Source organism: Mobula birostris, chromosome 26 (genome assembly GCF_030028105.1).
Source record: "Mobula birostris isolate sMobBir1 chromosome 26, sMobBir1.hap1, whole genome shotgun sequence".
Lineage (NCBI taxonomy): Eukaryota > Metazoa > Chordata > Chondrichthyes > Myliobatiformes > Myliobatidae > Mobula > Mobula birostris.
Window position 1 is genome coordinate 33,120,797 of NC_092395.1, and position 133,917 is coordinate 33,254,713.

Consider the following 133,917-nt stretch of genomic DNA (forward strand, 5'->3'; position numbering starts at 1 on the left):
GGTGAGGGTGGGGGTGGGGGTGGGGGTGGGGGAGGGTTAAGGGGTTGGGGTGTAAAATCGCAGGGATCGGACGTAGAAGAGAAACTGGACTCAGGAGGCAACAATGGAAGTTGAGCTGCTGGGCGATTTATGCACGAACGGTGTTTCCCTCTCATGTCGGGGACCCCGAGGGTAGGAGAAGCTTCAGTCTCCGTCCCTTCCTTTCTCGATCCCCCCCTCCCCTGTCTTATTCCTCTTCCCCCACCCCCGCGTTGCTCAGCAAAGCACAGCCAGCGCACTCCTCTGGGTGCGGGTTTGCTCGGGAATCAATGCAGCACGACATCAAACCGCCTTAACCCAAGCCTACCGCCGCAGAATGGCAGCCTTCCCAATGGCTGTATCGCGTGCGGACTCCCCCCCCCCCGCCCCTTAATCCCACCCACCCGCAGCCCTGGCTTCTCATTCCCCAGCTCTCCAGTATCAGATACACTCCCTCTCATCCCTCGCCCAGCTTCTCCCAATTCTCAATTCCGAATCTCAATGCCTTCTCCATTTTTTTTTCAATTTTATCAACTTAGTTAATCTTTTAAACACTTTTTTTTGTATCGCTTTCCCCCTGTGTGTTACTGTCTTTCCCTTCGTCTGTCTTCCCCTCTCTCCCTCTGCCCCCCCCCCATTCATTCCTCGTCCTCCAAAACCATCAGTGACCGCATAACTTTAAAGCTCGCTCGCTCGCTCGTAGCAGGTTTGAAGCCCGGACTCAACCCCCACTGATCAGCCAATGACAATCTCAAGCCGCAGCAATGGTCTGGGTGTGAGCCGGAGCTTGCCCACTCCGTCCGGATCCCCCTCACCCCCTGGCCCGAGGTCTGGACATGGAGACCAGGGACAGACTGTGGCCTCTGCTCGGGGTCCTGCATGCCTTCCTGAGCCTCTGTCACCCTCACCCTGAACCCTGCCACATCCTCAGCCGGATCGGACACACGGTGCGCCTGGGAACCGTCCTGCCCACTCCGCGGAAAGCCGAGCTTCAACGGGCGCTGGTCGAAGCCACGGACTCGGCGCTCAGGGAGAACCTTTTGCCCTATAACCTGAGCCTGGAGATGATCCACAGCCAGACGTGGCAGCCCGATCCCCAGTCACTCCTGCAATCCGTCTGCCAGTCGGTGGTAGTCCGGGGAGTCGCGGCTGTACTGGCGTTCCCACAGTCCACGGAACAACTTACTCAGATGGATTTCTTATCTTCTTTCCTGGACATCCCGTTCATTAGTATAATGGAGCAAGGAGAAGCGCTAAGGACCGGGGTAAGTGGCGAGAAGTTGCCCAACTTCACGCGCACGCTTTGCTTCCTAATCGACCGGGTAGAAATATCGAAGTTATAATGTGTTAAAAGTGCAAGATCCAGTTGAGGTTACAGAGCAGGGTGGGGAGCAAACAGGTTTCGATAGCTTCGATGAAGCTTTTCGCGTTGAGTCTGTAGCAGTTTTGTGCAAAAACATCGCGCGTCGCACTCCTCCATCGCCCGGGAAATTATGACATTTCACGCAGCTTCCTTTTGAAACACTTTTGTTCAGTCCGCTCACCATCCCATGTACTCGCTGTGCACAAACGTTTTCTTTAGTGTGAAAGTATGTTAGAGGATAATAAATCGGGTGGTCTGCCCTGGACATCGAGATCTGTTGCACTCCCGAGGCTCGCTGAGTTTAATTCAGACCTTTCCAGAAGACATCGTCTCATTTCGGTTTGCAAATAGAATTACATGTTATTAACTTTGGGTAATTATATCTTAATCGACGAGTGATTTAAACGTGAGAGCCCGATTCCACCTACACGTTTACTGTAAATCAGTTCGTGGTCGGGTTAGACTGGAACCTACTACATGCGTAGGTGCGGGGTGTGGCGAGCGAAAAGCACGCATTAGTTTTAAGTAAATGAAACAGTTTCATATTGGCTGGTATAATAGATGGTTTCGCTGATACATTTTAAGCAAGTAGTGGATTTAAGGTAACACAGTGCTTGTTAAAATGAAAACTGCGTTTGTTGATCCGTTTACCTGAGCATTGGAGATGTAATTGAATTTTTGAAATTGAATTTCCTTACCTTTAAAATGACTTACTCCATCGCTTAACCAATGTTCCAGTAATTTTATTGGTAACTAAAGTAATCCGACAAGGCTCTTCATAAGGCTACGAGAGGCAAGGGGATTTATATATGGAGATATGTTCACAATTTTGGTTTGGATTTCCGATGCTCCGTAATTGATAGAAAGAAAATTAGATTGATGTCCCCAGCAAAGGTTATTGCGGTATATCACTTTTAACCCGATGGGGAGAAAGAGAGAGAAGGGAGGAGGATGTCAATCTCATGTGGCTACTTTGCGATCCAAGCCAAAAGCCCCCTTTGTTATTGGCAGTAGAGGAATGTTCACAGAGATTTAACACTCCGTATGTTACTGTTGCATCACATAACTTTTGACTTAATTTTTTTAGTATACAGCATCTCCCTTCGACAGAATCAGTGGGCAATTGTACAGCCCAACGTGTATTGTATCGGGAAAGCGTTGAATTTATTGATTTATTTATTGTAAGAGTTTGATTTCAGACAAGGTGACGGTAGCCACCAGATTTGCTGTCACTGTTCATTCCTTGGTCTTGAGTATTATGCTGCAAAAATTGATTGCGTGGGCTTCACGTATGAACCAACTAACTCCCTAGACTGGAATAATAGTGGTGGGGATTAGGCCGATCGTCTGCAAAAGATGGAGCCTATACAACATGGCATCTCTGGATATTTGAAGCCCCAGTCACTGCCACTGAGTGGAGGTTCAAACACCAATCTAGCAGAACATTCCCTAGAGCAGGGGTTCCCAACCTCGGGTCCATGGCATAAAAAAAGTTGGAAAACCCTGCCCTAGAGCCACTTCCCCACCCAGAAGGCACAGGACATGAACGCTATTTAACACATTTGCTGGGATGGCTACACTTAAAGACAGCTGGACATGAGCGCCATCGGAAATGACTCAGGTCCTGAAAGTAAAATTTTAGAAACTAGATCCCAAAGGTACTTAGCTAGGGGATAAAAAATAAATTTGTTCTCAAGTTCCTCTGCTCCTTTCCCTGAGTGTCAGTAGCCTTTTTGACTAGGGACATCACAGATAACCCTTATTTTTAATTTCCAAAAAAGCTCATTTCCCAGAAGGAGTCCTCACCTTAATTGTGGGAATCCCAATGTTTTTTACACCTCCTGCCCATCTCCAGCACAGTGAAATTTGGTTAACAGCTTTGAATCCATGAATGGATAACTTTTCATTCTAGCATCAATAAATATCACTAGAGTGAGCTTTGATGAACCAAGTAGTAATCATGCTAATTGGTACCACATGGAATTAACTAGATTTCTTTTAGGCAATAAAATATTGCAGCAGTAACACAGTACAGTGTGAGTGATAACTGACTGTGTGTTTAGTTTAGATATTTTATACTTCAGTATTTCACATGCTAATTATTAAAATGCCCTTTGGCTAGGATTCTGGTGCAGTCCTGGGGAAATGCCAGACAGTGTCATCATTGCAGTTGTGTAAAATGGAGCAGAACTATAACTCACACTGCAATCACTCCATGTGCTGGTCAAGTCTATTTGGTTTTATTTCTGTACTGCTCCATTCAGACGCAATGTGACTTAATAAACCATCCCATGATCATGGGCAATGGCCATCAGCTAATACCTTCTCATCAGGGCTCTGACAATGCATGCATTCAAAACTATCATTTATTTTCATACGTGGATTTGATCTAGCAGTGTTCCTGGTTTCTGGGGTGATCCTAGTGGACTGGAAAACCATAAGTGACCCATTACTATTTAAGAAAGGAGCGAGACAGAAAACATTGTTTGGACATCAAGGCTAACTCCTGTCACTGACAAAATGCAGCAATTCATTTTAAAATAATAGCAGGGCATTCAGAAAATAACAAGACTGTCATGCATAGTCAACATAGAATTATCAAAGGGAAATCATGAGTACCTGGATAATGCTATTTCATCTATTTATAGTGATCTTGATCCAGCTCTTACACATAACACTTCTAGTGGGAAACATTTAGTAGCAATGAATAAGATTTGAGAGCACTGAAGGCAATTGTAATCTTTTCACTACTATCCTAGCTGGGAATAGAAGATGGCATGAATAAACCTGCTCACTGTGGTCCTGATTGATTCTGTGTAATACTGATTAAAACTGGCTCTGAACATTTCTGTGAAGCTTTCAATGGCTTTGTGGCAAAGATTGAAATCACCTTAAAAGAGTGTCCATGCCTGATCAAATGATCATCAATTCTAGTTTCTGTATGCTCAGCAAAATTTGAGATTTTATTAGATTCTCATTTATTATGTCGCCCCTTATAAAGATTGTTAACTGTGGCTAACAGCGGCCAGCTGTTGTATATTGACCTGTGTAAACATTCACTTTGGCAGGCTCTTTGCCACTGCAAACCAGCTGGTAAATGATCAATTTCAGTTCCATCTACAGATGCTGGGATCTAGATAAAAATATATCACCTGCTGTCTGACTCACTAATTTCTCCCAACAGCTTGTGCTAAATTTCAGATTAAGTCTGTATTGGGTTTAGTTTATCAGATGTGGTGCTGGTGCACTGTCAGAAAAAAAAACAGGAAGTAGTAGTTTGGCCAGGATTCCCAATCCCATTTACTATCTAGTAGTTCCTACTGGAAATGAGAGCCAGTATAATTGGTTGAGAGTAGGGAGAGTATTCAGGATACGTCTTACACAGTAAACGGTAGGGCACTGAGGAGTGTGGTAGAGCAAGGGGATTTGGGAATACAGGTCCATAAAGTAGTGTCACGGGTAGATAGGGTCATAGAGAAAGCTTCTGGCACATTGGCCTTTATAAATCAAAGTACTGAATACAGAAGATAGGATGTTATGTTGAAGTTGTATAAGACATTGGTGAGGCCTATTTGAGTATTGTGAGCGGTTTTGGTCACCTACCTACAGGAAAGATGCAAATAAGGTTGAAAGAGTACAGAGAAAATTTACAAGGATGTTGCTGGGTCTGGATGACCCAAGTTACAAGGAAGGATTGAATAGGTAAGGACTTTATTCCTTAGAACATAGAAGATTGAGAGGAGATTTAACAGAGGTATACAAAATTATGAAGGGTATGGATAGGGTAAATGCAATCAGGTTTTTTTCCACTGAGGGACTGCAATTGGAGGTCATGGGTTAAAGGTGAAAGGTGAAGATTTTAAGGGGAACAGGAGGGGAAACTTCTTCACTCAGAGCTGTGAGAGTGGAACGAGCTGCCAGCACGTGGTGCGTGCAAGTTCAATTTCAATGTTTAAGAGAAGTTTGGATAGGTATGTAGATGGTAGGCTATGGTCCCAGTGCAGGTGGATGGGAGTAGGTAGTTTAAATAGTTTGACACAGACTAGATGGGCTGAAGGCCTGTTTCTGTGCTGTACTTTTCCGTGACTCTAAGATTAAACAGATGTGAGACCCATCATACTCTTTAAAATTGAAACTGATGAATGGCTAACAAATCTTTTCTAAGTGATTGTGAAATTGTAACGATGGTGTCAAAAGCCTTATTATTAATGCTGAGAGAAGAGCCTCAGATGGGAAATCAGATTTACTCAAATGCCATGCTGATAAAGTCAAAGGATTACAACCGATCCAGAATAGGCCAATTGACTCAACCAGTCCATGCCAATTTTATGTTCCTGTTGAGGCACCTCCCAAATTTCCTTATCTCCATCTAACCATATGATCCTCTATTCTTTTTTGCTTCATTTTTTGTCCAGTGCTCTCTTGTGTATAAGTACTACTTGCTTCAACCACCTTGTGTCCAAATTTAAATCTTTCTTTGGTGAAAGCATTACTTTTTGTGTGTATATGACTTGACGGGGTTGTGGTAAATGAATAAAAGAGCCTCGAAGTACAACACAGCAATCACTAAAGCTGTTCATTCATGTTTTCATTGGATTTTCTATCCAAATGTCAAATTGCTTGACAGGCTAATTGGGACATTCCTCAAAGCAAGGCTACATCTGTGAAGGAGGTACAAGCGTTTGGGGATGGGCTGGGGGAAGGATTATGCCGTGAAGAGGGAAGGAAAGGATATCATGATCTGAAAGGGAGATATGAAGCACTGGAGTTAGCAAGATTGTGGCGTGTGAATCTGATTATGACAGTGTTATGTATGCTGAGGGATGTCATTTAATTTCTTGAGTCTGGCCAAGTTTTCCATTCTGGGAGCAGAGTTGTAAATTTTAATGCCTAGTGGATCATCTGCCTCTGAATCAGAATCGGACTTAGATGATGTAAAATTTCTTGTTTTGTTGTTGCAGTATAGTGCAAAGATATAAAAATTACTTTAAATCACGACATAAATATTGCAAAAGAAAAATGAATAACAATATAGTGTTCATGGGTTCATCGACAATCCGGAAATCTGATTGCGGAAGGAAAGAAGCTGTTTGCAAATCACTGAGTAGGTCTTCAGGCTCCTGTACCATCTCCCTTGAGGTTAGTAATGAGAAAGGTCACGCCCAAGGTGGTGAAGGTCCATAGTGCTGGATGCCACCTTCTTGAGGCATTGCCTCCTGAAGATATTCTCGATGGTGGAGAGGGTTGTGCCCGTGATGGAGCTGACTGGATCTACAACCTCTGCAAAGTTTTGTGATGCACCTTACTAGGCTGCGATGCAACCATTGAGAATGCCCTCCATCATACATCTTCAGAAATTTGCAAGGGTCTTTGGGAATATAGCAAATCTCTTTAAACTCCTAACACAGTAGAGCTGCTAGCATGCCTTATTCATAATTGCATCAATGTAGGGTCCAAGATAGATACTCTGAGAAGTTAGTGCTCAGGAACTTGAAGCAGCTCACCCTTTCTATCACTAAATGAGGACTGCTGTGTGCTCTCCCAACTTCCCCTCCCCGAAGTCCACACTTAGTACTTTGGCCTTGCTGACACTGAGAGCTCCAGTTGGAACTCCCCCCAGCTTTACTTACCAAAAGCTACGTCTGACCCACTTTTCCCTTCTCCCTGGTACTCAGCTGGTGTTTCCTGAAGTGTATCTGTTCATTGCTGGAAGTGGCTGAAATTAATTCCACATTGAGACCGTTCTCCAGGGACAGAAGTTAATTTTATTGAAGGCTCAGACAAAGCTGAAATATAATAAAGCCACTAAGAAATGTAAGTGCTCAATGCCCTAAAGAGATTTTCCTCAATAACACGCTCTCCAGAGCAGGCTGATCAGAATCAGAATCAGAACGAGATTTAATATCACCAACATATGTCATGAAATTTGTTAACTTTGCGGCATCAGTATAATGAAATACATAAAATAAATAAGGAACTAGTGCTTTCCCGATGTTACTGCTGAATAAGCTCTTCTCAGGCTTCCAGCCAGGTGCAGGTATCAATTTTAACTGAAGTTTCAATAACAAACTCTGCCAGGGATGATGCTAGGACACGTCTATCCGGCAGTACTTATGCTCCTGCCATCCGTCCCTCCTGATTGGTTAGTGCTCATCCAATCAAGTTTCCATTGTCCCACTTTGTTTACAATCAAATTCCAGTGCTTCCTTAGAGCGAGACCTTCGTCTTTGTTAAAACTCTTTTCTTCTAGTTTTATTTCAATGGCTTCCTTCACTGGGTGGTTCCAAAAGCCATTGGCATGGCACAATAGTTTTGTAGATCAATCTCATGGCCATTGTGAATGCGGTGTTCTGCTACTGCTGATTACCGCTGAAGACAAAAGTCTTGCTCTCAGTAGGAACTAGAATTTGATTATAAACAAGGTGGGACAGTAGAAACCTGAGTGGATGAGAGCAACCAATCAGGAAAGACGGACAATGGGAGTATAAATACCACCAGACAAGACACGCTCTGGCATCATCCCTGATGAAGATGATGGAGTTTGTCTTCAAAACGTTGGTTAAAATTGATACTTGTACCCGACTGGAAGCCAAGAAGTGTTTATTCATGATAATTTTTTTAATGAATTACAGTAAATGTATATATATTAAAATAAGTAGTACAGAAACAGAAGTAAAAAAAAAGTAGTGTGGTAGTGTTCATGGGTTCAATGTCCATTTTGAAATTGGATGGCAGATTGCCTGCACCCCTGTTCTTTTTTTTAAAAAAGAGATGAAACCTACTCTTGCCTGGTGTTTCTCATGATGTTAGATGTTCCAAAGCTCCTTATAGCAAGTGAAGTATTTTTGAAGGGTAGAAGGTTTTGGCACAGAAAGATGCATAAATACTAAAGCAAATATCCGTTCGAACATTAGAGCTAATTTTGTTTTATATTAGCCCTATGCAATTTAAATGAGTTTCAAATCAAATAAAATTAAATATTAAATTGACATTAGTTCACTTTGCCTGATAGTCTACTCTTTCTTTAAAAGTTTCTTCCATCTTGTATAGATAACCTAAGTTTATTTTTAAAGAATATTTTTAAGATTTTAAACATCATCTGTCTTCCTCCTCTCTGAAGATTGGCACATCTTAAGAATGCCATTGTTAAATGGAAGTTACTCTTGATTATTGTGTTTGCTGAATGTATGACTTCAAATCAGGCTGGGATTCATGCAATGCCCTTTATGGTTCAACTGCGGCACACATGAAGAATGGTTATTTGCATCAGCTGCCAGAAGGAGGCTGAGTACGAGGGAGAATAAGTCATCTGGAGAAGAGGGAGACATATTATGGTAACAAATCTGATCAATTAAAGTATATAAAATCAACTTTCATTATACATTTAAAAATATTGCAGTCTTGGAGAGGACTGTGTTTATCTGATGATGTCACATCTGAGGGAATTTATGTCCTTGTCACCAGCCTCTGACTATCAGACCAGATGTTGTATTTGTTAGAATTCTGTAGTACTGACTGGTTGAACTAAATGCAAAAGGAAATAATCCAAAATCCAAGCAATGTTTAAAGTATATTTTCTTCCATCCTTTCCCCACATGGTCTTTCTAATTCAGAGACTATAATTGCCCAACTAAGATCGATACAGACATCATAATGCGTGTGGTTGGACGGAAGGTTTATTCCCATCCATCACTTTCTGTATGTAATAAAAGAAATTAAGTGTCATGGATGTTGCTTTTGAGTTAGACGACTGGTTTATGTGATATTAGGAGAAAGAGAATTTATGTCTTTGGTCGAGACTAGTTTCCTACATGTTTCTGCCGCAGGATTTCATTGTTAGATTGTATGTACAAAATAAGTTAAAGCATTTAATTTGACACTCAGTGTCCACCTGTACACCTGTTCATTAATACAAACATCTAATCAGCCAGTCGTGTGCTGGCAACTTAACGCATAAAAGCATGCAGGCCTGGCCAAGGGGTTCAGTTCAGTTCAAATATCAGAGTGGAGAAGAAACGTGATCTAAGTGACTTTGACCGCGGAATGGTTGCTGGTGCCAGGCGGGATGGTTAGAGCGTCTCAGAAACCGCTAATCCCCTGGGATTTTCATGCACAACAGACTCTAGAGCATTTAGAGCATGGTATGAAAAACAAAGACATCCAGGGGTTGGCAGCTCTGTGGGTGAAAATGCTTTGTTAATGAGAGAGGTCAGAGGAGAATGGCCAGACTGGTTCAAGCTGACGGGAAAGCGACAGTAACTCAAATAACCACGTGTTACAACAGTGGTGTGCAGAAGAGAACTTCTGGATGCACAATATGTTGAACCTTGAAGTGGATGAGCTACAGCATCAGAAGACCACGAACATACACTCAGTGGCCACTTTATTTGGTATAGGAGGCACATGATAAAGTGGCCATGGAGTGTATTTCCAGCTATCAGATTTTCTTTCCTTGAATGATCCCAATTTGTAATTACATTTAGATGCCTAAAAGTGTATAATTGAATGTTATTTTCCTTTAAGCTTTTATAGGCCAGTGTTACTTTTCAATTATAATTATTCCAATGGATGTGTTGTAGCTTAGTAAAGGCCGTGATTTTAGCTTTCTTGTCTATTAGGTGTGTGCTCCATGAGATTCTTTTCAAATCTTTTTATTATTATTATCCAAAATTTACAAGAGTACATCGAAGTAAACAACACTTACAATGTCTCAAGAAAAAAAACATTATTACAAAGATAGAAAAAATTTTTGGTGATGAAAAAAAGAAAAGAAATCCCCTACTAAGCAAGAAAAAGTGAGGGAAAAAACCCATTAGGTGTTCAATCCTGGAGCCATGTGTCATACAAAAGCTTCTAAAGATAAACATCAAACCACCAGCAGTGCTCCATAAGATTCTATCACCATGCCAAACTCCACAGAGCAAGCACAGATATTTGCATAAGATTGTAAGATCAGAAGATATAGGAGCAGGCTCTTCAAGTCTACTCTGTCATTTAATCAGGGCTGGTCTTTTTATTTTCAACCCCCTCCCTGTAACCCTTCACCCCTTTGCCAATCAAGAACCAGTCAGTCTCTGCCTCATATGCACCCAATGATATGATTCCACGGCTTCCTATAGAAATAAATTCCACAGATTCACTGCCTTCTGGCTGAAAAAAGTTCCTTCTCACCTCAGCTTTAAGAGTATGGTTGTTCATTCTGAGGCTGTGTCCTCGGATCATCGGCTCTGACACTGATGGAAGCATTCTCTCTGGATTCACTCTATTCAGGTCTTTCTGTATTGGGTAGGTTTCAATGAGATCCACCTTATCCTTCTGAATTCCATCACCTTCTCCTCAGATGTTAACCCTTTCATTCCAGTATCATTCCTGTGAACCTCCTCTGGACACTCTCCAGAGCCCAAACTTGCTCCCATTGTTTCAAGTATGATTTGATCAATGCCTTGTAAAGCCTTATCCTTTCTTTTATATTCTAATCCTCTCAAAATAAATGTTAACATTGCATTTACCTTCTTTACTACTGACTCTACCTGCAAACTAGCCTTAAGGAAATCTTTGCCCCTCCATTTCTGAATTAACTCCTCATTTGGAAAATCACCTAACCCCACACTTCCCTATGCTATATTCTATCTGCTCATTCTTTGCCTTCTTTCCCAGCCTGTCCATGTCCCTCTCCAAACTCCCTGGCTCCCTCCACAACACCTCTTCCCCTTGTCCTATCTTTGTATTGCCTGCAGACTTGGCCAGAATACCAACAGTTCCTTCATCCAGATCATTAATATATATAAAGTGAAAACCTGTGGTCCCAACACTAACCCTGCTGAACTCCACTAGGGAATTCCCATGGGGGGGGGGTGTGATTTGTTTTGTCACCGCCCCTCTCTGTCTTCTTCTAGTCAACCAGACTTCTATCCATGCTAGTACCTTGCCTCTAATATCATGGGCTCTGGGCTCTTGTCTTGTTTAGGAACCTCATGTGCAGCATATTCTCAAAGGCCTTTTGAGCTCTCTGATAATCCAAGCAAATAACATTTCATTGTCTGTCCTTCGTCTAATGCTGCTAGTTACTTCTTTAAAGAATTCTAACACATTTGTCAGGCAACATCTCCCTTTAATGAAACCATGCTGACATTATCCTATTTTATCACGTACTTCGAAGTACTTCAAAATTTCATCCGTAATAATGGGCTCTGAAACCTTACCAATCACTGAGTTCAGGTTAACTGGCCTAAAAATTTCCTGTCTTTTTCTCCTTTCCTTCATAAACAGGGGCCTCACTTCTGCAGTCTTCCAGTCTTCTGGGTCTCTTCTTGACTTCAGTGATTCTTGGAAGATTATGAAGGAGATTGATGCTTAACACAGCTCTTTTCCCATTAGATCAATTACTTTCATCTAAGATTTCTCAGGTCTGGGAACTATTCAGTGTGCAAAAGGGTAAATCTGGAGCTAAGCTATCTCACCACATTGACATTTCCAGTGCAGAGCAGTGCCAAGAATGTCCATACTGGAGTAGCTAGCAGCCGACCTACAAATTAATGCATTAATCAAACAATCTGATTTATTTATTGAACCAAATTGGCTGGTGGGAATCCAAAATGATTTTGTACATAGTGACCTTGGCTAGTTTAGATATTGGATAGCTGAGTCTGACACATAGGATGACTAGGTTCAGATTTCCATTGTTAAACCTTCTTTGCTTGAAGCCATCTCAATGTAAGAGATAAAAAAGATAACGAACACCTCTACTATATTCTACTACTTTATTAGCTAATTATCTGGATTGAGGATGACTTACTTCCATTACAGGTTTTTGGTTTCTAAGGTAGTAAATGAGGCCAATGTGTGAACTGCAGACAGTTAAATACATGGGGCAGGAGTGTCTGACAGGATGGGCAGTTGGTAGTTTGTGAGGTGGCCTGCTTTTCCTAGCAATTTTGCATGCACCTGATGTATGGATTCAAAGTTCTCAGTCATTTCGAATGCTTCTTCTGCACCTAGAGCAATTGTAGTCATGCAAGTGCGTGAAGGTCAGCCTGTGAGAACAGCGGGAGAGTTTGAGAAGCAAGCAGGCTGAGAAAGGGAAGGTCATTTCTTCGGCAGTTTGAACAGGGCACGACTGCGCAAGCGTGTGAAGGTCGGCCTGTGAGAACAGCAGGAGAGTTTAAAAAGCCAGCAGATTAATGGAGCGGGCGACGGAGTAGTGGGAGACAGAGTAGGAAGGCTTTGGCTCAAGAGGCTGAGGACGAGCTTGCTCCCAGTGAGGTAAGGCCAGGTAAGCTCCTTTAATTAATCTAATTAACTTAGGAGTAGGTAATGGAGGCAGCAGTTAGGACAGTCGAGTGCTCCGTATGCAGTATGTGGGAAGTCAGGGGGAGCACAATTGTTCCTGATATATGAGAGGCAGGGTTTTAGGATTATATGGGAGGCAGGGTTTGAGGGTTGGCACAACATTGTGAGCTGAAGGACCTGTACTGTGCTGTACTATTCTATGTTCTATGTTCTAGTCTAGGGACTTCCAAGGCTGAATGGCAATATTACGTTTCTGCAAAAGTCTTTGTGTGAACCCCTGAGTCTTTTCCTCTGTATGCCTGCTAATCTCTTCCCATGGCAGGACTTTCTTCTTAGAGAGTTTGATATTGAGGATGAAAGTACACAGCCTGAGCAAAATAACTAACTGTGACTAGGGTCTCGTATTGGGAATGTTGGCCTATGACACTTATATTGTGTTGCTAATTTTTCCAGTGAATATGGAGTATCTTACAGAGACTGTGATGGTACCTTTCCAGTGCCTTGAAGTGACTGCTGCAAGTAGTGCAGGTCTCAGAAATATATGAGAGCAGGGGAAGTGGAGGGAGCATCTCTTCTGATCAGTACGCTATAAGCTTTGTGCTAAGTTTGAGGTCTCGTTCTTCAAATGGTCCTTTGCTCAAGGCACCAAAGATTGTACTGTTGCATTGAAACTGGTGATGAATTTCATTGTTGATGTCTCCCTGTGCCCTGAATAAACTCCTCACTCTTCAGGGTCTCACCATGATTTGTGGCAGTGTGATGCAGCAGGATCAAGTTAGTAGATGACTTTATCTTGTTGATGGCGTCTTGTGAATGAGTCAGTGATGAATTGGAGCTTTGCCGCTCAAAGCGTGAAACTACAAACATCGGCTGCTCATTGCAGCTTGGCAGCCAAGGCTCAATGAAGTTAGTTCTGGAGTATAGTTACAGTATAGTGTTCTCCATTACATCTGAAGATCAGTTCTAATATCATGACTGGTGTTTCTCCCAGCACTCTGCTTTTGGAGATATCACACAGTGAAGGTGGTGCCTACTGTGTCTGTAGATCAGGGGGTCCCAACCTTTTTTATGCCATGGACCAATACCATTAAGCAAAGAGTCTGTGGACCGCAGGTTAGGTACTCCTGCTCTAGACAGACACAATTCAGATCTTTAGCTACTGGGAGAAGATGGTTGAGGAGAACTCTGGTGTTGGTAGATCATAGAGAGTTACTTCTGGAGTTACCATAATATCTGGAGTAGGCATCTCTGAAGTTCTTCTATAAATCTTCCACTTCCTAGACGTGGAGAGTACGATTGTGGATTTGTGGCTGAAGCTCTTTGCCGTTAATTTTTACAATTTCAGGGGCAACACCATCCTTGTGTAACAACCATCTCGTTTTGTCAGAAAAATTGGCAACAGTCCTGGTGCATCTCCATACCAGCAATCAGAGCGAGGAGTCAATAAAACATCCAAGGACCTTTGGCTCATATGGGAGACTGAGGAAATGATACATAGGAGCTACAGGGAGTAGTCACCCCTAGGTTGGAGGAGGCAGGTAACTGGGCAACTGTCAGGAGATGAAAAGGAAATGGGCATGCAGTGCAGAAGACCTGAGTGGCAGTTCCCCTCAATAATATGTTTACCACTTTGGATATTTTGAGGGGGACAACCTACTGGGGGGGGGGGGGGGAGGGAGCTGTAGCAACTGGGTCTCTGGCACTGAGTCTGGTCCTGTGGCTCAGAAGGGAATGGAGATGAAGAGGACTGCAGTGGTGATAGGAGATTCCATAGTCAGAGGAATAGAGACTAGATCTGTGGGCATGACAGAGACACCTGGATAGTATGTTGCCTCCAAAGTGACAGGGTCAGGGATGTCTCAGATCGGGTCCATGGCATTCTAAAGAGGGAGGGTAAGCAGCTAGAAGCCTTCGTACATATTGGCACCAATGATATAGGTAGGAAAGGTGAGGAGGTCCTGAAGAGAAGATTTTATGGAGCTAGGTAGAAAGATGAAAAATAGGAACTCCAGGGTAGAAATCTCTGGTTTGTTGGCTGTGCTTTCTTGCAAGGGCAAGAGTAGGATGATTTGGCAACTGGTTCACATTAATGGACCATTGGAATCTCTTCTGGAGAAGGTATGACCTGTACAAAAAGGATGGGTTACACCTGAACCCGAGGGGAACCAAAATCCTTGCAAGCAGATTTGCAAGAGGTGTTCAAGAGGGTTTAAACTAATTTGACAGGGGGATAGGTTCCAGAGTGGTAGTGCTGAGGATGAGGTAGTGGTTTACAAACTGAGGCAGTGTGTAGTGAGACTGCTAACGAGGAAAGGCCGATGAATGGGCAAAATTGCAGTCAACAGGATGGGTTGCAATGTAAAATGTGGACAAAATCAAAAAGGGTGAACACGGGAGTGAAGGTGTTATATTTGAATGTGGGCAGTATATGGAAAAAGGTAAATGAACGTAGCACGATTACAGATTAGCTTGTATGACATTGCGAGCATCACTGAATCATGACTGAAAGAAGATTATAGCTGGAAGCTTAACGTCCAAGGATACACATTGTATTGGAAGGACTGGCAGGTAGGCGGAGGGGAAGGGATGGCTCCGTTGGTGAAACAATTAAATCCAGTCATTAGAAAGAGGTGACATAAGGTCAGAAGGCATAGAATCATTGTGCAAGAAACTGCAAGGGTAAAGAGACCCTGATGGGAGTTATATACAGACTTCCAAACAGTAGTAGTTGTGGTCTACAGATTACAATGGGAGATAGAAAATGCATGTCAAAAGGGCAATGATACGATAGTCATGGGGGATTTCAATATGCAGGTAGATTGGGAAAATCAGGTTGCTGCTGGATCCCAAGAGGGGGAAATTCTAGAATGCCTATGAGATGTCTTTTTAGGAAGCTCATGGTTGAGCCTACTAGGGGATCAGCTATTCTGGATTAGCTGTTGAGCAAGCAGAATTGATTAAAGAATCTTAAGGGAAGGGAGCCCTTAGGGTCTAGTGATCATAATATTATAGAATTCACCCTGCAATTTGAGAAGGAGAAGCTAAAGTCAGATGTATCAGTATCATAGTGGAGTAAAGGGAATTACAGAGGATTGAGAGAGGAGCTGTCTAAAATTGATTGGAAGGGAACACTGGCAGGAATAATGGCAGAACAGCAATGGCTGGAATTTCTGGGAGCAATTCAGAAGATGCAGGACCAGATGGGCTACAACCCAAGGTCCTGAAAGAGGTGGCTGCAGAGATTGTAGAGATTGATCTTTCAACAATCTGGCATTCTGGCATAGTTCTCGAGGAATGTAAATTTGCAAATGTCACTCCAAAAAGAGAGAGGGACAGAAGAAAGGAAACTATAGGCCAGGTAGTCTGGCCTCAGTCATTGCAAAGATGATGGAGTCGATTGTTATGGATGTGGTTTTGGGATAACTGGAGGCTCATGATAAAATAGGCCGTAGTCAGCATGGTTTCCTTAAGGGAAAATCTTGCCTGACAAATCTAAATTTATGTTATATGTCAATGATTTGGGTGATGGAATTGATAGCTTTGTGGTCATTTTTGTGGACAATAAGAAGGTAAGTGGAGGGGTAGGTAGTTTTGAGGGAGCACAGTGGCCACAGAAGGATTTAGGCAGATTAGGAGAATTGGCAAAGAAGTGGCAGGTGTTGGGAAGGGTGTGGTCATGCACTTTTGTAGAAGAAATAAAAGTGTCAACAACTTTCTCAATGGAGAAACAATTCAAAAGTCTGAGGTGCAAAGGGTCTTGGGAGTCCTTGTGCAGAATTCCTTAAAGACTAATTTGTAGGTTGAGTCGGTGGTGAGGAAGGCAAATGCAATGTTTGCATTCATTTCAAGAGGACTAGTATATAAAATCAAGGATGTAATGTTGAGGCTTTATAAAGTACTGGTGAGGCCTCATTTAGAGTTTTGGGCCCCTTATTGAAGAAAAGATGTGCTTACATTGGAGAAGGTTTAAAGAAGGTTCACGAAAATGATTCCAGGATTGAAAAGCTTATTGTATAAGGAGTGTTTGATGGCTCTGGGCCTCTAGTCACTGGATTTCAGAAGAATGAGGGGTGACTTCATAGAAACCTATCAAATGTTGAAAGGTCTCAACAGAGTGGATGTGGGGAGGATGTTTCCTCTGGTGGGCAAGTCTAAGCCCAGAGGACACAGCTTCAGAACAAGGGGAAGTCCATTTAGAATGGAGATGAGGAGGAATTTCTTTAGCCAGAGAGTGGTGAATCTGTGGGTTTTGTTACCAAAAGCAGCTATGGAGGCCAAGTCTTTGGGGATTTTTAAGGCAGAGGCAGGAGATTGGTGCTGAGAGGGACAGATACCAATGGATGTTAGACTGAAATCTGCCTAATCTGTGGCAACATCTTCATCAACCTCACTGCAAAACACTCGTGTCAATAGAAACACTGCCACAAGGAAGTCAATGTTGGAGTTATCACTGATCCCACCAAGGCAGCTATTCGCTGCCAATGCTTCACACACGATTTGTTAACCCCTAGCTTGCAGGAGGCATAAAGCAATTACAGTTACAGGCTGGAACTGCCGTAAGTCTACCACTATTGGGACCTGTGAAAAGACTCTGGTCCTTTCTACCAAGAACAGCCAACTAGGAGGTTGAAGACTAATTCATCACAAACAGAAGCTCCATCTTTCCCCATGGAAAAGAAAAGCCCACAGCAACCTGAAGGTAGAAATCCAACTGCAAATCTATGACCTAAAGAACATTTGGTGGATAGAGGGAACACAGAAGGTGTATAAATTACTGACAGATATGACATCTGCTGGTTCTTCAGCACAGTTAAAGCCATCTACATCACAAACACACAAGGGCCTACCTCAATGAATGCCATAAAGTAGATGAGTTAATCAGAGATTGAGATTTAACGAATGCCCACTGCAAGGTTTACTTCAGCGACCTCAACTACAAAAGACCTCTGTCCTTGATATGGACACCCTTGACTATCCCAAGGAGCCTGTCCAGGCCTGCTTTACAGACACTCTTAACTAACTGGATGCCAACAAGACCATATTCAATTATTCTGTTAAAGAATAAATTGTCAGAGTGTAGATAGTCCCAAGGGCAGTCTAATGAAGAAGATGATTAATTGTTGGTTATGTGGTGCAAAAGTATTAAGATGGATAGCAATAAGACTGAGACAGTATACAGCCAACAAAGGTAAATGTGTGGGTTTTAGAAGCATAACAAAATAAAGCAAGTCACTTTTCTGAATCGATTTACATATATGATATGGAGCTGTGGGATATTACATATAAACTTAAAAGGTTTTTGGAAAGCATTATATAATTGGATTTCAGAGAGATCTACTTAGTGAAAAGTAAATGTGTATGCATTTTTGGGCAGACTTGAAGGATCGACTAGATGATCTTTTGCATGTGGATTAGGTACTTAAACTGTAGGGTAGGTTGAAAATTGGTGATTTGAAAAGATTTACAAAAAACCCCCCACAGAAAATAGTCTATTTATCCAAAGTGTTTTAGGCTCTGTATTAGCTTCTTAACACCCATCTTCATCTGACAATAGCATCTCTTTCCACTCCTTCTCCCTCAGGATCCCAACTTTCCCAGAAATGAAACATAGAACATAAAGCAGTACAGTATAGCACAAGCCATTAGGCCTACAATGTTGTGCTGACCTTTTTACCTACTCCGGCATCAATGTAATGTTTCCCTCCTGCATGGCTCCCTATTTTTCTTTCATCCAGGTGCATATCTAAGAGACGCTTAAATGTCCCTAGTGTGTCTGCCTCCCCACCACCCCTGGTAGCACATTCCATGCATCCATCACTCTTTGTGAGATAAAACAAAACCACCTCTGCCATCTCCTATACTGTATTAAAAAAATGCCACGAGCCTCAACTATTGCACACAAGAAACAAATTATATTTTTTGTTGTTAGTCATAGAGAACCACAGCACAGAAGTAGGTCCTTTGGCCCATCTAATCCATTCTACCTAGTCCCATTGACCTGCTACAGGACCATAGCCCTCCATACCCTTCCCACCCATGTACTCACCTAAACTTTTCTTACCACTTTCGTTGGTAGCTTGTTCCACATCCCCCTGAGTGAAGAAGTTTCCCCTCATGTTCCCCTAAACAATTGACCTTTCCCCTAACCTATGACCTCTAGTTCTAATCTCACCCAACTTCAGTGGGAAAAAGCTGCTTGCATTACCCTATTTATATCCCTCATAATTTTGTATAGCTCTATCAAATCTGTTGTCATTCTCCTACGCTTCAGGAAATAAAGACCGAGGCTATTCAACCTTTTCCCTATAACTGTCACATTGGTGGGGGCATTGGGAGCAAGGGTGGTCCCAAATGCAAGACACATCTTGAAAGGTTAATTAAATTTAGGTTATTGTTTGAAACCAGGAGAGCAAGGCAGGAGTAGGAATAGCGGACTGAGGACTACGACTAGGCTGGGACCAAGGGTCTGGGCTAGGACTCGGAATCGGCTCCGAGAACTAGAGGAGACATGAAGAGGCTAGGTTATGGACTCCGAGCCCGAGACTGGGCAAGGACCCAGTACCTGGGTCTTGCTTTGGGCTCGACCCCAGAACCAAGCATGGACATGACATGGGCTAGGGAGAGGAGGAACATGGAAAACAGAGCCTCAGTCTCGAGAGAGCAGGTACACGGAACCATGGACACATACACAGAACACAGAGTCGGGACTCCTCCTTGGGTACAGGACGTAAGGCTGGGACACATACACAGAACACAGAGTCGGGACTCCTCCTTGGGTACAGGACATAGGGCCGGGGCTCATGACCCTCCACGGGGCAATGGCAAGACGGCCTGACTTACCCCACGGAGGCGAGGACAAGACAAGACAGAACATGACCCCCCACGGGGCAACGGCAAGACGGCCTGACCTACCCCACGGAGGCCAGGACAAGACACGACAAGACATGACCCCCCACGAGGCAACGGCAAGAGGGCCTGACTTACCCCCATGGAGGTGAGGCCAAGACAAGACAAGACATGATTCCCCTCGGGGCAACGGCAAGACGGCCAGACTTACCCCCACGGAGGCGAGGACCAGACAAGACAAGACATGACCCCCCGCGGAGGAACGGCAAGACAATCGACTTACCCCCCGGAGGCGAGGACAAGACAAGACAAGACCGACACGAATGAACACCAGACAGTACCCATCTAGCTCCGGCGATGGAACTAGACTGAAGTGCAGGTGGGGGCTGCAGATGAGGGCTAGAGGCGAGAGGGGCAGAGAAGGGATTCAGACAAGGGGGTAGGACAGGAATCACAGACCGCCAGGGCCAGGACTTGACTCGGAACTGGGAAGCTGCCAGGGTCAGGACTTGACTTGGTGCTTGAATGCTGCCAGGGCCAGGACTCGACTTGGTGCTTGAATGCCGCCAGGACCAGGACTTGACTTGGTGCTTGAATGCCGCCAGGGCCAGGACTTGACTTGGTACTTGAATGTCACCAGGGCCAGGACTTGACTTGAAGCCTCCAGGTAGTGGCGAGCTCTCGACTCGGCCCGGGAACAGTAGACAGCGGTTCTTGATTCCCTCTGGTGGGTTAACTGATGGACCCACCTAGGTGAGGAAACTTTGCAGGCTCGCTTTGGCGAAGTAACTGGACAGGGTTGCGCCGGTGAGGAAAGGCGAATTACCGGCACTCGCTTCGGGCAGAGACTAGGCTTGCTCCGCCCAGATGACATTGGCACACTGTACCTTGGTGACTTTGCAGGCGCTTCCGCACCAAACGGCTGAAAGCCGGAGACTATACACTACCGGTTTGGCCGAGTGTTAATTGGCTCTAATCACCAAAGTCAAGGGACATGGGAAAACAAGGAATCAACGGTCCGGATCGTAACAAAAACAAGCTAAATTTAAAGGAACCCCGATCCGGACCATGACAATAACTCAAGTCCTCAAGACTCGGCAGCATCCTTGTAAATTTTCTTTGTACTTTTTCAGTCTTATTGATATCAATCCCATAGGTAGTCATAGTCATAGTCATACTTTATTGATCCCGGGGGAAATTGGTTTTCATTACAGTTGCACCATAAATAATTAAATAGTAATATGTAAATTATGCCAGGAAATAAGTCCAGGACCAGCCTATTGGCTCAGGGTGTTTGACCCTCCAAGGGAGGAGTTGTAAAGTTAAATGGCCACAGGCAGGAATGACTTCCTATGACGCTCTGTGTTGCATCTCAGTGGAATGAGTCTCTGGCTGAATGTACTCCTGTGCCCACCCAGTACATTATGTAGTAGATGGGAGACATTGTCCAAGATGGCATGCAACTTGGACAGCATCCTCTTTTCAGACACCACCTTCAGAGAGTCCAGTTCCACCTCCACAACATCACTGGCCTTACAAATGAGTTTGTTGATTCTGTTGGTGTCTGCTACCCTCAGCTTGCTGCCCACAACGGCAAACATGATCGCTGTTTGATACATGATAGGTGACCAGAACTGCACTTAATAATCCAGATTAAGCCTCATCAACATCTTATTTAACTTCAACAGAACGTCTGAACTGCTGTACTCCATAGTTTGATTTATGAAGGCCAATGTGTTAAAGCTCTCTTTATAGCCCTATCTACCTGTGATGTCACCTTCAAGTAATTATGGATCTGTATTCTTAGATCCCTCTTTTCTACCAAACTCCTCAGTGCCCTACCATTCATTGTGCAAGTTCTAGCCTGGTTTGTCCTCCCAAAGTGCAACACCTCACACTTGAATGCATTAAATTCCACCTGCCATTTTTCAGCTCTATTTTCCAGCTGGTCCAGATCCCACTGCAATTGTTGATAGCCTTCCTCACTGTCCACTAAGCCCCCAAACCTGGTGTCGTCCACAAATTTGCTGATCCAGTTTACCACGTTAGCATCCAGATAATTTGATATACACATAGATGACAAGTTACAGAAGTTCTTTGAAGATGTCTTCTTGCAGTTATTGATTACTGTCAGAATTATGCTCCACTGGCAAAATCATTTTATCAATATTTATCCAACCAAAACATCTCACAACTTCAGAGATCTCCCTTATATCATCCTTCAACCAACTTACTCTTTTATGGATAAAAATCTTGTCTCACTGATCTAAATCATAGCTGGCTGTGGCAGAACTGACACTATTAAACTGCTCGTAGCCCTGAGTGTATGTGGTGGCTGGACCAAGTACTTACTAATATGGTTATTGATCATTTAAATTTCTGAGCCTTGAATATTAGAGTTAGTGAAACATATTCACTAAATTCCATTTTCTCTGTAATGATGTTTTCCTCATTTGTCTCAGGTTGTATATTTTTATTGTTTCTACAGTGTCCTTTTTGACCTTGTATTCTAATTCTGTTTGCTAATTTCAGAGTGCAACAGTGAATATTAAGTGTGAGGGCAGAGAATATGCACAAAGGTATTTAATGCCCATTCCTCTTCCTTCTTCAGCCCTGAGTTGCAGGTTTATCTTGGGGAAGGGAAGGATTTGGTCAAGCGTGATTTTCCGTCTTGTGAAATTCCTGCTTGCCAGCGCTGGCAAAGAGTAGGATAATGCTTGGCTGTGCTACTGTTTGGAGTCAAATAACCTGTCAGAGTCACAAGTGAGGAATGGGCATCTGGAAGGGGTACTGAAGCGAAGAACTGAAAGCTATATTCCAGCCAGCATCTGCGTCTTCAGAAGAGAGAAAAATCAAAAAAAGATAAGGAGGTGGAATTTATAGTGTTGCAAAAAGTAACTTTTTGTTTAATCTAAAGAGCATTCTGAATGTAACACACACAAAATGCTGGTGGAACACAGCAGGCCGGGCAGCATCTATAGGAAGATGTACAGTCAACGTTTCAGGCCAAGACCCTTCGTCAGGACTAGCTGAAAGAAGAGATAGTAAGAGATTTGAGAGGGGGAGGGGGTGATCCGAAATGATAGGAGAAGACGAGGGGGAGAGATGAAGCTAAGAGTTGATTGGCAAAAGGGATACAAGGCTGGAGAAGGGAGAGGATCATGGTACGGGAGGCCTAGGGAGAAAGAAGGGGAGGAGAGCACCAGAAGGATATGGAAAGAGGGCAAAGAGTTATTGTGAGAGGGACATTCTGAATGTAGTTTGCAATGTATTGTGTTTAATGAATATTATTGATTATAATCAATTTATATGCATTATTGCTGCAGTTAGTTTTAAAGTGGGATATTTCAAGTTAGCTTGGCTATAATGTCAAGAATGTGGTTCCTGTGGCCAGGTCAGATTCTGATAATAATGAATAGCCAAAACAAAGCTTGTCTTTATAATGATTGCTGTCAGAAAAAGTATAATTACCAATACACTCTGGAAGTGCATAATGATTACTAAGCAGCTAAATGTATCCCAGCCTTGGTCAAGAATTTAATTTCCTGAAGGAAAATATATTCTCTCCATACCTTCTTAGTTTTGAGTTAGCCCCCAAGAAAGTTCTTCCCTCCTTTCTAAATTGTGTGCATCACAGATTCTCTCAATATCAACTTTAACCTTGGACGTTATTTTCAAAGACTTTAATTGGAAAGCGTGTTGTGCATACTGAGGCACAGTAGAAATATCTGAAATACATGATTTACAGAAACCCATGGAAATTAGTTTCTGATTTTGTTTTGCAAATAGTTACTCTTGAGATCCACAGTAGCACAAATTACTTTATAACACCTCATTTGGTACAATTACTCCATCTGCTTCTTATTATTTATTTATGAGATGTGGGTGGTATGGTGAGACAAGTGCTTATTGGTCAAATCATTCGGTATTTTTGAGCAGTAGCACTTGCCTGAATTGGTCTTTGCAGTAAAAGTGCTCCCATAGTGCCCTAATGTACGGAGTTAGACCATAAGATCGTAAGACACAGGAGCAGAATTGGGCCATTTGGCCCATCAAGTTTGCTTCACCATTCCATCCTGGCTGATTATTTTATCTACGCAAACACGAGGAAATCTGCAGATGCTGGAAATTCAAGCAACACACATCAAAGTTGCTGGTGAATGCAGCAGGCCAGGCAGCATCTCTAGGAAGAGGTACAGTTGACGTTTCGGGCCGAGACCCTTCGTCAGGACTAACTGAAAGAAGAGCTAGTAAGAGATTTGAAAGTGGGAGGGGGAGGGGGAGATCCAAAATGATAGGAGAAGACAGGAGGGGGAGGGATGGAGCCAAGAGCTGGACAGGTGATTGGCAAAAGGGATATGAGAGGATCATGAGACAGGAGGCCTAGGGAGAAAGAAAAGGGGGAGGGGGGAAAAATCCAGAGGATGGACAAGGGGTATAGTGAGAGGGACAGAGGGAGAAAAAGGAAAGAGAGAAAAAGAATGTGTGTATATAAATAAATAACGGATAGGGTACGAGGGGGAGGTGGGGCATTAGCGGAAGTTTGAGAAGTCAATGTTCATGCCATCAGGTTGGAGGCTACCCAGACGGAATATAAGGTGTTGTTCCTCCAACCTGAGTGTGGCTTCATCTTTACAGTAGAGGAGGCCGTGGATAGACATATCAGAATGGGAATGGGATGTGGAATTAAAATGTGTGGCCACTGGGAGATCCTGCTTTCTCTGGTATTTGTTTAGAGACATAGCGTGGAACGAGCCTCACCAAACCACCTACTGAACACTAGCCTAATCTCAAGACACTTTACAAAGACCAATTAACCTACCAGTTGGGCTGTGGGAGGAAAATGGGGGCACCCAGAGGAAACAGCACGTGATTCATGAGGAGAACATGCAGACTCCTTACAGACCGCCTCAGCATTAAACTCCGAACTCCGGAATGCCACAAGCTGTAATACTTTATCCCTCTCAAATCCGTTCTCTTGGCTTCTCCTTGTAACCATAAAATAATCTGCAGATGCTGTTGTCAAAGGAACACTCACAATGCGCTGGAGGAACTCAGCAGGTCAGTCAGCATCGGTTGAAAAGATTAGTCGACGTTCCGGGCCAAAACCCTTCGTCAGGACTGAAGGAAGAACTTTGGGGAGGGTTTGAAGAATGCTGGTAGTTGGAAAAAAAACAGTAATTTGAAAGACAAAGGGGTGGGGGAGGGGAAGCAGGGAGGTGATTGGCAGGAGAACAATAGTAGAAGGAGGCGGAACTATGAGGGAGGTGATGTGAAATAGGGATAGAGGAAGGGAGGGGGAGGGAATTATCGGAAGTTGGAGAATTCTATGTTCATACCAAGGGGCTGGAGACTACCTAGACGGTATATGAGGTGTTGCTCCTCCCATCTGAGTTTAGCCTCATCATGGCAGTAGAGGAGGCCATGTATGGACATACCTGAATGGGAATGGGAAGCAGAGTTGAAGTGGGTGGCTACCGGGAGATCCTGTCTGTTGTGGCGGATGGAGTGGAGGTGCTCGACGAAGCGGTCCCCCAATCTGCATCGGGTTTCACTGATGTAGAGGAGGCCGCACCGGGAGCACCGGATGCAATAGATGACCCCAACAGATTCACAAGTGAAGTGTTGCCTCACCTGGAAGGACTGTTTGGGGCCCTGAATGGTGGCAAGAGAGGAGGTGTAGGGACAGGTGTAGCACTTACGCTTACAGGGATAAGTGCCGGGTGGGAGATCCGTGGGGAGGGACGTGTGGATAAGGGAGTCGCGGAGGGACCGATCCCTGCGGAAAGCGGAGAGGGGTGGAGAAGGAAAGATGTGCTTAGTGGTGGGGTCCTGTTGAAGGTGGCAGAAATTGCGGAGGATAATGTGCTGGATCCGGAGGCTGGTGGGGTGGTAGGTGAGGACAAGGGGAACTCTGGCCCTGTTGTGGTGGCGGGAAGATGGGGTGAGGGCCAAAGTGCGGGAAATGGAGAGATGCGGGTGAGGGCATCATTGATCACCGTAGAAGGGAAACCACGATCCTTAAAGAAAGAGGACATTTGAGATGTCTTGGAATGGAAAGTCTTATCCTGGGAACAGATGTGGCAGAGACGGAGGAACTGGGAATAGGGAATGGCATTCTTGCAAGTGGCAGGGTGGGAAGAGGTATAGTCAAGGTAGTTATAAGAGTCAGTGGGCTTGTAGAAGATGTCAGTGGAGTCTGTCTCCAGAGATGGAGACCGAGACATCAAGAAAGGGGAGAGAAGTGTCAGAGATAGACCAAGTGAATTTGAGGGCTAGGTGGAAGTTTGAAGTAAAGTCGATGAAATTGACAAGCTCAGCATGGGTGCAGGAAGCAGCACCAACGTAGTCATCAATGTATCGAAGGAGAAGTTGGGGAGCAGTACCAGAATAGGTTTGGAGCACAGACTGTTCCACATAACCAACGAAGAGGCAGGCATAGCTGGGTCCCATGCGAGTTCCCATAGCTACACCCTTAGTCTGAAGAAAGTGGGAAGAGCCAAAAGAGAAGTTATTAAGTGTGAGAACCAGTCCGCCAACCAGAGGAGGGTAGTGGTGGTGGGGAACTGGTCTCCAACTTCCGGTAATTCCCTCCCCCTCCCTTTCTCTATCCCTATTTCACATCACCTCCCTCATAGTTCCACCTCCTTCTATATATTGTTCTCCTGCCAATCACCTCCCTGCTTCCCCTCCCCCACCCCTTTGTCTTTCAAATTACTGTCTTTTTCAACTACCAGCATTCTTCAAACCCTCCCCAAAGTTCTTCCTTCAGTCCTGACGAAGGGTTTTGGCCCGAAACGTCGACTAATCTTTTCAACTGATGCTGACTGACCTGCTGAGTTCCTCCAGCGCATTGTGAGAGTTCTTCTGGTAACGTTTGATGCCCTTAAATCAGAACCTGTCAGCCTCCGCTTTAAATATACCTGATGATTTGACATCCACAGCCTTCTGTGGCAATGACTTCCACAGATTCACCGCCCTCTGGCGAAAGAGTTCCAGGATATTGATCCACTAGATGGTGGAGCAGTGTATGGGATGTAATTTTTTGGGAGGAAAAGGGTGTGGTAGTGTCCCCAAACACAACACCTGCTGCCTTTATCCTTCTGGATGTAAAGGTAAAATGTTTAAGAGATTCTCTAAATACATCTTGGCAAAATGTGGACTGGGGTTTGTAGGGAGAACATGTTGCACCCATGAAGGGTACAATTGTTTACTTTGGGTAAGGGGAAGCCAGCCTTTATTTAAATTTAAGAGTTACAGCACAGAGCAGGTTCTTCTGGGCCAATGGGTCATGTCACCCCAGCAGTCCACAGATTTAACTCTAGCCTAATCACAGGAAAATTTACAATGACCAATTAATCTAACCGGTATGCCTTTGGACCGTAGGAGGAAACCGGAGCATTCGGAGGAAACCCATGTGGTCACGGGAAGACCGTATAAATACTTACAGACAATGCAGGAATTGAACTCTGAAGTCTGATGCCCTGAGCTGTAATAGCATCTTCATCATCAGCAATTACTCATAGTCAAGTATAATTCTTCTCCTGGTGTTTGATCTGCTGTCTTGTGGGTCTTCAGATGACTGAAGAGGCCGATCCATGATCCACAAGTCCTATTGCAGTGTTGGCAGGAGTCGGTCATTGGGGTGGTGGTGGATGTAGCTGGTTGGGCCTTTCCCTGTCTTTCCTTATGTTGAAACCACTTAGTCTCAGCCGCACATTGGAGGTCCTCTCATAGACAGTCCTTCTCCAGTATTTCCTATCCTGTCCTAATTTCTCCCATCCATTCAGGTTGATGTAGCACTTCCTCAGGTGGGTCTTGATACAGTCCTTGAACCACTTTTCCTGCCTTCCAGGAGAGTACTTTGCATCCTTGAGTTAGCCGAACAGGAATTGTTTAGGGAGACGGGAGTCAGGCATTCGGGTAATGTGGCCGACCCATCTCAATTGGGGTTGAGTCACAACTGTAGCTATGGAGTTAATGTTAGCTTCCTCCAGGATGCTGGAGTTAGTACGCCTGTTCTTCCAGCTAACTTCCAGAATCTTTTGGAGGCATCTTTGATAGTAAGTTTTAGGGATCTTATATGCCTGCTGTATGTTGTCCATGACTCTGCTCCATATAGCAAGGAGGGGAAGACTATAGCTTTATAGACCAGAGGCTTATGGTTGATCTTGATATCCTGATCTTCAGAAACCCTTGTTCTCACCCTGGCAAAAGCTCCACTTGCACAGCCTGTTCTGTGATTTATTTCGAGGCCAGTGTTAGCTCTTGAAGAAAGAAAGCTGCCAAGATATGGGAAACGATGAGTGTTCTCCAGAGGGATATTGTCAACTTGGATGGTCGGAGGTTTAGCAGCTTGATCTGGAGCAGGTTGGTGCAGGACTTGGGTTTTCTTGATGTTTAGATCGAGTCCCAGGAGCTTGTATGCTCTGACAAAAACATCCATTATGCAGTGGAGATCCTCCTCAGAGTGAGCCGCAATGGCCTTGTTGTCTGCATATTGGAGCTTCATGATGGAAGTGGTTGACGCCTTGCTCTTTGCCTTGAACCTGTTAAGGTTAAACAGCACCCCCACCTGGCCTATAGAGAATCTGGACTCCTCACAGAGCTTGGTCTGTGAGGTGAAGAGTGGTTACAATGAAAAAGGCAAACAGAGTTGGGGCAATGATACACCCCAATTTGACCCCAGTTTCAACCTTAAAAGGTGCTGTTTCAGAGCTACTATTCCTAATGACTGTTGCATTTATGTCATTGTGTAAGAGCTGCAGGATCTTGAAGTACTTCTCCAGGCACCCGATTTTGGACAGTACTTGCCAAACTGCAGGACAATTTACAGAATCAAATGCTTTTGTAAAGTCTATGAAGGCCATATAATATGGGAGATTTTGTTCCCAGGCATTCTCCTGCAATTGACGTGCTGTAAAAATCATGTCAGATGTTCCTCTGGCTGGATGGAGGCCACACTGAGACTCAGGCAGGAGATCTGCCAGAGGTGAAAGTTGGTCACATAACATTCGGGTGAGTATCTTTCCTGTAGTAGAGAGGAGGGAGATGCCTCTATAATTTCCACAGTCAGGCTTATCACTCTTTCTGAAGAGTGTGACATTCAGGGCATCCCTGAGTTCAGCCAGAATCTTATCCTGGTCCCAGATCTTGACAAGCAGATCATGAATATGATTTAAAAGTTATGTGCCACCTTCCTTGAGGATTTCTGCTGGAATTCCATCAGGCCCAGTGGCCTTGTTGTTCCTTAATTTCTTGCAAGCCATCTGCACCTCTTTGATACTAGGAGATCTCCTTATGTCCTCCTTCATGGGTAATTGTGAGAGCTCCTGAGAGTACTCCTTACATAGAGAATTGATGGCATCATTGTCCTTTAGCAGCCTTTGACAAACTTTGGAGCAAAGCTTCATGCTAGCCACAATGTTATCATGCCGTCCCATGGGTGTTGTTGATTATTAGAGGCACACTCATCCATATTAATCCATCAGGCAAATGATGGGAAAGTTTTAAGGAATCAAGAACTGAGCCAATTACTGCAGAATACCCACTCTCCAACCTCTTCCTATGGACATACTGCTTACATGCAGGTCCAATGATATTTCCAGCTGCTGATGAGCCCTCTGATGTTAATGACATTGACATTCAACAATGATAGTGCCATCAAAAGTGAAGGATATGGTTTGACACTCTCATGTTGGAAATGGTCACCTCTGCTGTTTGTGGCAAAAATGTAACCTAAATTTATCCAGGAATCACAGCATGGGACACAGACCGTTTTGTTGTCTGAGGAGTTGCAATGAAACTGAACTCTGCAGTGATTAGAGATCATCCTCATTTCTGACCTTATTAAGATTGGACAATCAGTTTGAACCTCCATGGTCTGGTAGAGTTGGGCAGCACAGTAGTGTAGCGGTTACCATAATACTTTACAGTGCTAGTGACTATGGTTCAACTGCCATCGCTGAATGTAAGGAGTTTGCATGTTCTCTCCATGACTGTGTTGGTTTTCTCTGGGTGTCATCCCACGTTCCAGAAATGTACGGATTGGGGTTAGTAAAATGTGGCCATGCTACGTTGGTGCTCGCAGCTTGGTGATACTTGAGGGCTGCCCCCAGCGCATCCTCGGACTGTGTCGGTCATCGACACAAACGATGCATTTCACTTTTTGTTTTAGTGCATTGATGTACATGTGACAAATCAAGCTCACCTCACCCAGGACACTCTCCTGAGTAACTTTTGCAGCAATGCCTGGGCTAACATGAGTTTATATCTGTGTTTACAACAGGACTTGTGGTGTAAACATTCTTACATGCGAAAACACAGACACAGACAAGAGCCTGGAACATTGAATAGTAGGAAGGGAAGAAATGAAGGAGCAGGTTTTGCATCCCCAGTGCGAAGGTGGGAAGGTGCAATGGGAAGGAGAGCAAGAATTGGAAGTGGTAGAAATATAGACCAGGATATATCATAAAGAACTGTACACCTAAGATGCAGAACAGTCTGAGGAAGGCATGCTTAGTAGCAGCAGTACAGTAGAGGTGGTCGGGGTTATAAAGGAGTTAAATATACCCAGTGGCCACCTGTGCAGTGCACCTGCTTGTTAATGCAAATATCTAATCAGCTAATCTTATGGCAGCAACTCAATGTATAAGAGCATGCAGACATGGTCAAGAGGATCAAATATCAGAGTGGAGAAGAAACGTGATCTAAGTGACTTTGACATCGGAATGATAGTTGGTGCCAGACATTGTGGTTTGAGTACCTCAGAATGTGCTGATTTCCTACGATTTTCAAGCAGAACAGACTGTGGAATTTACAGAGAATGGTGTGAAAAGCAAAAAAAAAATCCAGTGAACAACAGTTCTGTGGGTGAAAATGCCTTGTTATCGAGAGAAGCCAGCAGAGAATGGCCAGAACGGTTCAAGCTGACAGGAAACCTACAACACCTAATAAGGTGGCCAATGAGTCTATGCAAGCTGATAGGTGATTAGACAGAGTCAGGTCATAGGATGTATAAGCATAGGAAGAGCCCTCCCCTCACAGTGGTACAGTTCAGAATACATGGTAACTTATGTTAACTGAAACAGACTAATGCAAATATCTCTGTGCATTTGTTAACCGAGGTCATGTCACAACTGTGGATTTGGCAGCGCAGTAGGTATGGCAATTGCGTTTGTGAATATGCACCTGTCAACTAATTATTATTTCATTGTGATAGTATTTAACTCCATTCTTTCCGTCGTAGCGTTTGTTGAGACTTGGACACAACAATGCATCACTGCCCGTTTGCATTCGGCCTTGCCTGAGAAATTGTTGAGTCAACTGACTCTGAAGACCAGCGGTATTTATTTTATCGTTAGTTGTTCTTTTCAGCCGCAGTGTAGGCTTCGTCTTCTTTTTGAGACTTTTAGTTAACAGCCCTGTTTGGCCTAATGTTTATTGTTTTCTTTTCCCTTTAACACTGTTCGCATTAAAGTCTGTGAAGTATTGACCTGCTTCAGTGTCTCTCACTCCGCACTTGGGCCATATCTGCATTGGGTGACAGGACAAGTATATTGATCTTTAGATTCAGTATTGTAGTTCAATCAACTGGATGAATAACTGTCTCGTTTGTGTTACCTGTTAGATATTTCCCTAAGCATTTATATGAATAGTTCAAACACTTACTTCAATGTGATATTCAAAAGGTTCAGATCATCTTCTTGTTTTGGATCAGCTCTTCAGACCTGTTACTAATGACTGCCTGCACTCTACCTCGACATATAACAATGGCCAGAACTCTCCAATTACAGGATTAAATTGAACTTTCACAGCATTGTCAAGATGCAGCTTCAGTTCTGCATCCCACAGAGTGAGATGTTTGAGTTGCGTTGGGCAATTGTTCCTCTTTCTTAATGTGAAATGAAGTTTTATTTGTTCTGATTTATACTTAACATCAGGTTTTTATTTTCGTTTATGTTTTAGGATCAGAGAAACTCAGTTATGAAGATCTATAAATTGCTGGAAAATAACAGTATGCATTTTCACATAGAAATAATATTTTTCTATTTCTATGTCTCCCTACATTGTACTTTCTCTGTCCGTATCCTTTTAGACTCTGACAGGTCACTTTCCATTAGAGAGCTTGAATAAATTACATTCTATCTTTTTACCTGTCATTAATGTAGACAATTGCTTTCAGATACTGTAGCAGACTTAAGATCTAATTCACTCACTCTAATCCACCCTCCTCCTCTGTTATAACACTGATTATTTCTTAATGCTTTAACCATGTCGATTAAGCAGGTGTACCATTTGCCTCAAATAGAAGCAGAAAATGGGGGACATACTCAACAGGACAGACAGGAAAGCATTAGCATTGTTTCTCTTTCCACAGATTCTGCCTGACTTACTGAGTGCTTCCAGCATTTCCTTTCAGATTTCCAGCACCTACAGTTCTATTTTGATTTTAACAACAGTTCCTTCATTGTTCCAGTACCCAGATGAGGAGCTCCCTCACAAACCTTGAGTCTCATTATTATGTTTGATAGGAAGAGACTTACCTCATTAATGTGGGACTTGAGTCCCATTTATTGAAGAAAATTACTCTTGAAATGTATGTATGGCATAATCATCCTAAGCTGCGATAATCATGTCAAGAACATTTACTCTGGGACTTCCTCCTTCAGAAGATGTTTCTATTTTTTCCCCTGTCCCACACTTACACTTTATTTCCTGCTTTTCTCGAGTCTTGTTTGTCTCTTCAGTCAGCCACTGACCTGCCATCAGGCACTTAAGCAATTCTGAGTGACGGGGCTATTAGTACGGCTGTGCCAAGTCAGATTACTTCCAGCATTTGACATGGTTTTTGATAGAAATGCTGAACTCAGTTCTGTCTGGAAGATGCTTCAGATGATTTGACAGTTTTTTCAGCCAAGGTCACAGAAATTTAAGATTCGCTGGATTCTTGGTTTCTGGTAGAAGAACGTACAAAGGGTAGCAGAACCGAAATATTGACTGTTTCTCTTTCTGCAGATACTGCCTGACCTGTTGAGTTTTTCCAGCATTTTCTGTTTTGTTACAGACACTGGTCGGACCTGTATATGTATACAGGTGTCCCCCGCTTTTCGAACGTTTGCTTTACGAAACCTCACTAATACGAAAGACCTACATTAGTACCCTGTTTTCGCTTTCAGAAGGTGTTTTCACTGTTACGAAAAAAAAATTCAGAGCGCGATAAAAAATCAGCATGTGAAAAATTCAGCGTGCGATAAAAAATCAGCGCACGAAAAAATCAGCGCGCGATGAAAGGCAGCGCGCCCCGAGTAGCCGCTCTCTCCTGGATTTGGAACTGCTTTGCTTTAACACGTGCCCGTGAGCAGCTGTTTGCAAGATGAGTTCTAAGGTATCGGAAAAGCCTGAAAGAGCTCGTAAGGGTGTTACACTTACGGTGAAACTAGACATAATTAAGCGTTTTGATCGTGGTGAACGAAGTAAGGACAAAGTGAGTTTGGCTTGTGGAAGCTGACAAACATGATGTTGAAGAGGTTTTGGCATCCCACGACCAAGAACTGACAGATGAAGAGCTGATGCAATTGGATGAAAAAAGGATGTAACAATTGAAACCAAATGAGTAATGATAAAGTACGACTTTAATTTTGAAAGGGTACGTAGGTTTAGGAGATATTTGCAGGATGGTTTGAGTCCTCATTAAAGAACTGTGTGATAGAAAAATGCATGAGGCTCAGCAGTCAAGCAAGCCTTCCACATCAGCCACAGCAGACGACCAACCTCGACCTTCGACATCGAGGCGGGCAGTCATAGGAGAAGATGAGCTGCCTGCTGTAATGGAAACAGGTGACGAGATGACACCCCAGTGTCCCACCACCCCAACCCCCAGGCCACGAACAGATATCGATTCGCGGAGAATGCAACGGTAGCCGGGAGGCACACAGCACATCTTTAAGAAAAAAGCCGAAATAAACATGCTAATTAATTAGGTGCCGCTGACATGTAATTGTCGGCCCAGATCAGAGACGACGCAATCGGAAGTCGCGTCTGATCTGGGCCAACAATTACGGGCGGCAGCTAATTAATTAGCATGTTTGTTTCGGCTTTTTTCTTAAAGATGTGCTGTGTACCTCCCGGCTACCACTGGACCCCTGCGTTCTTCGCGGCAATGTATCACTCGGCGGCCTGGAGGGTGGGGGCCACTGCACCACCCAAACTGCGACGACTCAGTCTAACACACCATCATCAGTGTGCTCGCTGTCTTCCCAGTTCCCGTAAGTGATACTACACTGTACATACATTATTTCTACTTTATATTGGCTGTGTATTTTTACGTGTTATTTGGTATGATTTGGCAGCTTCATAGCTTAAAGGTTACTGGAGAGAGCGTTCTTGCCAACAGTGCTTGCGTGAGATTTTCTGCCGACGGCACTTGTGTGAGATTTTCGCTACGGAGAACAGTTCAGTAATGATTGTGGAAAAGTATTTCTACTTTATATAGGCTGTGTATTTATCGTATCATTCCTGCTTTTACTATATGTTACTGTTATTTTAGACTTTATGTGTTATTTGGCATGATTTGGTAGGTTATTTTTGGGTCTGCGAACGCTCACAAAATTTTCCCATATAAATAAATGGTAATTGCTTCTTCGCTTTACGACATTTCGGCTTACGAACCGTTTCATAGGGACGCTGTACTTTTGGGTGGCGGGGGAAACCGATATAACTGTAAGAACTTTGCTTATAATGTGATTTGACTTATTATATCAATCTGAACTATTGCTTGTGTTTCCCATCAATAGGGAATGTTTGATGAGAAGCTCCTTCACTGCTATTTGCTTTACAGAGAGGAAGCTATGGACGCTACGTGGGAGACAGGAATGGGTTAATGCTGCTGAAGAAGTAACATAGCAGCAAACAAGTGCAAGGGAAGAACAGGATTTTCTAGACGGGGGAATGATAGAATGTGACAGATAGGTTGGTGACTAGAAAAGTATTTTACCTTCTTGCAGTCATTTCCCGTGGAAATGATACAGAGAGTTCAAGGATTGCATACACCATGCTACATCAGATTTATTATACTGATGGCATCTCACCACGTGTAGACTGAAAGCTATGATAGTTGGCGCATTGCAGGCCACCAGTCACAACAAGTTATGCAGTGACTTCTGACCTTCAAATAGGTCAACAGAGAAAAGGAAAGATCGAGTGTCCACAACAAAGTTCTGACGTGAAAGGTAGTGTGCATGAAGCCAAGATGGTGCCAAACTAGCACATTTTCCATATCATTAGATGTTATTTCTATCAAAACTGTGAATTCAGGTTAATTGGGGCACATTGGGACGAGTACATTTTGGACCAATTAAGTGGCTGCCCGATTAGCTGAAGTTTCATGGAAATAGTTAAAAGGCATAAAAAAGACAAACCGCCATTCAACTGAGTAATAAATATGCATTTAAATGAAATACAGAACAAATAAGAACACTATCTGTACTACTAGAGCACTATACAAATATGTATTAGTTCCTAATAGTTATCGACAGAGGAATTCATCCAGTGTACACTGCCATGTTCTTTTGATTGACTGTAAATGAACAAAATCAGTGCAGAAAATGGACTGGCATCATAAAAGGCTTTTGATGATTGCATCCTTCAAATCTTAATTTTCATTGCAGCATTCAAGATGATTCTCAATACCTTCAAATTCTTCACAGTCCCTAACTTGTTGAAGTAGTGAAATCATTTCATTTTCACTCCCAGTCATTTCTGGCATCTCCAAATCTGGATGCTTGAAACCGCAGTGAGCAAAACAGTTTTGAATTGTCTTGCCACTTACTTCTCACCACGTATTGCTGCTTTTTTGAACACAAGTACATGCAACTGACACTATTTAAAAACTATTCGCGCTAAGCACAGTGTAATGTCTATGGCAACACAAGTGCACGTGACTGATCCTAGTTAGAGGCTGTTTGGCAACAGTATCCTGTCCCAATTAAGCCGCACGGTGTCCCACTAAACAAAGGGAATCCCGGCTATTTTCTCAATTAGTTTTTGTTCTTTAACAGTTGTCCAAAATAAGCGTCTGTCCTGATTAACTGATGGCCCAATTAACCAGAATTCACCATATCCCCAAGCATTTATAACAACTAAAATCCCAGGACGTTGATTTAAGTCTGGAGACAGAACGGCTCTCTGAGCGGCCAGATAAACCTCATCTTAAGTACCAAGGGGGCAAAGGCCATCTATTCACAAAAAAAAATCAGGAATGCCTGTCTGATAATGAATCTGGTGTATATGGCTGGTCATCAAGGGCATTAGTGACTACGCAGGAAAAACCACGGCAACTGTACCAGTGACACCTCCCTCCCTGACACTCTAAGCAACTTCTATGCACGCTTTGAGGCATGCAACACAACAGCGGCCCGAAAGCTACGCCCCTCCCAGGTGAGCAGCCGCTGTCTGTATCAGAAGCTGATGTGAGAAGGACTCTGCAGAGAGTCAATCCCATAAGGCGGCTGGATCAGACAACATCCCTGGCTGAGTACTCAGGGAGTGTGCACACCAGTTCACTGACGTCTTCACGGACATCTTCAACACTTCACTCATCCAGGCTGTTGTCCCTACATGCTTCAAATCAGCCACCATCATCCCTGTACCAAAGGAAGTACACCTACAGAACTAAATGACTACTGCTCGGTGGCACGGACGCCAATCATCATGAAGTGCTTTGAACGGCTGGTAATGGCACACATCAAAAATTCCATTCCCGCCACATCGGACACTCATCAATTGTGCTAACCGACAGACCCGCTCTACGACAGATACCATAACATCTGTCATGCACCTGGCCCTGACACACCTGGAAAACAAGGACACTTGTGTCAGAATGCTGCTTCGGGATTCAGGTCAGTATTCAACACTATTGTCCCACAGACCTTGGAAAACCAACTCCTACTCCTCGGTCTAAATGTGCAACTGGGCGTTGGATTTCCTGACCAAGAGATTTCAGATAGTCAGGATACACAACTGTTCCTCCCTCCCCATCATCCTCAACATGGGTGCCCCTGGGGCTGTGTGCTGAGCCCATTGCTGTACACTCTGTTCACACATGATCCCACGACCAAACTACCGAATATTCACATTATCATGTTCGCTGATAACGCAACAGTGGTAGGACTCATCACCAACAATGATGAGGTGGCCCACAGAGAGGAGGTGGAAGAGCTTGAGGACCGGTGCCAGACAAATAACCCCTTCCTCAATTTCAACAAGACAAAGAAGATGGTTATTGACTTCAGGAGAACTCGTACCACTCACCCCTTTCTTTACATCAGTGGCACAGCAGTGAAAACTTGGAGCAGTTACAAACTCCTGGGAGTACATATCTTGTACGACCTCTCATGATCCCGGAACACATTCTACACAGTCAAGAAAACTCATCAACACCTCTACTTTCTGAGGAGGCTGAAGAGAGCTTGACAATTCTACAGATGCGAAGTAGAGAGCGTCCTAACATTCTGCATGGCTGCTTGGTACGGAAACTGCACTGCGGCGGACAGGAGGGCCCTACGACGGGTAGCCAAAGCTGCCCAACGCATCACTGGCACCAGCCTACCCACTATCAAGGACATATATACAGAACGGTGCTGGAAAAGGGTCAGTAACGTCATGAAGGCTCTCATAGTCATAGTCATAGTCATACTTTATTGATCCCGGGGGAAACTGGTTTTCGTTACAGCTGCACCATAATAATAAATAGTAATAAAACCATAAATAGTTAAATAGTAATATTTAAATTATGCCAGGAAATAAGTCCAGGACCAGCCTATTGGCTGAGGGTGTCTGACCCTCCAAGGGAGGAGTTGTAAAGTTTGATGGCCACAGGCAGGAATGACTTCCTATGACGCTCTGTGTTGCATCTCGGTGGACTAGGTCTCCGGCTCAATGTGCTCCTGTGCCCACCCAGTACATTATGTAGTGGATGGGAGACGTTGTCCAAGATGGCATGCCACTTAGACAGCATCCTCTCTTCAGACACCACCGTGAGAGAGCCCAGTTCCATCCCCACAACATCACTGGCCTTACGAATGAGTTTGTTGATTCTGTTGGTGTCTGCTACCCTCAGCCTGCTGCCCCAGCACACAACAGCAAACATGATAGCACTGGCCACCACAGACTCGTAGAACATCCTCAGCATCGTCTGGCAGATGTTACCCACCCTGCTCATGGATTGCTTGTCCCATTCCCATCTGGGATGGGGATATCAGACTCAAAAGCAGATACTTTCCCCAAGTAGTAAAGCTGATCAACACCTCCACCCACTATTCCACTCCCCCACACCCCACCACCACTGCTTCATCACTCCCTGTCAGTCACTTATGTACAGACACTCCAGTGTCAAACGACACTTTATGGACATACAATCAATCTATGTATATAAGCTATCTTATGTATTTATATTGATTGTATTTTTTAAAATTATGGTGTTCTTTATCTTATTGTGTTTTTTTGTTCTGTATCAGATCCGAAGTAGCAAATATTTCATTTTCCTTTACACTGAGTACTGGAAATGACATTAAACAATCTTGAATTCACGTTTCTTTTAGTAGTCACACAACAATAAAATCCATTTTCCAGTGAATGAGCATGAAATCTGGTGCCTGAAGTGGCTGGAAAGGGAATATGCAAAATGGGACTCCGGAGAGTGGACTGGGAACACAGGAGTTCATAAATGAATTTCTCAGCAGTTAATGGTCGGCATTAAGTTGGAGGGAAGGTAAATTTGATGCTGTGAAGTTTATGTGATGTACGTACGACCATTTATTGATTCAGGAAGACTTTAGTTAGGGATGTGTGAGATTTGTTATGGTTGCAGTCACTGATTGGGTTTATTTGTAATCAGTAGGGTAAACACTATGGAATTGCTGAGCATATAGTTGCTAGATAAACAGTGAATTTGCTGAATCTCTTTTATTGTAAGTATTGGGAGGATTAGAAAGTAAATAATTTATGTTTTAAGCAAAGCTTTACATTGGTTCACTTTGTATTGTAAATTAGTTTTTTATGTAATTTAATATTGTATAGGGTTAATGGATAAAATAGTTTAATACATGCAAATATTGTTGCAATGCCCTCTTTATTGGAGGCATACACTGCAATATATAGTCAGTACCTTCATGAATGACTGTATGTGTACTATCTGATATAACTTCAGATAGCAGGTGGCTCCTGCTTCATCCCTTCTTTCCTCCTTGTCATACAGGTAATTTGCCCTCTTTCCTTCAGTGCAGATGAAGGGTCTCAACCTGAACTATTAACTGTCCATTTATCTCCAAAGATGTTGCTTGAATTGCTGAGTTCCTCCACTGTTTTGTATATTGCTCCAGATTCAAGCATCTGCAGTCTCTTGGGTCTCCATTTCAGCATGGCGGTGCATAGGTCTTTGTAAGGATATAGGCGCTGTCTCTGGTTTGTTCAGAGACACGAGAGACTACAGATGCTGGAATCCGGAGCAGCAAACACAATGCTGGAGAAAATCTGAGTCAGGCAGCATCGGTGGGGATAACTGACAGATAAATTCAAGGTGAGACCCTTCACGTACAGTGAGCTCATGAAGCTGATTCTGAATTTGATGCATCTCTTGACCTATTATAAGTCGGGACAATAAGTTGATTAACTTGTTCTCTGAGAAGAGAAGGATACCACTGCTGCCATAGCTATTAGTACCTGTAGTATTGGAACCATAAGCATGGTATTTTACATTACTGACATCTGTATAGGGCCAGGGTAAAACGTCCCATAAATGATTACAAATAATTGTCAAATAGTATGTCATGCCAATCCATATCAGATATTGGGAGACAATGGAAAGTTTGGTCAAAGAAAGAAACTTTAAGAAAACTCTCAAGGGAGGAAGAGAATTGTTAATCAGCAGGGAGGTTTAGGAAGTGCAAACCCAAGTGTGGGCCAAGGCAGCTGAAAACGCAACAAGTATTGATAGAGCGATTAAAGTAGAGGATCTGCAAGAAGCCGAAGAGGAAGGTCAATTAGCTCAGATGGTTAGAGGACAAGGTGGTTAAAGAGAAGGGAATGGGGGGGTGGGATGTGGTGATGGAGGATTTGTAACTGAGAGTGGGAACTGCAAACCCGAAGCATTGGTGATGGACGAGACGAGGTGGGGCAATCTGCAGGAGAACAAGTCCTTCTGACCCAAGTGATTGAGGATATAGACATTAGAGTTTGCCAGTGCTCAAGTTTGGGAACTGGACTAAAGAGTGCTTAAATTGTCAAGTTTAAATGTAATACTATCATAAGTAGTTTCAGAGGTTTTTAAAGCTCTTGTTACAAGGATGAGGGCTTACTGTTTCCATGGATACATGACCAAATATAGCACCAAGGTCCTGAAGATCTGTTTCAGTGTCAAACAATTTTCCAGAAAGAAGGATGGACCCTTGTACCAATTCAACATGGACGAGATGGGCTGAAGGGCCTGTTTCTGTGTTGTAGGCTTCTATGATCCTATGAGAGTAGGCATGCAAAAATGGCACATGGTCATGGGGAAAAGTATTCACTATATTTGATAGCACTTTGGGAAGAATATCTGAGAAATAATCATGAGATATCTTCTACTTTTCCATTACATGTATCATACCTCCTTAAATCAAGGTGCCATGTTTCATGCTTAAAGATCTGCAGTTTTACTTGAGAAAGAGCGGAGATCCAAGATAACTCAATTTTCTGTTAACATCATCCATTCATCTCACCTTAGAAGCATCCTTGCTTCTAAGTCAGAAGATTTTAAATTCGATAATGACGTCTGAGCCTCGAATAGTTTATTAAAAAGCCTCTAATAGTCTAATACAGAGCCTTTAATAGTCTATTACTGCAGGTTCTCACCTAAAATCACAGCTACATTCTGAGAAATGGTAATGCTAAGTAAAGTGATCTTTCCCAGGTCAAGTACAGAGTAGGATCAGGAACCAGGTAATTGACTGAATGAGTGGAGTTGGGGCAGTGATCTGGAGGAGGGAGGTCAGTGGATTGGGGTAAATTGAAGGTATATCTGGGAATTATCTTTGTAGGGTTCCAGTCTGTTGCTGCATTGAGTACCTAATGAATGAGCAGCTGAGTACAGTCTCTTGTCACCTGGTAGCATCACACAAGGCAATCAGTGTCCCTGGAATGATTGTGGGCAACTATGTGTAACTTGAATCACTAATACTTCACAGCATAATAACAAAGTCAATGATGAATGAAATGACATTAAGGTAAGATTGCCTGTAAAATGTGAGAGACGCTTTTTTTTATGGGATGTTTAATTAAAGTACATCTGCTGTCTCTCAGGTAGCACTATTTCAAAATTATCCCGACTATTCTGGCACAGCAGTGCAGCTGTAAATGCATCGTGTTACAGTGCCAGTGATCACTGATCAGCGTATAATTCCCAATGCTGTCTGTAAGGATTTTGTACATTCTCCCTGTGTCCGCGTGGATTTCCTCTGAGTGCCCTGGTTTCCTCCCACCTTCCAAAGGCGTACGTTTAGGTTTAGTGAGTTGTGGGCATGCTATGTAGGAGCCAGAAGTCTGATGATACCCACATGCTGCCCGGCACGATTCTTGCTTATTTGATTTCACACGATGCATTTCACTGTATGATTCGATGTTTCAATGTAAAGTGACAAATAAAGCTAATCTTATCTTAAAAACCAAAAATTATTCCTCAATTGCAGTGTAAAAATAGATCTGTTCTTTATCCTGTTATTGATTGAGGAAACTTTGCACAAACTGCAACTGCATTTCCTATATTCTGGCACCAACTTCACATCAAAGAGTACTGCTTTAAGCACTTTAAAGTGTCCTAAGATTTTGAAGGCACTATGAATGTTGATACTTTTCCCTTACCATGCCCCTAGGTAGCCCCTGCTGCAATTGCAATAGTCAACCATTTCAGAGGGTGTTAAAAGCCCATCTGGATTCTTCATTCCATCCAGAATTCTTGCTTTCCTTCAACCCTTTTTGTCTTAAAGAGCTCATCATTTTCAGGAGCTGAAGGAAGAAAGATGACGATGAACGTAATTGAAATGCATGGACGTCATTTGAATGCCTTCATGGTGCTGATTGCTAAGACCCATTGTGGCAGTGCAATGCGACAGTGCAGCAGGCTTCATTTTTCAGATTTACTACTCTAACTTATGATCGTGGTTTCATGCCCTGACGTCACATTTCAAAACAATCCATAAAAAATGTCCTGCAGTATCGACCAGAATTAATACTTTAACATTCTTGTTCAAACTCCTTCAGAGCAAGCATCATTTCATATTATAAAACACTATAGAACAGGGATCTAATAATTCTGTACTGCATACAGCTGGGTTGGATCAATATCCATCTAAAAATGAACTTTTAACTTGCAAACCTGGATATTTATGGTATGAGTATTGCAGGAGGGACAAAAAGGTCTCAGACTATTATTGAGGGAACGTTAATAAAGAGAAAAGGTCAAGTTTTTGGTTTTGTATTTGCCTGATGGTTCATTCCTCTCAATTTCCTCCTATCCTCCCAATTTCCTCCCATCCTCCCAATCCTGACTGGGTGCAGGTGAGAGGAAGCCATCCCTTTTTCTTCCCTATTTAGCTCAGATGAGCCCAACCAATAACCATTGACAAGTAGTCAGCTATGGAGGGTGTTATGGAAGAGGTTATTTCTAACCTTATCACCAACCTCGAGGATTAATGACATTTGTTTCATGAATTATACCATTTACATTTGAATCTCTAGTACTAAATCCATTGCCCAGAAGGTTGAGATGAGTGAAAACTACTTTAAGATCAGTAAAGTGAAAATTAAATTTAAGACATTGCTCAGAAAAAAAATTAATTTAAAGGTAGTGACTTGTTTGAATGTTTCCTCTTTATGAGCTACTTGTAATCAATGTGCCCGGAAAAGATATAGAGCACTGACTTCTGGCAGGAAAATACATCCTCTGTTTCTAAGTCTTGGAGTCCATGGAATCACAAGTCATGGAGTGACACAGCTTAGAAATAAGTCTCCTCAGCCCACCAAGACCTTATTGATTCTCAATTACTTATTTACATCAATCCTACACTATGGCCCCGTACTCACTTTCCCACATTCCCAGCCAGCTCTTCACTACTACTGCTACTTACCTGAATGATGAGCAATTCACATTTAAACTACCAACCCGCACATCTTTGTGACATGGGCGGAAACCAGAGCACCCAGAGGAAATCTGTGCACTCCCAGGGAAAGTGCACAAGCTCCACCCTAACACACACGCGCCACCAGAGGTCAGGATCGAGCCTGGGTCATTGGAGCTGGGAGGTAGCAGCTCCACCAGTTGTGCCACTCTGCTGCCCTGAAATTCCTCGCAGTTGAAACCAGAGATTAGAGAGACAAAAATCTGTGTTGTCTCCTTGTACTCTTTGTTTTTATATTCAGGTGCACGTTGCTTAAAGTCATATTCAGAACCACGTGGGATTAGAGTGTTTAAGGGAGTTAAAGATGCAGGTTAGGTAGATCCTAGGTGAAGTTGAGGTGGACATAGGCTTGCATGCTTTGGACAATGGTTACGAAAGTGATGGGTGGTGGACAAGGAGGGGGTAGAGGTTATCCTACACAGAATGGATGGTGGGTGCATTTGTTGGGTAATGTGTCCACAGAGTAAGAGATTAAGATGGATAGTTATTGGTTATTACTGAGTCTGGGTACCAGTATATATTGAAAGCCAAGTGAAAGAAGCTGAACTGCTATTTTAAAATTCTTGATGTATTGCATATTCTTGTTTCCTGACTCAAATTGCTAATTCTGAAATTGATTTACTTTGCAGAACCCACTGCACCTGCAGATGAGCATGGAAAGCCCGATGACCTCCTTGATGGACTTACTCATCAGTGTCCTTAAAACCAATGCCTGGTATGATGTCAGTGTGATTTTGTGTCACAGCTGGGACATCTCCGGCTTGCTCAGCTACCTAAGCGACAACTCGAACTTCGAACTGCGGGCTTTGCTCAACCTCACGGACGTGGATGATGCGGGCATCATTCAGTTTTTACATGAGAAATTGAATGATTTGAAGGACTCATCCACCTCGGTTCTGATGTTTAGCAGCGATGCTAAATGCTCCGATTTTGTCTTTGAAACAGCAGCCGCGTTGGGCTTGACCTCCTCAGACTTTCACTGGGTTATTGGTCATCCACTCAACATCGATGATCTGCAAACGGCTGACCTGCCCCTAGGCCTACTTGCCTACGGCGAAGTGAACAAGCCAGTTCTGGGAAGTTACGTGAGAGATGCGGTTGAACTAATAGCGAGAGCCATATCCACAGCAGTGTTCATCCGACCTGACACGACACTCATCCAAAGCATGGTGAACTGCTACGACAAAGAGAAAGAAGAGATGATATCTTCAGGTCAATATCTTTCAAGGTACAACTTTCTCATGAAGATGTATCAATGATTGAATGTTTACTTCCCTTTTTAGCTCTTAAGACATAGGAGCAAAATTAGATCACTTCACTTGGCCTGCCATTCCATCATGACTGATTTATTATCCCTCTCGACCCCATTATCCTGCCTTCCCCTGTAACCTTTGATGCCCTTACTCATCAAGACCTATCAACCTCCACCTTAAATGTACCCAATGACTTGGTCTCCACAGCTGTCTGTGACAATGAATTCCACAAATTTATTCCTTATGGATAAAGAAATTACAGTTGCAAGAAAAAGTTTGTGAACCCTTTGCAATTACCTGGTTTTCTGCACTAATTACTCATAAAATGTGACCTGATCTTCATCTAAGTCGCAATAATAGACAAACACAATCTGTCTAAACTAATAATACACAAACAATTGTACTTTTCTTGTCTTTATTGAACCCATTGTTCAATCATTCACAGTCCAGGCTAGAAAAAATATGTGAATCCTTGTACTTAATAACTGGTAGAACCTCCTTTAGTAGCAATAACCTCCACTAAACAGTTCCTATCACTGCTGATCTGATGTATACAATGGTGAGGAGGAATTTTAGACCATTCCTCCATCAAAAACTGTTTCAATTCGTCAATATTTCTGGGATACCTTGCGTGAACAGCACTCTGCAGGTCATACCACGGCATTTCAGTTGGGTTAAGGTCTGGACTCTGACTTGGCCGTTTCAGAACACAATTTTCTTCTTTTTAAACCATTTTGTTGTTGATTTACTCTGTGTTTTGCATTATTGTCTTGTTGCATCATCCAGCTTCTATTAAGCTTCAGGTGACAACCGCTACCCTCTGTAGAATGCCTTGATACAATTTTCAATTCACTGTTTCCTCAGTGACTGCAAACTGTTCAGGTCCTGAGGCAGCAAAGCAGCTCCAAACCACAATGCTCCTACCATGCCTCACAGTTGGGATGAGGTTTTGGTGTTGGTGTGCAGTGTCCCTTTTCCTCCAAACATAGCGGTGAGCATTTCTGCCAAAAAGTTTAACTTTTGTCTCATCTGTCCACAGAACATTGTTCTAGAAACATTGTGGAACATCCAGGTCGTCTTTTGCAAACTTGAGATGTGCAACAATGTGTTTTTTTGCAGAGCTGTGGTTCCTCTGTGGTGTCCTTCCATTCACACCATTCTAGTTCAGTATTTTTCTTATGGTGGACACATGAACAGAGACTTTAGCAAGTTCTAGAGATTTCTTCAGATCTTTTGCTGTTGCCCTCGGGTTCTTTTTCACCTCCTTCAGCATTGCACGCCGTGCTCTTGTTGTGATCTTTGTATGATCCCCATGCTTAGGGAGAGTAGCAACAGTACTGAATTTCCTCCACTTTCAGTACGCTGGATAAACTCAGCAGGTCGGGCAGCATCAAGTTAGAAACGATGAGTCGATGTTTCGGGCCAGAACCCTTTGTCAGGACTGAAAGATGGAGAAGGATTTGAAGAATGCTTGTAGCTTCAGTTGAAAGACCAGTAATTTGAAAGACAAAGGGGTGGGGGAGGGGAAGCATTGACGTCATAGCCCTGAAAACAATGGGTAGTAGAAGAAGGAGGCGGAACCATGAGGGAGCTGGGGGAGGGGGTAGAGTGAAATAGGGATAAAGGGAGGGGGAAGGAATTACCAGAAGTTGGAGAATTCTGTGTTCATACCAAGGGGCTGGAGACTACCTAGACGGTATATGAGGTGTTGCTCCTTCAACCTGAGTTAGCCTCATCATGGCAGTAGAGGAGGCCATGTATGGACATATCTGAATGGGAGTGTGAAGCAGAGTTGAAGTGGGTGGCTACCGGGAGATCCTGTCTGTTGTGGCGGACGGAGTGGAGGTGCTCGACGAAGCGGTCCCCCAATCTGCATCTTTCACCGATGTAGAGGAGGCCGTACCAGGAGCACCGGATGCAATAGATGACCCCAACAGACTCACAAGTGAAGTGTTGCCTCACCTAGAAGGACTGTTTGGGGCCCTGAATGGTTGCAAGAGATGAGGTTTAGGGACAGGTGTAGCACTTAGGCTTACAGGGATAAGTGCCGGGTGGGAGATCAGTGGGGATGGACGTGCGGATAAGGGAGTCATGGAGGGACCGATCCCAGTGGAAAGCGGAGAGGGGTGGAGAGGGAAAGATGTGCTTAGTGGTGGGGTCCTGTTGAAGGTGGCGGAAGTTGTGGAGGATAATGTGCTGGATCCGGAGGCTGGTGGGGTGGTAGGTAAGGATAAGGGGAACTCCGTCCCTGTTGTGGTTACGGGGAGGATGGAGTGAGGGCCGAAGTGCGGGAAATGGAGGAGATGTGGGTGAGGGCATCATTGATGACGGTAGACGGGAAACCACGATCCTTAAAGAAAGAGGACATTTGAGATGTCCTGGAACGGAAAGCCTCATCCTCGAAGCAGATGCGGCGGAGACGGAGGAACTGGGAATAGGGAATGGCATTTTTGCATGTGGCGGGGTGGGAAGAGGTATAGTCGAGGTAGTTATGAGAGTCAGTGGGCTTGTAGAAGATGTCAGTGGACAGTCTGTCTCCAGAGATGGAGACCGAGACATCGAGAAAGGGGAGAGAAGTGTCCGAGATAGAGTAAGTGAATTTGAGGGCTGGGTGGAAGTTTGAAGTAAAGTTGATGAAATTGACGAGCTCAGCATGGGTGCAGGAAGCAGCACCAATGTAGTCGTCAATGTACCGAAGGAAAAGTTGGGGAGCAGTACCATAATAGGTTTGGAGCACAGACCGTTCCACATAAGCAACGAAGAGGCAGGAGTAGCTGGGTCCCATGCTAGTTCCCATAGCTACACCCTTAGTCTGAAGAAAGTGGGAAGAGCCAAAAGAGAAGTTATTAAGTGTGAGAACCAGTTCCGCCAACCGGAGGAGGGTAGTGGTGGTGGGGAACTGGTGAGGTCTATTGTCCAGAAAGTAGCAGAGGGCTTTGACTTAGTCCTAAATTAGTTTATTAATTTAATTTAATTAGTTTAATTTGTTTAATTCCTTAGTATAAAATTACAGTATTGCTCTTAACTTGCAAGATCCACACTCTGTATACACTGCACTCAGCTGATACTGCACACTCATCTAAAACACCTTGTGTGTTAGAAGAATTCACAGTTCTGTGTTCACAGGTACGGCCTGTTTTGTGTCAGCTGACTTCCACTGGGGATCTACTTACGGGTCTCAGATTCAGAATCAGAATCAGGTTTATCACCACCGGCATGTGTCGTGAAATTTGTTAACTTAGCAGCAGCAGTTCAATGCAATACATAATCTAGCAGAGAGAAAAAATAAATAAAATAAAAATAATAATAATAATAAATAAATGAGTAAATCAATTACATATATTGAATAGATTTAAAAAAGTGCAAAAACAGAAATTCTGTATATTAGAAACATGAGGTACTGTCCAAAGATTCAATGTCCATTTAGGAATCAGATGGCAGAGGGGAAGAAGCTGTTCCTGAATCACTAAGTGTGTGCCTTCAGGCTTCTGTACCTCCTACCTGATGATAACAGTGAGAAAAGGACACGCCCTGGGTGCTGGAGGTCCTTAGTAATGGACACTGGCAGAAGGTTGTCATGGGAACCTTTGCAAGGACTAACACAGCTTGGGTTGACAACCAGTACAAAACCTAGATGTCATGTTCTCACGAGATTGGTCAAGGTGGACCCTGCATCTTAAGACTTTAATAGGGCTGCACTTCCAGCCATACTCAGCTAACACATTCTTCTTCTTCATTCTTGTCCCTCAGGTTTGTGGGTGATTTGCTTCCCTCTGGTTCTGATCCTGCAAATGAGACCAATGTGGGAATTGTGGCCTGTTCTGTAGACAGGACAGGAAGTGGCTGGTGGGACAGGCGGCCAGGTAGTTTGGGAGGTGGAGCTCCACTTCTGCGTGGCCCCAGATCTGAGGAAAGTGTAGAGGGGATGTCAGAGATATGTTTTTTTACACACAGAGTGGTGGGTGTTGTGTGTGGTGGTAGTGGCAGATATATCAGTGACGTTTAAGAGACTTAGATAATCATATGATGAAAGAGAAATGGAGGACTATGTGGGAGGGAAGCATTAGATTGATCTTGGAGAAAATGAAAAGGTTGGCACAACATCATGGGTCAAAGGGCCTGTACTGTGCTGTACTGTTCTATGTTCTGTGTTCTATCCCCGTTGCTTCACCTGTTCCTGTTTCTCTGTCTCTTCATTCCCTTCTATTCTCCATGTACTCTTTTCCCTGTCTAATTGTTATGTTTCTCCTTCCTTTCCCTTCTGCTCCCATTGTCCACATGTGCCTTTCCATGTCTGTGTTCCTGCCTCTGCCTATCACTCTCCGTCTCTTCTTCACCATGCCTCCAATCCGTAATCAGCCTGTGATTCATCTGTTTCTTTGCTCTTGGATGCTGCTGACTATGAGGTCTCCCTCCCTTTCCCCCTCCCTATCGCCCTCCCTATCCCCTTCCCCTCCCTCCCTCCCTCCCCCCTCACCCTCCGTTCGCCCTCTCCCTCCCTTCCTCCCTCCCTCACCCGCCGTTCGCCCTCCCTCTCCCTCCCTCTCTCACATGCACACGTTCTGCCATGTTCCACTCCCACTCTGTCTTGCACACACACATGCTCACCTTTATTTTTACTGCCCACTCATTCACATAATCATCGTTAAATCTAACTCCCCCCCCCCACTCCAGAGTCCCCTCACATCCACACTCTATCATTATTCCACAACCAAGAAAGCATCAGCAGCATGCCTTTTCAGCTACTTTCTGCAATTGTTATTCATTGTAGGCAAATGTCACCAACAACTGGTGCGCAGTGCTTCACACCAGAGGATGTTCACTTCAGCACAGCAGGCTAGGGAAAGGGTGGTGGACCTCAAGTCTGTAGGACAGGTGAATGAGGAGAAGTGAACCTTGTTCAGGGTTTGTCAGGTAGGATTTCATTGCACCTTTGCACCATGGAGGACTTCAATATGCAGGTAGATTTGGAAAATCAGCTTGGTGCTGGATTACGGGAGGGTGAATTTCAAGAGTGCCTATGAGATGACGTTTTAGAGCAGTTCATGGTTGAGCCCACTAGGGGATCAGCTATTCTGGACTGGGTGTTGTGCAATGAACCAGAGACCTTTAGGTAAAAGGATCCTTCGGGGCAAGTGATCACAATATGATAGAATTCACCCTGAAATTTGAGAAAGTCAGATGTATCAGTATTACAGTGGAGTAAAGATTTACAGAGAGAAGAGTTGACCGAAATTGATTGGAAAAGAACACTGGCTAGGATGACAGCAGTGGCTGGAATTTCTGGAAACAATTCAGAAGGCACAGGATATATACATCCAAAAGAGACAAGAGTATTCTAAAGGAAAGATGACACAACCATGGATAACAAGAGAAGTCAAAATGAACATTAAAGCCAAAGAGAGGACGTATAATACAGCAAAGATTAGTGGGAAGTTAGAGGATTGGGAAGCTTTTAAAAACCAACAGCAGGCAACTAAAAATGTCACAAAGAAAGTAAAGATGGAATATGAAAGTAATCTAATCAATAGTATTAAAGTGGATACCAAAAACGTCTTCAGATACATAAAGTGTAAAAGAGAGGCAAGAGTGGATATTGGACCACTGGAAAACGATGCTGGAGAGGTAGTAATGAGGGACAATGAAATAAAGGATGAACTGAATAAGTATTTTGCACTCGTCTTCACTGTGGAAGGCACTAGTGGAAGTTACTGGTGTCAGGGGCAGGAAGTGTGTGAAGTTACCATAACTAGAGAGAAGGTTCTTAGGAAACTGAAAGGCCTGAAGGTAGATAAGTCACCTGGACCAGATATCATACACCCCAGAGTTCTGAAAGAAGTGGCCGACAAGATTGTGGTGGCATTAGTAAAGATCTTTGAAGTCTCGCTAGATTCCGGAATGGTTCTGGAAGACTGGAGAATTGCAAATGCCACTCCACTCTTCAAGAACACAGAGAGACAGAAGAAAGGAAACTATAGGCCAGTTAGTCTGACCTCAGTGGTTGGGAAGATGTTGGAGTTGATTACTAAGGATGAGGTCTCAGGGTACTTGGAGGCACATGATAAAATAGGCCATAGTCAGCATGGTTTCCTCAAGTGAAAATCTTGCCTGACAAATCAGTTGGAATTCTTTGAAGGAGGTAACAAGCAGGATAGACAAAGAAGAATTGGTTAATGTTGTAGCAACAACATTGCTGGTGAACGCAGCAGGCCAGGCAGTATCTCGGTACAGTTGACGTTTCAGGCTGAGACCCTTCGTCAGGACGGAGGGTCACGGCCCGAAACGTCGACTGTACCTCTTCCTAGAGATGCTGCCTGGCCTGCTGCGTTCATCAGCAACTTTGATGTGTGTTGCTTGAATTTCCAGCATCTGCAGAATTCCTTGTGTTTGTTTAATGTCATGTTTGTGCTTGGGTTTTCAGAAGGCCTTTGACAAGGTGTCACACATGAAGCTGCTTAACAAGCTTTGAGCCCATGGTATTACAGGGAAGATTCTAGCATGGATAAAGCAGTGGCTGATTGGCAGGAGGCAAAGGGAGCCTTTTCTGACTGACTAGTGGTGTTCCACAGGGGTCTGTGCTGGGACTGATTCTTTTTACATTGTATGTCAATGATTGGGATAAAGGATTTGATAGCTTTGTTGCAAAGTTTGCAAATGATATAAAGATAGCTGGAGGGGCAGGTAGTTTTGATGAAGTAGAGAGGATACAGAAGGACTTAGACAGATTAGGAGAATGGGCAAAGAAGTGGCAGATGGAATATAGCATCGTGAAGTGTATGGTCATGCACTTTGGTAGAAGAAATGAAAGGGTTGACTGTTTTCTAAATGGAGAGAAATACAAAAAACTGAGAAGCAAAGGGACTTGAGAATGCAAGATTCCTGAAATGATAATTTGCAGGTTGAATCTGTGGTGAGGAAGGCAAATACAATGTTAGCATTCATTTCAAGAGTACTGGAATATAAAAGCAAGGTTGTAATGTTATAAAGCACTGGCCTGTATTCACTAGAATTGAGAAGAATGAGCAGTGACCTAACTGAAACCAGTCGAATCATGAAAGGTCTTGATAGAGTGGATATGGAGAAGGATATTTCCTATGACATAGCCTTAGAACAGAGAAGTGTCCTTTTAGAACGGAGATGAGCAGGAAGTTCTTTTGTCAGAAGGTGATGAATATGTGGAATTATTTGCTACAGGCAGCTGTGGAGGTCAAGTGTTTATGTATATGTAAGGCAGAGTTTGATAGATTCTTGATTGCTTAGGGCACAAAGGAATACGGGCAGAAGACAGGAGACTGGGGCTGAACGGAAAACCATGATGAAACCATGCCTCTCTGGTGCCCAGGTACGGGATGTCTCAGATCGAGTCCAGAGTATTCTGAGGAGAGAGGGCGAGCAGCCGGAAGTCTTGGTACATGTTGGTACCAATGACATAGACAGAAAAAGAGAGGAGGTCCTGAAGAAAGATTACTGGGAGCTTGGAAGGAAATTGAAAAGCCGGACCTCCAGAGTAATAATATCAGGATTGCTGCCTGAGCTGTGTGCTAATGATGGTAAAAATAGCAAAATTAAGCAGATGAATGTGTGGCTAAGTAACTGGTGCGGGGGGGGCAGGGCTTCAAATTCTTGAATCATTGGGATCTATTTTGGGGAAGGTATGACTTATACAAAAAAGATGGATTACACCTGAACTCAAAAGGTACTAATATCCTGGCGGGATTGTTTAATATAGCTGTTAGGGAGGGTTTAAACTAAGTTGGCAAGGGGAAGGAAACCAAGGTGTTAGGGTCGAGGAAGAGGAAAATAGAAATAAGTCAAAAATACTGTGTAGCAAAGATGGCAAGAAGGACAGGCCAGTGAATATACAGGATAATTTGCTGCAAGATAGAAATATAGCAAAATTGGCATCAGATACTGATCTAAATGTACTGTACTTAAATGCACGCAGCATTAGAAATAAAGTGGATGACCTTGCTGCACAGCCACAGGTTAAAAGATATGACATTGTGGCCATCACCGAGTCATGGCTAAATGATGGATGTGATTGGGAGCTGAATGTCCAAGGATACGCAGTGTATAGGAAAGATAGGTAGGTAAAGGGGGTGGCGTGGCCCTGATGGTAAGTAACGATATCAAATCACTAGAAAGAAAGGACATAGGATCAGAAGAGGTAGAATCCTTATGGGTAGAATTAAGAAATGGCAAGGGTAAAAAGACACTAATAGCAGTTATATACAGGCCTCCAAACAGCAGCCAGGATGTGGACTACAAGTTGCAGCTGGAAATAGAAAAGGCGTGTCAGAAGGAAAATGTCAAGATAATTATGGGGGATTTTAATATGAAAGTGGATTGGGAAAGTCAGGAAGGTAATGGATCTCAGGAGAGGGAGTTTGTAGAATGCCTACAGGATGGCTTTTTGGAGCAGCTTGTCCAGAAGCCCACCAGGGGACCGGCTGTTTTGGATTGGGTGCTGTGTAACGAACCTGAGGCGATTAGGGAGCTGGAGGTAAAGGAACCTCTTGGAAGTAGTGATAATAATATGATTGAGTTCAGTTTCAAATTTGAAAAGGAGAAGCTGGTATCAGGTGTATCGATATTTCAGTGGAACAGGGGAAATTACAGTGGTATGAGAGAGGAACTGGCCCAAGTCAATTGGAAAAGTAAGCTAAATGGAGGGATGGCAGAGCAGAATTGGATGAAATTCCTACAAGAAATAAGGAAAACGCAGGAAAAATATATTCCAAGAAAAAAGAAAATCATGAATGGAAAAATGGCACAAATGTGGCTAACGAGAGAGGTTAAGGCAAAATAAAAGCAAAAGAAATGGCGTACAAGGAAGCAAAAATTAGTGGAAAACTGAGGACTGGAAGACTTTTAAAAACTTACAGAAGGAAACTAAGGAAGTAGTTAGGAAAGAAAAGATGAATTATGAAAGGAAGTTGGCGATTAACATAAAAAAGGATACTAAGAATTTTTTTAAATATACGAAGAGTAAAAGAGTTACAAGGGTAGATACGGGACTGATTGAAAATGATGCTGGAGAAATTATAATGGATAACAAAGAGATGGTGGAGGAACTGAATGAGTATTTTGCATCAGTCTTTACAGTGGTAGCCAGAGGTATCAGAGAATAGAATTAGGTACAGTCAAGATTACTAGAGAGAAAGTGCTTGGGAAGCTAAGTGGACTAAGAATAGATAAGTCTCCCAGTCCAGATGAGGTGCACCCAAGGGTTCTGAAGGCGGTGGCTTTGGAGATTGTGGAAGCATTGGAAATGATCTTACAGGAATCAATAGACTCTGGCATGGTTCCGGAGGACTGGAAGGTTGCAAATGTGGTTCTGCTATTTAAGAAAGGAAGGAGGCAGCAAGAAGAAAATTACAGACCTATTAGTCTGACATCGGTAGTTGGAAAGATATTGGAGTCAATCCTCAAGGACGAGGTTATGAAATACCTTGAGGTGCATGACAAGATAGGCCGAAGCCAGCATGGTTTCATAAAGGGAAGATCCTGCCTCACCAACCTATTGGAATTTTTTGAGGTAAGCTCGAATAAGATTGACAAGGGAGAGGCTGTGGATGTTGTGTATTTGGATTTTCAAAAGGCCTTTGATAAGGTACCGCATATGAGGCTGCTTAATAAGATGAGAGCCCATGGAATTATAGGAAAGATATTGAAATGGGTGGAGCATTGGCTGATAGGCAGAAAGCAAAGGGTGGGAATAAAGGGATCCTATTCTGACTGGTTGCCGGTTACTAGTGGTGTTCCGCAGGGGTCGGTGTTGGGGCCGCTTCTTTTTACGATGTATATCGATGATTTGGATTATGGATTAAATGGTTTTGTGGCTAAATTTGCGGATGACACCAAGATAGGTGGAGGAGCAGGAAATGTTGAAGAAACGGAAAGGTTGCAGAGAGACTTAGTCAGTTTAGGAGAGTGGGCAAAGAAATGGCAGATGAGATACAACGTTGACAAATGTACGGTTGTACATTTCGGAAGAAGAAATAATCAGGCAGATTATTATTTAGGTGGGGAGAAAATTCAAAAATCGGAAGTGCAAAGGGACTTGGGGGTCCTCGTGCAGGATACCCTAAAGGTTAACCACCAAGTTGGATCGGCGGTAAGGGAAGCGAATGCTATGTTGGCACTCATTTCAAGAGGAATAGTGTATAAGAGTAAGGAGGTGTTGATGAGGCTCTTTGGGGCATTAGTGAGACCTCATTTGGAATACCATGTGCAGATTTGGGCCCCCTATCTTAGAAAGGATGTACTGATGTTGGAGAGAGTTCAGAGAAGATTTATGAGGATGTTTCCTGGAATGCAGGGGCTAACATATGAGGAGCGTTTGTTAGCTCTTGGATTGTATTCATTAGAGTATAGAAGAATGAGAGGGGATCTCATAGAAACATTTCGAATGTTGAAAGGGTTGGACAGAGTAGATGTGGAAAGGTTGTTTCCCTTGGTGGGTGAGTCCAGGACAAGAGGCCATAGTCTTAGAATTAGAGGGTACCCAGTTAAAACAGAGATGAGGAGAATTTTTTTAGCCAGAGGGTCGTGGATTTGTGGAATTCGTTGCCACATATGGCTGTGGAGGCCCAAACATTGAGGGTGTTTAAGGAGGAGCTTGACAGGTATCTAATTAGTCAGGGTATCAAGGGATATGGGGAAAAAGTCAGAAACTGGAACTAGATGGGTGAATAGTTTAGCTCATGGGGGAGCTGCGGAGCAGACTCGATAGGCCGAATGGCCTACTTCTGCTCCTTTGTCTTGTCTTGTGAAATGGCAGAATAGACTCGATGTGCTAACTAGCCTCATTCTGCTCCTATATTGTATGGTCTTATGGTCTTCACACATTCTTACTTATTGGCATGGACGTCACTAGCTGCAGAGATTGTGCCTAGCACCAAAATTAGTCATTTTCCAAATACAGATAACTAATGGAGCTTTTACACATCAATAAGACATTAAGTCATTAGCAATATTTAAATGATGCCCAGAACATCACTCATCACTGAGTTGTACTTGGCCAAACAAATAGCCCAGCAGAGTCAATGGTTCGTGCATTGCAGCAAGTTCAGATATCTCTGTCCCCTCACAATGCAATATACTATGTCAAGTGTATCTGTCCAGAGCCTTCATCTGTCTGTTATCACCAGTAAAACCTTCTGTGCGGTTGTGTGCTGGGGCAATGGCATCAACACGGGTGATGCCAACCGGCTCAATAAACTGATTAGAAAGTCTGGCTTTGTTATAATTGTCAAACTCGATCCACTGGAGGCTGTGGTAGAACAAAGGACCCTATGGAAAATCCTGGCAATTCTGGACAATGTTCTTCACCCTCTGCATGCCACCTTGGCTGAACAGAGGAGCACTTTTAGTCATAGACTAAGACAACTGCACTGCTCCAAAGAGCGCTATCTATATGAGGTCATTCTTACCCTTGGCCATTAGGCTCTATAATGAGTCAACCTATAGCTGGGGAAGTGATGACCTCCTCCTGTTAGACTGTTTGAGGTAACTTATTTTTTATTCTTTCTTACTTCTCTTCTAATATTAGTAATTTTTGTATATCTGTGCACTTGTAATGCTACTGAGACACTAATTTCCTTTAGGATCAATAAAGTATCTATCTGACTATCTGTCTATCTACCTATTTTATATTTCATATTGTAACGTAATTTTCAATGTATTGCTCTGTACTGCTGCTGTAAAACAACAAATTCCACAGCATATATCAGTGATAATAAACCTGATACTGATTCCTTTGATCTTACATTAACAGATATCTCTACGTGTTTCAAACGATATTGCCACCATACATGCGTTCAGCCACCATTCTCATACAATAAAGTCACAGAGCCCAGAGTCATGAAGTAGTGGACACCGACCATTTTGCCCATTCATACTAATCCAATTTTCCCACATTAGGACTGTCAGGGAGCAGTGACTAAGGATTGTAAAGTAGGACTCAATGAGATTAAGGTTCCGACATTGTGAGAATCCCCACTGCAGCTGTGCCATTGAAATGGTCAAAGCTTATAACAAGGTGTAGAATTGTGATCTTCAATGCTCATAGTCCATTTAATACTTCATTGAGAACTGTCAGTTTTGGCAAGCATATGCCAAGTTAAGTCGGCCAATCCCAGTTCAATGGATTCAGCAAGAACTATTCATTCTAATGAATAGTTTCAAACATATCTTGGAATTAATATTTGTAAATAGATGCAGAGTAGTCATGCTAGTGTTCTCCCTGTAGTAATAAGACATGCTTGCTGAAAAAATATAATATTTGTTGCACAACACTTTTGCAGAAGCACCTGATGTGTATGTCTTTTCCTTTTAGGTTTGCCCAAAGGGGCCAGTCTGGGAAGGGGGCGAGAGCTGCAACCTCCTATCCAGAGCTGTGGCCAGAGTCACATAAGCAGCTGAAAGAGTTGGAGTAATGCCACTGTAGTTGAAGAACAGCACATGATGCACCCAATCCTGCAAAGCACCAGCTCAGACACCATCAGGGGAAGATTAGAGCAGAAGGGTTTCTTTCGGAGGGGAGTCATGTCTGACCCTGCATTCAGGCAGGAGAGGAAGGGGAGCCACGAACTTGACTCCACAGAGGTTGAATCCAGTCATGAATGCCGATTTTGAGGGACTAGGTGTTTTCTATGATAGGAAGGCATTTAGGAGAAGGTGCTTGGATGGTGCTATACATGTTTGTGGCATTATCAGACTAGAATCAGAATCAGGTTTATTATCACGGGCATTTGACATGAAATTTGTTAACTTAGCAGCAGCAGTTCAATGCAATAGCAGAGAGAGAGAAAAAAAAAATAAAACATAATAAATAAACAAATAAATCAATTACGTATATTGAATAGATTTTTAAAAATGTGCAAGAACAGAAATACTGTACATTAAAAAAAGTGAGGTAGTGTCCAAAGCTTCAATGTCTATTTAGGAATCGGATGGCAGAGGGGAAGAAGCTGTTCCTGAATTGCTGAGTGTGTGCCTTCAGGCTTCTGTATCTCCTACCTGAGAAAAAGGCATGCCCTGGGTGCTGGAGGTCCGTAATAAAGGACGCTGCCTTTCTGAGACACCGCTCCCTAAAGAAGTCCTGCGTACTTTGTAGGCTAGTGCCCAAGATGGAGCTGATGAGATTTACGAACTTCTGCAGCTTCTTTCAGCCCTGCGCAGTAACCCCTCCATACCAGTCAGTGATGCAGCCTGTCAGAATGCTCTCCACAGTACAACTAGAGAAGTTTTTGAGTGTATTTGTTGACATGCCAAATCTTTTCAAACTCCTAATAACGTATAGCCGCTGACTTGCCTTCTTTATGACTCCATCGATATGTTGGAACCAGGTTAAATCCTCAGAGATCTTGACACCGAGGAACTTGAAGCTGCTCACTTCCTCCACTTCTGATCCCTCTATGAGGATTGGTATGTGTTCCTTCGTCTTACCCTTCCTGAAGTCCACAATCAGCTCTTTTGTCTTACTGACGTTGAGTACCAGGTAGTTGCTGCGACACCACTCCACTGGTTGGCATATCTCACTCCTGTATGCCCTCTCGTCACCATCTGAGACTCGACCAACAATGGTTGTATCACCGGAAAATTTGTAGATGGTATTTGAGCTATGTCTAGCCACACAGTCATGTGTATGCAGAGAGTAGAGCAGTGGGCTAAGCACACACCCCTGAGGTGCACCAGTGTTGATCGTCAGCAAGGAGGATATGTTATCACCAATCCGCACAGACTGTGGTCTTCTGGTTAGGAAGTCGAGGATCCAATTGCAGAGGGAGGTACAGAGGCCCATGTTCTGCACTTCTGAATCAGGAACTAGATGCATGAATTAAGTAGGAGATGGTATTCTCTTGGGAGCTGTTCCAAAAGTCAGGTCAACTTGATTCCACTTTCAAAATCATTTGTTTTTCTATACCAATCAATAGCAAAGGAAGCACAAAGGGCGAGGAAGCAAGGATTTTCTCTACTGAGGCAAGTTCCAGTCCTCCAGAATTCAGCTAAACCTAAATTAGCTGCAGGCCGAGGGTTGTGGACAGGATCTTGTTGCTCTGCAGGTCGCTGGTGCTACCATCAGAGAGTTAGCACTTATGTTCAGGACTGCAGGAAACCAGAGGCTATGATGACAGTTGTGCAACCTGAGTAATACCAGATGTGCAAATAATTGTCTGCTTGGTGCAATGAGAGCTCAGTTCAATTTGCACGAACTGAGACTCCTATCTTCTCTCAGGATGTCAGGGTCTATTTTGCAGCTAATGTCCTCAACAGTGCAGCCAAGCCTCCCTTCCCAAACTGCATGGACAGTAGTTGGAAGCTCCCAGTCTGACCACCTTGAAGGACAGATCAGGTCGAGATGAGATGCATCTCTTAGACAATCACAATGGTGTAGTGATAGGGAGTCCAATCCTACATTGAATGGAAAGGAAAGGTACGTTGCATCCAGAGTTTCTCTGGTTAGCAGACGATTTCCCTCCACGCCTCTCTGATGTAGTGGGGAACCGCCTACGAGGCAAGTTACAGCAGTGGTTTGCCATTACCTTCTGCCGGGTGAGTTTCCAAAGGGATCACCGGCTCGTAACCCAGCACGGATGGAAAGCGTGCAGGGGAGCCGGCTGGATTCGATCCTGGGACTTTCCGTCCCGCAGTCTGACACTGATGCCACTACGCCACCAGCTGGGTCCCTACATTGAATATCATCAGAAAAAAGAGGCATTGTGTAAACTTTAATTGTTCCATCAAGATTTCTTTGGAACCAAATGCTTAAACCATTAACATTGGTGCTGAAACTCTTATGCAGCTCATATAACTTAACCAGAAGTAGAGTCCTCTCATGCTTTTCACCTTTCAGTCCTTACTTTTACTTCACAGTGTTAAATTAATTGATTTACTGCAGTGGTTGTGCAGTTGTCATTTCAACGGACAAGATGAATGGCAATGTACATGATTGCAACTTTCACCTTACTTTTAAAACTTTTTGGAGTCATAGAACACTACATCACAGAAACAGGCCCTTCAGCCCATCTAGTCTCTGCAGAACCTTTAATCTGAGTCCCATCTGAAGTGTATTTAATATTTCAGTAGTATGTGAATAATATTGCAAATATATTGTTTGATTAAGCATTTTATGTTTTTTACATATTGTATTGCAGGTTATAAGTGAAAGTATATGAATGGCATACGTCATCACACCATTATGTAGTAAGTGTGCATCTCTCTAAAAGTAAAAACAAAACTAAGGCATGCTATGCCCAGCTCCGTAATTTTGCTTTCAATGGAGTAGTCTGTTGGATGCTGCGAGAGCTTAAAGTCCCTTCCTTGTCCATTCTTCAGATAACTAGGATAAACGATACAGCTGGTGGCACGGTTTCAAAGGTAGTATAGTAGCGGCCTCACAGCTGCAGCGACCCACGTTCAACCGTGACCACTGATGCTGCTTGTGTGGGAGTTTTTGTGCTTTTCCCGGGGCCATGTTGGTCTCCTTCGGGTTTTCCGGTTTCCTCCCACATCCCAAAGATGTGGGTGTTGATAGGTTAAACGGCCACTGTAAATGGTCCCTGGTGTGTAGGTGAGTAGATGAAGGGGAATACGTGTTGGGGGGCGGGGGGTGGAGGTGGAATTGTTGGGAATAGGGGAGAATAAAATAAGTTAGGGTAGGATTAGTGTAAAAATGGATGCTTAATTATTGGTGCAGACCCAGTGGGCTGAAGACCCTGTTTCGCTGTTACACCTCTTTATGTCTCTGTGGCTCTGTGACAATCATTCAAAGGAGCTAACTGTACAAGGACAATGTAGGGCATCCTGCCACAAGGCCAAATGGTCTTACCAGGACTACTTTATGTAGTCTTGCATCAGAAAGCAATTTATATTGCCCATAGCAGTCTGGCTATTTTGGGCTCCCTTACAGCACAATAAACGTTAGCAATAACAATACCTTCATGAAGATGGCTTAAAGGCTTATAAGGGAGATGAGGCTTCCTTAAAAAACTGTATATTAGTATGGGGTAATGCCATGACTAATCTGCTCCTGTAGGCAAACAGTCAGTGAGATGCCTTTGGAAGAAGACTAGAGTCAGAGATTACATTAACAATTCTCAAACTTCAGAAGGTCATAGCTTTCCAATTCAGAAATTTTGTCATTGAAAAGTCACTCTTGCAAGAATACCAGCAGGATAAAGATGTATCTTTTGAAGCATATCATTACACAGCTCCAGGGTGAAGTTTCCTGCACAGAGGCTTCAGCCCAAATGTGAATGTCAAAGTATGAAGTTGGGGAAATTTAATATACTTAATATCAAACGTATTGCTTTGTTAGAGATATTACTACTATTTCAGATGAGGCCACAAGCCTACTAAATGTATGCCATATCAATTGAAGTGATGACGATCTCCAGCTTAGGCTGAAGTATTCCCTGAACTAGGAGGATATCACCTCCATCCCCACTCCCACATAACCTGTTTGAATAAGATCTCTGGTGATGAACCCTTGCAAACCTTTTGTGTTTGGATCCGGTCAGTGCCTGAAGTGCCGGAAAGATCCACCTCATCAAATGGGAAGAGCGGTATATCTAGACTCATCCTCAAAGTATAATCAAACACTAATGTTGATGATATTTGTATGAGTTTTAAGCCAGAAAACCAACACTGGCCAAGACAAAAATCACATTCAATAATGAGCAAACATTGTTAATAACCAGCATTAGCACACAGAAAAATGCACACAAAATTACCTCACTCTACATTAAAACAACTTTTAAATTATGGAACGCATTGGCATTCTGCAAACAAATGCCTAGAAAATTATGTTTAAATATCTTTCCTTATTGCAGCTTTTTGTTGGTTTAAGATATTTATATTCCTTTAGGCAATCATTACTGAATGTGAGAATTGACTTGGAGAAGTTGCAGTGTCTGCTGGCTTGACTGAAATGGATTAACATCACCTCACATTCCACCAGTTTCAATTGCTTAGCTGAATAGGTCTCCACTGATCAATACATGTCAGTATGTCTCCTTTGAGGTTGTTAATCAGGAACACAAAGAAGCTCAGTCCCATGGCATTTTCTCCTTCCCCTTTCCCCTGTTTCCCAGTGGATGGTGGCTGCCAAAGACACAAACACAAATTTTTATTACCTTGGCATTTCGAACAAGGATTTTAAAGATAACGTGGACCTAGAACAGAATATGGAGCATCATTTCGTAAACAAGTGAGCAATACCGCCCAGAAGGATAAGGGCAGCAGATGTCTGTAAGTCATCCAAATGTGGGTGCCCATTGCCTGTTCTTTTAGCATCGCTGGGTCAAAATGCTTGAATGCCCAATGGGAGTTCCTTCACCAATTGACCCACAGGGGCAGTTCAGCGGCACCCTTTCAATGACAACTATGGATAAGGAATGATGGCCACCTGATATCTCTGGTGAGACACACTATGTGAAAATATCAGCAGCTCAGTCTGTTGCATCTCTGCCAGTAAATGATCCTTATGCGAGATCCGAATTTAAGCTATATTACTGTTCCTGCTATTGATAATGAAGATGATTTGCTTACACAGTTATAATAAAAAGCCCTCCCTTTGCTCTTTATGCAGATGTTCTTTGTTCCATATTTAATTTCCATTTAACCATATCTAAAGGCATTTTCTCTGGTGTGGTGGTTCATATTTTCTCCGGTATTGTTTAAAGCTCTCCCATTATTTATGTGTCCTCACTGGAATGTACCATCTTCCTACTCTCCCTTATCCTTTACCAAGATCTAAAAATCACAGCTGTCCTCATCTCCCTCAGTATCCCTTCCTCCTGCAATCTGCAGGCTCTTTAAACCCTCAAGCCTAATGCTGCTTAGTCACTATTCTGATTTAGAATGATGGAATGCTTGGCACTAAGACAGCATGAGTCATCGTTCCTCTGACCATTCTGGCGTGTACATCATTGTTACCTTATTCCTGTCACTTTGTTCTTTCTCTGCATATTAAATATTTCTCCTTCTAAAATATTTATTTTGCTCTCCTGTAAATTTAAATTAGCTAAGCTGCAACATCCGTTTAGTGATCTCTTTTCAGCCTTAACTTTGTTTTGCTTTTGATTTTACTTTGCAGCTTTCCTGGAGTCTTCCACGAGACTTCAATGTGTTGAAATAATTACATTTGAAATATTAAATGTTTTACCCTTCTCAATTTTATTTTCAGCAGTGGGTGGCGGGGGCTTGGAAGAAGCAGGTTTAATTTCCCTCATGGGGATCTGAGACCATGGGCAGATTGGTTTCCAGTAGCTTGCTGCGGAGGCCAATCATCCTATGGAAATTCTAGATGGCAAGTGCCAGTGGGATATGCTGCCAAATGTGAGATAACAAATGAGAATTTTGCTTTGAAAAGTTATAAATGACTTTCCAAACTCAGAATTGAATTACTATGAGATTAGTTGTGTGAATTAGGCAGCCCAGGGAGAGGGCGGAAGTGGAGGGTAATGAAACTTCTCGGAGAGTGATTGATTTTTGACTGACTTGATTTAATGGAGGGCATAAGAGGTAAGTTAGGGTCAGAAATCTGGAGGGCATGTAATGTATGTGTGCTATGTAATAGTGGTTAACAATTATTCTTTTAAGGCTGTACTACTTTTATGTGACTGTTGTCCTGGTTACAGAATTTTTGACGTAGAACTTGCCAAGAGCTGACTGTGGAAGAAAGCCACAGTAAGAAAATGTTGTCAGAACACCACATTTTTCTCTTATTCAATGAAATCCTCATCTCTCAGCTTAAATTTCCAATAATTTTTCCTGTAACTTACTAAACCAGTGTAGATACCTAATGGAGAGGTTCACTCTGTGTCATGCTGTGTTCATAAGGAGATTGAGACCAATTAATAGATGACTAAAGTTCATCAAGTGACTTAACAGAAGCTTGATTTAGAGAATCTGGGAGGGATTTTCTAAATATATCCCCCCAAATGAGCATATTTTTTCCCTTTCTTCATTGTATTCACCTCCTCCTATTCCCCTCACCTTTGCCACACTCAGTAATTAGTTTTGAGTGATTAAATGGGATGGTGGTGCATAAAATTTTATGTGTAAATAATTTTGCTCCATCTCAGCCTGAAATCTCTCCATAGATGCTTCCTGAGCTGCTGAGTTCCTGCAACATTTTGTATGTGTTGCTCCAGTTTTCTTCCTTCCATTCTTGGCAGCCATGGCTCTTGTTGTCAGTGACCTAAGCTCCTTAAAACTCTCTGGCCCTATTCTCTTCAAAGCCTACTATTTGACTAAGATTTAAATCACTTGCCCTACTGTGACAGACCTTGCTGGGCTCAGTGTTTAGCATGGTGGCTCTGATAAGATGTTTTAGCACATTAAAGGAACTAGATGAATGCAAGATTTTTTTCCATTTCCCCCACCCCCTTTCCAGGTTTTTGGCAAATACATCATTTGAAGGAGTGACGGGTTATATCCACGTACAGGAGACATCACATATTCACAGCAACCACCGCTACCATATCTGGAATCTACGGCAAGACCCATTAGGAAAACCTACCTGGGTCAGAGTTGGCAAATGGAACCAACAGAAGATTGAGATTGAACAAGGCATATGGCCCAACAGAATTCAAAATGAAGTGAACGAGGACAGTAGTTCCTCAAGCTTCAAGTTCCGTGTCGTCACATTGGTGGAGCTGCCGTTTATTTTCACCAGGGAGGTTGACATTGATGGCAATTGTCCAGCTGGCCACTTATGTTTGGACCCTCACACCAAAGACCCTGTGGTGTTGGCACAGCTGTTTGAGGAGCTGAACAATGAAAATGGTTCTGTGCCAACAGAGTACAAGAAATGTTGCTATGGTTACTGCATGGACCTCCTGGAGCAGTTGTCGAATGACCTGGGATTTGAATTTGACCTTTACATTGTTGGAGATGGGAAGTATGGTGCCTGGAAAAATGGAAGATGGACTGGACTGGTAGGCGATCTCCTCAGTGGGGCTGCCCACATGGCAGTCACCTCCTTTAGCATCAATTCAGCACGTAGCAGAGTGATAGATTTTACTAGTCCCTTCTATTCCACCAGTTTGGGAATCCTGGTGAGGTCAAAGGACACAGCAGCTCCCATTGGTGCTTTCATGTGGCCATTACACTGGACAATGTGGGTTGGGATTTTTGTAGCACTCCACATCACAGCCCTGTTTCTCACACTTTATGAGTGGAAGAGTCCATTTGGAATGACCCCCAAAGGAAGAAACAGAATAAAAGTGTTCTCATATTCATCGGCACTTAACTTATGTTATGCAATCCTCTTTGGACGGACTGTTTCTAGTAAGACACCTAAATGCTGGACTGGACGTTTTTTAATGAACCTTTGGGCAATCTTCTGCCTCCTTGTCCTATCCAGTTATACAGCCAACTTGGCAGCAGTTATGGTGGGAGAGAAAACTTTTGAGGAACTATCCGGGATTCACGATGATAAGGTAAGAGGTTCAGTAAAAAGAATATGAAAATGCAATTGATAATATAATTCCATAAACTTTCCTAAGGTAACATAGGTTTATTAAATTAAAATGGCAATTGAATTATTGATTTGGCTGCCTACTTTGCATATGCAGGGGCAGGCATTGAGGAACTACCATAATGAAGTTTCTGAGTTTATTTTGGGTGGGTTGTTCTGGACTAGGGAGGAAAAAATAAACCTCTGTGGGTTCTTGCTTCAAATTACTATATACTGATGCCTACTAGAAAGTGCATATAAGGTGCACGTGGATGGAAATGGGTTTAAATCAACTATTATTCAGAACCCAACCCCAATAACTTTGATCAAGCATTCAGGTTGAATTGTTAAAAAGAGGAATGCCTGGATTTTTTTTGCTTCCTTACAAAGTGAATGCACAGAAAACTGTTTTAAGTTTTGAATGGACCAGGAGGGCAAATTATGGCAAGAATGCTGACTATAAAAGCACCTGGGTGCCTGCATCATTCTGCACTCCTCACTCAATGCTCAGCCTCCCTCAACGCTTGAGAATAATTCAAGGATGGAAACTACCTTGTCACTCCAGTTGTGCTTGCACCTCTGCCTGGGGATTAGTCTGCAAAATTATCATAGGCACTCACTATTTTCAATTTAACTGGACTCATCACTTAATTCAATGTGTAAAGTAAATTTATTATCAAAGTATGTAAATGTTACCATATTTTACCCTGAGATTCACTTTCTCACAGGCATTTTCAGTAGAACAGAGAAATACAGTAGAACCAAAGAAAAACTATGCACAAAGACTAACAACCAATGTTCAAAAGAAAAACTGGGCTGAGAAAAAGAAACAAATAATAAATAAATACTACTGAGAACTTGAATTGTAGTGTCTTTGAAAGTGAGTCCATAGGTTATGGAAACAGTTCAGTGTTTTTTTTTAAGCGTGTCATACCAGACATTCATCCATTCTTGTCTGGCACGTGGTATCAGTATTAATCGGGTCACATTATGAACGTTCCTAACTCGACCCATGTATATTTTTTACGAGGCCGAGTGGCTAGCTTGACACTCAACCCAGCACGCATGGAAAGCATGCTCGGGGGTGGCCTGACCTGGATTCGAACTCGGGAACCTTCGCTCCGGAGTCCGGCACTGATCTCACTGTGCCACCAGCCAGCCAGTTCAGTGAGTTAAGTTATCCGAGCTACTTCAGGAACCTGAACGTTGTAGGGTAATAGCTATTCCTGAACCCGGTGGTGTGGGACCTAAGTTCCTGCAGCTCCTTCCTGATGGCAGCAGTGAAAGGAGAACATGGTTTGGATGGTGCGGGCCCTTGATAATGAATGCTGTTTTCTTGTGGCAACACTCCTTATAGATGTGCTCAGTGGTGGGAAGGGCTTTACCTGTGATGGACTGGGCCATATCCACCACTTCTCCATTCTTGGACATTGGATTTCCATACCAGGCAGAGGTGCAATCAGTCAGGATATAGAATCTATGGAATTCTGACTAATTTTAGAAAAATATGTATGTGAAATGTTTGATTCTATCCATCTTCATGAGAAGAACATTTATTTTCCATGCTCAGAGTCTGAACTGAGCCTTCACTTACATCACAAACATTAATTCTAAAGCAAATCTATTTATTATCCCTAAATCTTGGAGCACAGAGATGATTATTTAAAATAGTGTAACAGGAACACCTGTTGACAGAACATTAGAAGATTGGAAAGTTTTTGACAAGAACAGACCACTCAACCCAACAAAGCTTGCCAATTTCCTATTCACATAGTGTGTTGAAATAACTATTGAGTCTAGATTTGAAAGTCTCTAAGGTACTACTCTCAACTACACAACTAGGTAGTTTGTTCCATGTGTCCACAACTCGCGGCAGAAATGCTTCCTGATGCTGGTCTGAAATCTCCCTTTAACTAGTCTCCACCAGTAACCTTGATGATGGATTAATTTTGAAGTTGCAGATGGCAGCCACCTTACTTATACCCTTAATGATTTTGAACACTTCTATCATGTCTCCACTCATTCTATGACTACGTAGGATAAAAAGATTTAATTATTTTAATCTTCTTTCATAGCTCCTATCCTGGAATGGGTTTAGTCACCATTCTCTGAACTCTCTCCAGTGCCTTCACATCCTTCACAAAATATGGCGACCAAAATTGTGCACAGTACTCAAGGTGTGGCCTCACAAACACATCATATAGCTTACAGAGAATGTCTCTAGACTTGAACTCCACTGAGCACATTTCATAGCCCAACATTCTATTAGTCTTCCTAATCGCTTCTGTGCATTGTCTAGATATTGATAGTGATGAGCCTTCCATGACACCCAAATTCTTTCTAACTCAAGACCCTCCCATTGTATATTTATTTCTAATATTTCTACTTTCTATATGTAATACTATACATTTACTTACATTATATTTCATTTGCCATTTATCTACTCACATCTGAATTTTGTTTAGATCTAACTGTATTGATTCTACTGCCTGAATGTTTATTTGTTATGTGCTTATCCAAATAACTAATGTAAATTAAAAGCAGCAGTGGCCCCAAAACTGATACCTGCAGAACCCCACTTTTTTCATTTTCTGAGTGTGAAAATGATCCTCTCACTATGACTAGCAACGCACATAAAAGTTGCTGGTGAACGCAGCAGGCCAGGCAGCATCTCTAGGAAGAGGTACAGTTGACGTTTCGGGCTGAGACCCTTCGTCAGGACTAACTGAAGGAAGAGTGAGTAAGAGATTTGAAAGTGGGAGGGGGAGGGGGAGATCCAAAATGATAGGAGAAGACAGGAGGGGGAGGGATGGAGCCAAGAGCTGGACAGGTGATTGGCAAAAGGGATATGAGAGGATACACGTTCCAAGAAAGGATATATGGCTGTGATAACGAGTCTGAGTCAAAAGTGTGGTCGAAAAGTTGAAGAGCCGAAGAAATTACAGATGGGGAGCAGTGAGAGATGGTTTCACTGAACTCCTTTCTTGGAACGTGTATCCTCTCATATCCCTTTTGCCAATCAACTGTCCAGCTCTTGGTTCCATCCCTCCCCCTCCTGTCTTCTCCTATCATTTCGGATCTCCCCCTCCCCCTCCCACTTTCAAATCTCTTACTAGCTCTTCTTTCAGTTAATCCTGACCAAGTGTCTCGGCCCGAAATGTCGACTGCACCTCTTCCTAGAGATGCTGCCTGACCTGCTGCATTCACCAGCAACTTTTATGTGTCTCACTATGACTCGTTGTTTTCTGTTTTTGAGCCAGTTCTGCACCCATTTGCACACCTTACCCTGAATCCCTAGCTCCTGTAATTTGATTATTAATCTCTTGTGGAATACCTTGTCAAAAGCCCCCGAAGAGTCCAAGTAAATTATATCAACCACTCTATTGTTACCATAAATTTTTGCCTCTTCATAGAATTCCAGCATATTGGTAAAGCATGTGTTCCCCTTTTTTGAACCCATGCTGACTTTCTGCTAACATGCCTGTTCTTATCAATTGCTTTTCCATCTCCTTCTTTATTAACGTTTCCATTATTATGCTGGCCTATATTTACCAGAGTCAGTGCGATCACCTTCTTATATACTTTGACAACGTTAGCCCATTTCCAGTCCTTAGGGTCTTCACCAGTCTTCACTGACTTTTGAAAAATTCATGTTAGGGGTTTGTTTATATAATCACAGACCTCCTTAAGCACCCTTGGATATATGTTGTCTGGCCCTGGAGACTTATTACATTACAGCTTTTACAGCTGAGGCAGGACCTCACTTTCTAAGTCACTTAAAAGAACCTTATTTTTCTCTACACTTACTGGCATATTGCTAACATCTTCGCAGGTGAATACTATAGCAAAATATGAGTTAAGAGTGTCCGCTATGTTCTTCTCTGTTTAATCTTAAAACCCCACCATTATTCCTAATACACTTACCTTCCGACTTGATTTTTCTTCCACTAAAGTATTGAAAAAGTCTCCTGGGGTTAATTTTATCATTATCAGAAATATCCTTATCAACCTGTCTTTAGGCAATCTGAATTTCCTTCCTGACTACATTTATGTAATATATCTTGACTTGATACAGTATATTCTCCAAAAAAATTTTGAGACTAACAATGTTATGATCACTTGTTCTTAAAGGCTCAACAACTTCCGTACTCAAAATTCTATCCTGATTGTTACAAAATATCAAATATAGACAGGCCTCCCCTCTTGTTGGGGAGTTAACATACTGGATCTAAAAACAATCATTCAATAACTCAGTGAAATCATTTTCCTATAATCCATTAGTCACTGGGCTCTCCCACTCAGTATTTGGGAAATTAAAGTCTCCCGTAACTGTAACATCACCCTCAGAACTTGCTTTTTTAATATTCTGTTGGAGTTGTTTATTAAAATCACTATCAACATTCGGGGGTCTATGACATACACCCAATGCTATTCCTTTATCCTTATAGCTTTCAATTCTCACTCAGGTATCTTCACTAAGTCTCGATTCATCTCCTGTCATAAGCAGCCTCACATTTAAATGATCTCTTATCTATATGGCTACTCCTCCACCTTTACAATCTTGGCTATCTTTCCTAAGTAACGTATATACCTTAGTAATTCATTACCATCCGTTGAGGTCAGCCAGATTTCAGTTATTGCTATTATATCATACTTATATGCATTTGCATATAATTCCAGCTCATTTATTTTATTCTTAATACTTCTTGTATTTATACAGGCCATCTAGTCTATTCCTGATGTTTTTCATCCTATTCTGACCTATTTTTATATTTTTGAAGAAATAGTGTTTCATAGGATTTGTAATTTGCTGGTCTCTGAGGCTGAGGAAGACTATTTTACAGGTTGCATTAAAATCACTAGAGGTTAAACTGATCTATTATGTTACCTCCTAAGGCCTTAAATTTGTGACCAGGAAGCACACACTCTCTTCTAACTGGAGTACATAGCTTGACATATTGGGTATGTGGAAATTAGGCTATTCCTGTGTCCAGTTTAAGACATTTACACTCCAATGGGTGATGTGGATCTCATCTTCAATGCTGATCTGTTCTGGTACAACTTGCATTTCTCCTCAACTACCTCAACATTGTGTTTGATTCTCTTTGCAAGTTCACACCGACAGGTAAAAAGGCTTATATGATCCTTTACACAAACACGAGGAAATCTGCAGATGCTGGAAATTCGAGCGACACACACAAAATGCTGGTGGAACGCAGCAGGCCAGACAGCATCCATAGGAAGAAGCACAGTCGACGTCCTGACGAAGGGTCTTGGCCCGAAACGTCGACTGTGCTTCTTCCTATGGATGCTGTCTGGCCTGCTGCGTTCCACCAGCATTTCATGTGTGTTGCTTATATGATCCTTTATTCAATTTTGTCACAACCTAAACAGGATGTACCACAAACTAGGTACTGTACCCAGGCAGGATAAGTAAATCTCCAGCCTAGATGACCCTGCAAGGTGCTTCTCATGAATGTGTGGACTACTCACAGTCACATTGACCATGTTATCATCTCTGGGCATCCACAGAAAGGGCAGATCTGGCAAATATGGCATCCTTGGGGTCCTGTTGCCAAGGACTGGCACTACTCTTCAAAGATGCATCTCGACTCCAATGCAGTGGAATAAACTGGGCCCATCAATGCCCTCTCTTGGCTGATTGTTGCTGCATATTGCAGATGGTAACAAGGCACCCCCCCACCTACCCTGTACTCTAGGCCCACCCTCACTTGAATAAGCTGGCCAGTCCTGAAGAACAGGATTTGGCTAGATCTGTAAAAGATGGTTGAAAACAGAAGGTCAAGGTCAAAGTAAATTTAAATTTCAAAAGTTATATGTCCCCATATACCACATTGAGATCAATTTTCTTACAGGCACTTACAGGAAAATAAAGAAATACGATAGAACTTATGACTCATGGACTTCAGTCTTCTTTCTTCTGTAGTTGATAAACAGTTCTTTGGTTGTGCAGATGTTGATGAGAGGTTGTTGTTGTGGCACCAGTCAGCCAGGTTTTCAATCTCCCTCCTACATTGTGGGCATGTAGCCAAGTGGTTAAGGCATTGGACTTGCGACCTGAAGGTCGTGAGTTCGAGCCCCAGCCGAGGGAACATGTTGTGTCCTTGAGCAAGGCACTTAATCATACATTGCTCTGCGACGACACTGGTGCCAAGCTGTATGGGTCCTAATGCCCTTCCCTTGGACAACATTGGTGTCATGAAGAGGGGAGACTTGCAGCATGGGCAACTGCTGGTCTTCCATACAACCTTGCCCAGGCCTGCGCCCTGGAGAGTGAAGACTTTCCAGGCGCAGATCCATGGTCTTGTAAGACTAGTGGATGCCTACATACCGATTCATCACTGCCTTTCATTTGGTCAATGATAGTAGTGTTGCCAGCAAACTTAAATTCAGCATTGGAACTTGGTAGTGTGGAGGAGCAGAGGGATCTGGGGGTTCAGGAGCATGAAGACTCGTACGGCCAGATTTGGGAACAGCTTCTTTCCAACTGTGATAAGACTACTGAACGGATCCTGACCCGGATCTGGGCTGTACCCTCCAAATATCAGGACCTGCCTCTTGGTTTTTTTGCACTACCTTACTTCCCATTTTTCTATTTTCTATTTATAATATAAATAATTTAATTTTTTAATATTTACTAATTTTAACTATTTTTAATATTTTTAATATTTAATGTTTGTAATCCAGGGAGCGGGAAGCGCATAATCAAATATTGCTGTGATGATTGTACATTCTAGTACCAATTGTTTGGCGACAATAAAGTAAAAAGTATAAGTATAAAGTACATGTCCACAGATCCCTGAAAGTTTCCTCACAAGTACAAATGCTAGATAGGGTAGTTAAGAAAGCTCTTGGGGTGTTAGCTTTCATAAGTCGAGGGATAGAGTTTAAGAGTCGCGAGGTAATGATGCAGCTCTATAAAACTCTGGTTAGGCCAACACTTGGAGTACTGTGTCCAGTTCTGGTCGCCTCACTATAGGAAGGATGTGGAAGCATTGGAAGGGGTACAGAGGAGATTTACCAGGATGCCGCCTGGTTTAGAGAGTATGGATTATGATCAGAGATTAAGGGAGCTAGGGCTTTACTCTTTGGAGAGAAGGAAGATGAGAGGAGAAATGATAGAGGTATACAAGATAATAAGAGGAATAGATAGAGTGGACAGCCAGCGCCTCTTCCCCAGGGCACCACTGCTCAATACAAGAGGACATGGCTTTAAGGTAAGGGGTGAGAAGTTCACGGGGGATATTAGAGGAAGGTTTTTACTCAGAGGGTGGTCGGTGCGTGGAATACACTGCCTGAGTCAGTGGTGGAGGCAGATACACTAGTGAAATTTAAGAGACTGCTAGACAGGTATATGGAGGAACTTAAGGTGGGGGCTTATATGGGAGGCAGGGTTTGTTGGTCAGCACAACAATGTGGGCTGAAGGGCCTGTACTGTGCTGTACTATTCTATTCTATAAAAAAACTGTATTTAGCCACACAATCATAGATATGAAGTGAGTAGAGCAGAGGGCTAAGCACACAGCTTTGTCTTGCACCTGTGCTGATTGAGATTGTGGCGGAGATGTCGTTGACAATCTGTACAGACTGGGATCTGCAAGTGAGGAGAGTGAGGATCCATTTACACAGTGAGGTATCAAGGCCCAGGTCTTGGAGTGTAGTGATGAGTTTTAAGGGGACAATAGTGTTGAACGCTGAGTTGTATTCAGTGAACAGCATCCTGATGAACAGTGTGCATCTTTATTGTCCAGGTGTGTCAGAGCTGAGTGAAAGGCCAATGAAATGTCATCTGCTGTGGGCAAATCAGAGTGGATCCAGGTCATACCTCAGAAAGGAGTTGATAAGATACGCAAGTGAAAAAAAAAGAATATTTAATGTCATTGTCACCCAACTACTTGTCACTGATGCATTTTTATAGTGATGCTATTGATGAGAGTGACTACTGCACAGTGCTAGTGAAACAATAGTTTGTCTTCACATTGAGGACACCTTTATTTATGTCATGCAACAGAAATACTCTGTTAAATGGAATGGATTCAAAATAGAGCCAGTTGTTAAAAGCTGGATATCTATGTAGCTTCAATGAACATCAGCATCAGGATTGCATCCCACTAAAATTTCCAGCCTCATAGCCCAGATTAAAGATCTCCCACATCCAATTATTAGACCATAAGACCATAAGATATAGGAGCAGAATTAGGCCATCTGGCCCATCGAGACTGCACCACCATTTCATCATGGCTGATCCAATTTTCTTCTCAGTCCCAATCTCCTACTTGCTCCCCATATCCCTTCATGCCCCGACCAACCAAGAATCTATCAACTTCTGGCTTAAATATACATAGTAGACTTGGCCTCCACAGCTGCCTGCAGTGACAAATTCAATACATTCACCACTCTCTGGCAAAAGAAATTCTTCCTCATCTCCGTTCTAAAAGGACACCCCTCTATTCTGAGGTGGTCTCCTCTGGTCTTATACTTTTTCACCATAGGAAACATCATCTCCACATCTATTTAATCAAGGTCTTTCACTATTCGATAGGTTTCAATGAGGTCACCCCTCATTCTTCTGAATTCCAGTGGGTACAGGCCCAGAGCCATCAAGTGCTCTTCATATGACAAGCCGTTCAAACCTGGAATCATTTTTGTGAACCTCCTTATGATTATTTGTTGGCAATTAAAAACAAACGGGAGGTAGAAGCCCAAAGAATATTTCAAATATGGCGGTAGAGCTCAGTTTTTGAGTGTAAATGATAGCTCCAATCTGCTAATTAAATCTGCTGATGATACTACATTGATTGGCCTTATCTCAAATAATAATGAGGCAACCTACAGAGAAGAAGTCATCACCCTGACACAGTGGTGTCAAGAAAACAACCTCTCCCTCAATGTCGCAAAAACAAAGGAGCTGGTTTTGGACTACGGGAGGAATGGAGGCAGGCTAACCCCTATTGACATCAATGGATCTGGGGTTGAGAGGGTGAACAGCTTTAAGTTCCTCAACATACACATCACTGAGGATCTCACGTGGTCTGTACATACTGGATGTGTGGTGAAAAAGCACAACAGCACCTCTTTCACCTCAGATGATTGAAGAAGTTTGGCATGAGTCCCCAAATCATAGGGATTTTCTACAGGGGCACAATTGAGAGCATCCTGACTGTTTGCGTCACTGCCTGATATGGGCACTGTACTTCCATCAATCACAAGGCTCTGCAGAGAGTGGTGCGGACAGCCCAACGCATCTGTAGATGTGAACTTCAGGACATCTACAAAGCCAAGTGTGTAAAAAAGGGCCCGAAGGATTATTGGGGACCTGAGTCACCCCAACCATAAACTGTTCTAGCTGCTACCATCCAGGAAGCAGTACCGCAGCATAAAAGCCAGGACCAACAGGCTCCAGAACAGCTTTTTCCACCAGGCCATCAGACTGATAAATTCACGCTGATACAATTATATTTCTATATTGTATTGACTGTCCTGTTGTACGTACTATTTATTACAAATTACTATAAATGGCTGATTGCATATTCAGACAGAGACGTAACGTAGAGATTTTTACTCCTCATGTATGTGAAGGATGGAAGAAATTAAGTCAATTCAGTTAGAGGCTAAAGGGTTCAACCATCTTCAGCCTGCAGCATTGTCACAACTACATTGCCACCGAGACCATTTTCACTGCATGGATTATCAAACAATAACTAACTGCACTAGATTCAATGAAAGCCATGCGAACTTTCTAGGCTGAGTGCTAAAGACTGGTGCTCTAGACTAGCCATGCATTTAATTTCACTGTTCCAACAGAATAACAACATTGGCAGCAATGCAACAATATAGAAGATTGCCCAGATAGATCCTGATTATAAAAAGAGGATGAAGTCAATTCACCTAATTACCACCCAATAGCCTAGCTTCAATCAGCAAAGTAATGGATGCAGTCGTTGACAATATTATTCATTGGCAAGAACTCACTAAAACTTTGATAAAGTTATGTTTGACTTTGGAGCTTAATGCCGCTTTGATCCAAACAGAGACAAGAGCTAGAAGTAACTAGCCCAAATATAAGGTCTTCTTTTGACTTAAGTGTGACATCCAAACACCAAGTAAAGCTAGTGTGAATGGGATTCAAAAAACTTTCTTACTTACCAGAGTCAAATGAAGATAATTGAGCAATCGTTTCCAATCGTTTCAGTGTTAGGTATGCAACTAATTGCCATCACTTCCTTCATCTTCAAAATAGAAGCTGTAGTATTTGCTGACCAGTGCAAGGTATTTATTTCCATTTTCATCTCCTCAGACAACAAAACAGCAGGCATCTGTATTTAAGAAAATTTGGGTAACATTCAGGTTTAGATTGATAGGTGCCAGGTAATATTTGCTCTACTGTTGACAATGACCAATTTTAATGTCGGAGGAAGTGTATATCCGCTCCATTGAAAATACTGAGCTTTTAATTCAACAAATCTCACTATTAATATTGTGTGTAGTCTTCCATCAATCATCATCTTTTCTCACTGCTGCTATCACGTAGAAGATACAAGAGCCTCAGTTGTTCATTGGTGCTGTTTACAGATACTGTTCTATAGATTTGCTAGGTATGCCTGCAGGATAAAGAATCCCGGGGTTGTTTGTGGTGACATGTATGTATACTGATAACAAATCTTACTTTGAATTTTGACTTTGCTAATCTGAAACTTAACTGGACTAGGCACTTAAACAATATGCTTACAAAGCATATGACAAATGGAGACCCCAGAGCCTTTACACCATCCTCATGACACATCAGGATTGTGATGAAATACTCGCTGCTCACTGGTGTGAATGTAAGTACAGTGGTTCTCCAGATACTCCTCCGAAGATGTCACCTGTCTTCCAGGGACATGTCAGCAACTTGCCAAAGATTTCTCAACAGTGGCTTTCAAATCCATAACATTTGTCTCACAGAAGGATTAAGAGAGAACAAACAACTGCAAATACCCTCTGAAATTCCCATCATCCTGACTTGGAAATAGAATTCTTTTATCATTAATGGACTATTCTTAGAACTCTTTACATGGTAAGATTGCAGGAGAACCTTTGCAAGGCTGGGAGCTGTGTAGAATGCTGGTTACCTTATTTCTTACATTCTTAAATTGACTACCTTCACCTTCTCAGTTGGAAGAAAAATCAGATGTTGACCATGTGACACTCGAGTCCTACGAATGAATTAAAAAAACCTTCTCAGCAACAGTCATCAAGTTCAAGTTGAAGTTTAATTGTCATTCAATCATACACATGTATACAGTTAAATGAATCAGTGTTCCTCTGGGACCATGGTGCAAAACACAGTGCATACAGTAACAAAATACATATAGTTATAATAGCACATACAGTTACAAAATAATATTGGCACAAGTCCCTGAGTGGCATGGCCTGAGATTGATAGTGTATGGGATATTGTCCTGGAGCCATATTTCCACAAGAACAAGAACACCATCATTCCTCATCTCGCGCTGGGTCAGGCACAGATGAAGGCAAATCAGCTTGTCTTGTGCTGGGTTGTCCTCACACGAAGGCAGTCCAGCTTGTCTTCCAGGGAGTGAACACTGGAGAGCAACCCTGCAGGGGCCTGCATAGAATCCCAGCATGCCGGCCGTGACTCTGTTCTCTCCCGTACCATCTCCACTGCCTCCTCCTCTGGGTGGCTGTACCAGGCGATGCTGCATCATGAGGACCAGGTTCGTGCAACAACCAAGGCCACACAGCTCCCTTGCCGCCACTTTTTACAATGAACCAATGAGCTGGACTGGTGGTATTTTGCATTGCCAATATCCAACAGGGCCGTGCAATCACAAGAAAAGCATTTAAGACACACGTTTGCACTTTCGTTTCACCCGGAGAAACCACTGTGACCAAGCACGAGGCCATCTTACTGGAACAGGGCTCATGTCCAAAGGGTAAAATTCCCTGATTCCTCCCTCAAATGATAACAGGTCCAAAGTCTCCATAGCAACAAACCCAAGGTCCAATATCCCCACCTAACCATATCACAAGTCCGAAGACCTCAAACATCTGAAACAGTCAAAAACTCTTGATAACACGCACAACACGCTAGAGGAACAGGACGAAGGGTCTCGGCCCGAAACGTTGACTGTTCATTTCCACAGATGCTGCCCGGCCTGCTGAGTTCCTCCAGCGTGTTGTGCATGTTGCTTTGACCCCAGCATATGCAGAATATTTTGTGTTTAAGAACTCTTGATATTTTTTGAGCCCCATCAAAACTCATATGAAGCTGTTCTTCTTCCCCACGTTTACCATAGCAAGTACAAAGACATAGAAATATCAACCTCATTCGTAAGTCTGGAGCTGAAGCAGAGTCAGGACAACCTTTACACCCAAAGTAACTTTACTATTAAAGTACATACATGCCACTGTAAATAACCCTGAGATTAATTTTCTTGTGGGTATACTCAATAAATCCATAATTGAGTAATAACCATAATAGAATCAATGAAAAGCTGCATGTCTTGGGCATTTAACCAGTGTGCAAAAGATAACAAACTGTGCAATAACAAAAAGAAAAGAATAATTATAATAAATAAATAAATACCTAATTAATATCAAGAACATGGGATGAAAAGTCCTTGAAAATTAGACCATAGTTTCTGGGAACATTTCAAAGGCTCGGCAAGTAAACTTGAGTGAAATTATCCTCTTTGGTTCAAAAGCCTGATGGCTGAGAGGTAATAACTGTTCCTGAAACTGGTGGTGTGAGTCCTGAGGTGCCTGTACCTTCTCCCTGAGAAGAAAGTATGACCTGGTTGGTGGAGGGCACTGATGATGGATGCTGATTTCCTATGACACTGCTTTGTGTAGATGGTCTCAATGGTAGGGAGGGCTTTATCAGTGATGTATTCACTATTTTTTTCAGGATTTTCCGTCCAAGGGCACTGTTGTTTCCATACCAGGCTATGATGCAGCCTATCGATAGACTCTCCACTACACATCCGTAGAAGTTTGTCAAAGTTTTAGATGTCATGCTGAATCTTTGTAAACTCCTAAGGAAGTAGAGGGCCTGCCTGCATTTTTTGTAATTGCACTTACGTGCAGGGTCCAGGACAGGTCCTCCAAAATAATAACACCGAGGAATTGAAAGTTGCTGACCCACTCCACCTCTGATCCTCTGATAAGGACTGGCTCGTGGATCTCTGTCTTCCTCCTCCTGAAGTCTATAATCAGCTCCTTGGCTCTGCTGACATTGAGTGAAATGTTGTAATGGCACCTCTCAGCCAGAATTTCAATTCGTCATCACCTTTGATTTGGCTTGTGACTGTGGTGTCATCAGCAAACTTCAAAGGTTCACTTATTATCTATGTATGCAATATACAACTCTGAGATTCTTCTCCTCCAGATAGCCACGAAACGAAGAAAAACCGTGGAGAGAAACAGCATTCTCAGCCTCACTGCACAAAAAAGAACAGCAACACGATCGTCAACCCCCAAACCCCCACTCACCCTGCACGAAATGCAACAAAAGCATCGGCCCCCTAAATCCCCCCTCAACTTGAATATGGCATCAGAGCTGTGCTTAGCCACACAGTCATAAATGTACAGCGAGTGGAACAGGGAACTGCGAATAGCCACGCTGTAGAATACTGAATGTGGGAAGGGATTGACCAGTGTTTATATAAACTGAGATTCAGGACAGTTAGGCACATTCCTCGAAGGAGATGGGATTGCGGAGTATGTTGAGAAGATAGGATGTATTTGTAGAGAGGATTCAAAATAAACAGTAGATATGTATTCGTCGATGTCTGCACATTTACCATTTCAGTCTTGCCTCTCCTTTAGCTTCACAGTTTACAAATTGAGAATCCAGGGCTTGGGGGCAATCAAAGTTCATATCATAAAGCTATGCAGCTAAGGTATTTTGAAAATAAAAAGATGTGGGAAGCCAAGCCAAAATCAGGGATCAATGTTTAAGTGACAACAAGCTTGACTTTTATAAACCTGTAGTGTGCAGGAGCGATGAAAGATAAGTGGAGTAGGAATGATGCTGTCTCTTAAATTTCAACACAAATGCGAACCAAGGAGGGCAGCGTTTTTGTGAGTGCGGTTTGCATTTAGGGGATTAGAAGGAGCAGAAAATGATACTGTGGACATAATAGGAAGAGGCAGAAGAGTAGTTAATATAAAGGCAGCTGTGACAGGGGAAAATGTTTTGGATAATCAAAATGACAGGCATTTTGTTGCATCCTTTCCAGAAGTATGATAAATACATTCCCAGATGTGTGAATTTGAAGTAGATTTAAGCTTTGTGGAGAATTGAATTATTAAGGGGAAATCTGGCAAAAGGAAAATTTTAAAGGCATTTCCTGAGATAAGTATGTTTGGTTCTGCCAAACCTTACCTAGAAATAGTTGGTACAATGCTTCTGTGCTACTCCAACTGAAGTTCCACTACGTTGAGTAGAGCAATAGGTTTAGCCCTGAAGATTGATGCTATTTAAAGTCCTCCCCAAAATCCATTTATTTTTGTTCTAGGTAGTTCTGGAACTGAAGGCTCTTTTGCACCAGCTCTCCATAAGATTTATGATATCTGTAACAGAGAGCCAACATCCAGATGTATGAACCTGGTAGAATTATTTACTGAACATTGGTTTTCCTTCCTTGATATGAATTCACTTATCAATGACAAAAAAGGTTCTAGCTCCATTTTATGAGGCAGGCAATTTCCACAATAAGGGATCTTTATCTAATGCTCATCAATCCCTTCCCATTCTATAGAAACAGAACATTCAAACACTATTATTGATTTTTCAAATACTATTATAGATTTTGATGCATATTAACCAAAAGCAGTAATTTGTTTTCAAGTAGCAAATTGATCTCCAAGTACATTTCTCATGGATCATACTCAGGTAGGAGTGTATGTTGGATGCAGTTCCAGACAGAGCAGCAGCAGCAGAAATTAAAATCTTGGAATCATTTAAAAAGCAATTGGATGCTCAAAGTGTACTCAGTGTACTCAAATGAATCAAAGGGTCCTGTCGCTAAATGCATTGTGATCTTGCTTGTAATTTTCAGAGTATTATTTTTCTACTAAAGTAGATTTCTGTGCAATATCATCTGTTTCCTGATAACCACAAGAATAAATCACATTTGGTACAACTGGGCTTCAATAGCCACCATTACAGTGCATTGACATGAGACTGCCTTGCAGTTTCTTCTAGTTTTTCCTGCTTGGTTCTTGGAACATAGAACATAGAAATCCACAGCACATTACAGGCCCTTCAACCCACAATGTTGTGCCAATCAGATAACCTACTCTAGAAACTGCCTACTACATAGCCCTCTATTTTTCTAAGCCCCACACACCCATCTAAGAGCCTCTTAAAAGACCCTGTTGTATCCATCTCAACCACCATCGCTGGCAGTGTATTCCATGCACTCACCACTCTCTGTATGAAAAACTTTACCCCTGACATCCCTTCTGTACCAACTTCCAAGCACCTTAAAACTATGCCCCCTCATGTTAGCCATTTCAGCCCTGGGAAAAACCCTCTGGCTATCCACATGATCAATGTCTCTCATCATCTTATACACCTCTATCAGGTCACCTCTCATCCTCCATCACTCCAAGAAGAAAAGGTTAAGTTCACTCAATCTATTCTCATAAGGTCCACTCTCCAATCCAGGCAACATCCTTGTAAATCTCCTCAGCACTCTCTCTATAGTATCCACATCCTTCCTGTAGTGAGGTGACCAGAACTGAACCCAGTCCTCCAAGTGGGGTCTGACCAAGGTCTTATATAGCTGTAATATTACTTCACAGCTCTTTAACTCAATCCCACGGCTGATGAATGCTAACATACCATATGCCTTCTTAACAACACTGTCAAGTTGTCCCCAACCTGTTTACCATAGCGTTCCCAACCAGAGGATCAGCATTATTTCTGACGCAGAACGACAATTTTGATTGTGGAATCTACTAGACCTTTTCTCCTGTTGAATTCTTCACTGAAGGCTATTACTAAAGCTCCCTCATTATTCATATCTCTCAACCTACAACATCTGTTCAACGTCTCCAGGATAAGCGTTTTCCTAATTCCTCTGTGGTGTGCTCCAACTCTCAGTCCTTTCCCTACTGTCTGCTTACCCAATCCAATACCCCTGCTACTGCCAACATTCACACACAAACTTCAGTTTTGCCTTTTGGCAGTCACTATTCCCTCAATGTTGGTAACTGACCATTTCCCAGCATTCACCTGGAAAGAATGGGTCTGCAAAGAACAAGAATTTCAGCGTGTATATTGTATATATTTCTCTGATATTAACTGGAACTATTGAAAGGATATCATTTGGAGATTGTCACTTACTACAACCCGCCTGGTGAATTATCGCTGTTGATCCACAGTAGTTGGCCTCATCGGCGGCAATGATAAATTGCCGTACAGAGGGAAGGTAGAGAGGTTTTTCACATTATGTGAGAACAACAACCTGAGTTTCTGAATGGACAAGACAAAAGAGATGATTGTGGACTTCAGGAAGGCATAGTTCAACCACTCTCCATTGAACATTAATGGCCCTTCCGCTAGGATAGTGAAGAACACGAAGTTCCTTGGTTTGGATCTTCATTAGTCAAGAAAGTGCAGCAGTGTCTACACTCTCTGTGGAGATCGAGGTGTGCAAGGCTCCCCGTTCCCATTATAACAGCTTTCTACCGGAGCACCATCAAGTTTGTCCTGTCTGGCTGCATCATTGCGTAGTACAGAATCTGCATGGCATCTCACAATCTCTTTGACTTACTACCATCAGGAAGGAAGAGCATTAGGATCAGGCCTGCAAGACTGGGGTAACAGCTTCTTCCCCCAGGCTGTGAGACTAATGAATAGCCTGCCACCACCGCAGTCTCATCACTAGGACAGTGAGCTGTTTACTGTTTACCTGTGTTGCACACTTCACATACAATTTCAATTATATTTTATTCACTTATTTGTGGTAATAGTTTGGTTTAAGTGCTGTGGGTGATATATGTATTGTGGACTGGAAGAGCGTTATTTTGTTTGGTTGTATATATGTACAGTCAGATGACAATAAACTTGAACTTGTATGATGATTATGGTACCTCAGGTTAGTCACAGTTGGCTTTGTAATAATCACTTCAATGAATCCATAATCCCCTATTCCTTTCCAGTGGACAGCCTCTGACATTTAAAATGGCCCTACTCTTACCAAAAATGCAAAATATAAGGAACTTGTTACTGAGCAAGAACCACAGACACTGTAGGTCATTGCAATATCTACCTCCCATCCTGCTTGATATCCTTGATTTTCCATTAAAAAACTAAAGCTAATGTGGTTGGCTGTGGCCAGAAACTCACGTCTCTTCCTCAGCTACCCACAGCCCATTTGCAATCTGCATCTCCTTTGATTCGGGGATGAGTTTTAAATCTATATCCTTCCTAAGACTGCTTATTTCTTCTGAACATTTCCACTTCCAAGGCTCCTTTCTTCTATGTCTATATAAACCATTACCACTGATGTTATTGTCCTAAGATTCAGTTTTCTGAATGTGACCCCCAGAAATGGTCTCTATAAAACCCATGATGCACACAAGTTCCATATCACATTTTGGAGTTTATAAAATTTAAATTGGGAAATTAATTTATTATTGTCATGTATACCAAGGTACAGTTGAGAGTTTAGTTTTGCATGCTCTCTTATGGATCATTTCTTCACATCAGTGATTTGAGGGAAAACGATAACAATGCAGAATAAAATGTTACAGTTGCATGGAAAGTGCAAAACACAGGTAGACAATAAGGTGCAAGATCATAACATTCTATGGACAGGAATCCATGCTATTTAGCTAGGAAATACTCTTATAACAGTGGGATAGAAGCTGCCCTTGAGGCTAATGGTCCAGTAAGCAGTTATTAAATTTTCATTATTCTGTACTATTTCGTATAATGAAGGATTGTGAGTTCTCTGGTAAAAATGATGTCTCATTTCAGACACTAATTTGGGCATTATGCATCCAGAGCTCAGGTACACACAGATTTGTAAAGTTGTTTTTTTTGTCCTACTCCACTGAGTATCCTGAGATCAAGATTAGCAAAAGCTTATATAACCTAACTCTCCCAATACTGAACTTAGCTAAGCTCATTTGATAGAACCAGAGGGAGAGGCAGTCTGCTCACAAGTCGAGGAACAGCCATCCTGCTGAATCCTACCTTCTATATCTAAATCCCTCATATTTTTAAAAAAAAATCTCATTTATGTCTCTTGTTAGCTTTCTGGTCCAAAGAAAAAACAAATAGCCTACCTAGACTTTTGCTTTTAGCACAATTAACACACACAAAATGCTGGAGGAGCTCAGCAGGTCACGCAGCATCTGTGGAGGAGAATAAACAATCAATGGTTTGGGCTAAGACCCTTCATCGGTACTGGAAGGGAAGGGGGAAGAATTCTTCCCCCCCCCCCCACTTCCTTTCCAGTCCTGAAGGATCTTGGCTTGAAATATTGACTGTTTATTCCCCACCCTAGATTTATTTAGAGATACGAAGTGAACAGACCCTTTTAGCCCATCAAGCCACACCACCCAGCAACCCATCTATTTAACAAATTACAATGACCAATTAGCCTACTAACCAGTACACCTTTTGGAAAGTGGGAGGACCCCAAAGCACTTGGAGGAAACCCAAGCGCTGAAGGGAAGGACATACAAACTACTTACAGAGAACGCTGGAACTGAACTCCAAAATCTGAGACTCCGAGCTGTAATATAGCATTATGCTAACCACTGTGTTACCATGGTGCCCAGAAGCTGCCTGACTTGCTGAGTTCCTTCAGCATTTTGTGCACGTTACTCTGGGTTTCTAGCATCAGCAGAATCTCTTGTGTTCATTCAGCAGAATGCTTCAGCTTTTTATAACGTGTGTCTTGACCTGTGCCCTTCACTTCTTGTATCAATGCTTCCTTCCTGGGGTACTTTGCCATAGGACCAGACTTTCTTCAGTACTACACCCAAGGGACTATTCTTCATTCTTCAGTACTCTCTGGGAAAGGCATGGATATGAATAGGAGCAATAATGCCATTTGATTTATCTCCTCGCTAGTCCGAGTCTATTAAGACCAAGTTTATGCCCTTGTGGACCTGCACTTGAGAACTAAAGCCCAACATGATTCTGGTCTGTGAGCTTCAGCTGGATTGATTAGGAGACAATAGGGCTGAACCACCATCAACATATTAAAGAAGTATTTTTACCCTTATTTTTCATAAAGGTGATGAATATTGTTCTTGTAGAATGGTCAGGAATTAGTGGAGTTTACTGTTCAGGATACCAGTGGAAGCTGCTTAAGTTCATATTGATAATTCATTATAGAGAGATAGGGTAAATGCAAGCAGGCTTTTTCCACTATGGTTGGGTGAACGTAGACCAAGAGATTATGGGTTAAGGGTGAAAAGTGAAATGTTTAAGGGGAACATGGGGGGAGCTTTTTCACTCAGAGGGTCATAAGAGTGTGCAATGAACAGACAATGGATGTGGTGGAAGTGGGTACGATTTCAACATTTTGTAAAAGGGAACATGATGACAGCTGGTTAGAAATGTAGCACCCACTTTGCAATAAACGCTGGACTAGGCCAAGAAACCTCATCTTGTCACCCTCTAACTGCTTACAGACTTCTAGGGACAGAATTTTCATGTGATTCTAGAAACATTGGAGAGCCTTCAGATAATTTTGTTTTTAGTGAAGTTGTAGAAATCTAGAGCTCTCCATGGCAAGTTCAAACACTGGAGTCTTCAATATAATCACTTGTAGAAAGCAAGTAAATTCCTTTTAGAAATGATTTCTGAAAGATAGGAGCCTAATTTTCATGGTGTTATAGCAGTGCTGCAGGTTACCCTGAAATAAAAATAGAAAACACTGGAAGCATTCAGTGGGCCAGGCAGCAACTATAGTAAGAGAAAATATTTCAGGTTGAAAATGGGCTCTGGTTTTATTTCAGATTAGCAGTTCCCTGTGGTTCCCATCCTCCTTCCCTTTCTTTCATGGTCCATTGTCCGCTCCTATACATTCCTTCTTCTTAAGCCCTTGACCTCTTCCACCTATCCCCTCCCAGCATTTCACTTCATCCCCCCTCCCCCACCACCCATCTTCTCCTTCACCTATCTCACCTATCTCACCTGTCACCAGGTAGCTTGTACTCCTTCCACTTCCCTCATCTTCTTATTCTGGCTTTCTTTCCAACCCTGATGAAGGGTCTCAGCCCAAAAAGTCAACTGTTTATTCCCCTCCATAGATGCTGCCTGACCTGCTGAGTTCCTCCAGCATTTTATGTGTGTTGTTCAGGATTTCCAGCATCTGCAGAATCTCCTGTGTTTTTCAATTAAAACCTATTAATTATGGGGTACTTTGATGATCTTTGTGAAAGGACCATAAATATTGTGGAAGAGACCAAAGGGAATTGAACTTTATGGTCTGTATTCAGAGAATTATGTGTAATCTGGCAGTGTCCCTGGTGTATAGCTCACCCAGATAACCTCAACATTGGGCAACACTCAAAGAATCACCTCAGTTGAGATTTACAGCCATATTGGTCTGAATCTTGTCAGCTGGTGTTCACTCATGGGAAACCCAGCATTAAGTAATGCAGAAGGCTCAAAATGAATCTTATTTAAACTGTTAGTCATATCTCTCTTGCTGCCCTGTGCAAAGTATTGGACAATTCACTACAGGACAAAACCTCAGATCAACAGAACCAAAATGAGATTGCTATAAGCCAACTCCCAAGTGGATTTAACAGACACCTCCTTGGAATTAAGTTGCCAGAAATGACAGAAGAAAACCCATTAAAACAGCAGTGTTTCCAGATTCAAGAGATCTGAAATGAGTTTTAAAAACTGGAGGAAGATATCTGACAAAGCAGGTGGCACTCCTGGCAGGAGGGTGCAGGGGGGATATCTGTAAGGGCCTCTGTGAATCCCAACCCTTATCTTCAACAGAAAGCTCAACAAGGACCCTCTTTTACGTGAACACTGAAGTGGCATAAATCAAAAAATCAAAGGTTCTCCACTTTATCAGTGAAGCTATTCCTGACTTCTGCAATGCAATGGTGAGCAGCAAAATATCATATCTCAGGAGTTGCACTTACTACAGAGATTAATGCTTTTAATTATGGGAAGATATTTAAGAAGTTGGACCTTTTGTCACTAAAATGTAGCTTATGTGATAACCTCAAAAGTTAGCATAAGATAAAATACGATAAATTGTTACACGGATGAATGAGAAAATAATGAAAGGTTGAAGATTTAAGAAGACCCCAAAATTATTCAAAGGGTTGCTAAACATAGATCTTGACTAAGATTGCAAACTACTCTCTAACAAGCTGTTGCTGAATTATAATCCATAGACTCTCTGAAGGGAATTTGGTAGTTGCGTGGAAAAAAAAGAATATTAATAGCAAAGCAAGAAAATGGCATTCAGCAAGGGGAGTCATATGGAGCAACTCTGCAGTGTAGATATAATGTCTGAAAGACCTGTGCTACTGTATGATATAATCAGCATGTCTCACCATGGCCAAACTTCAATCACAGGCCCAGAGATAACTGAGTAAAACAATACAACTGGAATAATGAAAATTTGCAGGAATATGAATGTTCTAGATATTGAGTGATTAACACAATGGTTAGGTAACTTGCTAGTGATAGATTAGATAAATCATATTAGAAGTCACTAGAGCCTCGTCTTGTAAATATTTATCAGAGATTGAGATTGGAAATGTGAGATGTTATATGGCTGAATAGAATTGGCCTGTTGGTTGAATTGGCTGAATCCAGTACGGAACTGAGTTTTAAAGGTCCAAAGGCCCTAAGTTTTATCCTGGGTTGTGTTCAGTTTGCTGATTCTAGTTAGACACCATTTTGCTTGTTCCAATTGACTTCAGCTTCTTGGACTTATGAGGGAAGAAGAAAATCTTATTGCATTTCCAAGCTTTCTTATGACATAGAAGGAAGCTATTGTGGTCCAACAATTCTCTGCCAACACACAGAGCAATACTATTCTCAAACTAATTTTCTCTGTAACTATCCTTCCCCCATTTCATCAACTCCTCCCATCTACTACCCCCCTGTCCCCAAGTTCACAATTCATCTATTCACCAGGGGCAATATATAGTGCCCGATTAATCTACCAACATTTTATGGATGTGGGGGAGCCCCTGGAGTCACACGGAAACATGCAAACTCCACACAGAAGTCAGGATTGAACCCAGGTTGGTGTGGAGGCAGCAGTATCATGCTGTCCCAACCTGCCAACTGTCTACTTCTTGCCCTATGTTCACAGGCATTTGTTTGAAAGTGGACATGTGGATATCAGGGTGGCCAAGATCAGGCTTGACTGTGGCTAGATCAGGCACCTTTCCACCGCTTCCAAACTCTATAAACACTTAACGTTTCAGCATGCAGCAGGAACATCTGGGACTACAATGACAATTCATAAGCTGCCTGAGCTATCACAAACAAGAGAAAATCTGCAGATGCTGGAAATCTGAGCAACACACGAAAAATGCTGGAGGAACTCAGCGGGCCTGGCAGCATCTATGGAAAAATGCACAGTCGACGTTTCGGGCCCAGACCCTTCGCAGGGCTGGAGAAAAAAGGCTGAGGAATAGATTTACAAGGTAGGAGAGGGGAGAGAGAAACACCAGGTGATAGGTGAAATCTGAACAAAGAAAAGGGGGGGGGGCGGGGGAGAGGAGCGCCAGAGGGAGGTGATGGGCGGGCAAGGAGGTAAGGTGAGAGAGGGAAAAGGGGGATGAGAAATGGTGAGGGGTGGGGTAGGGGGCATTACCAGAAGTTTGAGAAATCGGTGTTTATGTCATCAGGTTGGAGGCTACCCAAATGGAATATAAGGTGTTGCTCCTCCAACCTAAGTGTGGCCTCGTCACAACAGTGAAGGAGGCCATCGATGGACATATTGGAACGGGAATGGGAAGTGGAATTAAAATGGGTGGGCAATGGGAGCTCCCGCATGTTCTGGCGGACAGAGCGAAGTGCTCGGCGAAGCGGTCTTCCAATCTGGTGTTCCCCTCTCTCTTCCCCCCACCTCTTAAATCTACTCCTCAGCCTTTTTTAACAAAGCTATACTAGTTATGCCTTTCTGAGAGTGACACAGTAACTAGCATGCAGCTCTGAGAACCTGCAAAGATCAAAAAGGAAGGCAGTCAGAAGGTTTTAAAGGTAGAGCAAGAGATCAAGGCATTTGAGGAAAGAATCCAGGAATAACGCCGAGATTGTTCAAGACTTGGCCACTTATGGTGGAGTGGAGATGGATGGGATAGACAGAGGATCAAAGAAAGAAATCAAGAGCCCAAAACATCAACTGTACTTTTTTCCATAGATGCTGCCTGGCCTGCTGAGTTTCTCCAACGTTTTGTGTGTGTTGCAGATTTCCAGCATCTGCAGAATCTCTCTTGTTTGTGGTAAGAAATCAAGAGCCTTGGGATGAGGTGTGAGGTCACAGAAAGCTGCAAAAGGCCATTCATAAAAGATCCTTTAAAAGCAAAACACTGGGCAATAGCCCATCAGTGGAGGTTGGTATCTTGCATAACCCTCCACTCTATGTTCCTGTTTCAGAATGCTTATAGGAATGTTCAACATTTGGTATAAACTGAGGAACTGCCAGAGGTAGAAACATAGAAAATCTACAGCACAATACAGGCCCTTCGGCCCACAATGCTGTGCCGAACATGTCCTTACTTTGGAAATTACCTAGGGTTACTCATAGCCCTCTATTTTTCAAGCTCCATGCACCTATCCAGGAGTCTCTTAAAATACCCTATCGTTTCCACCTCCACCACTGCCACCAGCAGCCCATTTCACGCACTCACCACTCTCTGTGTAAAAAACTTACCCTTAACATCTCCTCTGTACCTACTTCCAAGCACATTAAAACTGTGCCCTCTCATACTAGCTATTTCAGCCCTGGGAAAAAGCCTTTGACTATCCACATGATCAATGCCTCTCATCATCTTATACACCTCTATCAGGTCACCTTGCATCCTCCGTCACTCCAAGGAGAAAAAGCCGAGTTCACTCAACCTATTCTCATAAGGCATGCTCCCCAATCCAGGCAACATTCTTGTAAATCTCCTCTGCACCCTTTCTATGGCTTCCACATCCTTCCTATCGTGAGGTGACCAGAATTGAGCACAGTACTCCAAGTGGGGTCTGACCAGGGTCCTATATTGCTGCAACATTTCCTCTTGGCTCTTAAACTGTTAGAAAGTGTCATTCTGATGGACCTGAGCTTCACTACAGAGAGAACCAAAGCCACCTACAGCAGATCTTTCTGAACCAAAGACCTACTGAACTTGTTTAGGTGTTCTCCTGCTCTACTGTGATCAACTGTGAAGGTGCAGTGATGAGGCGGCAGATTCTCGGAGAGATCCTATACCAAACCCACGCCCCCACTGAGAGGTGACATGATAGAGGTTAATCTGGAGGGCATAAGTTTAATGTGAGATGGAGGAGGTTTAAGGGAAATCTGGGGGGTACGTTTTTCACACAAAGAACAGCTGGTATCTGGAATGAGCTGCCAGAAGAGGTGGTGGAGGCAGAAACAGTCAAAACATTTAAGAGCCTTTTGGACAGTGCTTGAAAGAGCAATGTAGAGGGATATGGAATTAATGGCAACAAGGGGGATTTGTATAGATAGGCATGATGGTCAGCATAGATTATAGTGGGCTGAATGGCCTGTTCTTATTGTGAACAAATCTATGATCCAGAGTGCCCATGTTCTTAACGTATAAAGTGATCACTGGGGGTTCTGCTGGTGCTGTGTTCTCCCTCCCCACTTCGTCCGCACATCCCTGCGTGGAGGAAAGGCGATACAAAGACTAATTTCAGTTCTGTTACATTTGTTATTCAGCTACACCATCCATCTCAGGGGTTTCACTTTGGGACAGTGCGGGAGAGCAGTGCAGAGGACTACATGAAGAAGAGTTTTCCCGAGATGTACGAATACACAAGAAGGTTCAATGTTCCAACAACGCTTGACGGGGTGGCTCATCTGAAGTAAGCAACCTGACAACCCAATTATCATAGAACCATGTATCCTTGTCAATGTAGCATTTTATGTCCATTGCCAAGAAATGGAAATTCTAGCAAATGATTGAATTCAATAACAAATAGGCAAATTGTGTAGAATTGGCAAAGTGATTGACCTGTCAAGCTGTTTTAATTTCCATATGGCTGGAGCCATTGTGAGGCTCCTGTCAACCGAATGGAATGTTATTTACAGCCTACAATTTATTAAAAATCCTGTAATTGATCAAGATTTGCATTCCTTTGAAACATTTCCTCAGAGAATGCCAGCAGAAGCATGTTCAATAGAAAATTACTTACGCCACAGAAAAAGACCCTTGTGTCCATGTCAATTGAAAGACCACCCAGTTTACTTACAGTCTCTAGTTCTTGGGCTTTGTTTTGTTACTTACCTTAATTATTTTTTGAAAGCAGTGAGCGGTCCTGCAGGCAGTTCCATACCTCTGTCTATCAAGTTTATTTTCCTCTTGGCACCTTTTCCAGCCATTCCTATCTTGGACCCCAGAATCTCATCTACTTTAACTAAATCTCCTCTCAGCCTTCTCTGTTCTGAAGGAAACATTGGACTTTCAGTTCTTGTTACTTACATTTTCCAGTCTTGGCAATAACCATAATTTTGAATGCACAGTTTTAATGTAATCTTCCTGTAGTGTGGGGACCAAAATCCAACATGCTAGCTGTGGTCTAATTAGTGTTTTATGCAGTTGTAGGGGAATCTAGCTATTCTTGCATTTTTTAATGCCTTGCTGATAAAGAAAGGCATCTGCATACTCTCTGGCTGTCTGGACATCTACCCTGTAGCATCCTGGCATTTATTATGCATCTGTTTGCCTTGCTTTCTCCCTACAAAGACCTTACCTCACACTTCTCTGAATTGAAACCCGCGTGGCAATTCTAGGCACATCTGAAGATAGAAACATAGAAACATAGAAAATAGGTGCAGGAGTAGGCCATTTGGCCCTTCGAGCCTGCACCACCATTTATTATGATCATGGCTGATCATCCAACTCAGAACACCGCCCCAGCCTTCCCTCATTGATCCATTGATACCTTTCTCCATCCTACAGCTTTTTTCCTCTTTGTAAATGAAATGCAAGCACTGAGACCAGCAGTTGGTTCACTGACTCTCTAAAAACTTCAAGACAACCTACATACCTAAATTGTTCTTAATACATTTGATGACGCTAAAGGAGATCACTCAGCACCCCGGTGACAATACTGGCTTCTAATAGAACTATCTCATTAACTGCATTTGCTCTCTCCTTGTTTTTCTGCATCTCACCAGCTTATTTGCTATCAAGCCTGCCAGATTCCTATTTGCTACTAGCCTACTCTAGGAGGTAATTTACAGTGGGCAATCAACTACTTGTCATGTCGTTGGGACTTGGGAGGGAGCCAGACCATCTGGAGGAAACTCAAGTGGTCACTGAGAAGATATTCACATTCAAAACAGACAGCATCTGAGGTCAGGACTGAGCCCAGGTCCCTGGAGCTGTTGTGCAGCTGTGAAAATAGCTGTCTGGTTTGCCCAGAGCCCCACACACTGCACTGTGGACTCTTTACCACAAATGTAATCTTTTTTAGACACCTGCTTCTAACTGCTGAAATTCCAAAATATGCAAATCTGGGGCAGACTCTTATTCCTTCAAATTTACATTAACATTGAGGATCTGAACTTTTCACCAGATTCTTTCTTTTCTTTCCCTTTCACTCTTTTCTTTCTTTCCCAACTTCCTTCTGTGGATTATAGACATATCATTTATATATGCTGATTTAAATTACAGAGGCTAAAACTTTCTTGTGTGACATAATGTTTCTGGTGTGCACTCTGGTGAATTTTACTTGAGCCACAACTGTGAAATGAGATCACATGCTCTGTGCACACAAAACACATTTCTACAGTGTAGTGCCAGCACAGAGGGTGTAGTGCATGAGCATTAATGGAAGAGTGTGCAGAACATGTTTTGAAGCCACTGTCTGAAGTTCACTTGGCCCACGCATTGTGACAGTCACTCATGCTGAACAGACCTTGAGGGTTGAGGGCTGAATTAGGTTTTGTCCAAAGGAACAGCCTTGCCTGGTCTGCTGCAGTGGAGTCTGAAGCATTTGTCTTCCTCCAGGGAAGACCTCCTCTAATCTGTTATTGTCTGCTCCCATTATCCTCTCCCACTGCCCATATTCCTGGACTTCACTTGTGTCTGGCTGATCCTGCCCCTTCCCTTATCTTTCCTGATCCCAAGTGTAATGCCACTCAATTGCATTTCACACCTGCAGCCCTAGTCCACCACGCACCACCTCTGGATGTGGTTCCATCCTCACCTTAGCCCCACATGGTCTCTCCCCAACTCTAATCCCTGGGTCTATCCTCACTATCTATGCCACTCCATTTTTACCACCATCCATGGCCTTACTGATAATCACAATGACCATTGCTTCCCTACTGACTGCAAAACCTGGGCCATTTCCTCCAAATGCTTTGTCACTATCAAAATAATATTGTCAGAATCACATTTTAAAATCCCCAAATAGTTGGCATACTTCATAACATTATTAAATACATTGAATAAAATTGAATATTTTACATGAAGGCTTTGCCTTCCCACTGAGGCCCACCCTTGGGGTTGTTATGTTTTTGCCCAGAGTCTTCAGTCTATTTAATATGGACATAGAGTTTCCCAAGATAACATTCAGTAAACTGCAGCGTCTGGCAACTCCTGAACCATCGTTTCTTTAATGACCAGGAAAAAATGTTTTCTTTTAAATATAGATCTTTGTGTGAGAGAATTGGGAATTAATGATTTGTCCAATGGCTGGCCTCTCCAACACAGGACACTTTGTCAATGCTAAACTGAGATGTCAGTTGGGAAACTTGTCCTTGGCTGCTTATATAAAACACATGACATAATGCGACTCACCTGCTGATTAATCTGAGATTAAATAATACAGCAGGACCCAGCAAGAGAAGTTGGGAATCTAAGGTTCACTATTATATCGAGATAAAATTCAACCTTAATACCTGATGTTTTGAATTGCAGGACTGACCCCTCAAAACTGGATGCATTTATCATGGACAAGGCACTGTTGGATTACGAGGTATCCATTGATGCTGAGTGCAAGCTGATAACAGTGGGCAAGCCATTTGCGATTGAAGGTAAGAAGGTGCTCTTCTGGAAATTGTGTTCAAGGCGAGACTTCAGATCAGCATTTAATGTGATCATTCCTTTGACACTAGTGCGTAAACTGTCCTCAATGAGTCTCAAAACAACTTTCTGTAACTGCATCCTGGGCTTTGTGCCAGAAAGGCCACAGTTAGTCTGTGTTGGCAGAAATATTCACCGTGCTGAGCATCGGCGCTCCCAGGGTTCCATGCTCAGCCCACTGCTGTCGCATTGTTCGTTCACGACTGCGCTGCTAGATCCTGTTCAAACGGAATCATCAAGGTCGCTGATGACACAACAGCGGTTGGTCTCGTCAGCAACGCCGTTGAGACAGCGTAAAGTGGGGAGGTACGGTAGCTGCTTGAATGGTGCAAGCACAACAACTTGAGTCTCAATGTGGACAAGACCAAAGAGATGATTGTGGACTTTAGCAGGGTGCAGGCTGACCACTCTCACTGCACGTACACGACCCCTCTGTGGAGAGAGTTGGAGCACCGTCTTTCCAGGATTGCACTTTACAGATGATCTCACCTGGTCCCTCAACACCACCTCTCTGGTCGAGAAAGCACAGCAGCGTGTCCACTTCCTGAGGAGATTGAGGTGTGCTGGTACAGGAATTGCAAGATATTTGACTGCAAGAGATTGTGAGGACTTCCGAGAGGATCATTGGAGTCTCTCTTCTACCCATCAGATATTTATCAGGAGTGCTGTGTATGCAGTGTCAATGATCTCTCTCATCCGTTTCACAATTTCTTTGACCCCCCCCCCCCCCCCCGCCCACCATCAGCCAGGAGGTGCCAAAGAATTAGGACAAGAACTGTTGGGATAGGAAACAGCTTCTTCCCTCAGGCCGTAAGGTTACTGAACTCTGCCATCACACATGAAGCACCAGTAACTGTATACTGTTTACTTTTAAATTTGGGTCGTAAATGTACCTTATTAGTTGTTGATTTACTGGTGGTAGTATTACTTTATGTGTTGTGTATGTGAATTATACGTACTGTATTGTGCACCTTGTTCACAAGATGGCCCCTGCATACAATGGTCCTTCGGTCAACATCTCCCAGATAGATCATGAAACCATATATTTCACTTCTTTTATGTTGTTTACATTTGTTTTTCATTTTGAATGTGATTGTGGAACTGTTGGAGCCTGTGATTTGTAGTTTGGGTGTTTCAGGGCTGTGCAGCCTTCACGAGGATTCTGGGAGGTAGAGGCAATGTGTGTGAACCTAGTGACGAGCAGACCGTGGGACAGGGCATGAGCTGACGTTGCATGTGGCTCTGAAGCAGATTTTGTACACTTGGGCTACTTTACTATATTTTAACATTTAATTCCATTAACAATTCAAAGTTGGACTAAAGGAATGTGGCATTATCAGGATTGGATTTTGCCAGAACCACTCCTTTGGCTTGGTCCAACATAGACTAAAGAGTTACATTGACTAAAATGCAAAGGTGAGGTGGAAATGACTGCACTTGACAACAGTTGTAGGACCAAGGAGCTCTGGTGAAACCGAAACCAATTGGTACCAAGGGGGAAATACTCTGAAGGTTAATGTCATACATTTCACGAAGGAAGGTTTGTTGTGGTTGTTGGAGGTCAATCATCCCAGCCCCACAACATTGCTGCTCTTTCAATGTCACTAGGAAATCCTGGAACTCCTTCCCCAAGAGAATTGTGTAAGCACCTTTACAGGAAGGAATGCAGCAGTTCAAGAAGATTGGTCATCACCTCCCTTCAAAATGAACTAAGGATGGACAATAATTTTTTTTCAGATACAGAAAAATTAATAATGAAAAGAAATTTGCCCAGTTTTCTGGATTAAGTAATGCTGCCATCCTAATAATCTTCTATTTGTTTTAATCTCTTTTTTGAGGCTCGCTGCTGTGGTGCAGCATATTTAATGTCTTTCTCTTTGCAGGGTATGGAATTGGATTGCCACAAAACTTTGGGCTAAATTCTAACATTTCTGAATTGATCAGTCGCTACAAATCAGATGGATTCATGGATATGTTGCACAACAAGTGGTACAAGATAGTTCCATGTGGAAAACGAACTTTTGAAGTGACAGAGGTAAGAAATTTGAGGCCCATTTGTTTCCTGTTCCTCCCACTTTACTTGCCTCTCAAAGATAAGTAGAGTCTTATTGTCAATTCATTGCAATTACAATCAAATTCAAAATTCACTCTATTCAATTATCAAATTTGTTTCCTAATGATTCCAAATTTCCACCTTAACTATTCTAATCAAAGTTCACTGCATGGATTGATCAATTTCTGGTATCTGAGACTTGTGCTACATGTGACAATAACTAGAATTACTCCCTGTCTCCAGCCAGAAGATTTCCCAAATCTACCCTTTACATACTTAGCAAAGTCACCTCTAGGACGTGCATTTAGCTGAAATGTGTCAGCTGCTAATTTGTAGTTAAACCAACAGATACAAATTCCCCTTGTGCTTGAGCTTGGCAGCCACTGTCATTGTTAAAGCATGGGAATTGTGACTCTAACAAAGAATATGTCAGATTATTGTCTTTTCCATGCTGGCCCATCCCTGCCTGACTGTCACCTGAGATGAAAATTGAAACTGTGTGTGTGTTTTTTTTTTACAGACACTGCAAATGGGAATCAAGCATTTCTCGGGGCTGTTTGTTTTACTCTGCCTGGGCTTTGCTGGATCGTTGCTGTCAATTGTTGGGGAGCATATTGTCTACAGACTAGTTCTCCCAAGGATCAGGAAACGGAAAAAATTTAAGTACTGGCTCCACACAAGTCAGGTAAGAACTTCAGACAAGTATCTCAATCTCGAGGTAAAAGAAGTGGCAAACAAACAAGCAAGAGTCAATGTAATGAAGGCACGTTGAAGAACTTGACTGATTCTGTCAACACACACAGAACGCTGGGGGAACTCAGCAGGCCAGGCAGCCTCTATGGAAAAGAGTACAGTCGAAGTTTTGGGGGCTGAGACACTTCATCAGGACTGGAGAAAAAAGATGAGACTTCTCATCTTCTTTCTCCAGTCCTGATGAAGGGTCTTGGGCCGAAACTTTGACCGTTTACTCTTTTCCATAGATGCTGCCCGACCAGCTGAGTTCCCCCAGCGTTCTGTGTGTGTTGCTTGGATTTCCAGCATCTGCAGATTTTCTTGTTTGTTGATTGATTATATTCTGTTATTAATTTATGACAATACGCAACAGGCTGAGCAACTGTTACTAAGTTGTTCTATGCAATCTATAACAAAATATTAGTAACTAAAGATTATACAAACTCTCATCTCAGTATGCAATCTAGTCTAAAGCTTCTCAGCGTACTATATAGTCCATGTACCCTGGAAGGTAGGGTGCTTAGGGATCATAGTGAGGTACATTGGAGAGATTGTGCATAGTTCATTTGTAAGGCAAGAGTATTTGCCACAGGGTTGAAGAGGGGATTGCCAAGCTGTTCTGGCAGATAATAGATGAAATATTTAAAGGGAACCTGAGGGGAAACTTCACAACGAGAGGGTGGTGCGATCGTGGAACGAGCTGCCAGCAGGAATGGTGGATGCGGGTTTGGTTCCAACTTTTAAGAGAAGTTTGGATCAGTACGTGGGTGGGAGGAGTATGGATGGCTATGGTCCAGGTGTGGGTTGACAGAACTGGGCAGAAAAATGGGTCGAAGGGCCTGTTTCTATGCTGTAGTGCTCTGTGACTCTATAATAATAGAGAACTGGTTATACAGATGGGCAGGGGTGGGGCAGCTATCTTGGGGAGATGATGATGGTGAGCGTTTGTTCACAGGGCTAATCTAACAAATGATCAGTAATTATCTGGCAGTTCTGCTCCAGACCATGAACAACACTCTGCATAGAGCTGGCTGGTCTGTGATAGGGTCACGTTATTAATCACAGTACTCTAGAGTCTGACAAGGATCTGCTTCCAATCACTGCTGATCATTAAGCAGAAGTCCAGCACATCAGGAATTGTGACTTGCTTCAGACATTGAAGTCCTATTATCTTTCTCCTTCTGGAGGCAAGATAAAAGCAATACAACTTGAAGAGAAAAGTATGTTTTAGGTGACTATATTTTTCTTAGTTTGAGATCAAAAGACTCTAAATTCTGGTTGTTAAAATAACAACATGCTATTAGAGTTTCTCAAATCATTGCTCATTTTTGTTTTTCTAGAAAATCCACCGTGTTTTAAATATGACCTTTGAAGAGCAGAAGGTGAAGACAGATAAAAGGTATGGTTTTTATATTAGGACAAAAACTATTAGATACAGCTGAATATGTCAGCTTTAAAGACCAAATTCTATCTGTGCCAAGAACAATACAAAGCCAATTTACACAATATTAAATGGAACATGTTCACTTCTCATGGGACAGTTTTTTTTTGTGGACAATTTTTTTGTGATTGGAAACTCCAAGATTTTGAAATCTTGCTTATGTAGTAAAGCTGGTAAGTGGGCACTTTTTATATAGGAAAGAGAAACTTTTTGTCTCGTATTTTTCTTGACATAAAGGAGCCCATCAAATCAATGCTTGCTCAGTAGAAACATATAAACATAGACAACCTACAGCACAATACAGGCCCTTCGGCCCACAAAGCTGTGCCGAACATGTCCTTACCTTAGAAAGTACCTAGGGTTACCCATAGCCCTCTATTTTTTTGAGCTCCATGTACCTGTCCAGGAGTCTCTTAAAAGACCCTATTGTATCCGCCACCACCACTGTCACCGGCAGCCCATTCCACGAACTCACCACTCTCTGCGTAAAAAAGCTTACCCCTGACATCTCCTCTGTACCTACTTCCAAGCACCTTAAAACTGTGCCCACTTGTGCTAGCCATTTCAGCCCTGGGAAAAAGCCTCTGATTATCCACACGATCAATGCCTCTCATCATCTTGTACACCTCTATCACCTCTCATCCTCCGTCGCTCCAAGGAGAAAAGGCTGAGTTCACTCAACCTATTCTCATAAAGGCATGCTCCCCAATCCAGGCAACATCCTTGTAAATCTTCCTCTGCACCCTTTCTATGGTTTCCACATCCTTCCTATAGTGGGGTGACCAGAACAGAGCACAGTACTCCACGTGGGGTTTGACCAGGGTCCTATATAGCTGTAACCTCTCAGCTCTTAAACTCATTCCCACGATTGATGAAGGCCAATGCACCGTATGCCTTCTTAACCACAGATTTAACCTGCACAGCAGCTTTGAGTGTCCTATGGACTCGGACCCCAAGATCCCTCTGATCCTCCACACTGCCAAGAGTCTTACCATTAATATTATATTCTGCCATCATATTTGACCTACCAAAATGAACCACCTCACACTTAGCTGGGTTGAATTCCATCTGCCACTTCTCAGCCCAGTTTTGCATCCTATTAATGTCTCGCTGTAACCTCTGACAGCCCTCCACACTATCCACAACACCTCCAACCTTTGTGTCATCAGCAAATTTACTAACCCCATTCTCCTATTTAGTTCCCGGTAACCATCTCCTACACCCAGCTTTACGAGGGTAATTAATGTAGCCAGGCGGAACAGAGAATTATGTCAGTTATTTCTGGCAGGAGGGAAAGTAGCGTGGCACCTTCCTCCCCAGGTGGCCTTAAAAGCATGCCCCCACAGGTGCCCAGACTACTGTCTTGTGCACGATTGGGGGCAAGTGGGAGTATTGCTTATCCTTCAGTTTGATTTTATTTTAGTGAGCATGTGTACCTGTGTGACATGTTACTTATGCAGCTCTTCTTGTACATTGTGGGACGGTGTAGGTCTTTGTGTGAGTCACTGTTTTAGCCTTTATTTAATGCCTTTTGCTTAACTTGAGTTTGTGGTATCTGTATGGTTAGTCTTAAATCTCCTTGTAAGCCTGAGACACTAATGTGCTTCATTATACTGGTGTAGTAACATTACCTAACACACTTTATTGTACTTTATATAGTCTGATGGTAACTCAGGAGCTGTGTTTTATGTGAAATCTGACTTGCCTCTCTGTGTACAGCATTTTTAGTAAAACTTCTGTTTAAGAAAATTTATTATAACTTTAAAGTACCTTGTTGGACTGCCTGCCTTAAAGGGGTCCCAACCTTGCCTCTACTATTGGTTTAGTGGTTACATTGACAATAGCCTATTAATGTATTAACTAGAATGTGAGGAAGAACTGGAGCATTTGGGTGAAAACCAGCATGATGCAAACTAGAGGCTGCACCAGAGATTGATATGGACCCTGGGACACTGGAGCTGTGATGAAGTAACACTACATGATGCACTACTGTACTATCAAAGTCAGGGTACTGTCTCTAAAATATGGGAGGTGGTTGTTAATAGCGGTAGTTGTTCCATTTGCATAGTGGGCATAAAACTAGAAACACAAAAATCTTCAAACCTTTGACTTTGTTTTGACACTCACTGAGATCTTGACTGAACTATATCTGCCTCCAACCACTTGTCTGGCTCCATATTTTTAATTATTTTGATCAGCAATAATTTGTCAATCTTGCATTCAGAATTATCCATTCAGCTGGTACCTACTTGTGTGAAGTTTTTTTCCTAACTTCCTTAAGATTATTATCCTCTCCTGTTGTTCTGAGTTCCCTGACACTGGAACAAGTTTTCATCGAGTAACTGAATCAACACCACTCTCAAATCCTCAGTCATGTCACTCCTTAACTTTCAGTTCCATGGAATACTATCTGAGTTTATGCAATTACTTGCCATGAAGCAACTCCTGTGGCATTCTAGTGCACTGAACTCGCGTTCCAAAGGTAAACAGGCAAGTAACTCATAACACTTTAAAAAGAAATTTGGTTGCATTGCTATGAGCAACAAGAGATTGAAGGATATAAGTGATAGACGTTATGTGAAATCAATAGTGCTGCATGCCATCTTGGACAATATCTCCCATCCACTACATAATGTACTGGTTGGGCACAGGTGTACATTCAGCCAGAGCCTCATTCCACCGAGATGCAACACTGAGCATCATAGGAAGTCATTCCTGCCTGTGGCTATCAAACTTTACAACTCCTCCCTTGGAGGGTCAGACACTTTGAGCCAATAGGTTGGTCCTGGACTTAATTCCATCTGGCATAATTTACATATTATTTAATTATTTATGGTTTTATATTGCTATATTTATACTCTATTCTTGGTGCAACTGTAACGAAACCTAATTTCCCTCGATCAATAAAGTATGTCTATCTATCTATCTATTAGTATTTTATTATCACATATGCCACGATAGAATGAAAAGATCTTTCTGCATGCCATCTGGACAGTTCAAGCCAAATATAATTATGTCGAGCTAGAAAGGGTAGCAGTAGTTAGCATAATGCTATTACAGTTCCAGTGAACTGGGTTCAATTCCACTGCCCTCTGTCAAGGGTTTGTACAACCAACCTGTGTCGTGTGGGCTTCTTCTGGATGTTCCAGTTTCCTTCCATGTTCCAAAGGTGTACCGGTTAGTAGGTCAGTTGGTCAGTGTGGGCTGCATCTCTAAATCTAAATCTAGCAAAGGCAAAACAGAATGTAAAATAGTGTTGCAGTTACAGGAAAAAGTTCAGTACAGATATATGAACAAAGTGCAAGGAGTACAAAGACGTAGGAGATCAAGGATTCAAGAGCTTAACTTTTAGTTTATGAAAGATGTGGAGATGGGATGCAGTGTCCTCGGAGAGAGTTATCATACCTGATAACATCATGTATCAGAAGCAATTCTGATAATTCTTCGATAAAATGAGTGAGGTATAGAACAAATTCTTTTGACTGCAAATGGTCTGTATATATTGCATCTCAGTTACAGAGCCTATAAAGTATTTGCCCACCACCTCCCCGCCCCTTGGAAGTTTTCATGTTTTATTGTTTTACAACATTGAATCATAGTGGATTCGATTTGGATTTGATCAACAGAAAAAGACTCATGTCAAAGTAAAAACAGATCTCTACAAAGTGATCTAAAGATTAATTACAAATATAAAACATGAAATAATTGATTGCATAAGTATTCACCCCCTTTAATATGACACCAAGTCATCACTGGTGCAGCTAATTGGCTTTAGAAGTCACTTAATTAGTTAAGGGGTCCTAGCTATATATAAATGTGTGCAGTCAGGTGTTTCAGTTGATTGTAGTAAAAATACACCTGAATCTGGAAGGTCCAAGTGCTGGTGAGTCGATATCCTTGCAAAAACTACACCATGACGTAAATGGTAGGGCATTGAAGAATGCAGTAGAACAGAGGGATCTAGGAATAATGGTGCATAGTTCCCTGAAGGTGGAATCTCATGTGGATAGGGTGGTGAAGAAAGCATTTGGTATGCTGGCCTTTATAAATCAGAGCATTGAGTATAGGAGTTAGGATGTAATGTTGAAATTGTACAAGGCATTGATAAGGCCAAATTTGGAGTATTGTGTACAGTTCTGGTCACCAAATTATAGGAAAGATGTCAACAAAATTGAGAGAGCACAGAGAAGATTTACTAGAATGTTACCTGGGTTTCATCTCCTAAGTTACAGAGAAAGGTTGAGCAAGTAGGGTCTTTATTCTTTGGAGCGTAGAAGGTTGAGGGGGGACGATAGAGGTATTTAAAATTATGAGGGGGTAGATAGGGTTGACGTGGATAGGCTTTTTCCACTGAGAGTGGGGTAGATTCAAACAAGAGGACATGAGTTGAGAGTTAAAGGGCAAAAGTTTAGGGGGTAACTTGAGGGGGAACTTCTTTACTCGGAGAGTGGTAGCTGTGTGGAACGAGTTTCCAGCAGAAGTGGTTGAGGCAGGTTCGATGTTGTCATTTAAAATTAAATTGGATAGCTATATGGACAGGAAAGGAATGGAGTGTTATGGGCTGAGTGCAGGTCGGTGGGACTAGGTGAGAGTAAGAGTTTGGCATGGACTAGAAGGGCTGAGATGGCCTGTTTCCGTGCTGTAATTGTTATATGGTCATAAAAGAACACAACAAGCAACTCCGTGAAAAGGTTATTGAAAAATTCATGTCAAGAGATGGATGTAAGAAAATTTCCAAGTCACTGAGTATCCCGTGGAGTACAGTTAAGTCAATCATCAAGAAATGGAAAGAATATGGGACAGCTGTAAATCTGCCTAGAGCAGGCCGTCCTCAAAAACTGAGTGACTGTGCAAGAAGGGGACTAATGAGGGAGGCCAGCAAGAGACCCGTGACAACTCTGGGGGAGATATAAGCTTCAACGGGTGAGATGGGAGAGACTGTGCATACAACAACTATTGCCCAGGTGCTGCTTCACCAGTTGCAGCTTTATGGGAGAGTGGCAAAGAAAAAAGTCACTGTTCAAAGGGGTTGGGGGAGTGGAAACTCGCACGAAATCTCGGTTAGAGTTTGCCAGAAGGAAGGTGGGAGACTCTGAGGTCAGCTAGAAAAAGGTTCTATAGTCTGATGAAACCAAAATTGAGCTTTTTGGTCATCCAACTAAATCAAAAACACATCAAAAACACATTATCCCTACTGTGAAGCATGGTGGCAGCTGCATCATGCTGTGGGGATGCTTCACTGCAGCAGGCCATGGAAGGTTTGCGAAGGTAGAGGGTAAAATGAATGCAGCAAAATACAAGGAAATCCTGGAGGAAAACCTGATGCAGTCTGCAAGAGTACTGCGACTTGGGAGAAGATTTGTTTTCCAGCAAGGCAATGACTCCAAGCACAAAGCCAAAGCTACACAGGAGTGGCTTAAAAACAACAAAGCTAATGTCCTGGAGTGGCCAAGTCAGAGTCCAGACCTTAATCCAATTGAGAATTTGTGGCTGAACTTGAAAAGGGCTGTTCACTCACGATCCCCATGCAATCTGACAGAGCTTGAGCAGTTTTGTGAAGAAGAATGGGGGAAAAATTGCAGTGTCCAAATGTGCAAAGCTGATATTGACCTATCCACACAGACTGTAATTTCTGCCAAAGGAGCATCTACTAAATACTGACTTGAAGGGATTGAGTAATTATGCAAATAATTGTGTTTAATTGTAATAAACTTAGACCAATTTGTAGAAATTTGTTTTCACTTTGACACAAAAGGGTCTCTTCTATTGATCAGTGTCAAAAATGTCAAATTAAATCCACTGATTCAATGATGTAAAACAATAAAACATGAAAGCTTTCAAGGGGGGTGAATACTTTTTACAGGCACTGTACCTCCGGTGTTGTCTATGATATAAACATACCAGAGCAACAATTCCTCATGATAAAAGATCAGACATGTGGAGAAATTATAGTAACAGATATTTATTTTGTAGATGCAACCTGCGGAAGATCCAGAAGGTGCCTCCAACCACAATACGAGCAACTGCCCAGACCAGATGGAACAACCAAAGGCGCATAATCGTCAAAGACAACGTAAAACACCAGGCTGAGCCAGGGGGTTGTGCACAAGACCATTATGCACTACAATCAGATAAAAAATCGTCTGGAGTCATCTGTGAGAATGGAGGAATTGGTTATTGTCCACAGAGAGGAAAGAATGCACATGATAATGAAATAAAAGAACTGGAGCGAAGGATACAAACAATTAAGGAGCAGCTGAGAGTTGCCTTGAAGAAGAGGGATGAACTGGCTGCTTCCATTGAGTTGTCTAAAGATGGTCACCAGACTCCTTCAAGCACTGGCAATAAAGAAAACACTGACAAAAGGTGATGGTGGCCATGGCTTTATACAAAATGCACTTTTTGACTATGATATAAATTAAAAAATGGCTGCACACTTCAGAGATCTTCAACCGACCATTTGGAATCCATGGAAGCACATTTCAAAGCACTTTTGCTGCATGAGCATTAATTGCCAAGTATTCCGATAGGTGAAAGTGAACAGATGCAGTTTATTTTTAATAGCACATGAAATTCAGGTGCTTTCACTAAACCCGAAATGAAAACAGTCCTTGAAAAATTCAATAATAAAAAATTTGTATATGTATTTAAAATGTGCTTGATATTGTAGCTGAATCAGACAATCTATTTCACCAGCATCAGACTTGAAGGAGGAGAACAGAGAGAAATATTATTTTGGAATTGCAATATATACAAAGCATTGATTTGTTGCCAGCCTCAGACAATTGCCTTTGCTAATTATAATGTTTCAGATATTCAATATATTTTTTTTGCTGTTTAAAAAGTTGATGTGTTTGGTTGCAATGGACATTAAAAAGCATTACCTTGGTCATGAAGTTCTGAAATATTCACAGGACTATTTTGTGGAAACTATGACCTACCATACTCGTTCAATCGTTATGTGCCATGTCGTATGATATGGGTGATCATGGTCTTTCCATAATCATGATTGTTCTTGGCAAATTTTTTTCCACAGAAGTGGTTTGCCATTGCCTTCCGGGCAGTGTCTTAACCAGATGGGTGACCCCAGCCATTATCAATACGCTTCAGTGTTTGTGCCTGGCATCAGTGGTCACGTAACCAGGACTTGTGATATGCATCAGCTGCTCGTATGACCATCCAGCACCTGTACCCATGGCTTCATGTGACCCTGACTGGGGGGCTAAGAGAGTGCTATCTTACAACTCTTTTAGTGGAGATGCATCTCCACTCCACTGCCCAAGATACCGACTACGACTGCATTAATTTATTTTTGAAAAGGTTCTCAAAACTGGAACTTTTTACATCTGAAATTATCTTCCTTGTACAGGTTTAAGTAAACTTGCCATCACCAACAATTTAACAATGATGTCCTTAGTTATTTCACATCTTCTAAAGTTGTCCCTTCTGAGCTGCACAGTATCTTAACAGTGCAAAATATTCCCAAACAGTTATTTACCCTCAAATGTAATGAAATTGGATTGAATAATGCTGTCAAGGTGATCCAAAATCAATGTAAACTTGATTAAATTGCATAGGTAATTATTTTCAGGTGAAATTATGCCGGTTGTGTGCAATACAGTCATGCTTGACATTTTTTATTCAAAACTTCCCTTGCGTGAGATGCACACCTAATGAGCTCCCAGATCCACAAAGTGACTGATAGAAACAAGATGCACAAAGTAGTTTCACAATGAGACACAAAAGCCAATCATTTCATAATGGGACACTTCACAAAACAGCTCTAAAGTGTACTTAGCTTTTTACGCTCTGGTTCAATGTAAAGTGCTGCTGCATACTGAGGAACTCATTCAAAAGGAGCCTCAGTAGTGCCTCAGCCTAAAGAGAGGAAGATGCTCTTCTCCATTCTGGTGAACTGTTCCATCCAACATGGTCACCCTCTCAATTCTTGGAAGTTTCAGCCTCAATGACTAATGCAAAGCATGTAAACATTATTTTATGTTTATAGGCTTGATTTATATGAGTTTGTGGAAAGGTAGGGTGGGGACCTCAGCAATTTTCTATGGTAGGGATAGGGATTATAGGAAAAGGTACATTTTTTTTACTATTCTTTACAGGGCTGTGGGCATCTCAGGCTGAGCCATCATTTCATTGCCCATCCTTAGTTGCCTTTGAGAAGCTGGTGGTGAGCTGCCATCTTGAATCACTGCAGTCCATGAGGTTTCCTTTCAGAGATCCTTAGTGTCATTTTGTGTTACGCTCAGTCCCTGTCTCCATGGAAGCCATTAAGTGGGTTCCAGCTAACTGGCTCTCATGTGGATGGTGCCTTTATCAGACCAGCTGAGAGATTTGATGGACAGTACACGGAAGGGTGCTGTGCAACAACATGGCAGTTGGTGTGATAGATGGCAAGTGTACTTAACCATAAGATATAGGAGCAGAATTAGGCCATTCATCTTGGTTGATCTATTTTCTCTCTCAGCTCCAATCTCCTACTTCCTCCCAGTATCCCTCCATGCCCTGACTAATTAAGAATCTATCAACCTCTGCCTTAAGTATATGCAGTGACTTGGCCTCCACAGCCATGTGTGGCAACAAATTCCACAGACTCGCCACTCTCTGGGCTCCCCCTCATCTCCGTTCTCAGAATGAGTCTCCTGTTCTTAGACTCCCCCACCACAGGAAACATCCTCTCCACATCAAGGTCTCTAGGTTGCAATAAGGTCACCCCTCATTCTTCTGAATTCCAGTGACTAGAGGTCCAGAGCTATCAAACGCTTCTCATATGACAAGCCTTTCAATCCCAGAATCATTTTTGTGAACCTCCTTTGAAACCTCTCCAATGTCAGCACATCCTTTAGTGTACAAGGGGTCCCAAAACTGCTCACAATGCTCCAAATGAGGTCTTACCATTGCCTTATAAAACCTCATCATTACATCCTTGCTTTTATATTAAAAAATATAAAGACGCCTGCGCAGTCCCGCCTCTCTTAACTCCTGGGGGAAGCAACAGTGGCCATGCCTCCGGCATAGAGTCCAGCCCTGTAGCTCATAAGGGTAGGGAAAGGAAGAGGAGGGCAGTAGTAATAGGGGACTCGATAGGGGGTCAGATAGGTGATTCTGTGGACGCAGTCAGGAGACCCGGATGGTAGTTTGCCTCCCTGGTGCCAGGGTCCGGGATGTTTCTGATCGCGTCCAAGATATCCTGAAGTGGGAGGGTGAGGAGCCAGAAGTATATAGGTACATATAGGTACCAATGACGTATGTAGGAAAAGGGAAGAGGTCCTGAAAGAATATAGGGAGTTAGGAAGGGAGTTGAGAAGAAGGACTGCAAAGGTAGTAATCTCGGGATTACTGCCTGTGCCACTCGACAGTGAGAGAAGGAATGGAATGAGGTGGAGGATAAATGCGTGGCTGAGGAATTGGAGCAGGGGGCAGGGATTCAAGTTTCTGGATCATTGGGACCTCTTTTGGCGCAGGTGTGACCTGTACAAAAAGGACAGGTTGCACTTGAATCCTAGGAGAACCAATATCCTGGTGGGGAGATTTGTGAAGGCTACTGGGGAGACTTAAACTAGAATGGTTAGGGGGTGGGAATCAAATTGAAGAGACTAGGAGAGAGGAGGTTAGTTCACAAATAGAGAAAGCTAGTAGAAAGTGTGTGAGGGAGGATAGGCAGGGGATAGAGAACAGGAGTACTCAGACCGAAGATATAGGGGAGAAGGAAGAATAAGATAACAAAGTTGTTTGCTCCATTAGGGATAAACAGAGAGTAAGAGGCGGAGAGTTTCTTAAATGCATCCATTTTAATGCTAGGAGCATTGTAAGAAACGTGGATGAACTTAAAGCATGGATTGATACCTGGAAATATGATGTTGTAGCTATTAGTGAAACATGGTTGCAGGAGGGGTGTGATTGGCAACTAAACATTCCTGGATTTCATTGCTTCAGGTGTGATAGAATCAGAGGGGCAAGAAGGGGAGGTGTTGCATTGCTTTTCAGAGAAAATATTACAGCGGTGCTTTGGCAGGATAGATTAGAGGACTTGTCTAGGGAGGCTATTTGGGTGGAATTGAGGAATGGGAAAGGTGTAGTGACTCTTATAGGGGTGTATTATAGACCACCTAATGGGGAGCGAGAATTGGAGGAGCAAATTTGTAAGGAGATAGAAGATAGAAGTAAGCACAAGGTTGTGATTGTGGGAGATTTTAATTTTCCACACATAGACTGGGAAGCCCATTCTGTAAAAGGGCTGGATGGTTTGGAGTTTGTAAAATGTGTGCAAGGTAGTTTTTTTGCAGCAATACATAGAGGTACCAACTAGAGAAGGGGCAGTGTTGGATCTCCTGTTAGGGAATGAGATAGGTCAGGTGACAGAGGTATGTGTTGGGGAGCACTTTGGGTCCAGTGATCACAATGACATTAGTTTCAATATAATTATGGAGAAGGATAGGACTGGACCCATGCATGAGATTTTTGATTGGAGAAAGGCTAACTTTGAGGAGATGTGAAAGGATTTAGAAGGAGTGGATTGGGACAATTTATTTTATGGGAAGGATGTAATAGAGAAATGGAGGTCATTTAAAGGTGAAATTTTGAGGGTAAATAATCTTTATGTTCCTGTTAGGTTGAAAGGAAAGGTTAAAAGTTTGAGAGAGCCATGGTTTTCAAGGGATATTGGAAACTTGGTTCGGAAAAAGAGCGAGATCCACTATAAATATAGGCAGCTTGGAGTAAACGAGGTGCTTGAGGAATATAAAGAATGTAAAAAGAATCTTAAGAAAGAAATTATAAAAGCTAAAAGAAGATATGAGGTTGCTTTGGCAAGTAAGGTGAAAATAAATCCAAAGGGTTTCTACAGTTATATTAATAGCAAAAGGATAGTGAGAGATAAAGTTGGTCCCTTAGAGAATCAGAGTGGACGGCTATGTGCGGAGCCGAAAGAGATAGGGGAGATTTTGAACAATTTCTTTTCTTCGGTAAGGAAAAGGATATTGAATTGTGTAAGGTAAGGGAAACAAGTAGGTTAGTTACGGAAACTATGATGATTAAAGAAGAGGAAGTACTGGCGCTTTTAAGGAATATAAAAGAGGATAAGTCTCCGGGTCCTGATAGGATATTCCCTAGGACCTTGAGGGAAGTTAGTGTGGAGATAGCAGGGGCTCTGACAGAAATATTTCTGGAGGATTGGCGTATTTCTCATGTTGTTTCATTGTTTTAAAAGGGTTCTAAGAGTAAACCTAGCAATTATCGGCCTGTGAGTTTGATGTCAGTGGTGGGTAAATTGATGGAAAGTATTCTTAGAGATGGTATATATAATTATCTGGATAGACAGGGTCTGATTTGGAACAGTCAACATGGATTTGTGCCTGGAAGTCATGTTTGACAGATCTTATCGAATTTTTTGAAGAGGTTACTAGGAAAGTTGACGAGGGTAAAGCAGTGGATGTTGTCTATATGGACTTCAGTAAGGCCTTTGACAAGGTTCCACACGGAAGGTTAGTTAGGAAGGTTCAATCGTTAGGTATTAATATTGAAGTAGTAAAATGGATTCAGCAGTGGCTGAATGGGAGATGCCAGAGAGTAGTGGTGGATAACTGTTTGTCAGGTTGGAGGCCGGTAACTATTGGTGTGCCTCAGGGATCTGTATTGGGTCCAATGTTGTTTGTCATATACATTAATGATCTGGATGATGGGGTGGTAAATTGGATTAGTAAGTATGCAGATGATACTAAGATAGGTGGAGTTGTAGATAATGAAGTAGGTTTTCAAAGCTTGCAGAGAGATTTAGGCAGTTAGAAGAGTGGGCTGAAAGATGGCAGATGGAGTTTAATACTGATAAATGTGAGGTGCTACATTTTGGTAGGACTAATCAAAATAGGACATACATGGTAAATGGTAGGGCATTGAAGAATGCAGTAGAACAGAGGGATCTAGGAATAATGGTGCATAGTTTCCTGAAGGTGGAATCTCATGTGGATAGGGTAGTGAAGAAAGCTTTTGGTATGCTGGCCCTTATAAATCAGAGCATTGAGTATAGGAGTTGGGATGTAATGTTGAAATTGTACAAGGTATTAGTAAGGCCAAATTTGGAGTATTGTGTACAGTTCTGGTCACCAAATTATAGGAAAGATGTCAACAAAATTGAGAGAGTATAGAGAAGATTTACTAGAATGTTACCTGGGTTTCATCTCCTAAGTTACAGAGAAAGGTTGAACAAGTTGGGTCTTTATTCTTTGGAGCGTAGAAGGTTGAGGGGGGACTTGATAGAGGTATTTAAAATTATGAGGGGAATAGATAGAGTTGATGTGGATAGGCTTTTTCCATTGAGAGTGGGGGAGATTCAAACAAGAGGACATGAGTTGAGAGTTAAAGGGCAAAAGTTTAGGGGTAACATGAGGGGGAACTTCTTTACTCAGAGAGTGGTAGCTGTGTGGAACGAGCTTCCAGCAGAAGTGGTTGAGGCAGGTTCGATGCTGTCATTTAAAGTTAAATTGGATAGCTATATGGACAGGAAAGGAATGGAGGGTTATGGGCTGAGTGCAGGTCGGTGGGACTAGGTGAGAGTAAGAGTTCGGCATGGACTAGAAGGGCTGAGATGGCCTGTTTCCATGCTGTAATTGTTATATGGCTATATTCTAGTCCTCTCGAAATGAATGCTAACATTTCGTTTGCCTTCCTCATCACTGCAAATTAACCTTTAGAAAATCCTGCACGAGGACTCCCAAGACCCTTTCAATCTCAGATCTTTGAATTTTCTCTCCATTTGGAAAATAGCCCACGCTTTTACTTCTTCTACCCAAGTGCATGACCATACACTTCCTGACACTGTATTCCATCTGCCACTTCGCCAGTTCCCGTAATCTAAGACATTCCATAGCCTATCTACTTTCTAAAAGCTACCTCCCCCTCCACCTATCTTTGTATCATCCACAAACTTAGCCACAAAGCTATTAATTCTGTCATCCAAAGTCATAACGTCAAAAGAAGCAATCCCAACTCAGACCCCTGTGGAATATCACTAGTCACCAGCAGCCAACCAGAAAAGGCTCCCTTTATTCCCATTCTTTGCTTCCTGCCAATCAGCCAATGGTTTATCTGTACTAGTATCTTTCCTGTAATACCATGGTTCTTAACTTCTTAACAGCCTCATGTGTGGCACTTTTTCAAAGGCCTTCAGAAAATCCAAATACACAACACACACAGATTTTCCTTTGTCTACCCTACTTGTTATTTCTTCAAGGAATTCCAACAGATCTGTCAGGCAAGATTTTCCCTCAAGGAAAACATGCTGACTACTTTATCATGTGCCTCTAAGTACCCTGAAAGCATACCTTTAACAATGGACTCCAACATCTTCCCAACCACTTGAATCAGACTTACCTGCCTATGATTTCCTTTCTCCTGACTCTCTCTCCCTCCTGGAAGAGTGGAGTGACAGTTGCAATTCTCCAGAAACATGCCAAAATCCATTAATTCTTGAAAGATCGTTACTAATGCCTTCACAATCTCTTCAGCCACCACGTTCAGAACCTCGGGGTGTACACCATCTGATCCAGGTGACTTATCTACCTTCAGAGCTTACAATTTTCTGAGAACTTTTTCCTAGTAATGGCAACTTCATGCACTTCTGCCCCTGACACTCCTGAACTTCCAGCATACTGCTAGTGTCTTCCATAGTGAAGACTGATGCAGAACACTTACTTCATTCATCTGCCACTTCCTTGTCCCACATTACTACCTCTCCAGCATCATTTTCCTGAGTTTTGATATCTCCTCTTGCCTGTCTCTTACACTTTATATCTGAAGAAGCTTTTGATATCTTCTTTAATATTATTGGCTAGGTTATCTTCGTATTCCATCCTTTCCTCCTTTTGACTTTTCTTTAAGTTGCCTTCTGTTGGTTTCTAAAAGCTTCCCAATCCTCTAACTTCCCGCTTTTTTTTGCTCCATTATACGCCCTCTCTTTGGCTTTTATATTGACTTTGACTTCTCGTCAGCCATGGTTGTGTCATCCTGATTTTGGAATACTTTTCGTCTTTGGAATGTATATATCTTTCACCTTCTGAATTGCTCCCAGAAATGCCAGCCATTGCTGCTCTGCCATAATCCCTGCCAATGTCCTTTTCCAGTCAATTCTGGCCACTTCCTCTCTCATGCCTCTGTAATTCCTTTTACTCCACTGTAATACTGATACATCTGATTTTATCTTCACAGATTTCAGGGTAAATTCAATTATATTATGATCACTGGCCCCAAAGGGTTCCTTTACCTTAAGCTCTCTAATCAATTCCAGTTCATTGAACAACACCCAATCCAAAATAATTGATCCCCTAGTAGGTGCAACCATGAGCTGTCTCATAGACATTCTTGAAATTCCACTCTTGGGATCCAGCACCAACCTGATTTTTCCCAATCTACCTGCATATTGAAATCCCTCATGACTATCGTAACATTGACCTTTTGACATGCATTTTCTATCTCCAGTTGTAATTTGTAGACTACATGTTTACTACTGTTTGGGGGTCTGTATGCAACTCCCATTATGGTCCTTTTACTCTCGCAGTTCCTTAGCTCTACCCATAACGATTCAACACCATCCGATCCTATGTCACCTCCTTCTAAGGATTCGATTTCATTTTTTACCAACAGAGCCATGCCACCCCCTCTGCCAACTTGTTTGTCCTTTTGATACAATGTGTATCCTTTGATGTTAAATTCCAAGCTTTCAACCAAGACTCAGCGATGCCCACATCATATATGCCAATCTGTAACTGTGCTACAACTTCATTTACCTTGCTCTATATACTGTGAACATTTAAATATAACACCTTCAGTTCTGTATGAACCGGTTTTGATTTTTACATAGCAACTCATCCTGTTGATTGCAATTCTGCCCTATCATCAGTCTCTCCTTGCTAGCAGTCTCACTACACACTGAACGTGTTTGTAAACCAACTACATCCTCAGCACTATCACTCCAGTTCCCATTCCCCTGCCAAATTAGTTTAAACTCTCCCAAGCAGCTCTAGCAAACCTGCCCGCAAGGACATTGATCCTCCCACTTGGGGTCAGGTGTAACCCAATCCTTTTGAACAGGTCGTATCTTCCCTAGAAGAGATCCCAATGATCCATAAATCTGAACCCCTGCCCCCTGCACCAATTCCTCAGCTACACACTCCTCTGCCACATCGTCCTATTCTTATCCTCACTGGTGTGTGGCATGGCCAGCAATCCAGAGATTATTGCCCTGGAGGTCCTGTTTTCAGCTTTCTACCTCGCTCCCCAAAATCTTTCTTCAAGACCTCTTCATCTTTCCTACCTATGTCATTGGTGCCAATATGCACCAAGACTTCTGGTTGCTCACCCTCCTCCTTTAGAATGCCATGGACCTGACCCGAGTCATCCCTGACCCTGATACCCTGGAGGCAACGTTCCATCTGGGTGTCTCTATCACGCCCAGAGGATCTTGACTCTGCTCCTCTGACTATGGGATCTCTTATCACCTCTGCAGTCCTCTTCATTTCTCTTCTGTTCTGAGCCACAGCATCAGACTAAGTGCCAGAGACCCAGTCGCTGTGCCTCCCGCCACCTCCCCCCCAGCAGGTTGTCCCCCTCAACAGTATCCAAAGTGATATACTTGTTATTGAAGGGAACAGCCAAGGGGTACTCTGCCCTGGCTACCCAGTTCTCTTCCTTCTCCTGAGAGTCACCCAGTTACCTGCCTCTGCAACCTAGGGGTGACTACTTCCCTGAGGCTCATGAAAATGATTCTAGGATTGAATGGCTTGTCATATGAAGAGAGTTTGATGGCTCTGGACCTGTAATCACTAGTATTCAGAAGAATGAGGGTGACCTCATTGAATGGTGAAAGGCCTTGATAGAGTGGATGTGGAGAGGATGCTTCCTATGATGGAAGAGTCTAAGATCAGAGGACAGAGCCTCAGAATAGAAGGGCCTCCTTTTAAAACAGATGAGGAGGAATTTCTTTAGACAGAGAGTGGTGAATAGATTCTTGATTGATCAGGGCATGAAGGGATACAGGGAGAAAACAGGAGATTGGGGCTGAGAGGGAAATTGGATCAGCTGTGATGAAATGGCAGAGCAGACTTGATAGGCCTAATAGCCTAATCTTATGGAATCTGCATTAGTCTTCAATTACTGCATCATTCAAACGGAGTCTGAATGGCATATGGTGCAACAATAAAAGCTGAAATTCAATTCCCTGGATACAGTAAATACTCTTCAGAATTTCAACCTCAGTCTTTAAGAAAGCTAAAACATTTTTTTTTTCTGAAGCTAAAACACCAACAATACAAACTGATACTTAATTTTTGTGGTTGCTGCTTTGTAAGCAGATGGAACAGCCATTTTCTGCACTACCATCAATCTCACTGAGATGAGTATCTTATTAATGACAGCTCTGTGACAGACTGGTAATTCTGTTTTATTGATCTTAGTTTAAGGATGAATGTTGGCCAAGTAGCCTAGAGAAGTCATTGGTCTTTGGAAAGTACTGACTTGGGACTTCAAATATCATTTGACAGGTGGTGATGCTGGGTGGCAGTCCAGGTTACATGCTCCAGTCCTACACCTCACAGATTCAGAGCAGGAACGTTTATAGTGGAGTAATTTATGGATAAATTCAATGTCCTACTGTATCCTCCTCACTAGGAGAACTAGCTCAGCGAAAGGATTAATTGAAGCCTTGCTTGTGACCCTTCACGTGGAGATTCCTATCAATGAATTGTCACAAAGACCCTAATAATGAGTCATTCCAATCAGTTTGTGCTTGTGCTCCAGCTATTTCTTTCTCTCAAATGAAAAAATTACAATTAGAGTTTGTATAGGTTTAATCCTGTCTAAAATTTCCATCTCTGAGGTTAGTGAATTTCCCATTGATGAACATTGTTTTGTTTCTTTTTGGAAACTGAGCTCTCTTTCCACCAGAAAGTATAATCCATTGCTCAATTGTTGCAATCACACAAAAATAAATTATTAAAACATCAAGGTTTAATTATTAGAGATCAGCAATTCAGAGGAATGAATAATCTACACAAAAGCAGATGGGATCAGTATGAAGATGAGATTTAGAAAAGTGTTAATATGAGTGTACGGGGTCTTTCTTTTGTTACATTTAAAATGGCGATTTTGTTATGTTAATCTGGGGAATGCGGCTTTGTTGTGCTTTAACGCTGAAGAGAGTTTGCGCTAACAGTTTGTTTTACTTTAAAATGAGATAACAGGGTTCTATTAGCCAATGGGTGGTTATGTATCGTTTTGTTTTCGGATGCCATGCTGGATGATATGACTGTGGACTGAGTTTTGGCGGGGAGTCGGAGGAGAGACGAGGAGGACGGCGGACGTGTGGAGAGGCTCCAGTCGATCACTCAGGGTGGTCCCGAGCCGTGAGTCGACGGAATTCGGGTGGTCGTCTGACGTCGAATTGAGCTCCAATGATAGCGCGTGAAGAACTTGGACTTTGATAAGTGTTGGTGCCCTTTTTTTTCCATTACTTTCCTCTCTGTATCAAATGCATATTAATGTCATATAATTAATAATATCTATAAAGTGTATTTGTTAAAATTTACTGGGTGTGCTGGCTGATGATTGATGTTTGTGATTGATTCGGGTGGCGACTGACCCTGAGGGGAGTGTTGAAGCAGGTGCTGGGCGGGATTTCCCCTAGACATACACAAGCCCACATAACGGAACGTTACATAAGATTGTAAAACCTTAACTAAAAGGACATTGTTTCACTTAACATGTTGAATCTTAAAACCAACAATCACCATACATGCAGTGATGCTGAATTATTTCTGAATAATGAATCAGAAATGTGATTCTGCTAATGAAGGAAGTGTGTGTGTGTGTGTGTGTGTGTGTGTGTGTGTGTGTGTGAAAAAGCTGCACCATTTAAGTAGGTGCACTTGGTTAACCAACATTCTATCAATGCATTATTAGTTGTCATGAAATGTAGGCTCATTGCATTAACATTTGGTTTCCAATTTCTTGAAAGTTATTGTTATTCCATTTTCTCCCTCTGCTAGGTTGACATCCAGAAAGCAATTTCCTAACACACTGCACTAGATATGGAAATATCCCCTTTATAACTCCCTGGTGACATAGTGGGTTGGTAAAACAACATTAATCATTGTGATGTTTTACACCATGAAAGTCTGTGACAAGTTGGGGCCAGGCTCAAGGAGAAATAGAATGCACTGGAGAGGAAAGAGACCTAGTCTGTCAAATCACAATAACTCATTCTGTGACGAGTTTTCATCAACATATATTATATAGTTTCTTTGAGGCAATCTGTCAGGATTGTGGATGACTTTGCTTTCACTCCAGTTTGGTGGAATCTGAGTTGGCTGCTGAGGTCAATGTTGGAACTACAGATTATTCCATAGATTTGGAAGGGGGGTTTCTAAGTTCGTGAGGCACTGCATGACTTCCATTGTTCCCAAAGCATAGCTTTGAGGTTTTCAATACCATCCATTGTTGGTGGGGCAGTCCTGATGAAGGGTCTCAGCCCAAAACATTGACTGTACAGTTTTTCATGATAGATATTGCCCTGGCCTGCTGAGTTCCTGCAGCATTTTGTTTGTTTTGGGGAGGAGTATATCAGGATACTTCATTTCTTGTGTAATTGTGATCATTTTCAAGAAAGGACCAAGATCCAGTTGTGGTAACTTCCGAGATGTCTCGCTGCTGTCTGCAACAGGCATTGGGAAAGGTGAGTGTGAAGTTTAGAGACAGCAGCTGGATAGAATAAGGGTGAACACAAAGATCTACCAGAGCTGGACTCTATTAAGTAAAGGAGGTGAGAATGGGAACCATGAGGAGAGAGGTTGGAACCGGAACCAGAACCAGATTGGGGAGGAGCCAGAGGATGAACCGTGTGTAGTGTGTGGATGGAACCAGGAAAGCAAGGGGAACCAAGATGGGTGTTGGGGAAGGTCTGAATGGTGTTTGTGAGTGAAAAAGATACAAATATGGGAGTACTGGATCAGAAGGTGGCAGGAAAAGGGAAAATAACTTCCTCTGAAAGCAGTGAGCTCCAAGACAATGCTTGCACTGCAGCAAATAAGTGGATGAGCCTTACATTCAACATCAGCAAGAAATGGTCCTTTAGTTCCAAACTCATAGAATACATTAGCTCAGAAACACAGCTAGAAACAGATCCTTCCAGCCCGCCTTGTCCAAGTTGGCGGCAATGCCTAGCTACATTAATCCTATTTGCCTGTAAAGGCCAGTGTCCCTCTACACTTTTCCAGTACAAGCACCTCCCTTTTAACACAGTAACATTGTGGTTACCATGACACTATTGCAACTTGGGATGTCAGAGTTCAGAGTCCAATCCTGGCGTCCGCTGTAAGGAATTTGTACATCCTCCCCATGGAATGCATGGCTTTCTCAGGTGCTCCGGTTTCCTCCCACAGCCCAAAGATGTACAGGTTAGTAAATTGATTGGTCATTGTAAATTGTCCTATGATTAGGCCAGTGTTAAATCATGAGTTGCTGGACACTGCAGCTCAAAGGACTGGAAGAACCTATTCTGTGTTGTATCTGTAAATAAAATAAATAAATAATTGTACCTGCTTCTGCCTCCTCTTCCGTCAGTGTGTTACACATAACCACGATCCTGTGTGAAAAAATTACCTCTTCGATCTCCTTTAAATTTCTCCTGTCATGATAAACTGTGCCTTCTAATTCGAGACTGCACTGCCCTGGAAAAAATACTCTGATTATTTATCCTATCAATATTCCTCATAAATTTATAAACTTCTACAAGGTCAGTCCTCAGTCTCCTCTGTTCCAATCAGAGTAAAATTAATTACTCCAAGCTCTCAATGTAGCTACAGCTCTCCATTCTAGATATCCTGGTGAATCTCTTCTGCACTGGCCATTGCTATCATATCCTTTCTGTAGTCTGGTGACATAAATTGTACACAATACTCCAACTGTGGTTCAACCCATGTATTGTACAAGTCTAAAATGTCATCCCAACTTCATTCTCAGCACTTTAGACCTTGAAGGCAAGCACACCAAATGTCTTCTTCACTACCCTATCCACCTGTGTCACTGCTTTCAGCAGGGTGCGGATTGTGTCCCAAAGTCCCTCTGTACAATAATGCTCCTAAAGTCTCTTTGATCTCTAGAACTTGATGATGAAATTTACCGTTCCTTCAATGCGCCAGCATAGTTAATTGAGGAAAGTGTTTTTGAAGATTGAAACCTTCAACTGGTAACAACTATTTCTTCCATATTCTTCTGTGATCTACAGTAGGCATCTCAAGGCACTGAGAAAAGACCTTCAACAGTCTCTTCACAAACTTTTGTAAATTCAGTGAAAGATGACAAACCACCATTTTGTCCTCTTCTAAGTCAACATCGGCAGCTCCGAGACTCAATTTACATTCAGTGATACTTGCTAGGCAGGACACACATTTTGCATGCCAACATCAGATTCCAAAAGCAGGTACTCTACTCAAAGGTCTGCCATGGGAAGAGATTATTGGGGAGACAAGGATATAGCCAAGGCCTCTAAATATATGCTACTTCCCCACCGACTTCTGTGATGTCTGGCTCATTGCTGCACAATGTGAAGGAGTATTGTGAATATCAGGGCCATACATCAGCACATGACACCCTGTGTAAGTAGCAAAAACAGCACACCACTCATCCACTGGTCCCATCAGGCACCTCCTGCCCCATCTGTGGCTCCCATTTCATAACAGAAAAAAAACGGAGTGGAAATAACTCATGCTTGATCTCAAGAAACTGCCTAACTCATCCATGCAAGTAGAGGGTATCCATGGCCTCCTCCACTGCTGCGATGAGGCCACGTTCAGGTTGGAGGAACAACACCTTAGATTCCGTCTGGGTAGCCTCCAACCTGATGGCATGAACATGGATTTCTCAAACTTCTGGTAATGCTCCTCCCCTCTTTCCTTCACCATTCCCCATCCCCCTTTCCCTCTCTCACCTTATCTCCTTGTCTGTTCATCATCACCTCCTTCTGGTGCTCCTCCCCCTTTTTCTTTCTTCTATGGCCTTTTCCCTTCTTCTATTATTCCCCAGCCCTGTATCTCTTTCATTAATCAACCGCCCAGCTCTTTACTTCATCCCTACCCCTCCCGGTTTCACCTATCATCTTGTGTTTCTCTTTCCCCTCCCCCCACCTTTCAAATCTACTCTTTTTTTCTCCAGTCCCATTGAAGGGTTTCTGCCTGAAATGTTGACTGTACTCCTTTCCATAGATGCTGCCTGGCCTGCTGAGTTCCTCCAGCATTTTGTGTGTTTTGCTTGGATTTCCAGCATCTGCAGGTTTTCTCTTGTTTGTATTCCTGCCTTGCACATTTTAGATGGTGGAGTGGCTTTGAGATGTCAGAACACACGTTACTGACCATGGTTACCTAGCTTTTCTCCTGTTCTTGGAGCCACAGTATTTATGTAGTTGTCCCAGCAGAGCTTCTGGTCAAAGTGAAGCCCTAGGATATTGACAGTGAGGGTAGCTCATCACATCATGTAATTTATATAATTTTTGTTTGTTGAAGAATTGAAATGCCTACAAAAAGTGGTGGATACAACCCAGTCCATCCCTCTCCACCACTGAGCACTCACAAAGAGCACTGCCATGAGAGGACAGCACCCATCATCAAGGACCCCCACCATCCAAGCCACACTCTCCTCTCTAACTTCATTGGGCAGGAGGTACAGGAGCCTTAGGTCCCACAGCAACAGGTTCAGGAAGTTATTAACCTTCTGCAATCAGGCTCCTGAACTAGTATGGATAACTTCACTCACCTCAAAACTGAACTGAACTGATTCCACAGCTTATGGGCTCACTTTCAAGGATTCCAAAACTCATGTTCTCAGTATTTTTTTTGCACACAGTTTGTCCTCTTTTGCACATCATTTGTCAGACTTTATTTGTGTATAGTTTTTAATTGATTCTATTGTAATTCTTTATTTCTATTGTGAATGCCCGCAAGAGAATGAATACTATGGTATTATATGGTGATATATATATTTTTTAAAATAAATTTACTTTAAAAATTGGCATTGATTTCAATAAGATGGATGAACTTTCTGTTGCTCTTTTAGCCTGAGTTTTTAAAACCATTGTTAACTTAATAAGGGGAAAAAGCATTTAAAACATCTTTAAGTCAGCCCAACTGGAAATCCTATCTGTGTTGCATATGGAAACGATTATTGTTTATTTTTCTGTCACAGCTTCTCAAATGCAGGAGAGTGCCCTCTGGTGTCACTTGTGAAAGTCACGGTTGTTATCTCATTCTCAGGATCATCTCTTCCACAATGGCCCTGATTGAACACACTGGTAGTCCGCAGCTCCCATAGGGAACATCAAACCACCTGCAGTGTGCAATCAATTTTGTCTTGAACTTCCATGCATATTTGGTAAAGTGCCAAAGTCTAAGATGAGCTGTGGGTCAAATGCCGCCACATCTGACATTGGAATCACTAGCGGGTAGTGACATACTGCACTGAGAAGCCAGCAAATGCAAACCCCATTTATTTGACTCCAGTTGCTGACTCTTATGGGTTATTTATTTTTAACATTCTTCAAAATTAGATAGCATTGTCTCATACCCTAATTAACTTGAATGTATCAACTTCTAATGATGGTTAGATTATTTGCATCTGGTCTATTTTAACCACCTTTGAATGTATCTACTGGATACATTTAAAATAGTTTAATGTCCTTTGACAATGGGGAGCCCAGTGATCTGATACCTTAACACATATTCCAAGTACTGTAACCATTTGTTTATGAAGATTCTCAAGTGTGGACAATTAACATAGCCAATCTTTCTTAAACGTATGGGTGGATGGAAGCCACAGGTAACTACCATTTGCTTGATCCTGAGATCCAGGTGGATACTACAGAACTGACACTTTTGCTAAAAGTAATGTTCCTGTTATCCTAGGCAATCTTTTTCTCTTAAACATCACCAAACCAGTATTTTTTTCTCTGAAAGCTGTTTGTACGATTTTGTCATGCAAAATGACAACAGTCAAGTTAGATAGATAGATATACAGTACTTTATTGATCCCGAGGGAAATTGGGTTTCATTACAGCCACACCAAGAATAGAGCATAAATACAAAAACCACAAATAATCAAACAACAATATGCAAACTGTGCCAGATGGAAATAAGTCCAGGACCAGCCTATTGGCTCAGGGTGTCTGACCCTGCACGGGAGGAGCTGCAAAGTTCGATGGCCACAGGCAGGAACAACCTCCTGTGACGCCCAGTGTTGAATCTCGGTGGAATAAGGCCGAAGTCCAACAGCAAAAAGTTCAATATCCGGGCTACAAACACGTTCTTCGATCGTAATATGACCCGGATTGCACCATCTGTTGTTAACCAGAACAGCAAACCCCCAATTCCTTTACGCTTACTGCTCTCAGTGCACTCGTAATGATTTACAAATCATTATTTGTAAAGACTTTTGAGAAGCCTCTGAGAGGGGGGTGAGATGTTAAGTTTTCATGCCTGAATGAAATAGTATACAGGAAGAGTTTTCAGGAGTGGATGAACCATTATTCTGAAAAATTTACTTCTGAAGCATTCAGGTATAGCAGGTCACTCTATTTATGATTCCACTTAATGAATTTTGACATATTGATTTCAATCCACCTTGTGCTCACAGTGTGTTCTCACAGATAGAGACTAGAGAAGGAATTAGAGGTAGAAGCAATGAATGATTCTGTCCCCAACCACTACTCTTCAGTCCACTGTTGTTAACAAGTTCTAAACACAAATCTCATGCAGCACCTTGGCTGCTATGAAGATTGAACATAGGTAGTAAAAACAGGAGGAAAACCTCCTTGTACCCAATCTGCCAGCCTTATCAGAACATGGCTGAACATTACATTAATACTAATTTTCTGCCCTAACTCCATATCCCTAGATTCCAATAATATCTACGAATATGCAGTTCCTTCTATAACAAACAATTGCATAATGAATTGTACAAAATTCAGTTCATTACCTGACATACTGTGAAGGAGAACAGCCCAAACATGAATTTACTACATGGGTTCTGTAGCTCAGCAGAAAATCATAGAAAAACATTTTATCTTCAACAACAGACCACAGGTCAGACTAGATTCAGAAAATTTAATAGGCTATGTATGAATTGCACGAGGGTCTCTGTCCAAAACGTCGACTGCTTATTCCCTTCCACAGGTGCTGCCTGACTTCACTGAGTTCCTCCACGCATTTTTGTGTGCTGCTCAAGATTTGCAACATCTCCAGAGTTTCTTGTGTTTAAAATTCAAAATTATACTGTTTTTGAATCTTCCCAATCCTGCATGGAGACTGCAATGTTATTGCAGTAACACCTTGAAAATTTGAGGTACTGTATAGCTGTCAGCAGCAACATGGTTAAAACAAGTTGCATCTTACAACTAATTGATTCAGAAGCAGGAGATGCTGATTCAGAGTTTGGGGATGATTTTATTTAAGTACTCGCGTTCTTAGGTGATTTGAACACAGTGAATTTTAATATACTCATCATTATCACAAGCCTTAAGTCCAATAAAAACTGTCATTTAACTACAAAACCATTAGGGTTGCACTTACAGCCTTGAATTAGTTTATACAACCTTGAATACATGTACAGTATGGAATTATCATTTATAGAAGGTTATGACAGAGACTGTGGGATACATTTAGTGGACGTGGGAATCAATGATCATCTTTCTGACAATTCCCAGCATCACTCTATAAAAATGTGTATAATAAAGGAGAACCTTGAACTAGTAAGAATATTCCCAGTGATAATAAGTATCGGGATAACTTGAACTGATTTGATCAGAATCAGGTCTGATGTTTTACATGATGTGAAATTTGTTGTTTTGTATCAGCCGGTCAGTTCATTACAGAATAAATAAGCAGTGCAATAAAAAGGAATGACGAGGTAGTTATTCAAAAATATGATGCGGAGGTGATGAGATTGTTCCTGAAGCATTGACTGTGGGTCTTTGGGCTCCTTTACCTCCTCCCTGATAGCAGTAATGAAGAGGTCATGGCCCAGATGCTGAGTTTCCCTGGCGATGGATGCCACCTACTTAAGGCATTGCCTCTCGATGAGGTCCTCGATGGCAGGGAGGGTTGTGCCTGTGATGGAACTGGATGAGTCTACAGCCCTCTGCAGGTTCTTAGAGGCGCCATTGCAGAATGTGATACAACCAGTCAGAATTGCATCAATGTGTTGGGCTCAGGTCAGATTCTCTAAGATGCTGACACCCAGTGTTATGTCTTGTAGCATTAGAAGCCAATTGAAAGAAAAACATGGGAGCCAGAAAATAGGTCTATACTTCATTTTTAATTTAGTGAGGTGCACAAATATGATGCGGTGGCGTAATGATGTATGCCATTCACGTACTCTTACACATCACCTGTAATGAATTATGTAAACAAAAAATGCATAATCAAACAATATTATGCAATATTACTAAAATATTAAATACCTGACACTCAACCATGCTTAGTTAAAACTCCAACAAGTATATACACACAGGTGTGGGGGAGGGGGGTTGGAGGGAGGGTGGAGAGGGAGAGGAGAAAGTGGGGGAATGGGGAGAACCAGGAACAGCAAGGATACTGTATTGAACCCTTAAGCACCCAGGCCTCTGGTAGAGGACCCAGGACTGAGGGAAAAATACACATATACACAACAATGGCCGATTCTTTGCTAGCAAAGATCAGGTGGGAAGAAAAGTCCGGAGCAACAGCACAATTATTGGTGACTATAGAGGCCAGTTCTGGATCTGCAGACTCTGGAGGTGTGGGGACACGGGAACAGCTGGGATGCGGGCACTTGGGTAGTAGGATCCTTCCTGTCTTCTCTTTATCTTCAGCAGTCATTCTTCTGGATTTCTCAAAATTCCTGGATGCTCCATGGATCAGTGTTCTCCAGCAGGCGCTGTCACAAGCCAGCTGCTGCCACTCATTGACCTCCATATTTGCCCAAGAGAGCTGCTGCTTAAGTTGGACTTTGTACTTCTTGCGCAGGGCACGGTGATCTCTCTTGCCCTGAGAGAGTTCTCCATGGACTACTGCTTTCTGTAACCTGAGTCATCGGTGGAACAGTGTACGCTGTTGTGTATAGACATCCAGGGAGGGGTAGACCCTTTGATAAAGGGGCTTGTCGTGTCCATTCTGAAACTACTCACTCACCTTTGGTCCCCACTGGACACTTAGTTCTCATCTGTAGCTCCAATTAGTTGTTGGTATGTGACAGTGCCACACCCTGGTACACCGCTTCAAAAGGCAGGCTAAACCAGGCGAGGATAGCCAGCAGGCCTCATACCCCAGTGAAATAGGGACTTGCCTGTCCTGGCACTAGGAAGGATATACTGGCTTTGGAGGTGGTGCAGAGGAGATTCACCAGGTTGATTCTAGAGATGAGAGGGTTAGACTATGAGGAGAGATTGAGTCACCTGGGACTGTACTCGCTGGAATTCAGAAGAATGAGAAGCGATCTTACAGAAACATATAAAATTATGAAAGGGATAGATAAGATAGAGGCAGGAAAGTTGTTTCCACTGGTAGGTGAAACTAGGACTAGGGGACATTGCCTCAAGATTTGGGGGAGTAGATTTAGGATAGAGATGAGGAGGAACTGCTTTTCCCAGAGAGTGGTGATCTTTGGAATTCTCTGCCCAATGAAGCACTGGAGGCTACCTCAGTAAGTATGTTTAAGGCGAGTTTTGGACAGACTTAGTAGGGGAGTTAAGGGTTATGAGAAAAAGGCAGGTAGGTGTAGGTGAGTCCAAGACCAGATCAGCCATGGGGCCAGATGCCTGCTCCTGCTCCTATTCCTTATGTTCTTATGTTCTCATAGGTTTAACAAGTTAGGACCTATGACTATTAACAAGTCATAGGTCTTAACTTGTTAAAATAGTGAAATCATTTCATTTTCATTCCTGGTGAACACTGATTGCTCTAAGCACGGTGTAGTATCTAACAAACACACAAGTTCATGCAATTGAAACTAGTTAGAAATTGTTCCGCAAAAGTCTCCTGTCCCAATTAAGCAGCATGGTGTGCCAAATAAACAAAGGGAATTATGGCAAACTTCTTGATTAGTTTCAGTTTGTTAAGAGTTGTCCCAAATTAATGGCTGCCCTGATTAACTGAAATCCACTGTATACGCCACCAGAGGCAAGGATTTCTTAATTTTATATACAGGAACAATTTTTGTCTAGAAATCCTTGTAATAGCAGTTATCTTGTGATTTTGAAAAAAAATATTTGATCTTTGTCAAAGACAGCATTTAGATTAAGAAAGAAGCACTGGATATTGGCAAGTTTCAAAAGCAACATCAAGTGGTTCACACATTTCAAATTACTCATTATGTGTACAAATTATTAGACAGAGTTGACTTGAGCTAGATTTTGTCTACCCTAGATTTCAATTCTTTCAGCCACTGCTGAACTTGACGGTTTTGCTTGCCATTCTATTTTTCCTTCCCTTGCTAATAGTTATTAAAGCTTGCCGCAGAGACGAATCCTTATACCATGTGATGAATTTGTGCAAACAGATCCATAGGGCTATCCTTAGCACTTTCCATCTGGTCACACATCCTTATGTAGAGAGCAAGAGCAAATCATAAGCCTCCCCTGCGGTCAGGGACACTACATTGGAGTCCACATCCCTTAATTGAGTTAACCATAAGGCAAAGAAAGGGCTTCCATTCTTTTCCTTGGGTTATCCAACCCCTAGTCATTCTTTCTTCCCAAGTCATGTATTCATCCTCCCATGTTTCGATCTTGGTACCACGGGCTGTTATTGGATGGGCCTCTGCTCATACCTCAGTGGTAGAGGTCAATCCTCAGGTCCAGTATCAGAGTTATAGTCTGCCATTAGGATCCCAACCCTCATTAGTGGCCTTACTGTGACTGGATCCTGATCCTGATTCTTCAACAGTTTCCAAATTTCCTGGCGTGCTCTAATTAGCTTACATACAGGGGAGGTTTGCTGGGTTTTAACCTTCCCAGCGAATCATGGACTGACTTAACCAATTCAGTTAAAGTGACATTTTATTGATTCAGTGTTACCACTTCCCCAGTAAAGGTGGTCACTTGTTACTCTGCTATGAGACATGTTCCATTTTCAAGGCACACAGCAAAATCCACAAGGATATAAGGATATCCTTACTTCCCTTTTGTTTACAAAACCCTGCCTTGTTTGACAGAGTGACTATCTCACCTGCAATGTCACCACCAGTGCCTTCCATCTCCAAAGACATGGGAGAGCATCATCCAGACAATGTGTTGGTCACAACTCCAAAGTCATCGATGTTGTCAGTCTACCCAGGTACCCTAAATTCAGTTCCACTTGCAGGTACATCCTTTCATTTGCAAAACATTGTGCTGACTATACCAATTTTGTAATGAAATATTTTAAAATTCATTTCTTTTTTCCTGATTCAGCAGCAAGTAGAACTTGCAAAGTCACTATATGCAAATTAAAGGTTATATAAAAGCTTCTCATTAACTACTTCAATAAAATATAGAACACTTACCAACCAATCTGATACAATGCGTGAGGGAACCAGGTTTCCAGTAGCTTCCTCTTTGCCTTGCGTCAGTCTGTCCCTTAGCACTGGCTGACTCCAACCTAGGGTAAGATTTCCCCCTTGCACAAAGGAGTAGAACCCTTTGAAACCTTTGAAAACCTCTACTCTGAGTACTTTCCATTCCATCATGGTACTCATCCCCCATGACATAGAAACATAGAAAATAGGTGCAGGAGTAGGCCATTCGGCCCTTCGAGCCTGCACCGCCATTCAGTATGATCATGGCTGATCATCCAACTCAGAACCCTGCACCAGCCTTCCCTCCATACCCCCTGATCGCTTTAGCCACAAGGGTCATATCTAACTCCCTCTTAAATATAGCCAATGAACTGGCCTCAACTGTTTCCTGTGGCAGAGAATTCCACAGATTCACCACTCTCTGTGTGAAGAAGTTTTTCCTGATCTCGGTCCTAAAAGGCTTCCCCTTTATCCTCAAACTGTGACCCCTTGTTCTGGACTTCCCCAACATCGGGAACAATCTTCCTGCATCTAGCCTGTCCAATCCCTTTAGGATTTTAGACGTTTCAATCAGATCCCCCCTCAATCTTCTAAATTCCAACGAGTATAAGCCTAGTCGATCCAGTCTTTCATCATATGAAAGTCCTGCCATCCCAGGAATCAATCTGGTGAACCTTCTTTGTACTCCCTCTATGGAAAGGATGTCTTTCCTCAGATTAGGGGACCAAATCTCACACAATACTCCAGGTGTGGTCTCACCAAGGCCTTGTACAACTGCAGTAGTACCTCCCTGCTCCTGTACTCGAATCCTCTTGCTATAAATGCCAGCATACCATTCGCCTTTTTCACCACCTGCTGTACCTGCATGCCCACTTTCAATGACTGCTGTATAATGACACCCAGGTCTCGTTGCACCTCCCCTTTTCCTAATGGGCCACCATTCAGATAATAATCTGTTTTCCTGTTTTTGCCACCAAAGTGGATAACTTCACATTTATCCACATTAAATTGCATCTGCCATGAATTTGCCCACTCACCTAACCTATCCAAGTCACCCTGCATCCTCTTAGCATCCTCCTCACAGCTGACACTGCCGCCCAGCTTCGTGTCATCCGCAAACTTGGAGATGCTGCATTTAATTCCCTCATCCAAGTCATTAATATATATTGTAAACAACTGGGGTCCCAGCACTGAGCCTTGTGGTACCCCACTAGTCACTGCCTGCCATTCTGAAAAGGTCCCGTTTATTCCCACTCTTTGCTTCCTGTCTGCCAACCAATTCTCTATCCACATCAATACCTTACCCCCAATACCGTGTGCTTTAAGTTTGCACACTAATGTCCTGTGTGGGACCTTGTCAAAAGCCTTTTGAAAATCCCAATATACCACATCCACTGGTTCTCCCCTATCCACTCTACTAGTTACATCCTCAAAGAATTCTATGAGATTCGTCAGACATGATTTTCCTTTTACAAATCCATGCTGACTTTGTCGGATGATTTCACCACTTTCCAAATGTGCTGTTATCACATCTTTGATAACTGACTCCAGCAGTTTCCCCACCACCGATGTTAGGCTAACCGGTCTATAATTCCCTGGCTTCTCTCTCCCTCCTTTTTTAAAAAGTGGGGTTACATTAGCCACCCTCCAATCCTCAGGAACTAGTCCAGAATCTAAAGAGTTTTGAAAAATTATCACTAATGCATCCACTATTTCTTGGGCTACTTCCTTAAGCACTCTGGGATGCAGACCATCTGGCCCTGGGGATTTATCTGCCTTTAATCCCTTCAATTTACCTAACACCACTTCCCTACTAACATGTATTTCCCTCAGTTCCTCCAACTCACTAGATCCTCTGTCCCCTACTATTTCCGGAAGATTATTTATGTCCTCCTTAGTGAAGACAGAACCAAAGTAATTATTCAATTGGTCTGCCATGTCCTTGCTCCCCATAATCAATTCACCTGTTTCTGTCTGTAGGGGACCTACATTTGTCTTAACCAATCTTTTTCTTTTCACATATCTATAAAAGCTTTTACAGTCAATTTTTATGTTCCCTGCCAGTTTTCTCTCATAATCTTTTTTCCCCTTCCTAATTAAGCCCTTTGTCCTCCTCTGCTGAACTCTGAGTTTCTCCCAGTCCTCAGGTGAGCCACTTTTTCTGGCTAATTTGTATGCTTCTTCTTTGGAATTGATACTATCCCTAATTTCCCTTGTCAGCCACGGGTGCACTACCTTCCTTGATTTATTCCTTTGACCTTGGAAGACAACTTAAAACTAGAGACGGATGTAGAGACAGCAAATTTCCCAGAGCATTATCTAATCTCAAGACTATGTACTCCAGTAAGTTCTCAAAACATTAGCATATTCCAAACTCACACAATTTTGTCTTAGACCCACTATATTGTGTTTCACATTTTTGTACATACCAAAGAATCAAATTTGACTTCTGAAAATGTTAATTCTCTCCTTATACACCGTCACCAAACGGCTCATATACTTCAATGAATGACTTCACCATGAGTTTGAGTTACCTGTATGTTATTTTAAAGCCCTGCCAAAGTAAATATGTAGTCTATTTAATTTAGTAGCAGGAGGTAATTATATGAGCCTATTGATACTGCAGGATAAAACTCACAATCCATCATTTCCAGCTTAATAAATGTTTTTTTTTACTAGCTGGCATTCAAGTTTTTGTTGCTTTTGAAAGCACTTTCCCCAATTAACTGAAATGCAAATCATTGATTCTACTTTTACAACATCTTGAAGCTAGCCAACTATTCAAGAGGTGGCTTTATTTCCGAACATTTTTATTGCTTCTCTGCACATAGCATTCAATTTAGTAGCAAGTGACTTAAGAGCAATCAAATTTAAAGTACATTTATTTAAAACGTGTAGTGATGAGAGCAGGGAAATTAAAATCCCAAGAAAATGTAAATTGATGATGCAGAGGTACATGCAGTGTTATTTTTCTTAGCTGTGATCATGTACACAATCGCCTTGGCTGTGCTTTTTTCAAAAATAATAAGTTAACAATTGTTTTTAGTAGAGAAATTGGATAACTTTTTAACAGTGGAGCAAATAAAAACATAACAGTACCCAGATTCAAGTGCAAAGCTTTTGATAAGTCATCAGCATATAGACTGAATAACTGCCTCTGGTTCTATAATGAGTATCTGAAATTCAAAATCTTGTGACTGAATGCAGTTCTGTCAAACAATTGTAACTATGCTCCAATTCATATGTAATCTTCATATAGCACATTTATTGCTAGGCTTTAGACCTCATAGTAATAGATTTATAGAAACATAGAAAACCTACAGCACAATACAAGCCTTTCGGCCCACAAAGCTGTGCTGAACAGGTCATTACCGTAGAACTTAGCTAAGGTTACCCATAGCCCTCTATTTTTCTAAGCTACATGTACTTATCCAGGAGTCTCTTAAAAGACCTTATTGTATCCGCCTCCACCACCGTCACGGGCAACCCATTCCATGCACTCACCGCTCTCTGCGTAAAAAACTTACTCCTGATATCTCCTCTGTACCCACTTCCAAGCACATTAAAACTGTGCCTTCTCGTTCTAGCCATTTCAGCACTGGGAAAAAGCCTCTGACTATCCACACGATCAATGCCTCTCATCACCCTGTACACCTCTATCAGGTCACCCCTCATCTTCCGTCGCTCCAAGAAGAAAAGCCCATTTTCAGAAGGCATGCTCCCCAATCCAGGAAACATCCTTGTAAATCTCTTCTGCACCCTTTCTATAGTTTCTACATCCTTCCTGTAGTGAGGTGACCAGAACTGAGCACAGTACTCCAAGTGCGGTCTGACCAGGGTCCTATAGAGCTGCAACATTACCTCTCAGCTCTTAAACTCAATCCCACGATTGATGAAGGCCAATGCACCATATGCCTTTTAACCACAGAGTCAACCTGCACAGTAGGTTTGAGTGTTCTATGGACTCAGACCCCATCTTCACTCTGATCCTCCACACTGCCAAGAGTCTTATCATTAATGCAAATTCTGCCATCATATTTGACCTACCAAAATGAACCACCTCACACTTATCTACAAACCCCATTTCCAGAAAAGTTGGGATATTTTCCAAAATGCAATAAAAATAAAAATCTGTGATATGTTAATTCGCGTGGACCTTTATTTAACTGACAAAAGTACAAAGAAAAGATTTTCAATAGTTTTACTAACCAACTTAATTGTACTTTGCAAACATACACAAATTTAGAATTTGAAGACTGCAACACACTCAACAAAAGTTGGGACAGAGTTAAAATAAGATTGAAAAGTGCACAGAATATTCAAGTAAAACCGGTTTGGAAGACTGCACATTAAGCAGGCTAATTGGTAGCAGGTGGGGTATCATGACTGAGTATAAAAGTAGTATCCATCAAAGGCTCGGGAGTACTTTGGAAAACCATTGTCACTCAACAGTCCGTCGCTGCATCCAGAAATACAACTTGAAACTGTATTATGCAAGGAGGAAGCCATACATCAACTCTATGCAGAAACGCCAGCGAGTTCTCTGGGCCCGAGCTCATCTCAGATGGACTGAAAGACTGTGGAACCATGTGCTGTGGTCAGCTGAGTCCATATTTCAGCTAGTTTTCGGAAAAAAAACAGGCGTCGAGTTCTCCGTGCCAAAGATGAAAACGACCATCCAGATTGTTATCAGCGAAAGGTGCGAAAGCCAGCATCTGTGATGGTATGGGGGTGCATCAGTGCCCACGGCATGGGTGAGTTGCATGTATGTGAAGGTACCACTGACTCTGAGGCATATATTAGGATTTTAGAGAGACATATGTTGCCACCAAGGCGACATCTCTTCCCGAGACGTCCATGCTTATTTCAGCAAGACAATGCCAGACCACATTCTGCACAGGCTACAACAACGTGGCTTTGTAGACACAAAGTGCGCGTGCTTGACTGGCCTGCTGCCAGTCCAGATCTATCTCCTATTGAAAAAGTATGGTGCATCATGAAGAGCAGAATCAGACAACGGAGACCATGGACTGTTGAGCAGCTGAAGTCTTATATCAAGCAAAAATGGACAAAATTTCCAATTGTAAATCTACTACAATTAGTATCCTCAGTTCCAAAACGATTAAAAAGTGTTATTAAAAGTAAAGGTGATGTAACACAATGGTAAACATGCCTCTGTCCCAACTTTTGTTGAGTGTGTTGCAGCCATCAAATTCTAAATTTGTGTATGTTTACAAAATACAATTAAGTTGGTCAGTAAAACTGTTGAAAATCTTTTTTTTGTACTTTTGTCAATTAAATAAAGGTTCCCGTGAATTAACATACCACAGATTTTTGTTTTTATTGCATTTTGGAAAATATCCCAACTTTTCTGGAAATGGGATTTGTAGTTTGAACTCCATCTGCCACTTCTCAGCCCAGTTTTGCATCCTATCAATGTCCCACTGTAACCTCTGACAGCCCTCCACACTATCCACAACCCCACCCTTTGTGTTATCAGCAAATTTACTAACCCATCTCTCCACTTCCTCATCCAGGTCATTTATAAAAATCACGAAGAGTAGGGGGCCCAGAAGAGATCCCTGAGGCACACCACTGGTCACCAACCTCCATGCAGAATATGACCCGTCTACAACCACCCTTTGCCTTCTGTAGGCAAGCCAGTTCTGAATCCAGAAAGAAATGTCCCCTTGGATCCCATGCCTCCTTACTTTCTCAATAAGCCTCGCATGTAGTACCTTATCAAATGCCTTACTGAAATCCACATATACATCTACTGCTCTACCTTCATCAATGTGTTTAGTCACATCCTCAAAAAATTCAATCAAGCTCGTAAGGCACGACCTGCCTTTTGACAAATCCATGCTGACTATTCTTAGTCATATTATGCCTTTCCAAATGTTCATAGATCCTGCCTCTCAAGATCCTCTACAGCAACTTACCAACCACTGAAGGTAGACTCACTGGTCTATAATTTCCTGAGCTATCTCTGCACCCTTTCTTGAATAAGGGAACGTCCGCGACCCTTCAATCCCCTGGAACCTCTCCTGACCCCACTGATGATGCAAAGATCATCGCCAGAGGCTCAGCAATCTCCTCCCTCGCCTCCCATAGTAGCCTGGGGGTACATCTCGTCCGGTCACGGTGACTTATCCAACTTGATGCTTTCCAAAAGCTCCAGCACATCCTCTTCCTTAATATATACATGCTCAAAATTTGCAGTCCACTGTAAGTCATTCCTACAATCACCAATCCTTTTCCATAGAGAATACTGAAGCAAAGTATTCATTAAGTACCTCTGCTATCTCCTCTGGTTCCATACACACTTCTCCACTGTCATAATTGATTGGTCCTATTTTCTCATGTCTTATCCTCTTGCTCTTCACATACTTGTAGAATGCCTTGGGGTCTGCCAAGGCCTTCACCTGTCCCCTTCCGGCTTTCCTAATTTCATTCTTAAGCTCCTTCCTTCTAGCCTTATAATCTTCTAGATCTCTATCATTACCTAGTTTTTTGAACATTTTGTAAGCTCTTCTTTTCTTCTTGACTACATTTACAACAGCTTTTATACACCATGGTTCCTGTACCCTACCATCCTTTCCCTGTCTCACTGGAACGTACCTCTGCAGAACCCCCCACAAATATCTCCTGAACATTTTTCACATTTCTTCTGTACATTTCCCTGAGAACATCTGTTTCCAAGTTCCTGCCTGATTGCTTCATATTTCCCCTTACTCCAATTAAATGCTTTTCTAACTCGTCTGTTCCTATCCCTCTTTAATGCTATGGTAAAGGAGATAGAATCGTGATCACTATCTCCAAAACGCTCTCCCACTGAGATCTGACACCTGACCAGGTTCATTTCCCAATACCACATCAAGTACAGCCTCTCTTCCTGTAGGCTTATCTACATATTGTGTCAAGAAACCTTCCTGAACACAATAACAAACTCTACCCCATCTAAACCTCTCGTTCTAAAATCTCCCACAACAACCCTGCTAATATCACACCTTTCCAGAATCTGTCTCCCCATCTGCTCCTTGATGTCCCTAATACTATTGGGTGGTCTATAAAAAACACCCAGTAGTTATTGACCCATTCCTGTTCCTAACTTCCACCCACAGAGACTCTGTAGACAATCCTTCTGTAACTCCCTCCTTTTCTGCAGCCGTGACACTATCTCTGATCAACAGTGCCACGTCCCCATCTCTTTTGCCTCCCTCCCTGTCCTTTCTGAAACATCTAAAGCCTGGGAGTTTAAGTAAACATTCCCGCCCCTGAGCCATCCAAATCTCAGTAATGGCCACAACACATAGCTCCAAGTACTGATCCACGCTCTATAAGCTCATCCGCCTTGTTCATAATACTCCTTGCATTAAAATACACATCTCAAACCATCGGTCTGAGTGCGGCCCTTCTCTATCACCTGTCTATCCTTTCTCCCAGTGTCTCCAAGCTTTCTCTATTTGTGAGCCAACCGTCTCTTCCTCCATCACTTCAGTTCAGTTCCCACACCCCAGTAATTCTAGTTTAAACTCTCCCAACAGCATTTGCAAACCTCCCCACCAGGATATTGGTTCTCTTGGGATTCAAGTATAACCTGTTCTTTTTGTACAGGTCCCACCTGTCCCAAAATAGGTCCCAATGATCCAGAAATCCAGATCCCTGCTCTCTGCTCCAATCCCTCAGCTACGCATTTATCCTCCACCTCATTCAATTCCTATACTCAGTGTCTCTTCGCACAGGCAGTAATACTGAGATTACTACCTTTGTGGTCCTGCCTCTCAACTTCCTTCCTAACTCCTTGTAGTCTGTTTTCAGGACCTCCACCCTTTTCCTACCAATGTCGTTGGTACCAATATGTACCACGACCTCTGGCTGTTCTCCTTCCCACTTCAGGATATCGTGGACGCAACCAGAAACATCTGGTTGCACCTGGGAAGCAAACTACCATCCGTGTTTCTCTCTTGCGTCCACAGAATCGCCTATCTGACCCCATAACTATAGAGTCCGCTATCACTGCTGCCATCCTCTTCACTTCCCTACCCTTCTGATCCACAGGGCCAGACTCTGCCAGAGGTGTGGCCACTGTTGCTTCCCCCACGTAGGCCATCTCCCACAACAGTACTCAAACAGGAGTACTTATTGTTAAGGGGGACAACCACAGGGGTACTCTCTAGTATCTGCCTCCTGCCTTTCCCTGTCCTGTTCCCCACTTATCTATCTCCCCAGGCCCCAGTGTGACTACCTGTCTATAGCTCCTATCTATTACCTCCTCACTCTCCCTGACCAGATGAAGGTCATCAAGCTGCATCTCCAGTTCCCTAATGTGGTCCCTAAGGAGCTGCAGCTC

General features: G+C 42.5%; 1 protein-coding gene across 1 annotated transcript; it reads left to right on the plus strand.

Annotated features, from left to right (window-relative positions):
* Window positions 1–854: 854 nt before the first annotated feature.
* On the plus strand, window positions 855–103,721 carry grin3bb (glutamate receptor, ionotropic, N-methyl-D-aspartate 3Bb). The gene is made up of 9 exons (XM_072243868.1): window positions 855–1,283; window positions 43,356–43,954; window positions 63,385–64,432; window positions 89,385–89,530; window positions 92,596–92,711; window positions 94,644–94,795; window positions 95,334–95,498; window positions 96,886–96,944; window positions 102,960–103,721. Exons 1-9 carry the CDS (start codon window positions 855–857, stop codon window positions 103,354–103,356), a joined length of 3,111 nt encoding a protein of 1,036 aa, XP_072099969.1. The 3' UTR covers window positions 103,357–103,721.
* Window positions 103,722–133,917: the final 30,196 nt, after the last annotated feature.

Bases quoted from the DNA above. Each gene is read 5' to 3' on its own strand.
- grin3bb (XM_072243868.1), top strand. From the start codon at position 855: ATGGAGACCAGGGACAGACTGTGGCCTCTGCTCGGGGTCCTGCATGCC. The intron at 95,499-96,885 runs GTAAGAACTTCA...TTGTTTTTCTAG, and splicing joins ACTGGCTCCACACAAGTCAG to AAAATCCACCGTGTTTTAAA. The intron at 96,945-102,959 runs GTATGGTTTTTA...TTTATTTTGTAG, and splicing joins AAGGTGAAGACAGATAAAAG to ATGCAACCTGCGGAAGATCC.